Genomic DNA, 144,179 nt, shown 5'->3' with positions numbered 1-144,179 from the left:
TCAGATATTTGGGATGAACCCATCTCATGCCAAGGTGCTTCGTCCATCTCTAATTGCCAATAATTATGGTAAGTTTAAGAATGCTAGTCTAAGGATACACTTGTTTTGGACATTTTTTATAACCTGCTAGCACACAAACCAATAATTTCTAGGGCATCATATATACCCTGATGTTTATGGATCCTTGTAGGGGCCATGTGTATACCCTGGATTCAATCTGTACTGTTTCTTCAAACACTTGTACACCTTACAAGCTTCATTTGCACTGTCTTGCTTTTACCCAGTACTGCAGAAGACAAATAGTTAATATAATAATCTTGTACCTGAGGTAGCACTGATGCCCTGCTCCCCCTTTTGCCCTACAGAACCTCTCTCCCCCTTTACTCCAGGAGGACCTAGTTTTCCAGGAGGTCCTTGAATTCCTCGAGATCCCTGTGCACCTGTGTGAGATGGTAGAAATGAAACATTAAGTTATGTATGTATAAGATAAGGCTATTGTTGATACAATCTGATGACATCGCAGTGTGAAGGAAATTGATGGAGGTGTCATTGCCTTTAATCCACCTTTTGCACATGAACAGGTTGTACAGGTTGTGTTACCAGTACTGCTACTTTGTGACATTTACATTTCTCATCAAACATTATCACTCTTTGTCCCGGTGTTATCTTTTACTCTTTAAAGTATATATACCATTACTAATTCTTCCAACTCCTCCTCACATAACCAGTTTCTAAGTATACAGTATCTACTACAACTATGAAAGAAGATCTTTTAACATACATAGTAGGTGCTCAAAGTACTGTAAGAAACATGGAATTACACTATGTCTAAGGTCTCACTATCAGTATCATAGACTTGTAGCAAATATGGCTACCTCTGCACTAAAGTACATCGCTCCTTCAACTCTCCTTTCTGATCCCAGTATTTCCTTTCACAAATTGCTCAACAACAGCCAAGTGAGTGCAGTAGACCAATAGAAGTGACAAAGTGTCAAGATAAAGTCTTATTTGGTGGAGAAACATGCTACCAGTAGCATAACTAAAGTCTTGTGGGGCCCGGTGCAATCTTTTGTCCAGGGCCCCCTACCTCATCCCTACAGTGAATTCTTGATAGTGATGGTTACGGGTGCTAAGGACTTTAATCACTCTTAGTGTGGTTCGGGTAATCTGTGGTCTCCTTGGCTTATGGGCCAGATGGACGCTGCAATCTCAATACTGATGCCAGTGCTTATGGGCTCCCCTAAGGCTCCTGGGCCCAAGGTCTGACTGCACCCTCTGGTCTCCCTCAAGTTATACCCCTGCAACCTAGTGACTTGACATTGTAATTTTTTCTGAAAAACGAAAAAAATAAAATAAAATAAAATAAAGCAAAGGCAATGAATGCACAGAAGTAGTAGTAGTTGTAGTAGATAGTATTAGTACATATTCTTTTAAAGATTGTAAATCTGCTTAAACTGGAAAAGTTATCTGAGTAATTGCACCTAAGTCTTGTGTAAAGTAAGCATTGAATTGCTGTATCACAGTATTAGTCCATTACCTCGCTCCCCTTTTTCTCCTTTTTCTCCCTCTTTGCCATCTCTTCCATCTCTTCCTGGCAATCCACTGTGACTATGTGTACCACATGATATAACTGCACAGTTATGGGAAACGTCCTCACATTTACCATTATCTGTAGTAATGTGCGCATCCAGGAAGAGTACACATAGTAGAAAACTGAAAAGCTGCATTGACCGCATTGTTTCGGATTATTCTCTAAAAAGAAATGTTATTGTTATATTGCTTATATAATAAAAACTACTTCAACTGTTTCATGTAGTAGTTATAACCATTAATTAACAAACTAACCAGTACTACAACATATAGAATGTACTGAGTGGCCACCATCGGGTCTCTGCTGTATTATACATTGGATACTCACCATCAATGCCTGCAATCAGTGCCTGAGCTGATCGGTGGCATCAATCCTCTTAAAACCTTGGTCACACATAACCGAAGTGCCATTGTGGGGGCTAGTATGACATCTGGGACCCTATTGAAGGCTCCCAATCTTGTCATTACATTGCTTCTATTACAGGCTGTGGTAGATAGCCTATAATAGAATAATTGGGATTTTCACTACATCAGATATAAAATAAACAATGTAAAACATATACACATTAGTTTTTTTTGTTTTTTTTCCAGGCTGGAACAGATAGTATGTCTCAGACAGCCCACCTGACAGAAGGGAGTCTAATAGGGTTGAGCCTATTTTGAGATTTCAAGATTGTTTTTAAAATCCAATTTTCAATCATTTTCCAACTGATCCCAATCGCGAAATTTGCTCGATCGCCGATCTGAATCCGATCTTTCCCAATCCCGATCGCTCAATCCTAATGTTAGCTTTTCCTAGAATGATTGGCCAGTAGCCAAGCATTGTGGGAAATAACCTCTGGCCTCAATCCCATCAGAAAACATTGGCATCGGAATTCCGATAGCGATCGTGAAATTTACTTGATCGACGATTGGAATCCGATCTTTTCCGATCCCAATCGCTCAACCCTAGAGCTTAATTAGCATATTGGGTGACCCGTTAGATAAAACAAATTACAAGGAATCCTTTAATGCGTAATTCAAGAATGGATTAGAATTCAAAATTAGTATTGCACTTTAATAAAATTTCAGTTTTAGTAGGAAAGTTGCAATTTCAACAGGCAATAGTTCAACCCAATTTTCGCTAGCACTTTCCAACAGTAGATATAAGGACACATTGGAATTGCCCTTATATCCTTTTTTTTTTCTTCCCTGTTGACTGGAGATGTTTAAATATTGTGTCATGAAAGGAAAAGATTTTTTAAAAAAACATCATTTTGTAATACTCTTTCACGGTACGCCTATCCTATTTATTTACAGCTCCCTAACGTTTGTGATGAAAATTTCAAGCTGGCAATTCTGCCCTATTTATAGCAAATATAGCCAGCTCACTTATCTATACTGTATTAAAGCAGCATTGTATTCACACATTTGGATATTACATCATATTATTATTAGGGTTGAGCGATCGGGATCGGGAAAGATGGGATCCCGATCGGCGATCGAGCAAATTTCGCTAGAAAATGATCGAAATTCGGATTTTAAAAAAGATCCTGAAATCTCAAGATCGGCTCAACCCCAATTATTATAAATGAAATGAACTTAAATATATAGTTATTTCCCTGCTGCAATAAACACGTTGGCACTATAGCTGATACTGTCAAATTTTAGACTATAACCAGAATTTATGTCGCACGGATCAGTGACAAAATACATCACTTAAAACAAAACAAGTATCATAGACAGATTTTTTTTTTTTTTGCATTGACAGTGTCAAATTAGCATAAATTTGGGAAGCCAGAGGAAATCACACTAAAAAACCATACCAAAAAAACATCCACCTCAAATGAGCAATAAAAACTAACAGCTAACTAAATATACCAATAGAGCAAAGAATCTGAAATTCAAGAACTCTGCAGGAAATTTACTAAAAACTTAAAGTTTGCAGTATAAACTGCAAGTACATATTACAATAATGCTATTATTTCTGCAATATCTAATACAATTATACAAAAAACTTCTGAAGTAACATTTTCATTCAATGTGTTTTACTTACCAGAAAGCATGCAAAGGAAAAAAAAAAAATTCTTGTAAAGTAAGTTTCAAGTCTTTTTAGAAATTTGTAAATGTTCCCCAATTTAAGTCCACATCGTAGATATTTTTAGATAACATTCCTAATGTCCTTATTCTACCTTTAGCAATATATGACAAAAAGTTTAATTTCTTTTAGCCACTTACTGGAACTGTTTGTTTTCACGACGTGTATTTGCACTTCCAAAGTTACGCGGTTGAACTTTGCCTTTTAATACTTTGCTCTCGCTTGAAGTGTTTAAACATTGTGATACTTCAATCTTAAAACACAAAAAAAGTGAATCCATTTAAGTAAATTAAATTATACATGTATTAATTTCGTACTAATCCAATTTGATGAGAATTTCCCCCAAAAAATACAAATTCTCGCAAATCTTACAACTTTTAAGATTCAAGTTTCAAAAAGAGAATCACATGACCAATATTGACTGTATTGGGTAATCATTGCTGTGTGTGGTGCTGAATACAATTATCTCACATTTGATCTGTGTTCAAGTGACAGTTTTGGCAATAGATCACATTACTCATTTTTTTTTAGATTAGTGGCACCAAAAAATTGACCTAGCCTTAATAGAAAAACTTCCCATTACATCCCAGTCCTTGTCCTAATTTTTATTCAAATGAATTTAAGCCCTGGTGCTAATAGGATGCCGATGCCTGCTGGCATAATGTTCTGCATCAAACTAACATTTTTACAGCACTATAAGGGTAAGTTCACATTGAGTTTTTTGGTCAGGGTTTTGAGGCCGTAATCGCCTCAAAACCCTGACCAAAAAGACGGCTCCCATTGAAATCAAGGGGAGCCACACAGGTCTTTTTTTCGGGAACCATTTCTTCTGCCTCCCCGAAAAAAGAAGCGGCATGCTCATTCTCTCGATTTGGCCTGAAGACACTCCCTCCACCGGACTAGGCTCATTCATTGAGCCTAATCCAGAGCAGAGTGCGCAGCTGGATGCCGGTGCAGTGCATCGGTTTTCAGTTGTTGCTACCCGGTTTTTGGATTGGACCCTGAGGTGGGTCAAAGAACTATAGTAAAGCTAGCCCCTATAGGTCAGAAAAGGAGGGTGGGGGAAAATCGACCTGGAGGCGTGGTATGATCATGTGATCCAAGGGTCAGAATCAGGCTAGGACTTTCGGGACCATGATGAAGAATCCACCAGATTAATCAAAGTAAATTTAAGTCCCTGGACAACCCCTTTAAATCCTCCTTATAAATTTTTTTTATTGAAATTTACATCCTACCAGTGATGATAGTTTGCTAATGTTTCCTTTTGGTATATTAGTCTGCATAAAACTCTATTGTATATACCACCATTGTGATTCACTTGCGTCTGTGTCCAGGTCCCTATTTTATTTCCAAACATTTGTAACTTACAATCAGGGGCGTAACTACCGGGGTAGCAGGGGTAGCAGCTGCCACAGGGACCAGGACATTAGAGGCCCGGCGACAGTTGCTACTGCTGCATTTTTTTTTTTTTTTTTTTAATAGGCCGTTACCGCCTGGAGTTACTCCAGCCAGTAACGGGCCCTATTTACTTAAGTGACGCTGTGGGCCCCACAACCACTATTATTATACTTGGGGGTCTTTGCAGACCCCCCGAGTATAATGATCGGAGGCCCAGGGTTGGTGAGGGAACATAAAATACTGTGTTACTTACCTCTCTGCTATTCTAATGACTGCTGGTTTACATGAGCGTTCTGATCGCCAGTTGCTCAAGCCTTCTTGCTCTTGGTTATAGTCCATGTTGTCACTGTAGTTGTGAAAATTTCTCCTTACCACAGTCCAATTTTGACCTGTTCAGGTTTTTTTGGTTTTCTGTTTTTTTGTGCTTGATTAGTTTTTGGTTATTTGTTGAATAGTCTCACCTCCCTTCCTTGACCACACCTCTTAGAAGGGTCCATGCCTTTACACACAGTAACACTGTCACCCATTAGCCCAGGGGTAGGGAACGTACGGCTCTCCAGCTGTTGCAAAACTACAACTCCCAGCATGCGTACTGGCTCTGCTGTTCTGGGAACTCCCATGGAAGTGAATGGAGCATGCTGGGAGTTGTAGTTTCACAGCAGCTGGAGAGTCAAAGGTTCCCTACCCCTGCATTAGCCCATACAAATGCCCCCTAGTATGGCAAGAAGCCAGACACCTAAAGTCATCCATCCTTTGTGTACATGAAACACATCTGAATGAACCTGACCTACTTCGATTTAAGAATACGCACTTTCTCCATATTATTATTGCTGTTGCCAAAAAGAGAACAATTGCTATTGTTATCAGTAAAGATATCTCCTTTCAGCAACAGCATTGTATTGTCCACCATGACAGTAGATTTATCATTTTGACATGCTTTATCAACAACATCCAATTAACCTTGGTGAATGTCTACACATCTAATAACTGACAATCTAAATTTATGGGTAAGATCTTCAGACTAATAAATCACCATAAAAAGATCATGTAATTGTTACTAATGATTTTAATAGCATCATGTGGCCCTTGCTAGACTTCTACCCCCCTACTGACTTATTCCAAAGGTATACAGGGAGGGACTGATGGATATGTGTATATAACAGTAATTACTAGAGATGAGCGAGTAGTATTCAATTGAATACCTTGCCGCCATTGGAATTCTTGTAAGTGGCCGAACACCAAGGGGTTAAGCGCATAGAATATTTGATGCATTTAACCCCATGGTGTCCGGCCACATACACACATTCCTATGGCAGTAGGTAGTCGTTTGAATGCTACTCACTCATCTCTAGTAATTAACTGAAAAGGATTTTACCTTTTTCTCACACTCCCATCAGTCTTACTCTAGAATTTACATATTTTTGGTTGATAGACTTCTATTTGATTTGTATTCTATTATAAAGTAAATGTTGGGCAATCTATGATTTTAAATATGGGCATAGATGGGGCTCTGTCCCAACAGATACTAGATCGCTTTCCCTTCCCCCGGATGTCTCAGGGTCTCCCTTACTTGGAAATTAAATTGGCTTTCCCTTCCTTGCAACTGTATGCCATGAATTACCTACCATTTCTAACATCTTTAGGTTATTCCACCTACACCCTTTTAAATTTTGGATACGCTGTATTGCAGCTATTAAAATGCTTCTTCTTCACGATGGCTCAGTGGTTAGCACTGCAGGCTTGCAGCGTTGGGGTCCTGGTGTTCAAATCCCACCAAGGGCAAGAAAAACATCTGCAAGGAGTTTGTATGTTCTCCCCGTGTTTGCATGGATTTCCATCCTATATTCCAAAAAGACATACAGATAGGGAAAAATGTACATTGTGGGCTCACAATCTACATTAAAAAAAAAAAAAGCTTTTTCTTCCAAAAATTTTATTCCAGAACCTTCTGATCCCCCTACCTTCCCTATATTTACATAGATTTCAGAAACTCTTACTGCATTATGTATGGAAGGGTCATAGCGCTAGGACGCCATGGCCTATGCTATACCACCCCTTGTATAAAAAGGTCTTGGTTTACCCCATATTGAATCATATTACCATGCTTGTATCTTAAACCACACTAGGCAATGGCTTAACCTCGATAACTCCAAACATTGGATTCATAAAGAAACTACTTCAATTTCCCTCAGCAAGCTAGATTTTTTTATGGTCTATATCTCTAGAATATTCTATCACTCAACAGCTACCCCTTAAGATTAAGACAAGTTTGTCTTTCTGGAAATCTGCGGTGGTTCTCAGAGATGTATTACCTATTTGGATTTATGACCTTTCTCTTTTCATCCTTCAAAATGTAATACCTGACTCTGATCTCACCAACTGGATTCAGAGTGGAATAGGGAAACTGTCAGACATCTTATCTGGAAACTCACTGTCTGCCTCCTCTGATACTCACTTATTACACCAGCGTGCCACACGTAACTGCTGACGCTCAATCACAGGCCTCAGTGGTAACATGTGACGACACGTACAGGCCAGAAGAAGAAGCCGAATCACCGGACGCCCAGGAGAGGTGAGGAAACATGTTTGGCGCTGGGCTCCTCTCCGTTAATGATGTAGTTGGGCCTGACACCAGGAGTCATCAGGCTCTGCATCTTGAGGGCTCATGTTGTCCCCCTCCCCAAAGGCACTCTGGGTGGGCCAGTCCTAGCCTGTTAATAGAGCATATGTTATTTCTTAAAGGTCTCCTCCCTTCCAGGTACTGCTCTTGATTTTCTTGTGTATATCTTATCTTTTACCTTGTATCTTGCATACTCTCATGCCCACTTTATTTATTTTGTGATCATGTACCTCTATGTCTCAATCACTTTGAAAATATTCAAACACTACGTTGTATCTTTCTTATGTATCATCTGAAGAGTTTACTAAAATATGTTGATAAAAATAAAAAATAATAGCAAAATATTAAAATACACAAATAAGTAACTGCATAAATGAATGTTTATTTGGTTTTCTGGGTGATTTATGATGATGATGATGATGATGATGATTATTATTTGATTAACTGCACATATAAAGCCTTAGATGTTTACTACATATAACTTTAGATTTTTTGGGGGAGGTTAAGGAAGAAGGTTTATGAGATAATCAAAAGAATATTTGTGACTGCCTAAAATTCACAGACGACCAGACGTTTTTCATCACAATTCCTATCATTCCATTTTCCTTCATGATAAAATTCTACACAATCTTCCACTCCATGGCCATTATTTGGTTCTCCACTAGGCCAGTTTGAGTAACTTATTATTTCGCCATCTGCATATCGGAAGGTCCCCTCAGTATCTATGTCAGTTATGCCCAGAAATGGGGAAACATTATACTGTTCAGCAATTTCTTGCACAGCTTTGTTCTCCAGAGCATTTCGCGGTGAAGGCAAATCTCCTCTTCCTTTGGCACAAACAGCTTTTCCATCTTTGTAGTTCGCCTGGTCACCTTTTGTAACATAGATCTTGTTACCAGCTGCCGTTACACCCTTTAGAAATGTAAAAGCTGAAATAACAAAAATATAAATGTCATTTTATCCGATAAATTGAAGGTTATTGTTACATTATATAAATTTTATATAATTACTGTATCTGTATCTTCAAAAATAGATTATAGTAAAAAATATGTAATAACATGTATTACCCACCTGAGTATTAAAGCTATTGGAGTGGGTGCAAAATCGACAAGACAAAAATTCAGACATATAAATAATACATACATTTATATTTTTGTCATTGTTTTATAGAAACATAGAACATTGGTGGCAGAAAAATTCCACATGGTCTATCCTGTCTGCCCTTATATTATTATAATTTTATCTTAGGATAAACATTATTCCAGTCTTGTAGATTTATCACATCTGATGGACGTTTGTTCCAAGTCTCACATTTTCAGTGATATAATATTTCCTTCTATAATATTTTCCTACCACAAATATTCTGATGTGTAATACAATACTGTAAAAGAATGATTGCTTCTAAGTGAGACTGTCTGTCTATCTGGAACCTGATGGAGCGTTCACAAACGTCTATTGTATTTAGGTGTATTCAGGCATTGTCTATATTTTTTCCAATAATATGTCCGTCATGCAGTTTTTGCAGGTGTTTTTTGTAGTAGAAAATCTTGTGTCGAGATTATGGTTGAGCGATTGTGTTCAGAAAAAATCGGATTCCGATCGGCGATCGAGAAAATTTCACGATCGCGATCGGAATTCCGAACACGATCTTTTTAGGTGGGATCGGGATCGGTAGACGTCGCGTCTCCCCTCCCAGTACCTGCCCACACTCTCCTAACCCGCCCACACTCTCCTAACCTGGCAGGGAGGGGGCCGCGAGGTGAAGAAGACTGCAGCTGGACCGGCAGCAAGGACAAGAAGAAGGAGGAGCAGCCACCTCTAGAGGTAAGTGGACACCAGGGGGGACTAAGTAGCCAGAGGATTAAAAAAAAATCCTCTGGCTACTTAGTGATTCACTAAACAGCGTGGATTCTAACAATTCTTAGATCCATGCTGTATAGTGAATAGGATTGCTTTTAAAATCCGATCTCCGATTAATAAAAAAATCCCATTAACTTGCATTGGGATCGGAATTGGGATCGAGATCGGGTTCGAATGAAAAATGATCGGAAATCGGATTTTAATATCGATCCTGAAAAGTCAGGATCGGCTCAACCCTAGTCGAGATGTTACAGTACATATAAGTCAAAAGACAATTTTGACATGTGTTTGGCTCTCTGGGTGTGAGGAACCTTATGAGCACAGCCCTGCTATTTCCCCCAGGAATAAACCCATAATGGCACAGCACCCTGAATGATCTTTGTAATAAACATGTAAAAATGAACACACAGAACAAAAATGAAACACACATGTCTGCCATCTTACAGTACTTATCCACATGATAGTAATGAGACCAGTCCTGGAGTAAACATACCTTTAACAATTTGCTCCAATCTTGCTTCAATTGTGTCAACTCTTCCAGTTAAAGATAATGTGTCAGATTTTAAGACTCCGAGTGCTAAAAAAAATAAAGAAACAATACTTAGTAAGAAAATGTGCCATAACTTTAAATATAACATACAAGTTATATTACTGTAATTGCATCATGTGAGATATTTTATAATCCTCTCTTAAAATATTCATATTGTTAGACAACCTTCATGTTGGATCAATCTGGTATAAATCATACAGTATGTATTACTTAAAGGTATATTCCAGTTAGAGCAAGGATATGGGTTACCTTGATGATTGGGTCCCAGCAGTTGGCCGTTCATGTTTTAAAGTGACAGCAAGTGCCAACCTATTAATTTTAATAAGACCACCAAATATAACTATAGAGTGCTATATTTTGGCTCTTCATTAATCCCATTGCCTAAGACGGAGGTCCCATATTGTGAAAAAGCAGCTTTTTTTGTTGCAGATTTTGTTGTGGTTTTTTTGAGCCAAAGCCCGGAGTAGATTGAGCAGAAGGTAGAAGTAAAATAACTTCCAATATATTTCCCATTCATTTTGTAGCCAGGCTTGGAATTGGCTAAAAAAAAAAAAAAAAATGCAACAAAATCTGAAACAAAAAAAGCTGCGTTTCCGCAACATGTGGCCTTGAGAATTGCCGCTCTAGACTATGTCACTGAAAAATCTACATCAAGAACTATGTTATATATAACCAGCCTGCCTTGGGGTTCTTAGGCAAGTACCTTTGTCATGTAATTAGAAGGAAGTCCACAGCCGACAACAAATCAATATATTGTAGGATTTCCTGATGCACGGATAGAGCCTCCCGGACGAGGATGAAAACACAACGCAAAAAGGTAGGTATATCCAGCAACCAAGGAGAGTCCAATAGTAAATAAAACTTAGCTTTTATTGATACTTGATACAGTCCATAAAAAACACTATGAGATACTGTGTGTGGATAAAAAATTATTGTCTACAAAAACATACATAGTATCTCATAATGTTTTTTATGGACTGCATCATGTATCAATAAAAGCTAAGTTTTATTTACTATTGGACTCTCCTTGGTTGCTGGATATACCTACCTTTTTGCTTTGTCATGTAATTGTCAGAAAGCAGATAAGCTAACACAAAAATTTCTGAAGACCAAAACTGTCTGTGTCCTTAGAAGATTATTGTGCACTACTATCACTATATTACCTGGAATTCCACTTTCTCCTTTTTCGCCTCTTGGACCTTCAGGCCCCTGTTCTCCTTGTGGTCCAGCAGGGCCGGCAATGCCTGGTAATCCAGGTGCTCCTGGAATATGGCAAAAGGATAAATCAGGCACTTCCAGTTATAGACCGGGTATCAGCTCTCTAGGACCTACCTACCTTTCAGAGATAATCATAAAGGCATATATAGTACCTACTCACTTTTTTGTAAATCTCATTTTATTGAATTTTTAAATTTTTACATGCAAGAAACAGAGTTCGTACAACTAACGAAAATTATATTAAAAGGGTGTAACAAGTCATCATATTGTGACAAAGTAGTTAACAGGAACATTGTGTGGGGAATCGCTCAGGTAGATGCTTGTAGCAGTGCAGGAAACAGGGACACAGACACTGGATTGCACACAAGTTCAGGCTTTATTCACATGTAATGCATACACTGCTTTTGCAAAGCCACAGGATAAACAAAACAAAATCCTTCTCAGCTGAGAAAACTAACTTAAACGTAAGGAAACTTTTCCCTGACTATACAGGAGACTGGCTACCAGTCTCCCACCTTGGCAACAACAACGGGTAGCACAGTACCTGCTTTGGAGGTCCGGTCTGGACAGGTCAGCTCTGTCAGTGTGGTGCCACACTGCTAGTCTTCACACAAACTGTTATTAGGGCCTGATTAGTCAGCTGACCTCCCTGGTGTGAATCTTTACCAAACACCCTTTAGCTGCCTGGCTGGGACATACCTGTCTTTCCAGACCACACCCTTCACTCTCTCACATACCTCCCCCCCCTACCCCTCAGTTCTGACCCCTCGGGGCAAACTCCGGACACCAAACAATAAGCCCGGGACAAGGCATCCGCATTGCCTTGCAGTTTCCTGGCTCTGTGCTCCACTGTGAACTTAAAATTCTGAAGTGACAAGAGCCACCTAGTCACCCTGGCATTCTTGTCCTGCTCATCCAAGTGAGGGGTATGTGGTCAGTCACCAGACGGAACTGCCTCCCTAGCAAGTATTTGTCCTATATTTACAGTCCAGTGTTCCTGGCTCTCCTATATTATGGTCACTTGGGCTTTTCTCAGCGATTTATTTTTTCTTATTGTACCCACCTCCTGCCTTAGAGACAAATGTAAACTGTGTTTCAGCCATAATTTCATTATTAGCAGCAGAAAAACATATAGTAACTTGTATGAAGCTTATACAGTCATAGAACAGAAACCCTGCCCATATTTCAACTTCTCAAGTAAACTCAGGTGACCCTTAATAGTATCACTCATACACACCATTATCAGAGAATTTCAGCACTCATTCACTATTGTTTTTTGTTATCAGCCAGCCATTATTTATTGACAGTATTCAGATAGATAGATAGATAGATAGATAGATAGATAGATAGATAGATAGATAGACAAACATGGGTTGTATTATACTAGTAGAACATCGGCCTTCATCTGGTGCAATCTCCAGAATTTGCCAATGATCTTCTAGAGTTTGGTGGAATACTTTGCACCCACACCTTATACCCAGCCAACACCAGGTACTTTCTCTAGTATCTTATAAAATGATCTACATAAACATCATAAAAATGATATAATGATATTCACCTGTATTTCCTTTCTCGCCATTAAGACCATTGACCCAGGTGGACCATCCTTTCCTGGAGGACATTTAAGTATAGCGCAGGCACTCTCTAAGTCTGGACATTGCTGTGCAGCAGATGACATGCTGAACAGAAGAAAGCAAAGAGCCAACAGAGGACACATTCTCCAAATCTTCTGTATCTGTAGAGGAATAGTGTTCATCAGATACTAGGATATGATACATCATGTGTACAGGTAAACTGTCTCAACTACAATTATTAAGGTATTGTGTGAAACACATATTGGGAGTCTGATGGTCATCCTAGGAGTTTGCATAGTAACATAGTACAGTTGAAAAAAGACATAAAGCCTGCAGTTGGCTGTAGCCATTGGCCCTGTGTTTCCTAAATTAGCTTTGAAATTGTGGCAGCCCCATGCTGAGATTCGTGGTGGGTCTTCGGTATTTTATAAGCTCCTCATTTTCCCCACTAATCAGGATAAACCTTATTGTTTGTCCCACTGGGAGGCTGACCTTGAAAGGTCGATTCCCCTTCTGGATTGGTACTCGGCTCTGGGCAAGGTTAGGAAAATCTCCAGAGGAGCGGCCCATTTGGAAATGGCATGCAAGATTGTACCCCAATGGTATATAACCCGGACCCAATAGTCGCACATATCTTCCTCTCACATGAACCTATGCTGGAGAGGTTGTGGAGGACATGGTACTATGTTACACATGTGGTGGAGTTGCCCTCTGATCTCTGCCTTCTGGTCTGTTCATGTCCTCTTTGACTGGGTTCACTGTTCAACCATCCCTGGGCCTAGCACTATGTTTTCTAGATGTAGACTCCCTTCCTGAAGGCATGCGCGTTGTGCTGAGCCAGATCATACAGGCTGCGAGACTGATGATAGCCTGTCAGTGGAAGTGCATGCCCTGTTTAACAATTTCGGAACTGTTTCAGCAAGTCCACCTTGCCTTCACCCTAGAGAGGGCATTAGCTTCTAAGAACCACACCTGCTCTAAATTTACTGTTAAATGGGCGATTTGGCTTGATTATCTTGCTCGTACCAACGTTTCTCTCAGATTGCTGCGGTAACCCTCCAGAACTCTCTTTCCTCCCCCTCTGCTATGGTCCCTGTCATACCCCCATTTGGATGAGCACATGATCTCGAGCTATGTTTCGAAATTACTTGTACTTATTACTTGTTGCAATTCAATTACTTGTTCTTTTATTATGTTTTTTTTTTTTTTCTTTTCCCCATTGTTGTCAGATCCTTCACATTCCAGGTGATTTCTATGGACTTCTCATGTATCTCAGACTCACCGTATTGCTATTCGTAGTGATACTCTGGACTGATAGTGAACTTACTGTTCCATGTTGTTTTACCTGCATGGCTCTCTATACCTATGTTTATTCATCCTCGGGTTGCTAGACATAGACTGGGCTGTGGTGTTCTTGCTTTAGTAGGAATCTTGGTGACATCTTTACATTGTGATTGTCACTTCTGGAGAGAGAGGAGTTACTACTACAGAATGAACGTCTCCACTCTGTGTCACCTCCGGACTTGCATTGCTGTCGGAAGCCTCTATTCTTCCCCTACATCTGTCCTTTCCTCAAGATCTGAAGCCTGGGGATAACTTCCCAGACACTCTGTCAAGGGTAGGGAACCTTTGGCTCTCCAGCTGCTGTGAAACTACAACTCCCAACGTGCTCCATTCACTTCCATGGGAGTTCCAAGAACAGCAGAGCAAGTATGCATGCTGGTAGTAGAAGTTTTGCAACAGCTGGAGTGTCGAAGGTTCCCTACCCCTGCTCTATGTTGTTATCTGCAGTGATATGATAACACAAACCTGCCCTACTCTCTATCGGCTCACTGCTACTTCCTGCAATATGATTGTGTACCCCACCTGTGGGACTTCTTTTTACTATGTTCCTCTCTATTCTATAGTGGTGAAAAAGAAGTCAAAACCTACTAGCCATTTTGCAGGCGACGATACAATTGAAATTGCAACTTTGCTGGAGCCCCTTTGCCCCCTGCAAGTTATGCCTCTGAGCTTACCACTGGGAGGAGCATGCACTTTATAGGATCAGGGTCTGGGCTGCATGGTGCTATGGAAATCTTGCCACTACATCACTATATTCCTGAGGGGGTTTTGGCAGTCAATTAAAATTGACAATTAAAATTGTTCCTGATGATGCTGTAATTACAATACAGCAGAAACGCTTTGGATTTTACCCTAAATTGTTCAATGGCAGGGTATCTGGTAGTCTTAGCACAATTAGAAAAATAGTTGTATCCCATACGCTGACGCTATCCACCTGCATACATAACTGACAATGCCTTTTAGGGCTGGTAGAACTGTATAACATTTTAAGGAATATAATAAGGCGGATTTCAATCATCTTTTTCAGGCAGTAATTAATTTTATAGTTCATAGTTCATATTTACTTGAGAAAGGAGCCAAGAGTTCCGAAACGTTGTAATCTGTCATCGTTATTAGTTAGCCATTAAAAAGGTATCAACTACTGAAGACTATCAAGTTTTTTGTTTTTTCATATTTCCTACCCACTGGCTAACACGGTACGAGAACAAACATTTTCCTTAGTTCATATAAGACATACAGTGGCGGCCAAAAAAAAAAGCACCACCAGTGGATTTTGTGAAATGTATATGATGCCTATAAATTGAGTCCCTGCAGATGATATGTATACCTCCAACTAGGAAATCAACTGAAAAATGTACAAAATGTACAAATACAAAATTGCCAAATACTCGTCATCCAGTAGACAAGAGGATAGAAATGGAAAAAGACAAGAAATCATTTTCACTCCAATCATTACATTTTGTGAAATAGTGTGGGTTTTTTGGCCAGCACTGTACATCATAGCACTCATAGTGCTATTAGTAAGAGGCTTTTGCCTCAAAATGCATAAGCAAGTTTCTATGTGTTTTTTTTCTCTGCCTTTTTTGGTATGTTTTTGTAATTTTGTATATTTTTCATTTTTTTTATTCCTCGTGGATATATCTTGTTTTTGATGTTTTTATATGAAGAATTAACATTTGACTTGATCTCAACAGCTATCTGATCCAGTTGGTGGAAAATAGGGGGCATGCATACAAGTTCTACATCAGTGGAGAGTCTGGGTAATAACACATATTCAGGACTCTGTGTTGTTCCAAGACTCATCAGCAATATAGTGACTGGAAGCACCCTACTTTCCACGGATCAGTTCAGAAGTTCAGTATGTTTTTTTTTTATTATATTATCTTCCATAGCAAAATTGATCTATTAAGTAATAATAAATCAATGGATCTGTTCTGGATACTGTTTTGTGGCATATAGAATGGATAATACTTACTTAAACTCTATAGACTTCAAAGTAAGAGAATAAACTAAAAATACTAGAAATATGTAAATATAAAAATGCTTAACACTGCAATAAAAGTTTTCAGCAGTTAGAATCCATCCACCCACCGTATCTATTTATATTGCCTCAATTTGAGTAGATGATACATACCTTCTCTGATAAATGGTGTAGGAGCATGAGAGGAGACTGAAAGAAATATTCAGCACATCTCTAGTATATATAACACTTTATTGAGTAATTGTTTCTTTGTTAGGTGAACCAATGACATATTGAAAGGATTAATAGATGCAACTAATTACACATCTCAATAAAACAATGAAAGCAAACAAAGTTTAGCAAACAAAGCTATTACATTACTGTTGTATTTAGTTTGCAAAGCTTCCAAGATGTGTTCCTTATCCTATATTAGTTAGTAACTAAAGATGAGTGAACACCGTTCGATCGAGTAGCTATTCGATCGAATATCAGGCCGTTCGAGGTATTCGTTTCCAATCAAATACCAGGTCGCATACGCAGTAAATATTCGTATCCCCTCCCACCTTCCCTGGCACGTTTTTTGCACCAATAACTGTGCAGGGAAGATGGGACAGGAACTACAACAACGGAGGCAGTGAAAAAAAAATGGAAAAAACCATTGGCTGCCGAAAACATGTGACCTCCCATTTATAAGAACAGTGGCCGTCATATTTGTCAGATTTGCGGTGAGAGATATGGAGAGAGAGATCTGCTAAGGGCTAGATAGGCGTTAGCTTCTAGTAGGCAGGGAAAAACTGAAGAAAAACAACAGCTCTTTTCAGAGCTATATACTGCAGGGAGAGGAGTCCAGCTTTCCACGGGCTTTCCCCCAAAATCACCCAACGGGGATACCGAGCAATCCAGTGCAGCTACATACGTTCAACACAGCTTTGCAGCCGCTGTCCCCCAAAACAGGGAGACAGAACAATTCATTGCAACTATATACGTTCAACTCAGCTTTCCAAGCCGTGTCCCCCCAAACACCTAACAGGGAGACAGGGCAATTCAGTCCAGTGATATACGCTCAACCCAGCTTTGCAGGCTGTGTGAAACCCCCAAACAGGGAAACAGAAAAAATCAGTGCTTTTCAGGCTGTGTGAAACCCCAAAACATGGATACAGAGCAATTAGGTCCGGCTATGTACGCTCAATCCAGATATCCGGGGTGTGCACCCCCAAAACCTCGGTGGCAGACACAGAAATTCAGTCATGATATGTATGCTCAATCCAGATATCCACGGTTTTTACCCCCAAAACGTAGGTGGGAGACACATCAATTCAATGAGTCTATATCAGCTCAATCCAATTTTTAGGGGTCTACCCCCCTAAAGCTAAGTGTGATACACAGCAATTCAGTCACGCTATATAAGCTCAATCCAATTTTTTAATGTTATACCCCCCAAAACCTACGAGGGATACACAGCATTTCAGTTAAGCTATATCAGCTCGATCCAATTTGTAAGGGTCTACCCCCCCAAAGCAAAGTGGGAGACACATCAATTCAATCAGGCTATATCAGCTCAATCCAATTTTTAGGGGTCTACACTCCAAAAGCTAAGTGCGATACACAGCAATTCAGTCACGCTATATAAGCTCAATCCAATTTTTATTGGTCTACCCCCCAAAAGCTAAGAAAAAACAAGGTACTGTACACTCAGCATATGGAAAAATATAAAAATAGTTATTAATATATTGATACAATTATAACAAGAAAACACACACAATACAGGAAACAATTCCCACAAAGGATCCGCTTAGCCACAGTTTCATCGTCCCTTTATGAAGACATTATATTGCCGAATCACATGGTGTTTATAAATACACTCCAAGTTAAAAAAAAGCACATTAGTATAAGGATGAAATATAATAAGCATGAGGATGTAATACAGAGTGTCTGCACATATAAGTATATCAGTAAACGCTATTATAGCCACCAGTCAGTAGTAAAGCACAACCTCACATCTAGCTGGAAACAACTGTGTCTCAGCATCAGTATCTCAATATCTCAAAGAACTGCACCTAGGTTTGATAGTTGCGGACGGTATGCAAACAAATAAACAAGTGTATGACATGCCTAAAAATACCAGTTCAATGTGTAATATCAAAACCAAAAGTGCTTAGCCATGTGTAGGGCTAGGCTAGTGCCTGGGGCCTGTGGTGAGCGGCACTAGCCTAGCCCTACACATGGGTACGCACATTTGGTTTTGATATTACACATTGAACTGGTTTCTTTAGGCATGTCATACACTTGTTTATTTGTTTGCATACTGTCCCAACTATTTTGGGACGTGATACTGCTTTTTCTATTGTATATGTAAAAATTGTGAAAAAAAAAACCAAATCAAATAAGATTTTGGAGACTCCACTGAGGGATTATGGGAAAAAGATGCAAATTTGTTTTCCAAGATGTAAATAGGGAAACAGTGCCTCTGCTTGTTGGCCTCTAGGGGCAGCCCCCTTAAACATCATGCAAATGTCTTTGCCTCTACTTTCCATACCCCATCCAGTAAGACTGATGTCATCTCATCTTCCCTCTGAGTTACAGAGCAAGCTATTAGGTGGAGTTCTGTGGTTGACTGCACATGAGTGATTGCCATCACCTAGCACCTGGATGCTGGCTTCAGACTGAGGAAGCTGGATGGAGCTGTGCAGCAGATTCAGTCCAATTATTCTGGAGAAAATGAGGAATAAAGAAAGTGTATCCTCCTTCTCCTATACGCTTCCTTTATTCCTCATTCTTTTTGTCAGTCCTTTGAGCATAATTTACATATATGCTAGAGATGAGCGAGTACTGTTCGGATCAGCCGATCCGAACAGCACGCTCCATAGAAATGAATGGATGCACCTGGTACTTCCGCTTTGCCGGCGGCCGGCCGCTTAACCCCCCCACGTGCTGGCTATGTCCATTCATTTCTATGCGAGCGTGCTGTTTGGGTCGGCTGATCCGAACAGTACTCGCTCATCTCTAATATATACCTAGTCAGAGAACTGCTATTGTATTAGAAACTTGGCATATTTTCTCCAAGACATGTTTCTATATGCATTCATTAATTGTATCTACAAACTACTGGAAAAAAAAAACAGCCAAAGAAAACACTGGTTAAAAGAATGAATAACAAAAATATAAGTACAAAAGTATAAATGTATTCATAAATAATTACAAAAAGTAATAAGCATAAAATCACGTGTACTACAGCAGGGCAGATGACATAAGCCAAAAGAAACACAAAACTCATGGGCAATCAAAATTGGATCGAGCTGATATAGCTTAACTGAAATGCTGTGTATCCCTCGTAGGTTGTGGCTGATTATAGTCATGTGACCTCAAGAGGTGGAGTAATGGTCTCCGTTGTATCCATTCATGGAACAAGGCGCGATGCGCTTAGCAATCTAGAGTCTTTGTATGGTCTATATCTCTAGAATATTCTATCACTCAACAGCTCCCCCTCGCGGTTAAGACAAGTTTGTCTTTCTGGAAATGTGTGGTGGTTCTCAGAGATGTATTACCTATTTGGATTTCTGACCTTTTCTCTTTTCATCCTTCAAAATGTAATACCTGACTCTGATCTCACCAACTGGATTCGGAGTGGTATAGGTAAACTGTCAGACATCTTATCTGGAAAGTCACTGTCTGCCTCCTCTGATACTCACTTATTACACCAGTGTGCCAAATGTAACTGTTGACGATCAATCACAGGCCTCAGTGGTGACATGTGACGTCAGGTACAGGCCAGAAGAAGAAGCCAGATTGTCAGATGCCCAGGAGAGGTTAGTAAAAATATTTGTGTTTTTCACAACACCGGGCTCCTTTCCGGTAGGGCCTCCGGGGGTCATTAGGCTCTGGATCCTTTGCCCCTTACCCAAAGACACCCTGGGTGGGCCAGTGCTGTTAGTAGAGCATATGTTATGTATGAAAGGTCACATCCCTTCCAGGTTTTATGTATATCTTATCTTTTACCTTGTATCTTGCATACTCTCATGCCCACTTTATTTATTTGGTGATCATGTACCTCTAGGTCTCAATTATTTTGAAAATATTCAGATTGTACATTGTTTCTTTCTTATGCATCATCTCTGAGGATTTTACTAATAATATATTTTGATAAAAATAAAAAATAATAGCAAAATATTAAAATACACTGGGGCCGGAGCCTGACCACGAATGGCGCCAGAAGCACACTGCTAGAGCTCCTCCGCATTGTGTCCTCACTTACCCCACAAAGCCTCATTTTTAGCCGTCCAGAATGGGGAAAGCAAATAGAGAAAGGTCCCTGGAGCACCCGAGCACACCATAGGTTAACAAACAAGGTGATATGCAAAGATTTCTAAGAAAGAAGACTCTTACCCCGCTGAGGAGCACTCGCAAGATGGCGCCGGAAGAGAGGCCGGAGCGGGAGTACACAGATGATTCGGAGGAGGACTGTATGCCCGAGTCGTAAGGTACTGACACCGATATTGTGCACATGTCAAAATCCTTTCTCTAGAAAGCCTTAGCTAAAGCTGTGGCTGAAATAAAAACGGAGATTCAATCAGTGGGACAGAGAGTTCAGGTTTTAGAAGAAGCTTATGAAACAGTTAGAACCCATTCAGAGGTTATAGCGGACCAGCTGCAGCGACATAGAGACATGATAGATAAATCCTTACTGCTTGTGGAAGACCAGGAGAAGCGCTCTAGGCGTAAAAATATCAGAATAAAAGGTCTCCCTGAGTCTGTTTTGCAAGATGACTTACCTAAAATAGCCGCTACCATCTTTTCAGACCTTTTAGGCCAGGATCGTGCTAATGCTGTGATTATTGAAAGGATTCATAGAGCCCTTAGAGCAGGGGTAGGGAACCTTTGGCTCTCCAGCTGCTGTGAAACTACAACTCCCAGCATGCTCCATTCACTTCCATGGGAGTTCCCAGAACAGCAGAGCCAGTATGCATGCTGGGAGTTGTAGTTTTGCAACAGCTGGAGAGCCGTACGTTCCCTACCCCTGCCTTAGAGCCAAACCCAGACAGGGAGAACCACCAAGAGACATAATATGTGGACTGTTATGTGGACACTGCCGCAATACTAACAGCAGCCAGAGCTAAAGATCAGATTATTTATGAAGAAGCTGACATCTCCATATATCAAGATGTTGTCCCCTCCATCTTAGCAAAACGCAGGCTACTAAAACCGCTACAGGAAATATTACGCGCTCGCAACATTCAATATGCGTGGCTATACCCCTTTGGCTTAGCGGTCTTGCTGGGGGGCAAGAGAATACCAATCCACACACCAGAGGATTTACAAACCATTTGGGAAATGCTGGACTTAGATCCTATACCGATCACCTCGTGGCTCCCTTCGGCAGACATTGAACCAATTCCAGATCTTCTGTCGTTCTCCAGGTGGTCTAATGGAGGGAAGAATAGATCTCCAAGAGTTCGCAGAGCTTTATCGAAGCTGAGACAAGCTACAACTTGAACTGTATACTCATCCGACTGGTCATTTTTTCTCTTGTTTCTCTTTTTCTTTATATTTTTTGGTTAGCTTATAACTCTGCTCTTCGTGGACATTTTAAGTTCTATTCAGGAAAAAGTTTAATGTGGCATTAGCTATTGTTCCCATAGTAATTCATTATGCAATAAGTGTATGGTTATTATATGCGGTCATACGACTCACTGTTTGTGCCCATATGGCGCGTGTAAAAAATTTTTGAAGTTCTCTGCTAATCTTTATAGTACAAATGCTATCTTAGTGGGGGTGTGATGGCACACCACTGATCAGGACTTGTTCTCCTTACCCCATTCAGTTCACCTGTCATTGTCTTTCTTACTTGTGCTGATCCCAGGGGCAGCCCTAACGGCCCATTGCTTGTTTTTTTATAGCCCAGGTATTGGTCCAATTGTGGGTTGTCTCTAGGGATCCCTAACGTCTACTCCTTGCCCTTTCCCCATCCCATTTCCCTCCCCTGCCCCTCCACCCCCTTAAAAAGTACAATCGCTGTCACTGTGTCACAGAAGTGACTGGGCCAACTACACTGGTATTAGTTCACCACACTCACAATGTTGCAAACACATACTTCGACTAAGTCTCCAATGCATCTTTCTGTCACGTCCTTCAACGTGAAGGGATTACACTCCCCTCAAAAAAGGCACTGGGTTTTAAACTTGTGTAAAAAGTCAGCTTCTGACATTTTGATGTTGCAGGAAGCACATTATACTCAGGAGAAAACACCCAAACCCTCCAAATCCAACTACTCACAATGGTTCTACTCTAACAGCCTCTCCTCCAACTCCAAAGGAGTGGCGATAGCGAAAAAAATCTTGTCCGTTTACTTTGCATAGCCAGCACTCAGACCCTGATGGAAGGTTTTTATCCCTGAAAGGCTTCATCCCAACTAAAAAGATTACCCTTGCTACAGTCTACGCACCAAACAAGCACCAGGTAACATGGTTAGTAGACACCTTGCAGGCCTTATCAACTATTTCAGAAGGTGATATCATTTTAGGAGGGGATCTAAATGTGGTATTAGATCCTTTGCTGGACACATCAATAGGAAAATCGGCTGTCTCGCAGAGGTCCTTGAGACGCCTACACATTGCTTTACAGGATTAGTAAATTAGTAATCCCACAATGAAGGATTACTCCTTCTTCTCTCCCCCTCATAACTCCCATCAGAGATTGGATTATGTGTTTTGTTTCACCTCCATGATCTCACAGATAGTCAAATCCTCTATAGGATGCATAAGTGTCTCCGATCACGCACCTGTCACTACCGTTTTTTTAATCTCAGAACTACCAGCTAGACAATGGACATGGTGACTCAACGAGTCTTTGCTTGATGACCCGATCACCACTAAACACGTTGCTGACTCTTTATCCTCTTTCTTCGACTTAAATGACAACCCCGATAACTCTCCCCCATTGCTATGGGAATCCCACAAATGCTTTATTAGAGGCATTTTTATTGCAAAAGAAAGAAATAGATTCGTTACTAGCCCAAATCTCCTCCCTGGAAGGAGCAGACCTTGAGAAATGTTCAAGCCGACTTACTTAAACTACGTGAGAAATTGAAGCAGCTACTAAATAACGTAGCAATCAAAAGCCTACTATATTCCAAGATGCGCTTCTACGCACGCGGTGATAAAGGGGGTCGGGTCATGTCAGCTATGATTAAAAAAGAAAAGTCTAAATCTCACATAGCAGCGATTAACAACTCTAGCGGCACTCTGGAGAGGGACACAAAGATTATTTCAGAAGCTTTTCACACTTTTTATACCGCACGTTATAACCTAGAACCCACCCAGGAACAACTAGAAAGGAGGAGATAATTGCCGATTTCTTAAACTCCATTTCCTTACCGAAAATCTCATCCTCAGATCAGGAAGCCCTCCTGTCGCCGGTAACTGAAGCTGAACTATTGCAAGTAATTAATTCATTCCCAGTTGGGAAGACACCTGGTCCAGATGCACTACCACTCTTGTACTATAAAAATTTTTCAAAACAACTCCTCCCTCAGCTTGTCAAACTTTGTAATTCTCTCATGTGGGGACACCAAATGAAAAGACAGACACAGGAGGCCCACATTGTTCTTCTCGCAAAAGAAGGAAAAGACCCAAATGAATGTGCCAGTTATAGACCAATTTCTCTACTAAACCTAGATCTTAAAATCTGGGCAAAACTTCTTGCTATGAGAATGAGAGGTCTTCTTCCAGACATTTTGTGTGACGAACAATCTGGATTTGTGAAAAATAGGGAAGGAAAGGACAACACGTTAAGATTGCTCCATGCTGTGTCGATTACCTCCACATTCAAGTGGAAACTCAGCTTTATTAAATATCTTGGCATACAGCTTCCTGCAGATCCCAAAGAAGTGTATAAATATAACCACCTTCCTCTCCTAAAAACAGTCAAGAAACTATTAGAAGAATATGATATTCCTATGGTTGGGTAGGAGGAATCTACTACAAACCTACATAGACCCGAGAATTTTATACACCCTACAAATGCTACCTGTATATGTGTCTGCCGAATTTTTTACAGTGGTCCGTAGACTTTTCTCCAGATATTTGTGGAAACATAAAACACCTAGAATTTCCTTCTCTTTTCTAATTAAAACCAAAAGTGAAGGCGGTTTGGCTGTCCCTGATATGCACATGTATTACAGGGCCCTACAACTGTCCCGATGGATGTCCTACACTTTCCCGAAAAAGTGTCCCTCATTGACAGCTTTGGAGGAAACTAACCATGACCTCCATATGTTAAAACATCTCTGGCTTTCCGACGCGAAAGACCTTAGACGTTTAGATTTGGATCCCCTCCTCAGAGGGCCTGCAGAAACGTGGTACTTATTTCGAGATAAATTAATCAAGACACAGTCCCTCCTGTTACCAGTGAACCTTTCCCCATATCTAACATCCTGCAGCTCCAAGGCCCCCCCGACTGGTGGCAGAAGCTGCGCAAATTTCAAATCAAAGACCTGATTCACAGTGGAAACCCACTCACACAAAGAAGACTTACAAACAAAATTAGAGGCAAAGAGTCTAACATTTTTAGATTACGCTAACTTTCATCATGTGGTTTCAGCTGTATTCGCAAAAGTAAATATTCAGAGACAGCTGACACCATTTGAGATGAGTCTTATTTCTAATTCTAGCACCAAAAGGAAAATCTCTTCCTGCAAATTTTTTCTCACACACACAGAATCCATATCGAAACCTTCTTACCTACGCTCATGGGAGTTAGAGCTTAAAACGACATTCTCGGATAGTGACGCAGAGTTTATCCTAGCTCACTCACATTGCTGTTCAACATGCACGAGACTTCAAGAACTACACTTTAAAGTTTTGTCCAGGTGGTACAGGACACCTGTGTGGTCACACGAGAGAAAATTGTCCCCCAATGAAGCGTGTTGTAGATGTAAGCATTCCCCTGGCGCAATGCTACATATCTGGTGGGAGTGCGAGCACATTCCAAAAATTCTGGAAGGAAATTTTTGATCAGATCACATTAATAGTGGGTAAGAGACACTATGACAAACCAGAAGCTATTCTACTTGCACAACCTTCGGCTCATTATGTCCCTTCCAAAAAGAATCTCATTACCCATTTGCTGGAAGCGGCCAAATCCCTGATTCCCCTTTATTGGCTGCAACCCTCTATCCCATCCATTCAAATGTGGAAAGAAAAAATCTATCAAATTGCAAAATTTGAAGAATTGATTAGTTGGAAAGAAAGATCTCATGATGCATATGTTAAACTCTGGGGCCCCTGGTGGAGATATTGTGAGTGATGTTTTCATTCTCCTGTCCCTTCGTGTCATATGATTAGACACTTTTTAGCCTTACTTTATCAAGTCCACCCTTTCCCTTCCCTCTTCCTAATTTCCCTATCAGTCAAATTATTATCTCTAAGGCTGGATATGTATTTCCTGTTCAAACTTACGTTTTTCGTTATCATTTGATTCAGGCAAGTGCCCTAATTATTATTCATAAGTTAACTGTTTGTATTACAAGTTACATTGTTATTTTCCTTAATGATTAAGTTAGACTTTGTTTATTCTATTGTATTGGAAGTCATTGGTGAACTTTTCTTTGTAAAATCTGTAAAAACTTCAATAAACTGAGAATTAAAAAAAATAAAATAAAATACACAAATAAGTAACTTTATAAATGAATGTTTATTTGGTTTTCTAGATTATTTATGATTATTACCATTTGATTAACATTACATATAGAGCCTTAGATGTTTACTACATATAACTTTAGTTTTCTAGGGTGAGGTTAAGGAAGACGGTTTATGAGATAATCAAAAGAATATTTGTGACTGATTAATATTCACAGGCGATCAGACGTTTAGATTCACAACTCTGATCATTCCACCTACCATCAAAAAATATTTCTACACAATCTTCCACACCATCCCAGTTATCTGGGTAGTCATACCAGTTTGTGTAAGTTATTGTTTTGCCATCGGGATATCTGAAGTTCCCCTCCACCTCTATGTCATTTATACCCAGAAATGGGGCAACACCATACTGGGAGCCAATTTTTGAAACAGCTGCGTTCTCCTGAGCATTTCGCGGTGAAGGCAATTGTCCTCCTGCATTGGCACAAACAGCTTTTCCCTCTTTGTAGGTCGCCTGGTCACCTTTTGTAACATAGATCTTATCGCCATTTGCTGTTACACCCTTTAGAAATGTTAAAGCTGAAATACAGAGAATATAAATTGAAGATAAATTGAAGGTTATTATTATATATATATATATATATATATATATATATATATATATTAGTAATTTGTAATAAAATGTATTACCTGCCTGAAAATTAAAAGCTATGGGAGTGTTTGCAAAACCAACGACAAAATATGGACATATAAATAATACATACATTTATATTTTTTTAATTGTTATATAGAAACATAGAACATTGGTGGCAGAAAAATTCCACATGGTCTATCCTGTCTGCTCTTATATTATTACTAGAGATGAGCGAGTAGTTGTTCGATCGAATACTACGGTATTCGAAATACTCGTACTCGATCGAACACTACTAGCTGTTCGAAGTTTAAGGTTCGATGCAGAACCAGTGTTCATTGGCAGAATGCTATGCATTCTGCCAATCAATGCTGGTTCTTCTCTTTCCTTTAGAAGTCTTCTCCGTGCAGCGTCCCCGCGGCGTTTTCCGGCTGGAATTCACTCTGCCTAGGCATCCAGCCTAGGCAGAGACGACTGCGCATGCGCGGGCATGCCCTCGCATGTGCATTCGGCTCTGCTCAGGAGTCGGGCTGGGCAGAGCCGACTGCACGTGTCCGCGCATGACCGCACATGCGCAGTCGGCTCTGCCTAGGCCCCGATGCCGAGGCAGAGTGAATTCCAGCCGGAAGAAGACGCGGGGACGGTGCACCGGGAGAAGACTTCAAGGAGAATTCAGCCCGACCGTCACTCGTGGACTTGGTAAGTATAATTTTATCGAATTTTGCGTACCCCTGAAATGAGCATTTCCCCCCCATAGACTATAATGGGGTTCGAAATCCGTTCGAATAGTCGAACAGTGTGCGGCTGTTTGAATCGGTTTTCGAACCTCGGACATTTTAGTGTTCGCTCATCTCTAATTATTACCATTTTATCTTAGGATAGACATTATTCCAGTCTTGTAGACTTACCACATCTGATGGAAGTTTGTTCCAAGTCTCACATTTTCAGTGATATAATATTTCCTTCTATAATATTTTCCTACCACAAATATTCTGATGTGTAATACAATACTGTAAAAGAATGATTGCTTCTAAGTGAGACTGTCTATCTATCTGGAACCTGATGGAGCGTTCACTAACGTCTATTGTATTTAGGTGTATTCATGTATTGTCTTTTTCCCAATAATGCTATTTCTGTCATGCAGTTTTTTCAGTTTTTTATTTTTTGCAGCAGAAATGCTTGTGTCAAGATATTACAGTACATGTAAGTCAAAAGACGATTTTGACATGTGTTTGGCTCTCTGGGTGTGAGGAACCTTATGAGCACAGCCCTGCTATTTCCCCCAGGAATGAACCCATAATGGCACAGCACCCTGAATGATCTTTGTAACAAACACGTAAAGAAGAAATACACAGAACAAAAATGAAATACATATGTCTGCCATCTTACAGTACTTATCCACATGATAGTAATGAGACCAGTCCTGGAGTAAACATACCTTTAAACATTTGCTGCAATTTTGATTCCAAGGCGTTAAATCTTTCAGTTAAAGATGATGTGTCAGATTTTAAGGATACAAGTGCTGAAAAAAACACAATACTTAGTAAGAAAATGTGCCGTAACTTTATATCAAATCATTTACATTTTATATGACAAATACGTTACATTACTGTAACTGTATCATGTGAGATATTTTATAGAGATGAGCGAGTAGTATTTGATCAAATACATCCCCTGTATAGTTATTGGTGTAAAAAAGCGCCAGGGAAGGTGGGAGGGGCATCAAATTTTTACTGCGTTTACCCTGTGGTATTCGACCGACTACACCAATAACTATGCAGGAGAGGTATTCGATCGAATACTACTCGCTCTTCTCTAATATTTTATAATCCTATCTTAAAATATTCATATTATTAAACTTTCATGTTGGATCAATCTGTTATAAATTATATGTACTATAGTATTACTTAAAGGGATATTCTATTCAGAGCAAGGATACGGGTTAACTTGCTGATTGGGTCCCAGCAGTCGGCAGTTCACACTTTAAATTGGCAGGACAGACAGAGAGTGCCAACCTATTAATTTCAATAGGAGCACCAAAGATAACTGAGTGCTATATTTTGGCTCGCAGCAATCCAAAATTAATGCAGCAATGTGACCTGTCTGTCCTGCCGCTCCATTCAAGTCTGTGATACAAAGCACAGGGTTCTTGGAAATAGCGGGGGGTCGCAGCTGTTGGATCCCCATGAGTTACCCCATATGCTTTTGGATAACGGGTAACTTGTTCTGACTTGAATACCACTTTAACATAGATTATCTTCCATGTAATATGTGTATAATGGGGGTAGAGTCTGGCAGAGCAGTAATATGATAGATTTACTAATACTGTCTAAGGTGGAGGCCCCACATTGTGAAAACAAAGCTGTTTTTGTTTCAGATTTTGTTGTGGTTTTTTGAGCCAAAGCCAGGAGTGGATTGAGCAGAAGGTAGAAGTATAAGAACTTCCAATATATTTTCCATTCATTTTGTAGCCATTCTTGGCTTTGGCTCAAAAATATGCAACAAAATCTAAAACAAAAAAAGCTGCGTTTCCGCAGTATGGGGCCTTGAGAAACACTGTTCTAGACTGTGTCACTGAAAAATGTACATCAAGAACTATTCTATATATAACCAGCCTGCCTGGGGTTCCTAATAGGACCTCATGTCTGTCTTTCCTTTCAGCCTGTGTTTAGGCAAGTCCCTTTCTCATGTAATTGTCAGAAAGCAGATAAGCTAACACAAAAAGTTCTGAAGACTAAAACTGTCTGTATCCTTAGAAGATTATTGTGCACTACTATCACTTTTGTTTTTACCGGGAAGTCCACTTTCTCCTTTTTCGCCTCTTGGACCTGCAGGCCCCTGTTCTCCTTGTGGTCCTGGTGGCCCGGCAACGCCTGGTGATCCAGGTGCTCCTGAAATAAATATATCAATAGGCTTAGAAGAGGACAAACATATCACTGCTTGAAATTGCTCCATGTTACCAGAAAATAATGTTGTGGCAGCAGCTCATAAATATGTTTCCTGTTCTTTATGCACGGCCAAACCACTGGACCAATCTACACAAAATTTGGTAAAAGGATAAATCAAGTACTTCCGAAGGTTTTAGACCGGGTATCAGCTCTCTAGGATCTACTGTTCCAAGATAACCATAAAAGCATATATAGCACCACTGGCTTCTACAGCACCTACTCACTATTGTTCTATGTTAGCAGAAAAAGGAACCATTGAAGTCAATGGGAGTTTTTTTTTCAGTGCTGAAATTCCACACCAAATTCCTCACCATTTTTACTTTTCCACCACTTTAGATGAATCATCCTCCATTACATCTTATGCTTTTTCACTACATATTTAAGTTTTCAGTCATGACTCTTCCACACCATATACCCGGGCAGCACCAGGTACTTTCTCTAGTATCATATAAAAATAACTACATAAATATCGTAAAAATGATATATTGATAGTCACCTTTGTCTCCTTTTTCACCTTTAAGACCATCGACCCCAGGTAGACCATCCTTTCCTGGAGCACATGTAAGTCTAGCGCAGGCACTATCTATGTCTGGACATGTCTGTTTAGCAGATGACACGCTGAACAGAAGGAAGCAGAGAGCCAAAAGAGGACGCATTCTCCAAATCTTCTGTATCTGTAGAGGAATAGTGTTCATCAGATACTAATATATGATACATCATGTGTACAGATAAACTGTCTCAACTGCAATTATTAAGGTATTGTGTGAAACTCATATTGGGAGTCTGATGGTCATCCTAGGAGTTTACATAGTAATATAGTAACAGATGATAAAATAGAGACTATATCAGAGTCAACCAAAGGGTGGAAAATGGCATGATAGAGGGAGTATTCCATACAGTTCCATAAGTATCAATGCCTCAAGAGATTAAACCTTTTTTTCTCCAGATAGAGTAAGTGCCCCCTTTTTTTTTTTTCCAGGGGAACAGCTTTTCCCCTTGGTTTTTGTATGAGCCATTTATATAGCTTAATCATTATCTTTCCTTAAACACCTCTGCTCTAGATTAAACAGATTTAACAACTTTAGGTTAAGGCCCCACGTAGCGAGCCACAGCCAAAAAGTGCTGAAAGATAAAGTATGTCAGAAATGCATCATGTGCAGATTGCTTTTATCCAGATGCATTACATTACATTTATCCACATTGAACCTCTTTTGCCATGTGAATGCCCAAACAGTCAGTCTGTTCTAGTCTGCTTGTATCCTACATCCATCCTCTATAAACTTCTGTGTACTGTACTGAATAACTTGTGTCAACTGCAAAAATGGAGACAGCGCTATTAATCCCATCTTCTATATCATTAATAAATAATTTACATAGCAGCGGACCCAACACTGAACCCTGGGGTACACCATTTATACCAGAGGACCCAGCACTGTACCCTGGGGTACACCACTTATAACAGAGGACCCAGCACTGAACCCTGGGGTACACCACTTACAACAGAGTAACAAGCACTGAACCCTGGGGTACACCATTTATAACAGAGGACCCAGCACTGAACCCTGGGGTACACCACTTATAATAGAGGACCCAGCACTGAACCCTGGGGTACACCACTTATAACAGAGGACCCAGCACTGAACCCTGGGGTACAATACTTACACCAGAGGACCCAGCACTGAACCCTGGGGTACACCACTTATAACAGAGGACCCAGCACTGAACCCTGGGGTACAATACTTACACCAGAGGACCCAGCACTGAACCCTGGGGTACACCACTTATAACAGAAGACCCAGCACTGAACCCTGGGGTACAATACTTACACCAGAGGACCCAGCACTGAACCCTGGGGTACACCACTTATAACAGAGGACCCATCACTGAACCCTGGGGTACACCACTTATAACAGAGGACCCAGCACTGAACCCTGGGGTACACCACTTATAACAGAGGACCCAGCACTGAACCCTGGGGTACACCACTTATAACAGAGGACCCAGCACTGAACTCTGGGGTACAATACTTACACCAGAGGACCCAGCACTGAACCCTGGGGTACACCACATATAACAGAGGACCCAGCACTGAACTCTGGGGTACAATACTTACACCAGAGGACCCAGCACTGAACCCTGGGGTACACCACTTATAATAGAGGACCCATAACTGAACCCTGCGGTACACCACCTATAACAGAACACCTATAACAGCGCTGAACCCTGGGGTACACCACTAATAACAGAGGACCCAGTACTGAACTCTGGAGTACACCACTAATAACAGAGGACCCAGCACTGAACCCTGGGGTACACCACTTATACCAGAGGACCAGTCTGATCTGTCATTGAACTTAACTTTCTGGATAAGATGCTTTAACTAGTTTTAAACCCAATTACGAACTATATTTTCCAAGCCAATGGACCTGATTTTACCCATCAAATGTCTATGAGGGATAGTGTCAAATGTTTTGGCAAAGTCCAGGAACGCTATACTCACAGCCTCCCCTCTGTCCAGATATATACTCACCTCTTTAAAAAAGCAAATCAGATTAGCCTGACAACTTCTGTCCTTAGTGGAAAAAACGGTGTAATTGCTTGAATGTCTATTCAGTCAGACATGTGTGCTGTATGATGCAGTGAGCTGAAACATGGGTGATGCTTGGAGCATCTTATACACTGCAAGGTGTCTGCCCACCATTACCTATTGGACGAGAGGCCCCCTGCTGATATCAGGTGGTGCTGGAATGTCACACATCAAATCAGGGGCTAATACAAACTTGTCTCTTCTGTATTTCCTGATCAAACGTGATAAACAAACTGTTAGATGTCTATCAATTACTGACAGATTGAGGTATGCATATCAGCGTACCAGATCGTAGAAAAACAGTTAAAATAATATACATTATTTTTATATTGCCCATTGGTAAAATGGCTGAGCGTTATCAGCCATGTGTGGGGGAAGGGGCAGGCTGTTTCTTATTATACCTGCCACCTCTGACTTTTTCTCATAGGAATGCATTGACCATCGTTGATTGGCGAGTGTACAGTATTCGGCCAGTCAACGCTGGTTCTGCAAGAGGCTCGTCTGTGAGGAGGCGGAGCCTAAGATTGGACCACAGCAGTCTCCATTGTGGTCCGATCTCAGCTGTAGCACCTGAGATCTCAGATGTAGCAGAGTTGAGCAAACAGCTCTGCTACGTCTCAGATGCTGATCCCGAGACTGCTGTGGTCCAATCTTAGACTCCGCCTCCTCACACACGAGCCTCCGGCAGAACCAGCGTTGATTGGCCGAATGCTGTACACTGGCCAATCAACGCTGGTCAATGCACTCCTATGAGAAAAAGTCAGCTCCCGCATAAACGTAAGCTGCCAGCTCTCCCGATGAGCAAAGAAGAGTCTGATGCAGAACCAGCATTGATTGACTGAATGCTATACACTGTATAGCATTCGGCCAATCAATGCTGGTTTTGCAGGATGAGTAAGTTCACATTAGCGCTTGCCTCCTGTCCGGAAGGAGTCCACAGGAGGACCCCCGAACAGAATATCAGCTCAACAGCAAGCGCTGTGCAGTTAAAGTGCATGGACCTGTTATAGTCTGTGGGGTCCATGCGCTTTAACTGCACAGCGCTCCTCCTAAACACTCTCCTCCTGCTACTCATGGACTTGGTGACTCTCCTTTAGTCAATTAGTGGTTTCCCCTGAAACAAGCATTTTTTCCCATAGACTATAATTAGAGATGAGTGAACACCATTCGATCGAATACATATTCGATTGAATATCAGGCCGTTCAAGGTATTCCAATTACAATCGAATACCACGAGGCAAACGCAGTAAAAATTCATATACCCTCCCACCTTCGCTGCACATTTTTTGCACTAATAACTGAGCAGGGGAGGTGGGACAGGAACTAAGACAACGGAGGTATCGAAAAAAATCGGAAAAAGGATTAGCCAAGCTCAGTGAATGGCCAGCTCTGCTTCATCTCCGGTGTAGCAGTGCCGGCACTGCTACATCTCAGATAGGAATGCATTGACCAGCGTTGATTGGCCAAATGATTGGTCAATGCATTCCTATGGGAAAAAGTCAGCTCGCGCATATCACAAGCTGACAGGGATCCCGACGTAATACAGTGACTTGGGCATGTTAGATGCCCTCAGGCATGCTTCCCCTGCTGTCCCAGTTGCCTTCATGGGTGTTGGCATCATTTCCTGGGGTGTCATAGTGGACTTGGTGACTCTACTGAGTCGAATGGTGGGATCCCCTGAAACTAAGTATTTTTCCCCATAGACTATAATGGGGTTCGATAATCGATTGAATAGTCGAATATTGAGCGGCTATCCAAAACAAATATCGAATATTTTACTGTTCGCTCATCTCTAACTATAATATTCGATCGAGTAGTCGAATATTGAGGCTGTACCCGAAACGAATATTGAATCTCGAATATTTCACTACTTGCTCATCTCTAATAGTAATCCATGTATGAAGCTTATACAGTCATAGAACAGACTGCAACTTTCCATGAAAACTCAGGTACCCTTTAAAAGTATCTCTCATATATATATATATGCTATTGAGACAAAAGACAATAACACTGTAGATAAACGGATATAGTAAATATATAACTGAGACTTCTACTATGATAAAGTATAAAATACAGAAACTACGAAGATCCACTAAGTAGCACAAGAATCAATACATAGTGCTATATGAGAAGAATGTATGTAAATGAATGGGGCTCAAGGGAAGGAGATCTGTATATTTTGTGGGTAATAAGCAGTGCCGCACCTCCCATGAGGCGACCTGAAGTGAGCGCTTCAGGCGGCACTGTGCCAGGGCCTCAGGGAGGGCGGCATTTTTGCCAACCTAAGCCAGTCCAGGACAAGCTGTCCTGGACTGGCTTATCACCGAGTGGTGGTTTGGGGAGGCCACTGGAGCAGCGCTGCTCCAGCAGCCTCCCCTCACGCTCAGGCAGAGAGCAGGCAGACTCCGGGCAGACTCCGGGCCTACTCTCTGCCGGCGAACGGAGCTAAGTCCCGCCCCTTCACTCGGCCACACCCCCGATCTGCCCGGCCACGCCCCTGATCCACCCGGTCACGCCCCCGATCCGCCCCCTCCTCCCGGCGGGGGGGGGGGCGGCTTTCTGCAGTTAGCCTCGGGCGGCGAAAGGAGCAGGCTCACCCCTGGTAATAAGGATATAGGAGATGTATGCAACAAGGTACATGTGGTGGTATAGAATATACAATCCTTACTATTATTATAAATGTGAAAGTTTGTGTGGATCAATCACGCTAAAACGGCTGGACGTTTTTTTTCTGAAATTTCACCCACCGCTACATATTGGCCAGGAAGGATACATAGGCTCATTTATAAGTGGGTCACTCACCCCAAATCGCCACCGCACCCGTCCAAAGTTGTCCCCAGCTCTGTTCTCGGCCCTGCCATGACGTCAGCGTGGTAACTTACACGACACTCCAATTCGTCCATGCCAGTGTCTGGGCAGTATAGAGAGCCAGCATCGCGGCCCCATAGGCTTGCAGGGCGATGTGGGCGTGGCCTGCGTCCGCGCACAGTCTGCATAAGATGGTGACTGCCGGCATGTGGCGACTGCCGCTGACAAGCCGGCCAGCCTCACATTTACTCATGCCGGCGCAGCAAGAAGCAGCATCGGCACACTCTGGAGCTGAGGGCGCCTGCCCATATGTGACGAGCGGCGCAGAAGAAGGCGGCCACACGCACATATCCTCTGGCCGGCGTATGAAGCAGCAGAGCCGGCAGCCCTAAGCCAGGCAGCGGCACATACCCATCTACGTGCCTCGGCATGGTAAGTGTAGAAGGAGTGGGGGGGGGTCAGAGATGGGGGCGGGAGGTCAGAGACGGAGCTGGGGTTGGCGTAGGCCTCTTTTTTTCCCCTCTAAACTCTATGTTGATGTAAGCTCTACTTTTGTCTCATCTGACCAGAGAACATTCTTCCAAAACGTTTTTTTGGCTTTCTCAGGTAAGTTTTGGCAAACTCCAGCCTGGCTTTTTTATGTCTCTGGGTAAGAAGTGGGGTCTTCCTGGGTCTCCTACCATACAGTCCCTTTTCGTTCAGACGCCGACGGATAGTACGGGGTGACACTGTTGTACCCTCGGACTGCAGGGCAGCTTGAACTTGTTTGGATGTTAGTCGAGGTTCTTTATCCACCATCCGCACAATCTTGTGTTGAAATCTCTCGTCAATTTTTCTTTTCCGTCCACATCTAGGGAGGTTAGCCACAGTGCCATGGGCTTTAAACTTCTTAATGACACTGCGCACGGTAGACACAGGAACATTCAGGTCTTTGGAGATGGACTTGTAGCCCTGAGATTGTTCATGCTTCCTCACAATTTTGCTTCTCAAGAACTCAGACAGTTCTTTGGTCTTCTTACTTTTCTCCATGCTCAATATGATACACACAAGGACACAGGACAGAGGTTGAGTCAACTTTAATCCATTTCAACTGGCTGCACATGTGATTTAGTTATTGCCACCACCTGTTAGGTGCCTCAGGTAAGTAACAGGTGCTGTTAATTACACAAATTAGAGAAGCATCACATGATTTTTCAAACAGTGACAATACTTTTGTCCTCCACCTTTTTTTATGTTTGCTGTGGAATTATATCCAATTTGGCTTTTTGACAATTCTTTTTGTGGTTTTCCATTGAAGACAAATTAAGATAATAATACCAAAGAATTTGTGATTGCAATCATTTTCTGGAAGAAAATGAGTATTATCTGACAGAATTGCAGGGGTGCCAATACTTTTGGCCAACACTGTATATCTATTTATCCACAGTATTATTCTCTTTTGGTTTTCCCAACGAAGTGGGTTATATATACTCAAATGCCTGGAACTTAACCATCAAAAAGAACACAAGATCACACCGAGCAGACCAATGATAGTGTAGCAATTTTGTGTAACAGTTCAATATCTTAATATAAAAATAAAAGGAAATTGATAGACCAGATGGCCTCTCACCTGCTTCGGTTGTGACAATTATGTTCACAACCACGTGTAGGGCTTATGCCACTGTGGGCAAACAGAGTAGACAGAGGGAGCAGCATGCCTTACATCTACCGGTTAACCAATGGAAACCCGGGAACCACAGTGTAGGAGAGAACTTAACCATGACCTATATCCATATATCTCAATTCTTTATGTGATATTTATTCTACTTGATATTGTCTTATATTATGAACTGTGCATGCCGCTTAGATACAGGAACTTTTATCACCGATTGTCAAGCACAATAAATTATTCTTTTCACCTTTGCTTTCATTGAGTACCTGGAATTATCTTAATGCTGATACGGTTGTGATAAACCCTCCTGATGGCACCCGCATTCATTATATGGAGTGTAGAACAATATATACTTAACATCTACTCCAGGTAGACAGGTAGAACAGGAACTCTGAGTCTTGACAAACCTGTGTAACAGATGAAAGACAGAACAGAAGGAAGTAGAGTCAAAAGAGGAAGCAGTCTCCAAATCTTCTGTATCTGTAGAGGAATATTGTTCATATTGTTCATATTCTAGGATATGATACATCATGTGTACAGGTAAACTGTCTCAACTGTGTGAAACACATATTGGGAGTGTGATGGTCATCCTAGTTTACATAGTAACTAGAGATGAGCGAACAGTAAAATGTTAGATATTCGATATTCGTTACGAATAACATCTCAATATTCGACTATTCGAACGAATATCAAACCCCATTATAGTCTATGGGAGAAAATGCTTCGCTACAGGGGATCCCACCATTCGACTCAGGAGAGTCACCAAGTCCACTAAGACACCCCAGGAAATGATGCCAACACCCTGGAAAGCAACTGGGACAGCAGGGGAAGCATGTCTGGGGGCATCAAGTTCCTTTATTATGTCGGGATCCCCTGTCAGCTTGCAATATGCCGGAGTGTACTTTTTCCCATAGGAATGCATTGAACAGCGTTGATTGGCCAGTCTACGACATTCAGCCAATTAACGCTGGTTCTGCCTGAGGAGGCGGAGTCTAAGAGACGTCCACAGCAGTTTCCATTCTGGTCCGATTTTAGACTCTGCGTCCTCTGGCAGAAACAGCGTTGATTGGCTGAATGCTGTAAGACTGGACAACGCTGGTCAATGCATACCTATGGCGAAATGAAGCAGAGCCAGCCGTGCGCTCAGCTTGGCTATTCCTCCTGTCACACACATCTCTGTTATAACATAGCTCAGCACACACTCAGCTCTGCTACATCTCTACACTCTGTTATAGTAGGTTTGGGGTTTGTAGTACTAACACGTTCCGCTATTCCTTAGTACTACTAACATGCTCAGATCGGCTATTACACTAAGGAATAGCCGGGCTGAGCGTGTTAGTAGTACTAAGGAATAGCCAAGCTGAGCTAGTCATGTTAGTACAGGAGGAGTAGCTGGATGGATGGTTGGGTGTAGTGCAGAGCTCTTTCATCTCCGGTGTCTGGAGTAGCCGGGCTAACCACACGGGCTCTACTATATCTCACTATAGAAATGCATTGACCAGCGTTGATTGGCCAGTGTACGGGCATTCGGCCAATCAACGCTGGCCAATGCATTCCTATGGGAAAAAGTCATCTTGCGCATATCACAAGCTGACAGGGATCCGGACAAGATAGAGCCCCAAAGAGCTGGGTGAGTGACATTCCCACCTAAATAAAGGTTATCCCTAGCTAACCCTGCCTGTAGATCTGTCCCTGCTCACATTCATATAGTTCACAGTCCCAAATTAGTCGAATGGTAAATCCATCATTCGTCTAAATTGGAGGTTATCTGTTTCTGGCCGCCAATTCCTTTTTCCGATTTTTTTTCACTGCCTACATTGTCGTATTTCCTGTCCCACCTCCCCTGCACTGTTATTGGTGCAAAAAATGCGCCAGGGAAGGTGTGAGGGGAATCAAATTTTTAGTGAGTTTGCCACCTGGTGTAGACATACATTTGCTTACAAAAGTATTCATAACCCTGGAACTTTTTCACATTTTGTCACCTTACAACCACAAATGTAAATATATTTTATTGGGATTTTAAGAGATGGACCAATACCAAGTAGCAGATAATTGTGAAGTGGAATGAAAATGATACATGGCTTTAATCAAAATTAAATAAAAATCGGAAAAGTGAGACTGGCAAAAGTATTCAGCCCCCCTATATCAATACTTTGTAAAGTCACCTTTCTCTTCAATTCCAGCTGCAAGTCCTTTGGGGTCTGTATCTACCAGCTTTGCACATCTAGAGACTGAGATTTTTGCCCATTCTTCTTTGCAAAATAGCTCAAGCTCAGCCAGATTGGGTGGAGACGTCTGTGATCAGCAATTTTCATGTCTTGCCACAGATACTCAATGGGATTTAGGTCTGACTGGGCCAATCTAACACATGAATATTCTCTGATCTAAACCATGGTGATACACGCCCCAATGTGCTCCAATTATTAATATATAGACCATAAAAATAATAGACAAACAAGATATATCTTTAGGATAAAAAGGCCATGATGCCTTTATTATGGGGTTACCCAAATATATAATTAATTAAAATAATCCAATAATAAATAAATATCAATATAATAATAATTATTATATTGATATAGTCTATGGGAGAAAATGCTTCGTTTCAGGGGATCCCACCATTCGACTCAGGAGGGTCACCAAGTCCACTATCACACCTCAGCAAATGATGCCAACACCTCTGCAATGCAACTGGGACAGCAGGGGAAACATATCTGGGGGCATCTAACAAGCCCAAGTCACAGCTTTACCCCACTATCACAGCCTATCAACTACACACTTTCCACACTCAAAAAAACCTCTATCAAAGTGGGAAATTACCTGGAAACCTTCTTTCTTCCCCAAATGGATGGACACAAACCCAATTTTAAGCTCTACAAACATTAACAAGCACCCCTTTAAATCACGTTGCCCATGACAACTGGAATAGGCAATGGGAAATCCATCAGTACCCACCCTGCACTGTCATTGTGGATGTGTGTTTGTGTGTGTGTGTGATGTGGTAAGACCTTCCAAAATTCACTTTTATGGCCCTTAATGTGAGCCCTTCCAAATTAAGATTGAGGCCCTTCAGGTAACTTCAGCCTTTTACCTGCAGAGTTTTAGGCCCTTTAACTTAGTTCAGCCTTGCACCAGCAGAGATTTAGTTTTTGGTCCTTGGAGTGAGTAGAGCCTTTAAAATACAGTGCTTTGGCCCTTGGGGTGAGTAAAGCCTTTAAAATACAGTGCTTTGGGCCCTTGGAGTGAGTAGAACCTTTAAAATACAGTGCTTTTGTCCCTTGGCATGAATAGAGCCTTTAAAAAGCAGTGTTTTTGTCCCTTAGCGTGAGTAGAGCCTTTACAATACAGTGCTTTTGGCCCTTGGCATGAGTAGAGCCTTTAAAAAGCCGTGTTTTTGTCCTTTGGCATGAGTATAGTGTTTAAAATACAGTTCTTTTGGCCCCTGGAGTAAGTAGAGCCTTTAAAATACAGTGCTTTTGGCCCTTGGGGTGACAAGAGCCATGCAGCAGCAGTGTATTGTTTTTTGGCCCTTGGGGTGACTAGAGCCATGCAGCAGCAGTGTTTAATTTTTTTGGCCCTTGGGGTGACTAGAGCCATGCAGCAACAGTGTTTCATTTTTTGGCCCTTGGGGTGACTAGAGCCATGCAGCAGCAGCGTTTCATTTTTTGGCCCTTGGGGTCAATAGAGCCATGCAGCAGCAGTGTTTCATTTTTTGGCCCTTGGGGTGACTAGAGCCATGCAGCAGCAGTGTTTTATTTTTTGGCCATTGGGGTGACTAGAGCCATGCAGCAGCAGCGTTTCATTTTTTGGCCCTTGGGGTCAATAGAGCCATGCAGCAGCAGTGTTTCATTTTTTGGCCCTTGGGGTGACTAGAGCCATACAGCAGCAGTGTTTCATTTTTTGGCCCTTGGGGTGACTAGAGCCATGCAGCAGCAGTGTTTTATTTTTTGGCCATTGGGGTGACTATTGCCTTGTAGCAGCAGTGTTTTATTTTTTGGCCCTTGGGGTGACTAGAGCCATGCAGCAGTAGTGTTTTATTTTCTGGCCCTTGGGGTGACCCCTAAAAAATTAGATTTCAGACCCTTGGGGGTGAGCCCTAAAACATTAATTTTCAGGCCCTTGGGGAGAGTCCTAAAAATTATTTTGCAGGCCCTTGGGCTGGAGCCCTAAAAAATTGATTTGCAAGCCCTTGGGCGGGGAGGATGAGGAGTAAGAGTGAATTGGGTGCTGGCAGCCCCTCTCCAGTACCTGGACTGTGGACTGGATACCCAGCTGGATATCCATGTCCTCGCCCATGTCCCCTGCTGCTACTGGCGAGGGGCACTGCTGGCAGCCCCTCTCCAGTACCGAATCTTATGAATCAGAGGTCATATGTTTTCGGCAGCCAATAGGTTTTTTCAATTTTTTTACTGCCTCCGTTGTCATAGTTCCTGTCCCACCTCCTCTGCACAGTTATTGGTGCAAAAAAGCACCAGGGAAGGTGGGAGGGGATACAAATTTTTACTGCGTTTGCGGCCTTGTATTCGATTGGAATAGAATACCTCGAACAGCCTGATATTCGATCGAATACCTATTCGATCGAACGGTGTTCACTCATCTCTAATTGTGACCATAAACTATGATTTTTTTTTAAAAAAAACAAAGATGGTGGGCAGGTAGGAGCTGCTCCATGTCTTGGCACGGTGATGACTGACACCTCAGCCGGGTAAACGCCTCCTTTTATTTGTTGATTTTCCAACCCGCCGGCTCAGCTGTCCAATCACAGTTGCTGCTGGGCAGAACCCACATCTGACAGAAATCTTCCCGACAAAACTCAGCTAACCAATCAGCTGACAGAAGCTGCTGCTGGGCAGAATATCAGAACAACATAGAGCGTGCTCAAGGATTACCACAGCATGGCCTGTGATTGACCTTCAATCAACTGAAGAGACTAAAATAAGTAATCAAAGTAACCAGAACCATTTTATTAATGAGAGAAAATACCATTTAAGATAGAAAATAAAATACAATTTGGAGCTGGTACTGTATCCCCATAGGCCCCCATACATAATACTCTTTCATCCCCCTGTAGCTCTGACTGTATGTTTAGGGTCATTGTCTTGCTGGAAGGTGAATCTCCTTCCCAGTCTCAAGTCCTTTGCAGCCTCCAAAAGGTTTTCTTCCAAGCTTACCCTGTGTATAGCTTCATCCATCTTCCCATCAACTCTGACCAGCTTCCCTGTCCCTGCTGAAGAAAAGTCTCCCCACAGTATGATGCTGCCACCGCCATGTTTTAGAGTGGGGATGGTGTGCTCAGTGTTACTTTTCCACCACACTTAGCATTTTGCAATCAGGCCAAAAAGTTCAATTGGGGTATGTTTTTTTTTATAACATAATCCTGCTTTAGGCTGAGGCTAAGTTTTTTTGAGCCAAACCTTGGAGTGTCTACAAAGGGAGTGAGAAATATATAGAAAGTTCTAATACTTCTACCTTTTGCTCAAACCACTCCTGGCTTTGGCTCAAAAAAATGCTGCAAAATCTGCAACACAAAAAAAGCTGTGTTTCCTCAATGTGGGGCCTCAACCCTAAACTTCCCCACAACTTTATCTCTGACCTGTCTTGGGAGTTCCTTGGACTTCAAGATGCTGTTTGTTCACTAGTGTTCTCTAACAAACCACTGAGACCATCACAGAACAGATGTATTTATACTGAGACTAAATTACACTCAGCCGGACTCTATTAACTAAGTGACTTCTGAAGGCAATTGTGCACATGGGATTGTATTTAGGGATATCACGGGTGGCTGAATGCTTTTGCACGTCACACTTTAAAACCAGGTATCATTTTTGTTCCACTTCACAATTATCTGCTACTTTGTGTTGGTCTATCCCTTAAAATCTCAATAAAATACATTTAAGTTTGTGGTTGTAAGGTGACAAAATGTAAAAAAGTTCAAGGGGTGTGAATACATTATAAGCCACTGTAGGCAAACACTCTCCCTGATGTGTACGATTGTCCCCTGACCCTGATCTATAGTCTCTCACTCTGCCAAATCAGTATCCCTACGCTATGCTGAGGATGGCCCAATAGGCCGAAACAGCGCTGTCCATAGCTGGGAATCTGTTCCTTTTGGGACAGAAATACTGATTTGGCAATTAAATCCACATTATGATTAAAAAGATTTTATAACTGAGTCGTTCATGATGTTAAGGATGCTGCCCTCTATAGGGTGGTGTACAGAGTGCACTGTTCTCCTAATTACATCCTGGAGAATAGATTTGCATATTTTTTACCAAGCCACTGTATGTCGATCAAGTTCAACCAGAGGATGGGAAAGGGCACGACTGAAGGAAATAAGTATTCTCTACATTGATAAGTATCAATGCTATTTCACTGTAAAAAGGCATCTAATCCTTTTATGAAGCTTTCATCTCTTGCTTTCATGACCAGCTCCAGATTCACAGTCTTTACAGTGAAAGGGTGAGTTCACATGGAGGAAAGTGGAGAGCAATCTGGCACGTATACACGTGTCAGCAGATTGCGCTCGCAAAAACATCCCATTCATTTCAATGGGAGTTAGGATCGTATACGCCGCGTTATTTTGCGGCCGTGATTTGGATTTTGATTTTGAAAAGCAAACTAAATTTGCTTCCTATTCCTAAATACTGCTTGCAATTGTAATTTTTTCACAATTTAATGTTCTGTATGATTAACCAAAATATTATCAAACACAAAGGCTTGTGCATGTTGGCGTGGACACATCTTGCTGTAACCTGCATGATGGGTTATACAGTGATCCATTTATTTCTGTGACATACTTTGCATGTAAAAGGCTCATTGTAATAGTAATTTATGAATGTTTCTGTGCTTGTGTTTATCTTGGATTCTGAAATTATTATAAAAGAATGTCAGTTCATGTCAGCTGGTGCTAGAACATCACACTGACTTATACACAAGGGTTTCTTCTGTATTTCCTGGTCAACACGTAGAGGCGGCCATTCTTGTTCAGCCGAGATGTATCAGCATTTGTTTGATTTATAAAAAAATTGTACAATTTGGAATATTCGGGTCGAAGCCGATTCATAATAAATCAGTTTGTCTATCTCTACTCAGGAGTTAATTTGCCATTTTTGTGCCATTTTTGTGTGAGTTTCTAGAAGGTGGATGAAGTTTAGTGGTTGCTAGGAACCCCCAGCCTTTAGACAGTGAGTGACGTCTTGTTTAGTTTAAGCCTGGTTCACATCTGCATCGGTAATCTGTTTGGGGGAGTCCACATGGAGACACCCCCCCCCCCCCCGAACGGGCTACCAAACGCATTAGCAAGTGGTGTGCAGTAAAAGCACACAAACCTCATAGACTATAATGGGGTCCATGTGCTTTTCGCACGGTCTCTACACGGAACATGCAGATAGAAAATTAGTTCACGATCTACTTTCCTGTCCGCATGACTTGTGCACACTGCTTGCCAATGCATTTGGTAGTCTGTTCAGGGGGGTCACCATGTGGACTCCCCCAAATGCATTACTGACTCAGATGTGAACCAGGCCTCAGTCTACTGATAACAGTGGAAAGGAAAGGATGAACTCGCACCGTCACACAATTTCAGAGCAGAGAATGGACCTTTCTGTGCCAAAACACTTCTGCAATCAGAATCATAATATCAGCAATGACATGAAGATCCTGGTTTTAAGAGGAAATTTCATAAGCAAACAAGGCAGAAAAATATGGGAATACAAGCCCTTTGACACACTCCAAGGGGGGTTAAACCAGTCACCCGGTTTTATGTCATTTTACAACAAACACCACGTCACTGATCAAGGGAATCATAAAACTCAGAGAGCCTTCCTGTGAACTGACATTTTGTTTGGACTTATGAGTCTATTTGCTTGTACTGCTTTACATCAATTGTACATCAAACACTGTATTCCTGTATAAATGTGCATGCCTTCAGGTATTGTGTTATACCAGCCTGATGAAGGAACTGAGTAGTCCCGAAAGCTCGCAATATGTCATATTTTTGTTAGCCATAATAAAGGTATCAACTAGTGAGGACTCTCAATCTTTACATTTAATGGCTAATACGGTATAAAGATTAATTTGTCTGCCTTCTATACCTATTCTAACTGCCATGTGCCATTTGACCTTTGAGACTTCCATGTATATAAATTTGTCTGGGTGTTTGTAATAGCAATGTAATAATACTTTATACAGTGATCCATTTATTTTTGTGACATGTTTGCATGTAAGAGACTCATTGTAATAGTAATTTATGAATGTTTCTGTGCCTGTGTTTATCTTGGATTATGAAATTATTATAATTGTCAGCCAATGTCAGGTGGTGCTAGAACATCACACTGACTCATACACAAGTGTCTCTTCTGGATTTCCTGCTCAACACACGGCTATTTTTTCTCATCCGAGACGGATCAGCATTTGTTTGATTTAGTTAAAAAACGAAAAATTTGAAATATTCAGGTCAAACCCGATTCCTAATAAATCAGTTTGCCTACCTCTACTCATGAGTTAATAAGCCATGTTTGTGTTACTTGGCAAAATAGTGAAGGCAGCTAAAATGATCCCTGACAAAGAAAAGGATCAATCTGAGTATAACTAGGAAAGCTATTTTTTTGTCCATGAGTCTGTTGTCCACAATCACATACTCTATTAAATAAGACTAAGTTAACTGAAAGGTTGGTGACCAGTGGTGTAACTAGGAATGGCGGTACGCCGTTGCGAACTTTTGACATGGCCCCCCCCTACCGACACCAAATACCTTGACCGACCCCCTCCCCTGCATTCCTGCGCGCTCTATTATGCCCCATAGTGGCCCCTGCACACAGTATTGTACCCCATAGTGGCCCCTGCACTCAGTATTATGCCCCATAGTGGCCCCTGCACACAGTATTATGTCCCATTGTGACCCCTGCACTCAGTATTATGCTCTACTGTGGACACCCATAAACAATTATTATACTCTGGGGTCTTTTCAGACCCCAGAGTATAATAACCGAAGACCCAGGGGGAATAAAAACATAAAAAACACTGTTACTCACCTATCTCCTGTCGTCCATCTTAAGCCTGAAGCCTGCCCGGATTGTGGAGAGGTAAGTAACAGTGTTTTTGATGTTTCTTACCTCTTCCGGGCCTCCGATTATTATACTCGGGGGTCTGCAAAGAACCCCAAGCATAATAATAGTCTTTGTGGGGCCTACGGTGTCACTTGCCGATCTCAGCCCTGTCAGGATCGGTAAGTAAATTGGCCCCGTTACTCCAGCCGGTAACGGCCTATTAAGAAAAAATAAACAACCACAGCGGTAGCTAATGTCCCGGGCCCTGTGGCAGCCGCTACCGCTGCTACCCCGGTAGTTACACCACTGTCGGTGACCATTAAAGTTTGGAAAAGTCTGCCATATTCATCAAGTAGAAAGCTGGTCACTTCAAATGCAAATATGGATCACAGAAGGTAAATTCTACTCCTCTAGTTCATAAATGCTCCAAAAATCACCCTTTTTCGGGGGGAAAAGCTGCTTGCTTGAGTTTTTTTTAAAGACACACATGACAGTTAATGACACACTTGGCAAAAAATAATAGTTTTGTTAAAAAAGAAAAAAAAATGAACAAGTTTTGATGGTTTGTAAGGGCTTCAGGCTTATTGTCATTTGAGAGATTTGTGGCTGTTAGCTAGGTTGAAAAATTTAAAAAGAAAATGATTTCATTATCAAAGCAGATGTGAAATCAAAAAGGTTTTTTTTTTTTTTTTTTTTTTTTTTTTTTATTATACCAACACAGTGGAACCAACAGTGTGATATAAAGGAACGTGATGGTGGACCAGGCCGCAAGATATGTCTAAGTGATGGCAGTGAGGTAGCTATGGCGGCATGGGTGGCAGTGCAGTAGGGACTAATATAATAGACAAGGCCGCAGGACATGTCTGGCTGAGTGGTAGATAAAACTCCCCAGACAACTGGGCCGGCTACTTCCATTGTTCTAATCAGAACTCCATAGGTGCACTTTAGACATGACTGTACTTGCTACGGGACATACAGGAGACGGACCAAGGCCAAGAGGTCACCAGTAAACTAGTATGTTGATATAGCTTCTCTCCAAGAAAGCTGAACAACTGTGTATACAAAGCATCAGCTGCAATAATGCATTGTAACAAACTGCTTGATACACTTGAAAAAGGGATACCAAACACCCTGAAACATGTTGTGCATTTCATCTGTTTGTTCTGGAATTAAAGTGGCCCTGGATCCTTTGCCCCTTCCCCAAAGACACCCCGGGTGGGCCAGTCCAAGCCTGTTATGTCTGAAAGGTCACCTCCCTTCCAGGTATATCTTATCTTTTACCTTGTATCTTGCATACTCTCATGCCCACTTTATTTATTTTGTGATCATGTACCTCTATGTCTCAATTATTTTGAAAATATTCAGATTATACATTGTTTCTTTCTTATGTTCCATCTCTGAGGATTTTACTAAAAATATATGTTCATAAAAATAAAAAATAATAGCAAAATATTAAAATACACAAATAAGTAACTGCAAAAATGAATGTTTATTTGTTTTTCTTGATTATTATTATTTGATTAACATTACATATAGATCCTTAAATGGACATAAATTTTATTTTTTCGAGAGGTTAAGGAAGAAGGTTTATAAGATAATCAAAAGAAGATTTCTGAATGACTAATATTCACAGATGAGCAGACGTTTTTCATCACAATTCTTATCATTCCAATTGCCATCAAAATACATTTCTACACAATCTTCCACTCCTTTGTCATTGTTTGGTTCGTTACCAGCCCAGTTTAAGTAACTTATTGCTTTGCCATCTGGATATCTGAAGTTCCCCTCTACGTCTATGTCATTTATACCCAGATATGGGAAAACGCCATACTGTGCGGCAATTTTTTGCACTGCTGCGTTCTCCTGAGCATTCTGCGGTGAAGGCAATTGTCCTCTTGTATTGGCACAAACAGCTTTTCCGTCTTTGTAGTTCGCCTGGTCACCTTTTGTAACATAGATCTTGTTACCAGCTGCCGTTACACCCTTTAAAAATGTTAAAGCTGAAATAAAGAGAATATAAATGTCATTGTATCTGATAAATGTATGGTGGTTTTATTACATTATTATATAAATATATGTTATATTGTTACTGTAGTATCTTCAAAGATACATTATAGTAAATTATATGTAATAAAATCAAACAAGGTACATACAGAGGTGGTACTTTAAGGGGAACAGGAGAGTGGAGTGGAGGGTTGGGGAGAACAAGGAACATCATGCAGGCAGTAGGGGGAATAAGAAAGGGGGGAGTAACTATAGGTCTGTGGAAGCAAAGTCAGACACTGAAAACAAAGGCAAATATACATCATGTAAATAAGAGAAATAAGAAGAAGTGAGAGTAGGAAGAGGGAGAATAAAGGTCAAGAGGACACCGAGGGGAAGGCGGACTGGAACTCCGTAGCGTAGTATAAGTGGTTCCAGAGTAGCCAGGTTTGTTAGTGGGCTCTATCGTCTTATTTCAATTTCGCTAGCAGATGAAAGACACAGGCGTTCAAAGGGTAACAACTCCCTATGGAGATTATGCAATATCTTAAGAGAAGCATAAAAATGCGAAAGCTGGGCATAATGCCAGTGACAGGAAACGGAATCAGGGTCAGCGCTTGAGACAAGTTGCTCAGAGCAGGGAAGGAGGGAGGAAGACGATGTAACTCGGTGGAATCTGAGAGTAGGTTGGTCTACGGAATAGGGCAGAAAAGAAAGGTGAAGCGTGGTAGGAAAGTCTGGTTTGCCCAAGATGGGGGTCATAGGGCCATCATTCTGGAACAGTCTCCGCAAAGTACAATAGAGATCCGAGAACTTGTTGCGTGACATAGGGAAGCGCATGAGTCGTACTGTCTGACCAATAACACCTATGAAGCCATGGGAGAGAAGTGAGAGGGAGTGAGCTCACAGACCCCTCCAGGGATACCCAAAGTTTAGAGTGTGCAGAGTGGTGCCAATCAAGAATGTGAGCGGTGACATTTATATCTTATGTCTGTCTATCTGGAACCTGATGGAGCTTTCACAAACGTCTATTGTATTTAGGTGTATTCATTTATTTTTCCCAATAATATGTCCGCCATGCAGTTTTTGCAGGTGTTTTTTTTTTTTTTTTTTTGCAGCAGAAAAGCTTGTGCCAAGATGTTACAGTACATGTAAGTCAAAAGACAATTTTGACATTTGTTTGGATTCTCCGGGTGTGAGGAACCTTATGAGCACAGCCCTGCTATATCCCCCAGGAATAAACCCATAATGGCACAGCACCCTGAATGGTCTTTGTAACAAACATGTAACAATGAACACACAGAATAAAAATGAAACACACATGTCTGCCATCTTACAGTACTTAGCCACATGATAATATTGAGACCAGTCCTGGAGTAAACATACCTTTAACAATTTGATCCAATCTTGACTCAATTGTGTCAACTCTTCCAGATAAAGATAATGTGTCAGATTTTAAAGATACAAGTGCTAAAAAAAAATAAAGAAACAATACTTAGTAAGAGAATGTGCCATAACTTTAAATCAAATTGTTTACATTTTCTATGACAAACAAGTTATATTACTGTAATTGTATCATGTGAGATATTTTATAATCCTGTCTTAAAATATTCATATTGTTAGACAACCTTCATGTTGGATCAACCTGGTATACATCATATGTACTATAGTATTACTTAAAGGGGTATTCGAGTCAGAGCGAGGACACGAGTAAACTTACTGATTGGGTCCCAGCAGGCATCAGTTCACGTTTTAAAGAGGCAGGACAGACAGCAAGTGCCAAACTATTACTTCCAATAGGAGCACCAAAGATAACTGGGTGCTACATCAAGAGCTATGCTATATATAACCAGCCTGCCTGGGGTTCCTAATAGGACCTCATGTCTGTCTTTCCATTCAGCCTGTGTTTAGGCAAGTACCTTTGTCATGTAAGTGTCAGAAAGCAGTTAAGATAACACAAAATGTTTTGAAGCTCAAAACTGTCTATATCCTTAGAAGATTATTGTGCACTACTATCACTTTTGTTTTTACCGGGAAGTCCACTTTCTCCTTTTTCGCCTCTTGGACCTGCAGGCCCTTGTTCTCCTTGTGGTCCTGGTGGCCCGGCAACGCCTGGTGATCCAGGTGCTCCTGAAATAAATATATCAATAGGCTTAGAAGAGGACAAACATATCACTGCTTATATTTGCACCATGTTACCAGAAAGTAATGTTGTGGCAGCAGCTCATAAATATGTTATCTCTATTGAATAATGAATTCCTGTTGTATGTTTCCTGTTCTTTATGCACGGCCAAACCAATGGACCAATCTACACCAAATTTGGCAAATAGATAAATCAGGTACTTCCGAAGGTTTTAGACTGGGTATCAGCTCTCTAGGATCTACAGTTCCAAGATAATAATAAAAGCATATATAGCACCACTGGTTTCTACAGCACCTACTCACTATTGTTCTATGTTATCAGTCATTCTCAGAGGATAGCCAATAGAAGGTCACAGGTTCTTCACTCTTAAATGGTTGCTAACTCTTATAGCAACTTAGTCTCCTTTCATAGAGCATGTGATTCTGGACTGAAATACAATACACTTTCATTAAAATTTGTCTGCTTTCTACTTGAAAATTTCTCTAAAGTTCCAGCCACTATGTGTCTCCCTTCTAGCTCATTTACTGCTTAGTCCTCACTCTTTTGTTATTAAGGATGTCCATCCCTAGATACATTCCATTCTGTTTTGCTTATTTCAGTGGGTTTAGCGGATAATCCTTTCCTCTCTTCATATAGTGAATGGTAGGGGAGGGGTTGATTCTCCTCACAGCCTGCACAGACATTATTTCAAACTGTTGTTGTGTAAAAAAGACTAAGGATTCTACAGATCTCACAACTTACAAGTTGCTCAAATATTGTTTTTTTTGTTTTGTTTTGTTTTTTGCCTTTTCTTATATTTTTATCTGCTTAGCTGCATATATTTGTCCTGGATTTACAGTCCAGTGTTCCTGGATCTCCTATATTATGGTCACTTGGGCTTTTCTCAGCTATTTGTTTTCAGTTATGCAGTTACTCCTGGCAGAATGGAAGAACCTTATCAGCTATGTGTGGGGGAAGAGACAGGCTGTTTCTTATTATACCCACCCTCTGCCTTAGAGACAAATCTAAACTGTGTATCAGCCATAATTTGATTATTAGCAGAAGAAAAACATATAGTAAAGCATGTATGAAGCTTAGACAGTTATAGAACAGACACCTTGCCCATGTTTCAACTTTTCAAGAAAACTTGGGTACCCCTTAATAAGTGATCTTCTGGAGTTCGGTGGAAAACTTTGCACCTACACCTTATACCTGGGCAACACCAGGTACTTTCTCTAGGATTATAAAAAAAAATAACTCTAAACAAAAAATGATATATTGATAATCACCTTTGTCTCCTTTCTCGCCTTTAAGACCATTGACCCCAGGTAGACCATCCTTTCCTGGAGCACATGTAAGTCTAGCGCAGGCACTATCTAAGTCTGGACATGTCTGTGTAGTAGGTGACACGCTGAACAGAAGGAAGCAGAGAGCCAAAAGAGGACGCATTCTCCAAATCTTCTGTATCTGTAGAGGAATAGTGTCCATCAGATACCAGGATATAATACATCATGTGTACAGATAAACTGTCTCAACTACAATTATTAAGGTATTGTGTGAAACTCATATTGGGAGTGTGATGGTCATCCTACGAGTTTACATAGTAACATAGTACAGTTGAAAAAAGACAGTATACAGTTCCACTAAAGGGTGGGAAAGGGAATGACTGATGGAAATAAGTATTCTATACAGTTCCAGCATCATCAACTATGGAGATTAAACCTTTTTTTCTCCTGATGGAGTGAGTGCCCCCTTGTCTTTTGAGGGAATTTTACATGGAACCGTTTTCCCCCATAGTTCTTGTATGAGCCATTTATGTAAGTTATCATTCTCTCTCCTTAAACACCTCTTCTCTAAACTCAACAGATTTAAGTCAGATCTAGGTTAAGGTCCCACGTAGTAACAGAGGACCCAGCACTAAACCCTGGGGTACACCAGTAATAACAGAGGACCCAGCACTGAACCTTGGGGTACACCACTTATAACAGAGGACCTAGCACTGAGCCCCGGGGTACACCACTTATAACAGAGGTCCCAGAACTGAACTTTGGGGTACACCACTAATAACAAAGGACCAAGCATTAAACCCTGGGGTACACCACTAATAACAGAGGACCCAGCACTGAACACTGGGGTACACCAGAAATAACAGAGGACCCAGCACTGAACCCTGGGGTACACCACTTATAACAGAGGACCCAGCACTGAACCCTGGGATACACCCCTTATAACAGAGGACCCAGCACTGAACCCTGAGATACACCCCTTATAACAGAGGACCCAGCACTGAACCCTGGGGTACACCCCTTATAACAGAGGACCCAGCACTAAACCCTGGGGTACACCACTAATAACAGAGGACCCAGCACTGAACCCTGGAGTACACCACTAATAACAGAGGACCAAGCATTGAACCCTGGGGTATACCACTAATAACAGAGGACCCAGCACTGAACCCTGGGGTACACCACTAATAACAGAGGACCCAGCACTGAACCCTGGAGTACACCACTAATAACAGAGGACCAAGCATTGAACCCTGGGGTACACCCCTTATAACAGAGGACCCAGCACTGAACCCTGGAGTACACCACTTATAACAGAGGATCAGTCTGATCTATCATTGAACTCAACTTTCTGGATAAGATGTTTTAACCAGTTTTCAACCCAATTCCAAACTATATTTTCTAAGCCAATGGACCTGAATTTACCCATCAAATGTGCATAAGGACAGTGTCAAATTCCTTTGCAAAGTCCAGGAACTCTATACCCACAGCTTCCCCTCTGTCCAGGTATATACTCACCTCTTTACAAAAGCAAATCAGATTAGTCTGACAACTTCGGACAACGGTGTAATTGCTTGATTGTCTATTCAGTCAGACATATGTGCTGTATGATGCAGTTGGATGAAACATGGGTGATGCTTGGGTGATGCTTGGAGCATTTTATACACTGCAAGATGTCTGCCTACCTCTACCTATTGGGTGAGAGGTCCCTGCTGATATAAGGTGGGGCTGGAACGTCACACAGTAAATGAGGCGCTCATACAAACATGTTTTTTATTGTATTTCTTGCTCAGGCATGTTAAACAAACTGTCAGAATTTTATACATGACTGACCGCTTAAGGTATACATACCAATGTACCAGATCCTAGAAAAACATTTTAAATTATACACAGTAATTTTATATTTTCTGTATTATCTGTTTTCTGCGTTGTACTGAAGCTGCTGATTGGTCTCAGCAGTCCTTTGACCGTTGAGGCCAGTTGGTTGCTTCAGCAGGCTTGAGGAATCGGACCCGTGATGTCTCATGTAGTGGCATTCGGGCCCTTCAGCACAACTCCGGAAGAGATCCGCCGGAGCGGATGAACCAGGAAGCGCGGGTGGACACCGGAGCAACGAATATGAGTATGTTTTTTTTTTTTCACTGCCCTCAGGTTATTGAAAAGTTAATCTGGTTGTCCATTTTTGCTTAGACCACCCCTTTAATGTTAATATAGCTGTGATAAGTCCTCCTAACGGCATCCAGATTATATGGCGTGTGGAACAATATATACTTAACATACTCCAGGTAGACAGGTAGAACAGGAACTCCCTGAGACTCGACATACCTGTGCAGCAGACGATAGACTGAACAAAAGGAAGCAGAGAGCCAAACGAGGAAGCATTCTTCAAATCTTCTGTATCTGTATAGGAACAGAGTTCATCAGATACTAGAATATGATACATTATATGTACAGATAAACTGTCTCAACTAAAATTATTTAGGTATTGTGTGAAACACATATTGGGAGTGTGATGGTCATCCTACGAGTTTACATAGTAACATAGTACAGTTGAAAAAAGACATACAATGGTTTGCAAAAGTATTCATACCTCTTGAACATTTTCATATTCTGTCACTGTATATCTACAAACTTAAATTTGTATTTCATTGAGTTTTTAAGTTGTAGACCAACAAAAGTAGCAGATAATTATGAAATGGAACAAAAAGGTTCATCAAAGCGTGAAAAGTGTGAATTGCAAAAGTATTCAGCCCCCCTATATCAATACTCTGTAGAGCCACCTTTTGCTGTAATTACAGCTGCCAGTCTTTTGGGGTCTGTCTCTGCCATTTCTGCAATTCTAGAGACTGAGATTTTTGCCCATTCTTGTTTGCAAAATAGCTCAAGCTCAGCCAGAATGGATGGAGAGCATCTGTGTGCAGCAATTTTCATGTCTTGCCACAGATGCTCAATTTGATTTAAGTCTGGACTATGACTGGGCCATTCTAACACATGAATATTATTTGACCTAAACCATTCCACTGTAGCTCTGGCTGTGTGTTTAAAGTCAATGTCTTGCTGGATGGTGAATCTCCCTGCCCCACTTAAGAAAAGCACCCCCACATCATGATGATGGCACCGCCATGTTTCACAGTAGGGATGGTGTGTTCAGGGTGATGAGAAGTGTTACTTTTCCATCACACATAGCGCTTTGCATTCAGGCCAAAAAGTTAAACTTTGGTCTCACATGACCAGAACACCTTTTTCCACATGGTTGCTGTATCCTCTACATGACTTGTGGCAAACTGCAAATGCAGCATCCCAGAGTGCTACTGCTTTAAGTGTTTGGTCTTTTGTGCCTCTGGGTTGTGTTTGTATGTCCCGTCCTCTATGTTCTATGTCACTGCATATACATTGTTTTGCTGCTTTTCCCTTGTTATTTTCCTCCTCTGTGTTCAAACATTCCCCTTGATACAGCCCTTACCTATAACAGGCCACTGGGCAGTGTTATAGAAGACTTTTGTCTCTGTGGCAATTGTTGAGAGCTGAGACCAGTTCCCTGTCTAGCTGACACATGCATCAGAGGATTAGATACACAGATCAGCACACAGTATAACACGCCAGAGGATTAGATACATGCGTCTGCACACAGTTCCACACACCAGAGGATTAAATAAGCACGTCTGCACACGGTTCCACATGCCGAAGGATTAGATACATGTGTCTGCACACAGTACCACATGTCAAAGGATTGGATACGCGCATCTGCACACAGTTCCACATGCCGTAGGATTAGATACGCGCATCTGCACACAGTTCCACATGCCATAGGATTAGATACGCGCGTCTGCACACAGTACCATATGCCGGGGGATTGGATACATGCGTCTGCACACAATACCACATGCCAGAGGATTGGATACGCGCATCTGCACACAATTCCACACACCAGAGGATTAGATAAGCACGTCTGCATACAGTACCACATGCCGTAGAATTAGATATGCGCATCTGCTTACAGTTCCACATGCCAGAGGATTAGATACGTGCGTCTTCACATAGTTTTACACACCATAAGATTAGATACATGCATCTGCATACAGTACCACATGCTGTAGGATTAGATATGTGCCTTTCACACAATACCACACAGGGGAGGATTATGTAAGGATTGGAGTCAGGGTCAGGCAGTGCAAAGTGACACAGCTGGGAAAGCAACACTGTGCAACTAATGACAAAAGGGGTCGCAGGCCCTGCAGCTATAACTATGCTGTAATATCTGAGATGAGGCAGACCAATGCACTTCCTAATTGAAGTGCGCCTACCACGGCTCCTAACCTTCTATCCCGGTGGCTAGGATAAGGGGAGAGGAGGCCCTGAAAGTCCTAGGGACTGGAGTCACGGGGTCACACCTAAACAGAAAGCACAGTGTAAATGCAATGAAAACAAAAGACTAAACAGCATGGAACCAGGGAGGACCACAAGTCCCAGTAAGACACAGAAGAGAAGGCGAGGTCAGACGAGCAAGAGGTCAATCCAGGAGATATAATAAAAGGTACCAAATCAAAAGACAAGGGATAGTCAAAAATACAAGCGGGGGGGGGGGGGGGGGGCGGAGCCTGACCGTTAAACGAGATGGCCGCTTGATCTGTAGCTCAGCCACTCGTACGCCCGAACTTCACCCCTTTACTACAGCTATATCGAGCGAACATGGTCAAGACTGGCGGCAATCGATCGGGGGGATCCTCGGGTACCCCCCGGACACATTCTTCACAGTCTGGAATGCAGCAATACCTGTGAAAGAAAGATCCCCGTTCTCCTCAACTTACCTCCAAGATGGCGCCGGAAGAGGGAGATAGCAGCGCTGAGGAAATGGCGCTGGAATCTGATGTGGAGAGTCAGTCGCATGATAGAGGTCAGACCACTGTTATTACTCAAAACTTTCTGCGTAAAGCCTTGTCTCAGGCCATCGCCCCGGTACTGGCCGAAATTGCAGAGCTCCGAGCCGACTTGAAGGCTATGGATAAGAGAGTCGAAAAGCTTGAAACTACCCAAAGAGAAATAGTTCACTCTGCGTCTTCTATGTCCTCCCAGCTGGAGACGCAGGCGGACTTCATTAACAAAAGCTTTCTACAATTGGAGGATTTGGAAAATCGCAATCGTAGACGCAATGTGAGAATACGGGGCATCCCAGAGTCGTATGAGTCGGACTCCCTACCAGGTACAGCCTGTAAGATTTTTGAGATGTTATTGGGGCCTGATAGACTTACCGTAGCAGCCATTGAAAGGATCCATAGAGCGATACGCCCCAGACCAGGGCCTGAGAACCCACCTCGCGATGTTATATGTGCCCTGCTCTCTTCAGCCGACACTACGGCTATTCTTCAGGCAGCTAGAGACTCCTCAGCGCTAGATCTAGAGGGGGCAAAAATACAGATTTTTCAAGACCTTTCTCCGTCTACGCTACAGAAACGTAGAGCAATGAAACCCCTACTGCATGCCTTGAAGACCCGCAAGATCCCATATTCATGGCTTTTCCCCTTTGGCCTGTCTATTCTTCATAATGGACGGCGATTTAATGTATACTCACCTGCAGACCTCCCAGGTGCATGGGCGACTATTGGTGCTGCACCAGTGGACATCCCTTCCTGGCTCCCGATAACACTGGATTCTCAGGATGAAAGAGAAACTACCTCCCTGTTGCTTTCTCCTCGAGCCCGGAGCCGACTCCGCTCCCCTAGAGCTCCCAAAGGAACTCCTCGCCGACGTGAATTGGTTCTCCGTGACAAGTAATCACTCGTTTATGGACCTGTGCTGTCCCCAGAGGACTTTACTCTTTACTGGATCGTGAGATATTTCTAAATTGCTACTTGAGGAATACCTGTCGTACCTCGTATGCTATAACGGAGATTTTGGTTAAGATGTTTTATACAGTTTGTTATTTGGGCTTGTACCATGTCCCCCCTTCGGATTAGATGGGACGTGTATTGTGTGCACTTCCAATTGAGGAGACGCTTACCTGGACAAATGCTTCTAGTCTTTTTGAGTTAGAAATATGCTGGTAGTGGACTAGTTCTTTCAGTTCTAAACCGTACTTCTCATATTGTTAGTCTATGTTGCTTTGCCCCGCCCTTTTTTCCGCTCTTTGTCTACTTCCCTGACTTCTCCCTCTTATGGTTACTCTTGCCCCGTACTCCCCCACTCGTCGCGCCCTCCTACAGCACCATGCCTCCTCCCTTCCAATTCCCTTGCCTCCCCCCCACCTCCCCTTTTCTCCCCCTTCTTCTTCCCATACTCCCGTGCACCCTCAGGTTTACGCGTTAGTACGCTAGATTTTGATTAAGCTACTTCTGGTCCCCTCTCTTGGACTTCTTCCTGGGCGCGTGAGGTGGATTGTATTTATATATGTTCACATTGACCGAATGCTTGTTATTCTCTACTGCGCAATGGCAACAAGGCTTCCACGAGAGTGTCTCTTGGCACCTGAGGTGGATACGACTCCCTCCCTCCGATACTGTATGTGATGCTCCCTATTCTCTTACTCTCCCTTTCTCCATCTTTTCTCCCTGCCTTTGTCTGTTCGTTATTTGCTGGTTTGTTTGTTGGGTTCCAGCTGTGTGACTTTTTTTTGTTAGTTTTTCTGCCTGTCCTTTGACCTGGTTCTTTTTTGCTAGTACTGGTAGGGGGGTGGAGGAGGGCTCCCAATTGATCAGGCTTTTCTTCACCCGTTCCCTACTGCTTCGCTAGACATAGAAGTATTCTTGTTAACTTTTTACCTGCTTTAGTTGGTCTGGTTTGGTGCCGTGGACGCACAGATTCTATCCACCGTACTTTTGTGAGCTGCACTGATTGACTGACTTCCCCTTTTTCCTCGTTCCTTTGTCCTTCCCTCCCCCCCTCCCCGCATATCTGACCTACCCTGTGTGTCTACTCTACCCTTGCCTGATTTATCTTCTCTCTATCTTGTCTGAATTCTTGAACTTGATCTTGCCTTCTTCTGCGTGCTTCACCTCCTGTATCTCCTTTATCTCTTGCTCTGTTTTCCTTGGTTTTACTCCCCTTTTTCTCTCTCTAGCTGTTAGAATATCCGAGATTACCACGCTGCCATGGCAACCACGATGTGTTTTTCACGGAATACAAAACGCCTAAACTCCCATTTTGGGGGGAGACCTCAATATCACTTGATTATGCCCTGGACTCTACGGCTCGTAGACCCACCCAAAGCCAAAGGTCAATCGGCAGGCTTATGTCCTCTTTGCAGGATCTGCAATTGCTAGATGTTTGGTGGACTTTGCACCCATCAGCTAAAGACTTTACCTTCTTTTCTAATACTGCCCGGACCTATCATAGTTTAGACTACTTTCTAGTATCCCGCTCCCTTCTCTCTAATGTCTTGGATTCCGCTATTGGTAATATTGATTTTTCAGACCATGCCCCTGTCTCACTGCAAATTCTCCTCCAAAATGTCCCGAGACCTCAGTGGTCATGGAAATTAAATGAGTCATTACTAGATTCCGAAATAGACGTTGAATGGATTGGAGATAAATTAAAAGAGTACTTCGCAATACATTCAGCTTCTTCTTGTAGTTTACCCATTGTCTGGGAGGCTCACAAGTCTTATGTCAGAGGTTATTTTATATCCCTAGCCACGCGAGTAAAGAAAGACACCCGAAAATGCCTTGATGAGATATTGTTGCGCATAGCTCAGATTGAAAAATTGCACAAGCGCTCCCTGACGGACGTAGCCCATGATGAGTTAGTATCTTTGAGGGACCAACTTAAAGATTATCTTAATCGCCAATCTGCTAAACAACACCTTCACTATCGGAAATTACTTTATGCGCATGGAGATAAGGGGAGTCGTATTATGACCAACCTCTTGAAAAAGGAAAGGAAAAAGCTTTTTATATCCTCTATTCGTACTCACAAGGGCCCCTTAGCAACTGCCACACTAGATATAACTAAAGAATTTCTTTCTTTTTATTCTAGTCTTTAGAACCTGGATACTGCCCTATCTAAGGAGGAGAAGCGATCCAAAATTGAGAAATTCCTTGCCCCTCTGAATCTCCCATCTCTCTCTGCCGAAGCTGGAGAATCCTTATTGGCCCCTATCTCGCAGGAGGAAATTCTAGACACGTTGGATAGTTTCCAAATGGGTAAGAGCCCAGGTCCAGATGGCCTCCCCCTCCGTTACTTTAAACAATCTCACCTCACCGCTTGGTGCAATGCCCTTCTATCGGGTGCTCAACTCCCCCCACAAGCACAAGAGGCCCATATTACATTAATACACAAAGAGGGTAAAGATTCCTCTGATTGTGGTAGCTACCGACCCATCTCTTTGTTAAATCTAGACATTAAGTTATGGGCAAAATTGCTCTCTAGACGACTACAATCATTTATCCCTAGCCTGGTCAGAGATGAACAATCCGGATATGTAATGGGTCGAGAGGGTCGCCACAATATGATGAAGCTTTTACCTGCTATATATGTAGCTCGGATCACGAAACACCCCCTGGTCTTGCTTAGTGTTGACGCAGAAAAAGCGTTCGACAGGGTAGATTGGTCTTTCTTGTGTCTTACGCTGAAAAAATTTGGCTTCCCACAACGGTTTCTATCCGCTATCTTCTCTCTGTACGATTGCCCGTCCGCTCGTCTCCGAGTTAATGGCACGCTATCTGATAGTTTCGTAATTTCTAACGGGACGAGACAGGGGTGCCCCCTTTCCCCAACCCTCTTTATCCTTTTTATTTGAAACCTTCCTTCAGGCAGTGCGCCAGGATGATAGGATCAGGGGAGTGCGGGTACAGGAAGATGATCTACATGTTACTGCTTTTGCAGACGACCTTTTGTTTCTTATAACCAATCCTGAAGACGGTCTACCCGCTCTTTGTGATAAATTATTAGAATTTGGCAAACTTTCAGGTTACAAGACCAACTTCTCGAAGTCAGAAGTTTTAAATATTACTTTGTCGAAGCCTATGGTTAATATCCTACGTACCCGTACCTCCTTCTCCTGGGCGTCCTCGGAAATCAAATACTTAGGTATTTTTTTGACATCAGACCCTGCGACCCTTTTTAGTAGGAACTTCCCTCCTTTACTAGATGATCTTAAAAGATCCCTCTCTTCCTATGCCACACTACCAGTTTCCTGGTTTGGCCACAAGGCTATTATTCAGACCTATCTCCTCCCAAAAGTATTATATAAACTAATGATGCTACCAATCCTAATCCCGAAGTCGTTTTTTGTCTCACTCCGTCAAATCTTCTCTAAGTTCATTTGGCGCAATAAACCTCCTCGACCACTATGGTCGTTACTCACACGACGTAAGTCAGAAGGGGGATTGGGCCTCCCTAATCTCTTTAACTACTACCGGGCGTCATTGCTTAGCTGGTGGACAGAGCTGGCTACTCCGTTGCATTCCCCGATACCATCTCAAATTCTCTCTAATCATTATGGCTCTACTTTTTTGCGTCACCTATGGATACCAGCGCTAAGTATTAGACGAACTTCTCAAGACCCGTTTTTGGACAGTGCCCCTTATGTATGGTCCACATGCGGCTCCCAATTAGCACCCCAACCTCCCCCTTTATTACCACTGGGTTTTCTTCCAGACTTAGTGGGGGTGGATGCGCACGCTTACCAATCCATTTGGGACCGATTGAACCATTTGTCATTGAGAGATATCTCTACTGAGGCCGGCCTACTTCCGTTAGAAGATATATTGGCTAGGGTTCCTGACCTGTTCATCTCTTTCCTACATAAACTGCATTTATCCCACGTTTTACATAAGGTTTGTGACTCTCTCCCATTTCGCTATGATCTTACCCCTTTCGAGAAGGCGTTATCTTCCAGTACTAAGATGCTTAGGAAAGTTTCCCATTTGTTGCACTTGCATATCTCTCCTCCCTCCACGTACAAACCGACATATTTGTCGTCATGGGAAAGAGAACTTGATCTGTCTCTGTCTCCGGAGGAGGTTAGTTCTGTACTATCTAATTCTCATGGTACCTCGCCATGTGTCCGTATCCAAGAAAACCAATTTAAGCTACTGGCGCGTTGGTACCGAATGCCTGACTGGCTCCGCCAGCGAGGTCTTACCACCACAGATATGTGCTGGAGGTGCAACTTGGAGAGAGGTACCTATAAACATCTCTGGTGGGACTGCTCTCTAATTAAACCATTTTGGGCTGCTATTCAGACTTCCCTTCGATTAGTTTCTTGCAGATCGTTCACAATAACCCCTCAGATTGTGTTTCTGAATCTCCCCTCCCCAGGCTATAATCCTAAAAAGAGCAAGTTGACTAATCACCTACTGTCGGCTGCAAAATTGACCATCCCGTTATTTTGGATGCAGAAGATCACCCCGCCTATTTCTGTTTGGGAAGATAAAGTATCACAAATTGCTAGGTTCGAGGAACTTTTGGCCTGCTCACAATGTTCTCATGATACTTATAGAAGTACATGGTTACCATGGTTACTTCGGAACGTAAGCATGACACCTTGATTCGTGACCGCCTTGGCAGCTCATGAAGTCTGCGGATCTTGATTCTGTTTGTTCTTTCTTTCTGCTCCCTCTCTTACGCTATACTCTGTTTCTTATTCCTGCGCTCTACCTTCCCTTCCTGTCTCTCATTTATGTTTTTCTGTTCTATTTCTCTCACTCTTGTCCTTCTTAAATGTTAAGTTCCCTCAACTCCCAATCCCTGATTTCCCTTCCCTGCCCGTTGCCCCTCTGTCTTTCCCTAGCCTCCCTTCCCTCCCTCATTTTTATTTTTATTTTTAGTCAGTCATGTAAGGCTTAACTTTGTAACTTTCTTATAGTTCATACTGAATTATGTGATATACAACATTGCTTTTCGTTTTGCTGCATGTACTTGTTTGAGCTCTCTCTTTTCAATTGTAGCTCACGCTCACGTATTTGTTTATTTTGTGTTATTTCTGCTCAATAAACTTTTGAATTAAAAAAAAAAAATACAAGCCGGGTCTAAAAACCAAGAAACATATGGAATACAAACAGACAGGGAATAAGACTGAGCAGGGGGACCAGTAAACCCAAAGTGAATGGCTGGCAAGGATCCATGCCTGGGTGGGGTTTAAATAGCAGCAGAGAAACACACCTGATGGCTAACGGCATGGAGACTGAAGGCAAGGAAAAGATTAACCCTTAATGACCTAAGCACACCCAATAGAACTCCTAACACGTCTCCCAGGGAGATGCTGCGCAGCAAGGAGACCGCGGCGACTCCGTATCCTGACAGTACCCCCCCTTTGAGGAGGGGCCTTCAGACCCTCAAGAGGACCCCCTGGCTTAGTAGGGTAAGAACAGAAAAACTTCTCCACCAATCTAGGAGCGTGAAGGTCTCTGGCTGCCACCCAAACACGCTCCTCTGGTCCATACCCTTTCCAATGTATGAGGAACTGAAGGGAATTCCGCACTCTGCGTGAATCAATGACCCGTTCCACCTCATACTCTAGTTCCCCCTGAACGATCACTGGTTTGGGTGGGGAACGAGTGACCATTGCCGGAACATACTTTTTGAATAGGGACTTATGAAAAACTGGGTGAATATGGAGGGACCTAGGAAGTGATAATTTGAATGACACAGGGTTGATTATTTCAGAAATGGGATATGGACCAATAAAACGCGGGGCAAACTTAGTAGATGGAACATGAAGTTGGAGATTTTTAGTGGACAACCAGACCTTGTCACCCACCACAAAGTCAGGTCCAGGGCAGCGCTTTCTGTTGGCGAAATTTACTTGATTAGCCTGGGCTTTTCTCAGCGATGCCAGGCTTTCAGCCCATACAGTACAGAGAGATTTAGCAACATCCTCTACTGAGGAAAAGGCGAATTCATTGCCTGTTCCTGAGGAGAATCTGGGGTGAAAACCATAGTTAATGTGGAAAGGAGATGACTGAGTCGAGGAGTTGACATGATTATTTAGTGCAAACTCAGCCATGGGCAAATATTCACTCCATTTATCTTGGCAATCAGACACAAAGCACCTCAAATACTGTTCCAAAGATTGATTCAATCTCTCTGTTTGACCGTTAGTCTCTGGGTGGAAGGCTGAGGAGAAAGAAAGAGAGACTCCCAACCTGTTACAAAAGGCTTTCCAAAACCTGGACACAAATTGTACGCCCCTGTCCGACACCACATTTGAAGGAATACCATGCAGACGTAAAATGTGGCGGATAAACAACCAGGCCAACAATTTAGCTGAAGGCAATTTTTTCAAGGCAACAAAGTGGGACATCTTAGAAAAACGATCTACTACAACCCAAATTACCGATTTCCCTTTAGAGGACGGGAGATCGGTAATAAAATCCATGGAGATGTGTGACCAGGGTCGATTGGGTAGCGGGAGTGGATGTAAAAGACCCGCTGGAAGTTCATGGGGCACCTTAGATCTGGCACAGGTCTCGCAAGAATGAACAAAATTTTTAACATCTCATTGCCAAGATGGCCACCAATACGTATGTGATAACAGATTCTCAGTACCAGTAATGCCTGGATGACCCGCCAGAACAGAGGAGTGGATCTCCTCTAAGAGCTCCAAGCGGAGGTGGCTAGGGACAAACAATTTACCTGGTGGTAGCGCACTAGGGGCAGCATCCTGAGTGTTGAGAATACGGGTTTCAAGATCCGAGGTCAAAACTGCCACTACCACCCCAGGAGCAAGTATATTTTCAGGTTCCCCATCAGAACTACCACTAAGACCAAAACTTCTGGACAAGGCATCTGCTTTAGTATTCTTTGAGCTGGGACGGTAGGTAATTGCAAAGTGGAACCTAGTGAAAAATAGAGCCCACCTGGCTTGACGGGGATTTAATCTTTTCGCCTTGTCTAAATATAGTAAGTTTTTGTGGTCAGTCAGTACAGTAATTTTATGTCTGGCCCCCTCCAGGAAGTGTCTCCACTCTTCAAAGGCCCACTTAATTGCCAGAAGCTCTCTATTGCCAACATCATAATTGGCCTCGGTAGTGGAGAACCTCCTGGAAAAGTAGGCGATAGGTTGGAGGTTGGTAAATGGTTCAGTGCCCTGAGACAGGACGGCTCCTACACCTACTTCTGAAGCGTCAACCTCTACAATAAAGGGCAATTCAGGATCAGGATGGACCAGGACTGGGGCAGAAGTAAAGAGTTATTTTAAGGTGGCGAACGCTACCTCCGTCTCTGGTGTCCAGGAGGCAGGATCCGCCCCCTTTTTGGTCAAATCGGTGAGAGGTTTAACAATAGAAGAAAAATTTCGGATAAATTTTCGGTAATAGTTGGCGAAACCTAGAAACCTTTGAACTTCTTTTAAGGTAGTAGGTTTCTCCCATTCAAGTACTGCAGATACCTTTCTGGGATCCATACCAATGGTACCAAAAGTAAGGATGTATCCCAAAAAAACCTATCTCCTGGACTCCAAATTGACACTTGGATAACTTAGCACAGAGGTGGTTTTGACGTAGCCTAAGAAGAACCTCTTTTACATGTTGCTGATGTGACTCCCAGTCCGGTGAGAATATGAGGATGTCATCTAAATAAATTACTAGATATCTACCTAACAGATCCCTAAAAATGTCATTCACAAAACGTTGAAATACCGCCGGAGCATTGCTCAAACCAAAAGGCATAACAGCATGGAACCAGGGAGGATCACAAGTCCCAGTAAGACACAGAAGAGAAGGCGAGGTCAGACGAGCAAGAGGTCAAGCCAGGAGATATAATAAAAGGTACCAAATCAAAAGACAAGGGATAGTCAAAAATACAAGCCGGGTCTAAAAACCAAGAAACATATGGAATACAAACAGACAGGGAATAAGACTGAGCAGGGGGACCAGGAAACCCAAAGTGAATGGCTGGCAAGGATCCATGCCTGGTGGGGTTTAAATAGCAGCAGAGAAACACACCTGATGGCTAATGGCATGGAGACTGAAGGCAAGGGAAAGATTAACCCTTAATGACCTAAGCACACCCAATAGAACTCCTAACACGTCTCCCAGGGAGACGCCATGCAGCAAGGAGACCGCGGCGACTCCGTATCCTGACAGATTAGATACGTGCATCTGCACACAGTACCACACGCAAGAGGATTAGATACACACATCTGCACACAGTTCTACACGCCAGAGGATTAGATACATGCGTCTTCACACAATACCACACGGGGGAGGATTAGATACATGCCACTGCACACAATACCACACGGGGGAGGATTATATATGTGCCTCTGCACACAGTACCACATGCGAGAGTATTAGATATGCACAATATCACATGCCGGAGGATTAGATACGTGTCACTGAACACAATACCACATAGGTGAGGATTAATTACCTGCGTCTGCACACAGTACCACATGGGGAAGGATTAGATACATGCCTCTGCACACAATACTACACGCCAGAGGATTAGATACACAGTACCACACGCCAGAGGATTAGATACACACATCTGCACACAGTACCACATGCCATAAGATTAGATACGCACGTCTTCACACAATACCACACAGGGGAGGATTAGATACACGCATCTGCACACAGTACCACACGCCGGAGGATTAGATATGTGCATCTGTACACAGTACCACACCAAAAAGGATTAGATACTTGCATCTAAATACAGCTTTACTCCAGGTATCCAGGTTTTTCAGTGATATCCAAAATGAGATACACATATTCACATGACACTTATGGACATACACACAAGCCACATACAAAATACACCAGTGCAAAATTGGACAATTCTTATGGGGCCACTACACAAACATAAAAAGTAATATACCCGTGTGAAGCCGGGTCCTCCTGCTAGTACTGTATAAAAATGAATTCCTTTTCTATGTTTCCTGTTTTTTATGAATGGCCAAACCACCAATCTGCACCAAATTTGGCAAATTGATAAAACAGGTACATCCGACGGTTTAAGACCAGGTATCAGCTCTCTAGGACCTACTGTTCAGAGATAATCATAAAAGCATATATAGCACCACTGGTTTCTACAGCACCTACTCACTATTGTTCTATGTTATCAGTCATTCTCAGAGGACAGCACACATGAGACCCATATTAGTAAATAGGTCACAGGTTCTTCACTCTTAAATGGTTACTAACTCTTCTAACAACTTGGGCTCCTTTCATAGAGCATGTGATTCTGGACTGAAATATAATACACTTTCATTAAAATGTGGCTGCTTTCTGCCTGAAAAACTCTCTAAAGTTCCCATCACTAGGTGTCTCCCTTCTGGCTCATTTACTACTCACTCTTTTGGTACTAAGGATGTCCATCTCTAGATACATACATTCACTGAGATAAGCAAGACAGAATGGAATGTAGGGGACAATCTTTTTCTCTCTTCATACAGTCAATGGAAGGGAAGGGGTTGATTCTCCTCACAGCCTGCACAGACATTCTTGCAAACCATTGTTGTGTAAAAAAGACTAAAGATTAAGGAGTTCGGTGGAAAACTTTGCTAGTATCTCTCTAGTATCATATAAAAATAGCTACATAAACATCATAAAAAGAATATAATGATATTCACCTGTGTCTCCTTTCTCGCCTTTAAGACCATTGACCCAGGTAGACCATCCTTTCCTGGGGGACATTTAAGTATAGCGCAGGCACTCTCTGAGTCTTGACGTGTCTGTTTAGCAGATGACACGCTGAACAGAAGGAACCAGAGAGCCAAAAGAGGATGCATTCTCCAAATCTTCTGTATCTGTAGAGGAATAGTGTTATTATTCATCAGATACTAGGATATGATACATCATGTGTACAGATAAACTGTCTCAACTACAATTATTAAGGTATTGTGTGAAACTCATATTGGGAGTCTGATGGTCATCCTAGGAGTTTACACAGTAACAGATGAAAAAAGACATACAGTATCAAGTTCAGCCAAAGGGTGGGAAAGGGCATGAGTGATGGAAATAAGTATTCTATCCATATCCATAAGTATCAATGACTCTGGAGATTAAACCTTTTTTCTCGAGATGGAGTGAGTGCCCCCTTGATTTTTGAGGGGGTTTTAAATGGAACAGATTTTACACATAATTCTTGTATGAGCCATTTATATAGTTTTATCATTCTCTCTCCTTAAACACCTCTTTTCCAGACTAAAAAGATTTAAGTGCTTTAGGTTAAGGCCCCACATAGCGAGTCGAAGCCAAAAGGTGCTGCGGGAAAAACCACAGCAGAAATGCATCATGTGCAGATTACTTTTACTCAGATGCATAACATTACATTTATCCACATCGAACCACGTGGATGCCCAAACACTCAGTCTGTACTAGTCTGTTTGTACCCTACGCACATCCTCTACAGACTGCACTGTACTACATAGCTTGTGTCAACTGCAAAAATAGAGACATTACTACTATTTCCATCTTCTATATCATTAAAAAATAAGTTACATAGCAGCGGACCCAGCACTGAGCCCTGGAGTACACCACTTATAACAGAGGACCCAGCACTGAACTCTGGGGTACATCACAAATAACAGAGGACCCAGCACTGAGCCCTGGAGTACACCACTTATAATAGAGGACCCAGCATTGAACCTTGGGGTACACCACTTATAATAGAGGACCCAGCACTGAGCCCTGGGGTACACCACAAATAACAGAGGACCCAGCACTGAACCCTGGGGTACATCACAAATAACAGAGGACCCAGCACTGAGCCCTGGGGTACACCACTTATAATAGAGGACCCAGCACTGAACCCTGGGGTACACCACTTATAACAGAGGACCCAGCACTGAACCCTGGGGTACACCACTTATAACAGAGGACCCAGCATTGAACCCTGGGGTACACCACTTATAACAGAGGACCCAGCACTGAACCATGGGGTACACCACTTATAACAGAGGACCCAGCACTGAGCCCTGGGGTACACCACAAATAACAGAGAACCCAGCACTGAACCCTGGGGTACACCACTTATAACAGAGGACCCAGCACTGAACCCTGGGGTACACCACTTATAATAGAGGACCCAGCACTGAACCCTGGGGTACACCACTTATAACAGAGGACCCAGCACTGAACTCTGGGGTACACAACTTATAATAGAGGACCCAGCACTGAACCCTGGGGTACACCACTTATAATAGAGGACCAGTCTGATCTGTTATTGATAAGATGCTTTAACTAGTGCTTTAACCCAATTCCAAACTATATTTTCCAAGCCAATGGACCTGATTTTACCTATCAAATATCTATGAGGGACAGTGTCAAATGCCTTTGCAAAGTCCAGGAACTCTATACTCACAGCATCCCCTCTGTCCAGATATATACTCACCTCTTTAAAAAAGCAAATCAGATTAGTCTGACAACTTCTGTCCTCAGAATGTCTATTGCTTTCAGTCAGACACGTGTTCTGTATGATTCAATGAGATGAAACCTAAAACTTACAGTAGCTCTACCGTCACCGCTAATAACTGTCTTTGGGTGATGCTTGGAGCATCTTATACACTGTAAGGGGTCTGCCCACCTCTACCTATTGGGCGAGAGGACCCCTGCTGATATCAGGTGGTGATGGAACGTCACACAGTAAATGAGGGTCTCATATAAACTTGTCTCTTCTGTATTTCCTGCTCCAACATGTTAAACAAACTGTTAGATGATTATACATGACTGACAGATTGAGGTATGCATATCAACGTACCAGATCCTGGAAAAACATTTGAAATCATGCACAGTAATTTAAAATTTTCTGTATTATTTGTTTTATCATAGTAGAAGTCTCAGTTATACAGTATATTTACTATATCCATTTATCCACAGTGTTATTGTCTTTTGGTACCTGGATAATAATTTCCAAAATTTCTAGTACTTTACCAAGACCTATATTCATATCTCAATGCATACTGATATCCATTGCTCCGGTGTCCTACCATGCCTCCTGGTTCATCTGCTCCGGTGCGTCTCTGCCGAAGTTGTGCTGGGATCGCTGATTTGGTGGCCTCAGCAGGCATCTTGAAGCGGACCTGTAACATTCATGTGACTGCTGAGACCAATCAGTGGCTTCAGCACAACTCCGGAAGAGACCCGCCGGAGCAGATGAACTAGGAGGCACAGCAGTACGCCAGAGCAATGGATATGAGTATGCATTTTTTACATTTTTTTCACTGCCCTCAGCTTATTTAAATGTTAAAATGGTTGTCCATTTTTGCCTGGGCAACCCCTTTAAAGGGATTCTACCATTTAAATCACATTTTTTCTTGTTCACACGTAGGAATAGCCTTAAGAAAGGTTATTTTACTCCTACCTTTAGATGTCTTCTCCATGCAGCCATTCTGTAGAAATTCTGATTTTAGTCTGTATGCAAATTAGTTTTCTCACAGCACTGAGGGCGGTCCCCAGCACTCAAACAGCACTGGGGGCGTCCCCAGTGCTGCGAGAGAACCCTCCATCTTCTTCAGGAATGGCCTCTCTGCATGTCTTCTTCCAGAGCTGTTTTCAAACTTCTAGGCCTCGGGCCTCCGGCAAAGATGACTGCGCATGCCCGTGGTCACAACAAAAATGGCCGCTTAGACAGTAAGTAAGCGGCCATTTTCTTGTGGCATGTGGGCATGCATGGTCGGCTCTGCCCGAGGCCTAGAAGTATTAACCCAGCACCGGAAGAAGACACGCAGAGAGGCCGTTCCTGAAGAAGATGGAGGCGGTGCTGTTTGAGCGCTGGGGACTGCCCCCAGTGATGCGAGAGAACTCATTTGCATACAGACTAAAATCGGGATTTCTACCAAATGGCACGTGGAGAAGACATCTAAAGGTAGGAGAAGAAAAGCCTTTCTTAGGTTTGGTTCACACTAGCATATGTATTCCGTTCGGTTAGAGTCCGCATGGAGTCCCCCCGGATGGAATACAATCGCAATTTCAAGCTCTGTGCTGTAAAAGCACACGGACTCCAAAGACTATAATGGGCTTGCCACATACATGATTTGCAATTGCATTTGTATTTCGTTTGGGGGGTCTCCATGTGGACTCTCCCTGGATGGAATACAAAAGCAAATGCGAACAGAGCATTAGGCCCATATAGTGGGCCTCAGCGAAAAAGTTCTGTGGGAAAAACCACAGCCGAACCTTGTCTGAATTTTCCTCTGCGAACGTTCTCCTTCAATTATACCTATAGGGAAACCTCCAGAGTTTCCGTAGGTATTTTGGAAATTGCAGAATTTCTGTTGCTCTTATTTTTCTGCCATGTGTGCATGGGATTGTAGTGAGAGCTTGCAGAGGCTGCAAAATGCCACGTTTGTGCTGAGGCATTTACGCCGTGGCCAAACTGTGGCTTTTACGCCACATGGGACCCCAACCTTAAAGGGGTTGTCCCATGAAAAGCATCCTATCTATACTGCTAGTTTATGTGGATTTAAGACTTTTCCTAAATATATTGCTTTATCAAAATGGCTTTGTTTGGCCGCTATCTTAATTTATTCACTTCATTGTTGACACTGCATTTCTATGGCCACTATAGGCATTTCTATGGGTGTATCTGCTCATTTCCCAAGTGACATAGCTGCCTGCTCTCAGGGGGGAGGGAGGGACTGACAAGTAACAGAGCTCCTCAGATAGGGGAGGGGGAGGTGATAGCTCCGGGATTACTGTGCTGTCTATCTTCAGCTTTTCCACTTATCAGCCGGTTTAATTGAATTTGGCTGATAAGGGCTGAGATAAGGAGTCAGATCAGCTTTATACTGTGATAACTCATTTACAACCAATCTGCAAACATAGCAGATAGCAGAATAAGTGAAACCCCACCCACCAATGTGCCGAGAAATCCAGGAAGTGAAGAGAGCACACTGCAGGACAAGAGTTATGGGAATACCCATTTAAGTAATTGTTTGCTTATTTGCTTGTAGGTGATCCAATGACAGATAATGATTCGATATATAGATAAAACCTACTGAGTAACACACTGCAAATATAAAAAGTTAAGCAAATATAAAAAACATTTACAATTATACTATTGTACTTAATTTGCATAGCTGCCAAGCTTTGTTCCTTATATACCTTCATAGTAATTCATAGACATCCTCCCTCCCCACTTACACATGGCCAGGAAATGGAACCGGTATATAGTTTGGTATGTGGTATGGACCTTCCCCATTTATAGCAGAAGTGACTCAGGTTGTTTTTACTAGTTTCACTGTGCTTTCATCATGACATCTGCTCCACCTGGTGGCCAAACTAGGGAAGCTTTAAAAATTATTATTTTATTTTCGTCCTTCTGAAAAAAATAACAAAAAAAAAATGAATTGAAGTACATTTTTTAAAAATTGTATTGCATTTCCTCTAAGGTTTAAAGAGAGTCTGCTAGCAAAAAAAATGGACATGCAGTCAGTCACAGTATCTTATAATATCCAGGGTCATGACTACAACTTTGTTTTCAGAATAGTGAGCTTATTTTCAAGAAAATTGCATTTTTGCAAATAGGTAAATGAGCCCAAAGTGCATTGGGTGTGTGTATGAGTTTTGTTCAGCATCACAAATGTCTCTGCCTCTCCATATTCCCTGTCCACCAAGACTGATGTCATCTCATGGGATTGGTGAACCTATTGCACATGAGTCAGATGGGGCACTCAGAGCCCTTTCTGTTGGCATATTCGCAACTGCACATAGAGCTGGTACCATGGATTACACTGATTGTAGAATTCAACCTTGCCCCAGTGCAGGCGCAATGATGTCATTCATCAGCGCCTGCAGTCAGAAGAAGGACGACGCCTGGCCTGGTGTCTGGGTGTCTCTGGGAGCCGTTGGCATCTTTTGCATTTGTTTACATGTTTTAACTTCCTGCTATGCAGCTTCCTGAGTAACTTCTACACTAATTCCCTCTCACTCCATTACACCCCCACTGCCCACGACTAGCAGAAAGGAAGAGGGGAGGAGCTGTTCCCGGACACAGGAAGGCTTGGAAAGTATTGATGGGGATTGGTTGGAAGTAATGGTGACATTCCGTTTTGGAAGTGGTGAAACGTAATGTCACGGGATTATCAGAAAGTGCCCCTGGGGTGGTTGCATGACCGCTCCAGAGATATGGGTATAAATGTTAAATTTTTTTAATTAGAATAAATTAGAAATTAGACGGTGTGAGGGGTTTTAGTTTAGGGGCTAATTCTTAGTTTATCCTGGACAACCCCTTTAACTGACTTCAAACTCTGCTGAAAGACATACAATTAAGTGAGAGCATCACATAAATCTCCTATATACAGGATTTACATAACTGAATACATTTACGGAATATACAAGAGGATATATTATGATTTATCATATATGAAACTGATATTGTACAATGATAATTATGTACACACTAGAGATGAGCGAACAGTGAAATATTCGAGATTTGATATTCGTTTCGAATAGGCCCTCAATATTCGAATTCGAACGAATATCGAACCCCATTATAGTCTATGGGGAAAAATGCTTAATTTCAGGGGAAACCACACTTCGACTCAAGGGAGTCACCAAGTCCACTATGACACCCCAGGAAATGATGCCAACACCCTGGAATGCAACTGGGAAAGCAGGGGAAGCATATCTGGGGGCATCTAACAAGCCCAAGTACCTGTATTATGCCACTATCTCGTCGGGATCCCTGTCAGCTTGCGATATGCGGGAACTGACTTTTTCCCATAGGAATGCATTGGCCAGCATTGAGTTATGGAGTACAGCATTCGGCCAATCAACACAGGTTCTGCCGGAGGAGACGGAGTCTAAGATCAGACCACAATGAAGACTGCTGTGGACCGATCTTAGATTCCGCCTCCTCACAGACGAGCCTCCGGCAGACCCAGCGTTGATTGGCCGAATGCTGTACTCTGTGTGTCTTTCGGCCAATCAACGCTGGTCAATGCATTCTTATGGAAAAAAGTCAGCTCGCGCATATCACAAGCTGACAGGGATCCTGACCAGATAGAGCCCCAAAGAGCTGTGTGAGTAACATTCCCACCTAAATAAAGGTAATCCCTAGCTAACACTGCCTGTACATCTGTCCCTGTCTCACAGTCACATAGTTCACAGTCTCAAATTAATCAAATGTTAAATGTTTCAATGCCTCCGTTGTCGTAGTTCCTGTCCCACCTCCCCTGCACAGTTATTGGTGCAAAAAAGTGCCAGGGAAGGTGGGAGGGGATACAAATTTTTAGTGCGTTTGCCTCATGGTATTCGATTGGAATCGAAAACCTCATACGGCCTGATATTCGATCAAATATCAATTCAATTGAACGCCGTTCGCTCATCTCTAGTACACACCATTCCTTCTTCCAAAGAGAACCCAAGCACCTCCCATTTCTTTTTTTTTTTTTTTTTTATAACTCAAATTTTTATTGAAAATTTTTTTAAACAATAAGAAAAGAAAAAACAATTACAAGTTACAAGGCGAACACCCGCCCTGCGAACAGAAAAAGCACACAGTGCAACACAAAATACAATCAGAAGAATAAAATTAAAAAAAAAATAAATAAATAAAAAAAAAAAAAAAAAAATTAAAGACAAAGAAAGCAACATAGAAAAAAAAGAAAAAGGAAAAAAGGGGGGGGGAGGGAGGGGTTAGTGGGACAGATGAGTGGGGGAGAGGACTAAATGTGGACCTCCCATTTCTGACCCCACTCATATCTGGCTCCAATTACTAATACCCCCAAACTCCAGTATTGAACACTTATTTATTGAAATCTGTACAATATTGTGATTGTATGCATCAGGCTTTGATTTCTCTACTGGAATAAGAGGCATGTGAATCCAATGACCTCTCCCGATATTTCTGAAATGTGTGGATGGGATTTGCAATTTGCAAGGACTGTTTAACGCCTTGTCCAAACTGCAGCATTTACGCCACGTGGTGCTTCAGCCTCAGAACAGATATGAACTCTCTCATCAATTGGTAATGATACAGATGTATTCCTGACACTAGCATTCTGAGTTCTGTCTGCTCTAATTTATTACATCAGAAGCAGTGGCTTAACTAGGAATGGCGGGGCCCCGTGGCGAACTTTTGACATGCCCCCCCCCCCCCCCCGACCGACACCGAAGACCTCGACCAACCCCTCCTAAGCATTCCTGTGCGCTCTATTATGCCCCATAGTGGTCCCTGCACACAGTATTATTGATATGTTCGTGTCTATGCCCAGACACAGAATCCGGACTGCAGAATGCACCGCTAAGGGAACGGGGGAAGGAGACTTTACCTGCGACTGGCTAGGCCCTGCCTGCGGGTGGTGGTCAGCTGTTCCCAAGCTAGCCTTGGCCCCGACAACTCCTGGCTCTCTAACATGAAGACCTAGCTGAAAGATAGGGGGAGAGCTAAAAGAGAGCTAGGGATTGGGGATGCTAAAGTGGTCACCCCTACAGAAACCAAGGTGCAGCTGCAGACAAAACAAACAGGATGGGATGTGCTGGACAACAGACACGCAGCACAACACAATACGCAACAAGAGAATGAGGAGAGGGACTGTGGAGAGGTGAGGAAAGGGTTAACACAGGACTGGGGCAAAACAAATTGGAACCCAAACACCAAGACAGAGTCAGGCAACCAGAACTGAAGGACAGGGCAGAGTAGAAGTATGGAGGGACAAACCAGACTCACAAACAAGGCAACACTCACACCACTTCCAAGTCAGATGAAACTTCCACAAAGAATCTTCCTCACTGAGCCATAAATTCTAGTTGGTAACAACGAAAACTAGTGAAGCTAGCAACTAGTGAAGCCAGCCCTCCTCCTTATACAGGCCCCAGAACCGTCCAATAGGATCATGGTTATGACCAAAACCTGAGGTTCAATCCAAAGAACCTCAAGTATATTCTGAAGGCCGACACTCAATGCACAAACAGATGGCTCAATGGCAAGAAAACCTCACCAGAAACACACACAAATTTTATACAAGTCTTCAGGTCGTGACAATTATACGCCATAGTGGCCCCTGCAAACACTATTATGTCCCTCAGTGGCTCCTCCACACAGTATTATCCCCCATAGTGGCCCCTCCACACAGTATTATCCCCCATAGTGGCCCCTGCACACAGTATTATGACCCACTGTGGACACCCATAAACAATTATTATACTATGGGGTCTTTTCAGACCCCAGAGTATAATAATCCGAGACCCGGGGGAGAAAAACATTTAAAAAACTCTGTTGCTCACCTATCTCCCGGCTCCTACGATGTCGGCCTCCGAAGTAGTCCATCTTCAATGACGTCAGACGTCACATGACCCGGGATGCAGGCCGGGGTCATGAGACATCAGACGACTAGGCCGAAGCCTGCCCGGATCGTGGAGAGGTAAGTAACAGTGTTATTTATTTTTCTTACCGAGCCGCCGATCATTATACTCAGGGGTCCGAAAAGTCCCCCGAGTATAATGATAGCAGCGGTAGCGGCTGTCACTGGGCCCCTAATGTCCCGGGCCCTGTGGCGGCTGCCTCTGCTGCTATGGCGGTAGTTATGCCACTGATCTGAAGACAGAAAAAACAGGATTTTATTACCTGAAATAATTGGAGATGACAGTTTAATAACATTAGAAGGTACAAGACTTCTTAACAACTAAGTGATCTCCAAGGACTGGGATGACCCGGCGTAAACCAATAGTGTCGATGATAATGAAATGGATGCTGAACAGTTGCGGACTGACTAGATCAGATGGGAGAATTTCACTGCCATTTTTTGTTTCAACTTTTTCTTGTGAAATAAAACGGCAAATTACATTTATCTGAGTAATAAAACTTGTTAGGAGAATCTAGGACTTGCTGATCCATAAGACATGCCGCTAATAGGTGACACCTTAGTCCACATAGCGAAATGCAGTATAAAAACACTGGAAAAGACCATGGCAAAAAACTTTCTGCTTCTGTTATAACTATACGGAAAACATCATACTGATATTACCAGGTATGACGGCTTGCCATGTATTTTCTCTTTGTGATTTTTTGTTATCTGTTTCTTCTATTTTTCATTTATTGTATGGTCTCATATTTATTGTATTCTTTCATTTTCGATACACTCTTGCATGTTTTAAGATTTGTAATTCTTTAGGGATATTATAATATCTATGAACGGGAATTAGATATGCTAATATGTGCTCATGTGTAGGGTTGAGTGATTGGGATCGGAAATGTTCGGATTCCGATCGGCGATCAAGTAAATTTCACGATCGCTATCGGAATTCTGATCCCGATCTTTTCGGGCGGGATCGAGATCGGAGGTTATTTCCCACAATGCATGGCTACTGGCCAATCATTGTGGGAAAAGCTTAGCACCCATAGAAATGAATGGAAGAGTGCTGTCTGCGTCCATTCATTCCTATGGATTTACCGCAGCCTGCCACTCTTCTACTTTGTCCCTGTTTTACCGTATACTCAGCTGAATATACGGTAAAACAGGGAGGAAGCAGAAAGTGGCAGGCTGCGCTAAATCACTGTGTTCTGCGCTGCTGTGACGACGACGAGGCAAGTTCGCGAGTAGATAGATACTACCGTACGTTGATTTGTCTACTAGACAAGTCAATGTACAGTATTATGTATCTACTCACGAACTTCACTCAACTTACCTGCACAGAAGTGCTGCCACTGCCCTCTTCTGGTCTGATCTTCTCTCCTTCACATGCCTTCAGAGTTCCCTGTGCCCCCCCCCCCCGCCTCCCTAGACTAGTATTATAGAGATGCTGGGAGAAGGCGGGGCTTGTGGCTTAGGAGAGTGTGGGTGGGTACTGGGAGGGGAGACGTGAGTCCCTGCCCACACTCTCCTAAGCCACAACAAGCCCTGCCTACTCCCATCATCTCTTACACTAGCCTAGGGAGTTGGCAGTGCTCTGAAGACCTGTGAAGGAGAGTCCAAGACCGGACCGGACCAAGAAGAACCGGGAGCAGCAGCGGATCTGTGCAGGTAAGCAGACACCAGGGGGGATTTTTTTTAATCACTACACAGCGTGGAGTCCAAAAATTGAAATTGAAACAATTTTTGGACTATATTCTGTGTAGTGAATAGGATCACTTTTAAAATCTGATCTTCGATTATTAAAAAAATCCCATTGATTTGCATTGGGATCGGAATTGGGATCGGGATCGGGTTTGAATGGAAAATGATCGGAAATCAGATTTTAAAAACGATCCTGAAATTTCAAGATCGGCTCAACCCTACTCATGTGCTAAGGTCATCGTTTTAGAATCACAGTTGAATGTATTTCTCAATCAGAAAAAAGTGGGTGTTTTTAGTTTATGGATGTTGTGGGGAGGTAGCTCGCCCTGGACCACACATATGTTAGAAACCTGGGGATGATAGCGGGACTCCTGCACTTTGTCTGTCACCGTCTCAGAATGTCTTTTTAAACCTTGTCAAAAATTCAAAATCATGTTATGAGTAAGGAACAGAGATGAGCGAGTAGTGTTCGATCGAGTAGGTGTTCGATCAAATACTACGGTATTCGAAATACTCGTACTCGATCAAACACTACTAGCTGTTCGAAGTTTAAGGTTCGATGCCGAACCAGCGTTGATTGGCAGAATGCTAAACATTCTGCCAATCAACGCTGGTTCTTCTCTTACCTTTAGAAGTGTATTCCGTGCAGCGTCCCCGCGGCGTCTTCCGGCTGGAATTCACTCTGCCTAGGCATCCGGCTTAGGCAGAGCCGACTGTGTATGCACGGGTATGCCTCGTCTCTGCTCAGGCGTCGGGCATGCAGAGTCAGCTCTGCCTAGGCCCCGATGCCTAGGCAGAGTGAATTCCAGCCGGAAGAAGATGCGGTTACGCTGCGCCGGGAGAAGACTTCACTCGTGGACTTGGTAAGTATAATTTTATTGAATTTTGCGTACCCCTGAAACGAGCATTTTCCCCCATAGACTATAATGTGGTTCGAAATCCGTTCGAACAGTCGAACAGTGTGCGGCTGTTCTAATCAGATTTCGAACCTCGGACGTTTTAGTGTTCGCTCATCTCTAGTAAGGAACTCTGAGTTCCAAAACACGTTATCTAACATGGATTGTTCTGAATAATGGTCAAAAATTGTTAGAATTCCTTTGGATTGCTGAATTTATCTTTGTTTTTGTTCTTTATTCACGCTGTCCTTACTGTGACTGTTATTACACTTACAGTGCTTTGCAAAAGTATCCATTCCCCTTGGACTTTTTCACATTTTGTCACCTTACAATCACAAACTTAAATACATTTTCTTGGGATTTAAATGTAACGTCTCTGTCTGTTCGGGTCTCTGTGCCATCCTCCGTGCACACCCTTTTGATTCTTTGCTTAGAGTTTTTCATTGCACTGTGTGAATACTCCTCTATTTCCACCACACCTGTCTCCTGCACCTTGTTCTGTCTATTCATCAAATTGATACTTCTAGTCTTGCTTTTGTGATTGACAGCCTGTCTTCCAATAAAGTCTAGGGCTGGTCATGTGCTTTCTATATACAGGCCATCAGGCCACACAGAATCGCTGGCTATTGAGACTCTGTCCTTAGACTTTGTCCCTGCTAAGCTTCTCTGCCTGCTACTATTGTATTACTGACCTCTGACTTTCCCTTTGACTATTCTATTGGATTTTGATTCGGTACTGCGTTGTTTGACTGTTACTGAATCCTTGGCTAGCTGACCTCCCTTTGTTGTTGTTTGTCTTATCTTCGTTCTGTGTTGTCACTTATATAGGAAAGGCCTGTCCACCAGTTGCCGCCTATTGCTTAGGATAGGAATGGCAAGCAGGAAGGGGCAGTGGGAGGAATTCAGTTTAGGGCTCACTGTCTGACCCATTATGCATTTGAATATGAGTGCATAGGCTGGATTCAGATGAAGCAAAGGCCTTCTTCTCTTGCTGCTTACCTTTAGTTCCAAGCCCCAGGTGGCATTGATTCCCACACCTACCATAGTACGGACCCCCTCACCAACTGCACTTCAGACTATCCTTTCTGATCTTTTGAACCTGTTACAGAAGAGTAAGTCTCCCAGCTACTTTATTCATCTCGCCCTACGACTTGCAGAAGTGACCCCTTCCCCTCACACCTTCTCCAATCTCTGTCGCCTGCTGTCACAACTTACCTTACCTGCTAACTATTGACCCATCTCTAACCTCCCCTTCATCTCTAAACTCTTGGAACGCCTGGTCTATTCTCGTTTAATCCTCTGTCTCTCTGCTAACTCTCTACTTGACTCCTTACAATCTGGCTTCCGTGCTCTGCATTCTACTGAAACAGCTCTGCCAAAAGTCTCCAATGATCTCCTAATGGCTAAATCCAAAGGTGACTTCTCTCTTCTTATTCTTCTGGACCTTTCTACAGCTTTTGACAATGTTGACCATCATCTCCTCCTCACTATGCTCCGCTCAGTCGGCCTTAATGACACTGCGCTCTCCTGGTTCTCCTCTTATCTCTCAGACCGCACCTTCAGTGTATCATTTGCGGGCTCTGTTTCTTCCCCTCTTTCCCTTGCTGTTGGTGTTTCTCAGGGCTTAGTCCTAGGCCCCCTGCTCATTTCTCTCTACACAGCCCCCATTGGACAAACCATTGCCAGATTTGGCTTCTAGTACCATCTTTATGCTGATGACAACTAATTATACACATCTTCCCGTGACATCACTCCTGCACTAATACTAATTTCTGTTGTCTCAAATATCATGTCTTCGCTCTATCTGAAACTAAATCTCTCTAAGACTGAACTACTACTGTTTCCACCATCAAATAGATCTGTCCTTGATATATCCATTGCAGTCTCAGGCCTTACTATAACTCCCAGGCAGCATGCCCACTGCCTTGGGGTCATTTTTGATGCAGACCTTTCCTTCACCCCTCATATTGAATCACTCACACGCTCATGTCACCTCCACCTCAAAAACATCTCCAGAATACGCCCTTTCCTTACCAGAGATACATTAAAGACACTTATTGTCTCTCTCTCAGTAATCCGTTTTTACGTTATCTGTACTGGTATGGGCGCTACATAGATGACCTACTCATCGTGTGGGTCGGAAATGTAGCGCCCATACCAGGCTTCATAGATTTTTTGAACAGTAACATTTTTGGTTTAAAATTCACCTTTGAAAGTCACGTTACAGTTATTAATTTTTTGGATATTACTTTGAGGGGTTCTGTAGAGGAGGGTAGGGTGTTTACAACTTTATACAGGAAACCAACAGCAGGTAATAATTTATTAAAGGCTAATAGCTGTCATCCAAAGGCTACTGTTCGGGGCATCCCCGTGGGGGAACTAATACGCGCTAAAAGGGCTTGCAGCAATAATGATGACTACATTAAACAAAGTGGAGAACTTGTAGAAAGGTTTAAACAAAGAAATTATCCTGAGTGGACACTCAGAAGGGCTACAGCTTTGGTAGATAAAAGAGAAAGGAATTCCTTGCTTTTAGAATCCTTGTCCAACAATAAAGTGGAAGAAAAAGGATTAGTATTCACTACATCATACAGTCCCGAATTTAATGAGATTAAAAAAATCATTAAAAAGAATCTACCTATTTTAGAAGCAGACGAGATTACGGGCAAGATTTTACAGCAAGAAGTGCATTTTGTACCCAAAAGGGGCGCTACTTTGGGTAGTACCCTTTCTCCCAGTCATCTTTGTACAGATGAATCGGTCCACGAAAATGTTAAAGTTAAACCAGGTTCATTTAAATGTAAACAACTAAGATGTAAAACTTGTAAGCATACGAGCAACATAACTAGTTTGAGAAGCTTAACCATGAATTATGAAGTTAGGTATCGTACACACATGGACTGCGGTACAAATGCGGTAGTTTACTGCATTAGATGTGAGCCATGTAGAGTTGAATACATAGGGTGTACATCAAGACCATTGAGGGTTCGGATCCTAGAACATATAAAAGATAGTAGCAAAGGAATACTGGAGGGTATATCAGGGGCTTCAAAGCACTTTGCCCTGGAACATAAAGGATCAGTATCCACACTTAGGTTCTGGGGGATAGAAAAAATTCAAGAATCGTCAAGGGGAGGAAATGTGAAAGAAATGTTATTTAAAAGAGAAGCCTGGTGGATACTACGGTTTGGTTGTAGACAACCGCAAGGCTTAAACATGAGATCTGATTTAGCCCTTATTTATTGAGTCAGGTTGATGGCAAGGGTATATGTATTTATTGTTTATTGTTCTATTTGTCTGTCTTTATACACCTTATGTTTATTTTTGCAGTTTCAGAAGTTCTGGACAGTGCTAGCCGCAGTTTGTAGTAAGATTCATCAAATTCTCTTAGTCCCGGGACTTTGTCATAAGGTTTGAATGTTGAGTTTACCTCATTGGTGTAGTTCGGTCACGTGACCAGTAGTAAATTGTGAATGGAGTTTCAGTCCATTCACATATAGGGGTAAACGATAGGGAGTTATTATTGGTCTCCCTGGGTCATGTGACCGGACACACGCAAAATACTATGTAGGAGTTTTCCGGGTAAATAGAGACATAGCAGGAGTATAGAATTCATTAGTACAATTGTTCTAAGATCTATAATTATGCCATTTATATGTGTGTGGTATCTCCTGATTAACTAAGGAGTGTTGCTTGCTTTCTTTATGATCTCTTTGGTCTCCGTTCCCTCTCCTTTTGGAAAATAGAGTTGGAAGCTAAAACTTTATTAGTATTTACATCGGTTGTTTAACCCCCTGAAGGGAGGTTCTACTCAGTACATTAATTGATTCCACTTGAGTTTTAAGTTCCATTTGCTTTATAAAGGTAGATGCTATTTTCACTTGTATCGAGCACCCAAAAGGCTATGATTAAGAGACCTTGCGGTCTTGAAACGCGTCAGCCAGTTATGTGATACCAGCGTTTTTTATCACACTTCATGTTTTTCTTCCTTTTGCACTTGTTTGTCTATGGTTCTATACCGTTTTAATATGAAGAAATAAAGAACATAATTTTTACTATGATGAAGAGTTGCGGATCTTTCCTATATTTATACGTCTTTGAATACTTCTCCCCTCTACAATCTATTCTGAATGCAGAGGCCAGGCTCATCTATCAGTCTAGACGCTACAGTGATGCCTCTGGTCTGTGCCAGTCACTACATTGGCTGCCTATTCATTATAGAATAAAATATAAAGTTATCCCCTTCATCCACAAGGCTCTCCATAATGCTGCACCTCCCTACATTTCCCCCCTCATCTCTGTCTACCGCCCAACCCGTGCTCTCCGCTCACTCAATGACCTAACACTTACATCCTCTATTATCAGAACCTCCCACGCTCGTATACAAGACTTCTCCTGAGTTACACCACTTCTCTGGAATGCTCTACCCCGGACAATCAGATTAACTCCCAATTTCTACAGTTTCAAACACAAACTAAAGACTAGGGTTTAGCCGATCTTGACTTTTCAGAATCGATTTTGAAATCCGATTTCCGATCATTTTTCATTCGAACCCGATCTCGATCCCATTTCCGAACCCAATGCAAGTCAATGGGATTTTTTTACTAATCGGAGATCGGATTTTAAAAACAATGCTATTCACTATACAGCATGGAATCTAACAATTGAATTGTTAGAATCCACGCTGTGTAGTGATTTTTTTTAATCACTAAGTAGCCAGAGGATTTTTTTTTTAATCCTCTAGCTACTTAGTCCCCCCTGGTGACCACTTACCCGCAGAGATGGCTGGTCCGGTGCCCGGTATTCTCGCTATTCTTCACCTCGCTGCCCCCGCCTCCCAGGTTAGGAGAGTGTGGGCGGGTTAAGAGAGTGTGGGCAGGTACTTGGAGGGGATACGTCACGGCTTCCCTCCCTGTACTCGTCCACACTCTCCTAAGCCACAATCCCCGCCTTCTTCCTAGCTCTTTAAACACTAACCTGGGAGGCGGGGGCAGGGAGGAGAAGAAGAACGAGAACACCGGGCACTGGACCACCCATCTCTGCAGGTAAGTAGCTAATAGAGATGTCAGCTAGTCTCCCTTTAGAATGAATGGACACAGCCAGCGTGCAGGGGGTTAAGGCTGTGTGCCGGCTGCTTCCATACATTCCTATTGAACTGCATCGGAGCCTTCACACTTAGTATATACTCTGCTCAGAATGATTGTTAGCTTTTCCCACAATGTTTGGCCAGTAGCAAAGCATTGTATGAAATAATCACCGATCTCGATCCCACCTAAAAAGATTGTGCTTGGATTTCCGATCGCGATCGTGAAATTTTCTCGATCGCCGATCGGAATCCGATCTTTTCCAAACACGATCACTCAACCCTACTAAAGGCACATCTTTTCAGACAGACCTATCACAATTTCTAATGTATACCCTTCCATAATATTATTAGAATCCCCAAAATGTAACCCTCCTCTGTCCCCGCTCCCACATTTCCCCACATGATATGATGTCATCTCATGCTAACTTTATATGTCCAAGCTCCATCCACATGTTAAAGGACACGAGTAGAGACAGCTCATAAAGTTTTATGTTTGTGTAATGACAGTCACCTCTATTACAACATTGTCTGACCTCTGTATAAGCAATGCCGCCCCTGCTACCTCTTGTGTCACCCCCTCTACCTCATAGATTGTAAGCTCTTGCGAGCAGGACCCTCAGTCCCAGTGTGTTTGTTATGTATCTTTCTGTCTGTATTTGAACCCTACAAATTGTACAGCGCTGCAGAATATGTTGGCGCTATATAAATAAAATGTATTATTATTATTATTATTATTATTCTGGAAAGAGTAATTACTAAATCCAGGTAAGATTGATATATCTAAGAAATCTACACACCATACATGGAAAAAAGAACTGTTTGAGAGGAGGAGTTGTCATGGGGCCTGGGCTATCATGTAAGATGAAGGATGAGAGCTCCCTTCTATTCTGATGGGTTTGAAGGAAGAGGAATTATATGTCATGCTACCGTGATGAAGGGGAAGGAAGACGTGAGCCGATCTGATACAGTAAGGGAAATGCACTATGTTACAAATGAAAAATAATAACCAAATGATAAAACACACAAATAAGTAGATTCATAATGAATGTTTAATTGATTTTGCGAGTGATTTATGATTATTATTTGATTGACACTATATATAGAGGCTTAGATGCTTACTGCTTAAGTTTTCCGTAGTTTTTTTGGGGGAGGGAGGGTTATCAGATAATCAAAAAAGACTAATATTCACAGATGATCAGACGTTTTTCATCACAATTCTTATCATTCCAATACCCATCAAAATACATTTCTACACAATCTTCCACTCCTTTATCATTATTTGGTTCTCCTTTAGCCCAGTTTGAGTAACTTATTGTTTTGCCATCTGGATATCGGAAGGTCCCCTCAGTATCTATGTCAGTTATACCCAGAAATGGGAAAACTTTATACTGTGCGGCAATTTCTTGCACAGCTTTGTTCTCCAGAGCGTTTTGTGGTGTAGCCAACTGTCCTCTTCCATTGGTACATTCTGCTTTTCCATCTTTGTAGTTACCCTGCGCACCTTTTGTAACATAGATCTTGTCGCCAGCTATTGTTATATCCTTAAAGAATGTTAAAGCTGAAATAAAGAGAATATAAATGTCATTTTAGCAGATAAATTGAAGGTTATCATTACAGAAAAAGTCCACGTGGTCTATCCTGCTTGCCCTTATATTATTACCATTTTATCTTAGGATAGACATTATTCCAGGCTCGTAGACTTACCACATCTGATGGAAGATTGTTCCAAGTTTCACTCTAATAATATTTCCTTCTATAATATTTTCCTATGCAATATATGGATGTGGTTTAAAGCTAATCCCCCACGTAGAGAGCCGTGGAAAAAATCCACTGTGTGAAAAACCGTGGCAGCAACCCATAGTAATTTTTCCCGCAGGTTTCTGTTTCAATTCTTTTTTTTTTTTTTTAAATGTAGATTGTGATACCTACATAGAGCTCACAATGTACATTTTTCCCTATTAGTATGTCTTTGAAGTATGGGATGGAAATCCACACAAACACGGGGAGAACATACAAACTCATTGCAGATGGTTTTTTGCCCTTGGCAGGATTTGAACACCAGGACTCCAGCGCTGTATGACTGCAGTGCTAACCACTGAGCCACCGTGTGACCCCTATTTCATTTCTAACCATAGGGAAACCACCAGTGTTTCGGTAAGTATAATTGGCATATTACGGTTTCCAAAACCGCCATGGTCTACTTTTCCACAATGTGTGGGTGTGATTTGATACTTTGCAGGGACTATGAAGTGCAAAAACCGTTTCCAGCGTGGCCAAACCAGGGTGTTTACGTCAAGTGGGGCTCCGGTCTAAAATTAGCTTTCTACAAAGGCAGATGGGCCTCTATTAGCCCATTCCCCCACTCTCCAAGCCAGAAAGCACCCCAGAGATTTATTTCCCTTTGCTGAAACTCCAGCATTTACAGATTGCTGCTAACAGTTTGGCTCATCAGGGAACCTTATGAACACAGACCTGCTACTTCCCCCATAATGGCACGGCACTCCGAATAATCTTTGTAACAAACATGTAACAATGAACACACAGAACAAGCATTAAACACATATGTCTGCCATCTTACAGTACTTATCCACATAATAGTAATGAGACCAGTCCTGGAGTAAACATACCTTTACCATATTGCTCCAATTTTGATTCAAGAGTGCCAAGTCTTCTATTTAAAGATGTTATTTCAACTTTTAAGGCGTCAAGTGCTGCAAAAAAAAACCCACACAATACTTAGTAAGAGAATGTGCCATAAATTAACTCAAGTCATTTACATTTTGTATGAGAAACAAGTTATATTACTGTAATTGTATCATGTGAGATATTTTATAATCCTGTCTTAAAATATTCATATTGTTGAACTTGATGTTGCATCAATCTAGTATAAATCATATGTACTATAGTATTACTTAAAGGGGTATTCCAGTCAGAGCGAGGATATGGGTTAATTTGCTGATTGGGTCCCAGCAGTCGGCAGTTCATGTTTTAAGGTGGCAGGACAGACAGCGAGTGCCAACCTGAGTGCTATATTTTGGCTTTCCAGCAATCCCATTGGGATTAATCCTGCAATGTGCCATGTATGTCCTGCCAATTCATTCAAGCCTGCGACGTAAAGCACATGGGTTCTTGTAAGTGGTGAGGGTCTTGCATTTCACCATGGATTTATTGATTGGCCATGACGCTGAGCGGTGAGGAACGTCTCCTGTACTCCTGATAGTACTCATCCATAGAAAATGACTGGGGGGCGTTCCTCACCATTCAGTGTCATGGCTGGGCAGTAAGCAACGCCCCCTCTCACAGTACAGTGCAATAAACGCTACTGTGAGGAAGGGAATTCATAATTGACTGTCAGAATCGCCTTTCTGACACAGAAAAGCTACGGTACCAGCACCGATAGCTCTTCAGCGGGGGCACAGAACAGGAAAGGCGATAGTGCGCTGAATTCATCTCTGCCCCCAGTGTCATGTCATCCTCTCCTTCATCTGCCCCCAGTTTCACGTTCCACCTCAGTGTACACATTACACTTACCTTCTCCTCGTTCCCTCACTGCTCTCTCTCTCGCGCGCACAGTTGTAGACGTGATGTGACGTCATCACATCGCGTCTACACAGCCAGTAAGCGGCGTGCAGCGGCGAAGCAAGGAGCTGAACTGTGACAGCTCCTGGCTACAGCCGTGTATGCGTTCAACTCAGATCTGCGTCCTCTGGACGCAGATCTGAGTTGAAATCGGGACATACCTCCCTCCAACCAGGACCGCGGGACACGTCACTGGAATCGTGAATGTCCCGCGGAAATCTGGACGGTTGGGAGGTATGGCTTTGGGTGATGTTGGAGCATCTTATATAATATATATAACATTAACACTATAAGGTGACCATCCACCACTGCCTGTTGGCTGATGTTAAGTGGTGCTAGAATGTCACACAGTAATTCAGAGACTCATACACACATCTTCTGTATTTCCTGCTCAAACATGTGGTGGCAGCCATTTTAGCTCATCTGAGATGAACTGCCATATAAACAGCCTGTCTTTGGGTTCCTACTAGGACCTCACGTCTGTATTTCCATTCAGCCTGTGTTTAGGCAAGTACCTTTACCATGTAATTGTCAGAAAGCAGATTAGGGCTCACATCTGTGCCCGGGAGTCCATTCTGCAGGTTTCCGTTTCCTGCTCAAAACTGAGCAGGGAACGGAAACCTGCTGGCATCTTTCCAAATCCATTCATTTGAATGGGTTTGAAAAGTGTCCAGCCATGGGCGCCGGTGAGCGTTTAAGCTCTCCACGGCGAAACCGTTTTTTTTTTTTTTTAAACCAGACACAGAGTCGGACATGCAGTACTCTGTGTCCGGTTTTAAAAAAATGGTTTCGCCGCAGAGATCATAAAACACTCACCAGAGCTTACGGCCAGACTCGGCATGAAAGGCTTCTATCTTCTGCATGCAGAAGATGGAAACCTGAGAACAGAGTGCCGAACGCTGGTGTGAACCCAGCATCAGCTAACACAAAAAGTTCTGAAGACCAAAACTGTCTGTATCCTTAGAAGATTATTGTGCACTACTATCACTATGTTACCGGGAATGCCACTTTCTCCTTTTTCGCCTCTTGGACCTGCAGGTCCCCGTTCTCCTTGTGGTCCTGGTGGCCCGGCAATGCCTGGTAATCCAGGTGCTCCTGAAATAAATATATCAATAGGCTTAGAAGAGGACAAACATATCACACATTTCATTCTGTTTTGCTTATCTCAGTGGGAGTAGGGGGACAATCCATTCCTCTCTTCATATAGTGAATGTAAGTGGAGGGGTTGATTCTCCTCACAGCCCGCACAGTTGTGTTTGCAAACTGTTGTTGTGTAAATAAGACTAAGGATTCTACAAAACTCACAACTTGAAAAATCTTGTATTCTATGTCCTTGTATGTACTTCTGGCCGCTTGTATTATGATTACAGATAGGATATTATTGACAGCAGCAGCTTTGCTGACTGTGCTCATGGGTTGTTTTTTATCTGCTTAGATGCATATATTTGCCTGTATTTACAGTCCAATGTTCCTGGATCTCTTAGTTACTCCTGGCAGAATGGCAGAATATTAAATCAGCCATGCGTGGGGGAAGGGACAGGCTGCTACTTATTGTATTCCCCCCCCCTCCCCCCCAGTCCATCAGATTAGTACTTTCATTGTCAATGGAACCTTGGACAGATGACACCAAATTGGATGTTATGGGCAACTGCTTCATTTTACTTTTCCCCCACTTTAGATAAATCATCCTCCATTATATTTTTGCTTTGTCAGCACATATTTAAGTTTCCATTCATATCTCTTAAAGTGAGGAGCAGCGGAAGTGACCTCCCGTTGTTTGGTGGAACGTTTTGCAGCCACCCATGCCAGCTACTTTCTCTAGTATCATATAAAAATAATATAATAATATAATGATATTCACCTCTGTCTCCTTTTTCGCCTTTAGCACCATCGACCCCAGGTAGACCATCCTTTCCTCGAGCGCATTTAACTATAGTACAGGAACTTTCTATGTCGTCACATTGCTCTGCAGCAGATACGCTAAACAGAAGGAAGCAGAGAGCCAAAAGAGGACGCATTCTCCAAATCTTCTGTATCTGTAGAGGAATAGTGTCCATCAGATACTAATATATGATACATCATGGGGACAGGTAAACTGTCTCAACTACAATTATTAAGGTATTGTGTGAAACACATATTGGGAGTCTGATGGTCATCCTAGGAGTTTACATATTAATATAGTACAGTTGAAAAAATACATAAAATATCAAGTTCCACCAAGGAATGGGAAAGGACATGACTCATGGAAATAAATATTCTATCCATATTTATACGTATCAATGCTATTTTGCTGTAAAAAGGCATCTAATCCCTTTATGAAGCTGTGATCTGTTCCTGCCGTGACCAGATCCAGATTTGCAACCTTTACAGTAAAAAAGCCTTGTCGCCTCTGGAGATTATAAACCTTTCTCCAGACGGTAGGAGTGCCTCTTCTCCGGGTTAAACAAATTTAACTCTTTTAATCTCTCCTAATTCAGGTCCTTCATGTCTCTTACGCTAGGTTCACACTAGTGTTTGGGTCTCCGTTCGTAGCTTTCCGTCTTCTACCGGCAGAAGACGGAAAGCTGTCAGACTGGGTCTGGCCCTGAGCAGCAGTGAGTGTTTTATGCTCTCCGCCGCGAAACCGTTTCTTTTTTAAAACCGGACACAGAGTACTGCATGTCCGACTCTGTGTCCGATTTTAAAAAAATGGTTTCGCGGCGGAGAGCATAAAACGCTCACCACCGCTCACGGCCGGACATCTTTCAAACCCATTCAAATGAATGGGCATGAAAGAGTCCTGCAGGTTTCCGTATCCTGCCTCTGTTTTGTGCAGGAAACGGAAACCTGCAGAACGGAGACCGTTCTAAATAAGCTAACAGTGGATGTGGCACTGACCCCTGGGGTACACCACTAATAACAGAGGACCCAGCACTGAACCCTGGGGTACACCACTAATAACAGAGGACCCAGCACTGAACCCTGGGGTACACCACTAATAACAGAGGATCCAGCACTGAACCCTGGGATACACCACTAATAACAAAGGGCCATTCTGAGCGGTCATTGAACTCAACTCTCTGGATACGATCCCTTAACTAGTCTTCAATCCCATTAAAAACTATCAATGTCATACACTAACAAAGCTAGCCGTGATTGTATAGTGGTTAGTACTCTGCGTTGTGGCCGCAGCAACCCCGGTTCAAATCCGGGTCATGGCAATCTTAGTTTTCTGAAATTTCCCCACTGTGGGACTAGTAAAGGATTATCTTATCTTATCTTATAACATATACTGTATAGCTTGGTAGTTCTCTCATACCTTTTTTATTCTATCATCTTTCATAACAAAACTGATCTATTAACTAATAACATATTCGTGAATTCTGTTCTGGATAACATATTGAATGGATGATATTTATATGAAATGTAATGGACTTCAATATAAGAAAATAGACAAAAATACTTAAATACATAAATGAAGTATTATAATACTACTGCAAAAACTAAACAAAAATAAAACCCTAAGAAGTCAGAATCTGTCTGTTGTATGAAGTTGTATAATCTCAGTTTCAGTAGATGATACATACCATTCCAGTTAAATGGAGGAGGAGAACATCAACCACTGGAGTTATAGAAATATTCCGCACAGCTCTATATATACAGAAGTTTTTAAGTGATTGTTTCCTTATTTGCTTGTAGGTGATGCAATGGCAGAGAATGATCAGATATATAGATAAAACCTATTGGGTAACGCTTGGCAGTTCAACAAATACAAAGCAAACAAAGCTTTTACAATTATACTATTGTATTTATTTTGCAAAACTGCCAAGATATGTTCCTTATGTAGTACACAGTAGTAGTTAATTCATCAACACCCCTCCCCCCCCCCTTCCCCTTACACATAGCCAGGAGATAGGAGAGGTGTTTAGTGTGCTCACTAGTATGGAAAGTATACTTTCCACATGTATACAGAAACAACCAAATAGAAGACTGATGGAAAGGTTAGTTTCACCACTGCCCATACCCCAGGGCTTACTGGGATGGGGTGAGGGGAAAGTGAAGGGGAGGACAGTGTTAACTCTTTCCACGGTGACCATAGCTTTATAAATCTATCACGCGTTCTACTGGACCAACTAATCAATTCCTCAAACCTCATGATCTTCTTAACTTTGGCTATCCAGACTTGTATCATTGGTGTGATGGATTGTAGCCAGAACAAAGGGAAACTACTTAGAGTTTACTCAAATATTCCACATGTGAAAGGAATTTGGTCGGTTTCTCAGATATAGATTCTTCGTTACCTTCTTGCCAAAAAAAAGTTTTTCCTTGATAGTATGCTGTTCATTTTAGAACATAATGTTTTTTTTTCATTTGAGGACGAGTTATATCAACAGTGTCGCGGAACCGCAATGGGCATGAAATTTATACAGTTGGAAAACAACTTTATTTATTCCAATCATAAATGGTAAAAAAAAAACCCATTGTTTTCTACATTCAGTATATAGATGACATCCTATTCATTTGGAGGGGATCACCAACTAATCGGACTGAATGTATAAGCCATCTTAACACAAATGACTGGTGGTTATTTTTTACGAGTAATTGCTCCAACAATTGTATTGAGTATTTGGATCTAGTTCTAGTTCTGGTGATGCCATGGAGAGCGATCTGCTGCCTGCAACATTCTTTGGCAGTGGGACAGTAATGGTGTGGGGTGGCATTTCTTTGGAGGGCAGCACAGCCCTCCATGGGCTTGCCAGAGGTAGCCTGACTGCCATTAGGTACCAATATGAGATTCTCAGATCCTTTGTGAAACCATATGCTGGTGTGGTTGGCCCTGTGTTCCTCCTAATGCAGGACAATGCCAGACCTCATGTGGAGTGTCAGCAGTTCCTGCAAGATGAAGGCATTGAAGCTATAGATTTGTCTGCCCGTTCCCAAGACCTGAATCCGATTGAGCACATCTTGGACATCATGTCTCGCTACATCCACCAACGTCACATTGCACCACAGACTGTCCAGGAGTTGTCAGGTGCTTTAGTCCAGGTCTGGGAGGAGATTCCTCAGGAGACCTCCCGCAACCTCATCAGGAGCTGCCCAGGCGTTGTAGGGAGGTCATACAGGCATGTGGAGGCCACACACACTACTCAGCCTCATTGTGACATGTTTTAAGGACATTGTATCAAAGTTGGATCAGCCTGTAGTGTGTTAATACACTTTAATTTTTGGGGTGACTCCAAGTCCAGGCCTCCATTGGTTAATAAATTTGATGTCCATTGATGATTTTTGTGTGATTTTGTTGTCATCACATTCAACTTTGTACAGAACAAATTCAGATCTAGGAGGTGTTATTGGAGGGGTCCCTTTATTTTTTTGAGCAGTGTATTTTGATAATGGGAGGAGACATCAATCATAACCTGGATACAACACTGGACTAATTCCACCAAAACTGCCTCATCGCTGTAGAGTTATTCATGAGACCAGTGGCGTAACCACCGCCATAGCAGCGGAGGCAGCTGCCACAGGGCCCGGGACATTAGGGGCCTGGTGACAGCCACTACTGCTGCTATCATTATACTCGGGGGGTCTTTTTGGACCCCCGAGTATAATGATTGGTGGACCGGGAGAGGTAATAAACATAAAAAACACTGTTACTTACCTCTCCACGCAGTGGCGGATCCAGGGTTTGCGGGGCCCTGGGCAATTGACTTTGGCGGGGCCCTACGCGCAGCGCGCCGCAGCAAATTAGGCCCAGCCCACTTTTATGTTGAATCCGCCCATTCTCATTCATTTTTCATGTGATTCCACACAGTATAATCCTCCTACAGTCACCTGTAAATTATATGTCCTCCCTCCATCTCTCCCCATTTTCATATACACCCTTCATTTACCCCTAGTTTCATGTCCCCCCCCTCTATCTATGTCCCCAGTTTAATGCCATTCTACCCCTTTATCTGCCCACAGTTTCATGTCCCCCCCCCGTCTCTGCCCCAGTGTCATGCCGTTCTCCCCCCTTCATCTGTCCCAATGTCATGCCATTCTCCCCCCCTTCATCTGCCCCAATGTCATGCCATTCTCCCCCCTTCATCTGCTCCAGTATCATGCCATTCTCCCCCCTTCATCTGCCTCAGTGTCATGCCGTTCTCCCCCCCTTCATTTGCCCCAGTGTCATGCCATTCTCTCCCCCTTCATTTGCCCCAGTGTCATGCCGTTCTCGCCCCTTCATCTGCCCCAGTGTCATGCTGTTCTCCCCCCTCCATCCACCCCAGTGTCATGCTGTTCTCCCCCTCCATCTGCCCCAGTGTCATGCCGTTCTCCCCCCTTCATCTGCCCCAGTGTCATGCTGTTCTCTTCCCCTTCATTTGCCCCAGTGTCATGCCGTTCTCCCCCCTTCATCTACCCCAGGGTCATGCCGTTCTCCCCCCCCTTCATTTGCCCCAGTGTCATGCTGTTTTCTCCCCCTTCATCTGCCCCAGTGTCATGCCGTTCTCCCCCCTTCATCTGCCCCAGTGTCATGCTGTTCTCTCCCCCTCCATCTGCCCCAGTGTCATGCTGTTCTCACACACACACACACACGCGCGCTCACCTTTCCTCTTTCCCCCGCAGCTCTCTCCCTCATACACATATTGTAGACGCGATGTGACATCATCACATTGCGACTACAAATGCCGGAGCTCAGCGTTAAAACAGGAGCTGAGCTGTGACAGCTCCTGCTTTAAACGCCTATGTATTCAGCTCATCGGCATCCGTAGGACGCCGATGAGTTGAAATCGAGACATGCTGACCCAGGGCCGGCTCCATGTTTTTATGGGCCCTTAGGCGACAGAGCCTCAGTGGGCCCCCTTGTAAAGGAGGCGGGGGAGTCGAGACACTGTGCGTCGCAGATGAAGCGAGTGACGTCATGCAGGAGTGTGGCGTCACCAACGCCATACCTCCCAATTTTTAAAGAGTAGAAAGAGGGGTAAAATGTGCGGCGCGCTCTGCGTGCTGCGGCAAATTTGGCTCCACCCACTTTTATGTTGATTCCACCCATTCTCATTCATTTATCATGTGCTCCCACACAGTATAATCCTCCTACAGTCACCCGTAAATTATATGCCCCCCCTCCATCTCTCCCCCAGTTTCATATACACCCTTCCTCTGCCCCCAGTTTCATGTCCCCCCTCCATCTCTGTCCCCAGTTTCATCACGTTCTCCCCCTTCATCTGCCCACAGTTTAATGTCCCCCGTCTCTGCCCCAGTGTCATGCCGTTCCCCCTTCCCCTTCATTTGCCCCCAGTTTCATTGGGCCCCCTCCATCTCTGTCCCCAGTTTCATGCCGTTCTCTCCCCACCCCCTTCATCTTCCCCAGTGTGATGCCGTTCCCCCCTCCCCTTCATTTGCCCCCCAGTTTCATTGGGCCCCCTCCATCTCTGTCCCCAGTTTCATGCTGTTCTCTCCCCACCCCCTTCATCTTCCCCAGTGTCATGCCGTTCCCCCCCTCCCCTTCATTTGCCCCCCAGTTTCATGGGCCCCCTTCATTATGTTCCACCTTAATATTTAATACAAAACAAACACTTACACTCACCTTCTATCACTCACTTTCCATCGTTCCCCCGACGCTCCTCTCTCCAGTCACATATGCGATGCAGGAGCTGTGACCTCAGCTCCTGCTTAGATCCGGCCCGGCTTGCGTGTGTAGGCGCGATGTGATGACGTCATCGTGCTTACACACGCAAGCCGGGCCGGAGCTTTAAAGCAAGAGCTGATCTCACAGCTCCTGCTTTAATTGCGTATGTATTCAGCTCATCGGCGGACGGACGCCGATGAGCTGAAATCGTGACAGGCAAGTGCCGGGGGGCCCCCAGAGGCTCTGTGGGCCCCGGCACTTGCCCGACTATGCCGAGCTGACCGGGACCATTTTGTTAGGGCCGGGCCGCGGGGCCCCGCTAAGCGCGGGGCCCCGGGCAGTTGCCCGGCTCGCCCGGCCCTGGATCCGCCCCTGTCTCCACGATCCTGCCAAGCCTCCTTCCTGACATCTCTGACGTCACATGAACCCAGCCTGCATTCCGGGTCATGTGACGTCCGACGTCATTGAACATGGACAGCAGCGGAGAAGGCAGCGGAGAAGACCGCGTAGGAGACGGGGAACAGGTAAGTAACAGTAGTTTTTTATGTTTTTTCCCCCGGGTCTCCGATTATTATACTCTGGGGTCTGAAAAGACCCCAGAGTATAATAATTGTTTATGGCTGTCCACAGTGGGACATAATACTGTGTGCAGGGGCCACTAAGGGACATAATCCTGTGTGCAGGGGACACTATGGGGGATAATACTGTGTGCAGGTGACACTATTGGGGATGATACTGTGTGCAGGGGCCAGTAAGGGACAAAATACTGTGTGCAGGGGCCACTATGGGACATAATACTGTGTGCAGGGGCCACTAAGGGACATAATACTGTTCAGGGGTGACTATGGGACATAATACTGTGTGCAGGGGCCACTAAGGGACATAATACTGTGCAGGGGTGACTATGGGACATAATACTGTGTGCAGGGGCCACTATGGGGGATAATACTGTGTGCAGGGACCACTATGGGGGATAATACTGTGTGCAGGGACCACTATGGGGGATAATACTGTGTTAAGGGGCCACTATGGGACATAATAGAACGTGCAGAAATGCGTAGGAGGGGGTCGGTCGAGGTCTTCGGCGTCGGTGTTGGTCGGGGGGGCCATGTCAAAGGTTCGCCACGGGGCCCCGCCATTCCTAGTTATGTCACTGCATGAGACAGATCTGTATGATTCTTGGAGATGTATGCAAGATAGCAAGTGAGGTTACACATTTTTTTCTACATCTTATAATGTATTTATTCCAGGATATATTTATTTCTCCTTAATGGAGAAGGAACCTTTGACCTGTCCAGCTCTACAATTGGTAATATTACATGATCGGACCAAACCCTATCCCAACCACTAAGTTATATCTACAGGCCCTCATGTCAGTAACAGGAAGCTTAACAGTCATATCCTCCACCATATTCTCCACCTAATGCAAATCAATCGAAAGAACATCTCTGTAATGACATCATGACAAATATGACTTTATTGTAGCAATTTGATGAACAGAACAAATTCTGCGGAAAACCTTATATGAAACCCTAGTTAATAAAACAAACATATTGCAGGCCTGGGAAAGTCATACACAGCCTCGTGGTGTGTATACATGTCTCATCTTATTGTAATTCAGGCCACCTTTTTAGAACATTTTACAGATAAGACAACACAAGGAGTACAATACAGTGACCAGATTTTCAAGGTTGTGTAAAGTCTACAAATGGACAATCCAGGGTCTCTTAGCTGAGTCATGAAATCAACTTATTGGAAAGGCAAATAGAAACATTTGGTTCGTCATATAACACTATTGTGTAACCCATTATCAACTTCTATCGACAATCTCTTCATACCCTGGAATGCTTATAAAGCAGTTACAAGAGGAATGTGCATTAAGGCGGCTTCTCTCTAAGATCCACCGTGTAGAATCTCTACATAAGACCCTACTAACCCCATCTGTAAGCTGCGATTTACTCAGAAACTTGAAAATTGCCCTCCCCTCTATGTATAAACATGTCCTTCACTGCTTATAGGCCTCCTAGTATGTACATAGCAATAAGTCCAGAGTACTTTTAGCTAGGCAACTCAAAAGCAGGGCAACGAATTGCATATCCCACTCTAATCGTATCAGTGCACTTCTACATCACCTCTATAATTTAATAGAGGGCAAAAAGGTTTATTGGCCTTCTCTCCGAGATACACAGTCCAGTCATATTAATGTGACTACCTGTCAAAATCCAGAAAAACCACCTTTGGCAGAGCGGACTGCTGCGAGACGTGCAGGAAGAGAGGGGATGTCGTGATGATGTCACTGGGATGTTGAGCCATGCCGACTCCAGTGCCGTGTCCAGCTGCACTCGGTTACGCATCCATGGAGTGAACAACCCGATCGATGGTGGTCCCACAGATTCTCAATTGGGTTCAAGTCTGGAGAATTTGCTGTCCAACGGAGTACGGTGAACTCATCCTGGTGCTCCTCAAACCACGCACGAAGACTGCGAGCTTTATGACACGCCGCATTGTCCTGCTGGTAGATGCCATTATCCTGAGGAAAAACAATTCGCATGTAGGGGTGAACATAGTCCGCAAGGATACATACATACATACTTGTTTTGATCCATCGTGCCTTCCACAATGATGAGTGCACCCAGATGGCTGATGATACATGCCTTCTGCGATTGGTTATGTAACGACGTCAAAAGTAGGCGGCGGTCACATTAATAGGACTGGACTGTGTATATGCAACTTCTTATTGAAATTAAAGTTCCCTTCTTTGAAACCCACAGATATCCAGTCCCTGTTTTGCCTGCTGTCAAATCAGAAATAAGGCTGTGCATATGTGCACTCAAAAATAATTATAAACATGTTTCTCCACCTCTTGCACATACTGGTCAATTTCATTGCTAAATATGTGAAAATTCTAGTTACAAAATTATTAATTTTAAAGCCTTAGATCATTAGTTTAGACCAGGGGTCCTGAAACTACGGCTCAGGGCCACATGTGGCAAGCTGAGGACATTTATCCAACCCGCCACATGTGGCCCACGTGTCGTCGCCTGGATCGCTCACTAACAGAGAATCCAGTACGGGATTCCCCATTAGTGAGCTTTTGTCACTGTAGGCCGCGGTCCACGCAACCGTGGCCTACACTAACTGCAGAGTGTGTCTTCTGTCCCAACGCAGCTCATCGCGCTTGCAGTCTGAACGAGGACGACGTTCAGCGGCTCTTCATGGGTAAGTATAAGTGTGTAAGGGTGTGTGTAGGTGCGTACTGAAGAGCATATAATATTGTGGGGGGGGCATACTGAGGAGCATATAATACTGTGCGTGTGTGGGCCTGTGTGGAGCGTATAATACTGTGGGGGTGCTACTGTGGAGCATACAATCTTAGTTTTTGGATTTAGATCAATATGCTTCTCTTCGGAGATGTTTGTGTTGCCAATCCCCACCTCGTGGGTTTTTGTTTTGTTTTTTTACTTGTTCCATGGCTCTAAATTTTAAATTGCCACAATGTTGATTTAAAAAAAAAAAAAAAAAAAAAAACATGTTTAGAAGCCCCTGATGTTTTGGTTAGAACATTATTAATGCTAGTGGATATGTCTTCGGACATTCTAATTTTCAATTACTGGATATTACATCTGATTTACTGGAGATTACATTCCTTGCAGCAAATTTGGTAAACCACATACCTGGATTTACAATTTAAATGACTATTAATCTTATACATCTTTTTTCCTGTACTGGTTGAAAATCTGTCAATTTTTCTGCATACTGGCATACCTGGCATCTACTGGTTCCACACTTATAGAAACCTTTGATGTCGGCCAGTAGTTCTGAAAATTAAGATTCTCCTGGTATAAACAGCTATCATGCAGAGACCAGTGAATATTTATTAAGTAAGGGAAAGTCGGTCTTGTGACCTCCCCAGACACATTTTCCGATTATCTGGTGATGTTCCATTTCCCCGTTTCAAGAAACGGAACATCACCAATACTACTCCCACACCCCATCAAACTTACTTGTCTTCTTGTCCAGACTTCCTTCTACATGGAAGTAGGGGGAGGGAGTGAGAGGGAGGTAGTGTGGTTCAGCCTACAACTTCCATGATGCATTGCATGAGCTAAGACAGCAGGAAGCTACACCCTGTAAACAAATGCAGAGGATGTCAGGAGCTCCCATAGAAACCCAGAAATCACTCAAAACACTTATAAGTTATTTGGGTCATTTAATAACCCATTAATATCAACGTTTTTGCTCAGAAAACCCCTTTAAGTTTCATTGTGATTTCAGTTTAGTCACCTCTGTCCCATAATTTAAGTTCAAATAAATTTGTCCTGAATTAGAACATAAATTGGCTTAAAACATGTTATATGCCACCGTGAGGGCTAGTAGGACTATATCCAACCATTTCTAGCTCTCTAAAGCCAACACAGCCAAAGTACTGTAAAAATGATAGCAACACATATGGAAAGTGTATGGTCGGCAGTAGCTACAAACTTCTTGTTTAACCATATGCTCTAGTGTCACTTTTTATGCTTTTTAAAATGAAAAATGTTCCAAAAATTTGCCTATTCTAGGGAATTATTAGTACAAACGATTTGTTATTTTAAATAAAAATAAGTGGCAGTGGGCCTGGATGAAAATTGATTAAAAACAAGACACCAAATATAATCTCTGTGTGGGACACCAACATGGTACTGCTCCTGTTTGGGAACAGATGCCACACCAACATGGTGATGGTATTGGATGAAACAATGCTGACAATGTGGCTGTGATGGATTCGGAACTAGGGTTGAGCGATCGGGATCGGGAAAGATCGGATCCTGATTGGCGATCAAGCAAATTTCACTAACGGGATCGTCTGGAAAATGATCAAAAATCGGATTTTGAAAAAGATCCTGAAATCTCAAGATCGGCTCAACCCTACTCGAAACATGAAGATTAGTTGAATTGTGCTCCCTCGCTGGCAGCAAATTAAATCAAATCAAATCAAATAGGCTTTATTGGCATGTCCAAATGGATATTTGGCATTGCCAAAGCTAGTAAAGTGTGTGTGGGGGGGAGTTGGAGTCGATGGGGAGAGTATGGGTGGGGTGGGGTGGCTGATTTGGGGTATAACAGTCCATGGAGTCTCATCTTCCTCTTAGTTGGTGACAGCTGTATGGTGGGGGGGGGGGTGATTTTGGGTATAACAGTCCGTGGAGTCTCATCTTCCTCTTAGTTGGTGACCGCTATATGGGGAGATGCTGTAATCTTGTAGTTGAAACCTCGCTGCCGTAGAGAAGGATCGATGACTGCGTCAAATATCTTCAGTCAGACCCTCACCGGTGGTTTGAGGTGGTACAGTTGTCTTCTGATGGCGTAGAAGGTTCTGCAGGCTTTTGCTTTCAGGGTTTCTATTGCTGCTTTGAAGCTTCCTGATTGGCTGAGCTCCAGCCCCAGGTAGGTGTAGCTGTTGGTTTTCTTTCAGTGTGGGGCTGTTCAGTGTGAATTGTGGGGTGGGGGCTTTGCTGTGGCCCTTCTTCTTAAATACCATGACTTTGGTCTTCTTGTAGTTGATGGGTAGAGCCCATGTGGTGCTGAATTTTTCCAGCACTGACAGGATTTCTTGGAGGTCTTTCTCGGTGGGGACAGGAGTAGGAGGTCGTCAGCGTATAGCAGGAACTTCACCTCCGATTGTTCAGGGTGAAACCTGGGGTTGGTGAGGCCTCCAGGGCTGTAGCCAGTTCATTGATGTAGATGTTGAAGAGCGTTGGGCTCAGGCTACAGCCTTGTCTGACCCCTCGGGCCTGTTGGAAGTATGCTGTCCTTTTCCCATTCACCTTCACACTGCACTGGTTTCCGGTATAGGAGCTCTTGATGACGTCATACGTTCTTCCTCCTATTCCACTCTCTAGAAGTTTCAGGAGCAGGCCTGGGTGCCATACTGAATCAAACGCCTTCTTAAAGTCCATGAAGCAGGTGAATATCTTGCCTCTTCTGGTGTTGTGGACGTGCGGCTGCATATGGAATTGCAGGCTGAGGACAAGCTTCACTGAATACTATAAGATGTTCATTGGCCCCAACCCATCAGCCAGCTTACGACTGGGAGGAGTGTGCACTAGGATCAGGGTCTGAGCAGCATGGTGCTATGAAAATCTTGCCACTACATCAATCTTCTCCTGGGATTTTTTTGGGCAGTCAATTAAAATTGTTCCTGATGATGCTGTAATCATATAAATGCGTTAGCTTATTACCCTAACATGTTCAAATGCAGGGTATCTGACAGTCTTAGGCAATTAGGAAAATAGCTGTATCTCATATGCTCACACTATCCACCTGCATACATAACTAGCAATGCCTTTTAGCATTAACATTAACAATTGCAATCCTTTGTTCGAGTATTGGAGGGATTTCAAGGTCACACTGAGCCCCAATTCAAATCGGTACTGATATCTTTCTAAAGAAAAAGTAAGTAACCAAGAACAATGGCCTTGCTTCTTGTGCAGACTTTACTAAGAAATCGATTTGTTGACAAAGATAAAAACAATAATATAGTTTCATAACCTGAAACCTGGCCCCTTGCCATATGATAGCTTTAGATACTGTAGAAGTAGCATGAGGTTAATTTCAAAAGAAATTCATATTGAAAAACATTTCTGAGACATTGGGAACTTGGCGCTAAAACTTGTGAACTTGTTTAAACATTTACATCTCTTATAGTAACAAAGTAGATGAGGTTGTATGAACAAACAGGTACATAAAGTCCAACCTATTAGGGCTCATTCACACGGGGCAAGAGGATGCCGAATCCACCTCAAAATCTGCCCCCTCACAATAGAGGTCTTTTTTGCGCTAGTGGTTTGTTCCACATAGGGGCTTAGCCTAAGACCGGGGCCCCACTTTGCAAAAAAGCAGCATTTTGGACAGAATGGAAATGCCACGTTTTACAGTACCTGTAACGTGGGTAGGATTCTGGTGCTATCCACACACTGCAGAAAAAAATATGCAATAGAAAAGTTGCACTTTCAAAATCACTAGAATTTTTTAAATTTGCAACATGTTAGCAATACCTATGGAAATAGATCTAGGTATAATAGGTGCAGAAAGTCTGCAGATTAAAATGCTGTGGAAATAAAATGCAATACATTCCTGCTGCGGTCTTGTCTTGTTTTGCTATGACGTGCTACGTGGGGCCTTAGTCTAAGGCTGGGGCCCCACACTGCGGAAACGCAGCTTTTTTTGTTGCAGATTTTGTTGCGGTTTTTTAAACCAAAGCCAGGAGTGGATTGAGCAGAAGGTAGAAGTAGAAGAACTTCCGGTATATTTCTCATTCCTTATGTAACTATTCTTGGCTTTGGATAAAAAAAAAAAATGCAACAAAATCTGAAACAAAAAAAGCTGCGTTTCCGCAACGTGGGGCCTCAGCCGAAAGGGGTTTTCTGGTATCCAGACATAGGTGGAGAAGTCATGGAAGTCGGCTAGTATTTCTTCTTGGTCATATCAGGTAATCTTCAATTCTGTCTTCCAGATGGTGAGATACAAAGGCTTAATGGTATTGACTGGACATAAGAAGTTATCATTTCCTTGTTGAGCAAGACTTAACTATCATAATTTCCTTGAATTGGCAGAATGGCCTATCTAAGGTGTATTTACGAAGGAAGTTGGGTATAGAAGCATCATATTGAGAGAGATGCAAATTTTTCACATTAGTATGTGACGTGCCTGGGTAGATTATTACTGTCAAGACTAGGGTTGAGCCGATCTTGAGATTTCAAGATCGATTTTAAAATCCGATTTCCGATCATTTTCCAGCCGATCTCGATCCCGATCTCGATCGTGAAATTTATTCGATCGCCGATCGGAATCCGATCTTTTTCGATCCCGATCTTCAACCCTAGTCAATGCTTTTCTATAGGAAAAGTCACTTTTGGGGTTGAGCCGATCTTGAGATGACCTCCGATCTCGATTCCACTGGAAATGATCGGGTCGGAATTCCAATCTTGATCGTGAAATTTACTCGCTCGCCGATCGGAATCCGATCTTTTCCGATCCCGATCGCTCAACCCTAGTCAAGACACTGTTGAGGTAGTGACCTCCGCCAGAATACGGGTCACTTCCAGTGGTCAGTCACCTGCTCCAAATCAATCATGCATGTGCGCGCTGACAAAGATAAACACTGACGTTGATGCAGTTTCAATCTCAGTCCATGCAACTGGGCGCTCACACAGTACTGAGGTTTATTGAGGAAGTTACAGCTTTTATACAGGAATGCAAGAAAGATAAGATAACGGCAGGCTGTAAGCATATACGTCTTGTATCCGAATACACTGGCGATCAGTCATTGGCTCTTAAATTTCAACATCTCTTAGCTTTCGATTTCCCGAGAAATGATACTGTCTTTCTTGTAAACCACATGACGATCATGTGCATCAGCATCTGGGTGCGGTACTGGATACAGGCGCCATCTTAATGTATAAACGTTGCACAAAGAAAAATATAATTTCTTATGCAGTATAAAGCATGTATAAAAATAAGAATGGACATGGTCTACCTTCACAACACTACCTGTCTGCACATAATTCTCTCAGCGGGTTGGGTGATATTGAGTTCCAAAAGTCTCTCTGCATACTTGTACTGATCTTGCAATTGTGGGATTAGTCCAGCTGGCATGTTCAGGGAAAGCTGAGGGTCCATTCACACAAAGGAAAATGGTGCTGAATTTGGTGCAAAATTTTCAGCACTGAAAAAAAAAAAGCCTCCAATTGATTTCAATGGGTTCTGCTAGCTTTTTTTTTTCCACTAGTGGAAAAGTCTAGTCTAGTCTACTGTCTTTTCTCTTAGAACTGTAATAGATCAGATTGCACGAAATTGATCTGTGAAAGTTTGCTACCAACCGAGCAATTTGGCTCAATATATTATCTATTTTTGCCTGTTTTTGCTTCATGATTTTGGTGACAGGAGAATTCCAAGGATGTATGTGAGAGCCGGACCGCTTCAGCAGAGGTTTCAGCATCCTTCGGTTCATCAATGTCAAAGGTATGATATCTTGGAAGAACTATAAGGTAGAATTTCCATATTTAGTGTCTGGTTGTACCTGCCACCAGAATCTCAGCAGTATCGTAGCTAAAGATGAGGAAAAGGAGGACATCTCATCCCATGCAACTTCTACTGATTCAACCCTGAATCCGAACTGGGTAAGATCTGACTTTATGTTCCCGAGCTTTGAGAGGGACATGCTTTTAAGGTTTTCTTTTAGAGAATTTTCATTAATAATGATCTAGAGATGGGTGACAGAGAAGTTCCAGAGTTTTCTTCCTTGGCGAGTCTCTCGTTTTCATAGTCATCCATGGTATTTCCTAGAGTAACTACTGTTGGTGCCATCATGTAAGTACTTTTGTCTGTCTGCTGTTTGGCGAATTTGAGGGTACTGGGGGAGTTCCCAAATCTGTCTCTTCCAATCTTGACCATAATGGAACAGAAAAAGAAGCTGTGTTGCTGTTCCCAAAGTCTCTTTAAAGAAAACTTCAGGCTCAGACCTTCATCTAAATCGGCAGGAACTCAACTTGTTTTTGTGATATTAAGTCCAGTCGTTGCCCTCCAGTTTTGCAAAAAAAAAACATGGGTGGCCTGTTACCCATGTTTTAATGGTTGAATGTTGTTCAACATATTCAAAATGAATATACTATGGCTAGAGAAGTAGTTCGCTTACAATTTTGATGGAAAGGTAGAGTGGATGGGTTGGAGAACTCACTAGCATATTGACACGTTAATTGATCACCAACGGAACTCAAAACCAAATTTTCCCCACCAGAAGTGGCCACATACAACCCTTCTAATCCATCAGCTAGACCAGTGACTATTCACAGATATGCATCCACGGATGTGACTTAAGCAGCCAGGACTTGCCGTCGAGCAAGTGGCCCCTCCACCCCCCCTGTCCCCAACATCCATGCTTAGACATCAGCTCTCCTGACCCTCTGTTACAATAGCAATTAACTACCAAGCCAAGAATGAATCCACATCCCCCCTCCTCCTCACACATCCCGTATGACACTGTAAAGCAGCTACCCCAGCCAGGATAACCATAGAGGCTCTTGTAGTTCCGGGAAGTTCAATGAGTATGCCATGAGTCTCCTATACAAATTGGACTCTGGAACAATATCAATACCCCACACAAAGCTAGGCTGATCCCAAAGTCAAGGAGACCAACAACACTATCCTCTACCACCGCAGCCTCCACCACTGTACACAACCCCGAGTACCCCTTGGATTGGCATGGGTACCCTACACCAGACTATTAACAATCGAACTCCAAAAGGTGTTGGGATGAGACCATTGGTCCCCAAGGATGTGTTCAGGTCTAACAGAGAATGTAAGGCCTGAGAGGCTTCAAATTCAAAACTAGAACCAGAGTATTGAAGCTGCGGTATCTTCCATCATTATGGGTAATGTCTTAAGCAGTGCTTAAAGACAAAAAATTACTTTTTGGCCACAAGCATAAACGTTACATTTGGAGAGGTGTCAACAAGGCCTATGATGAAAGGAACACCATTCCTACTGCAAAGCATGGAGGTGGATCACCGATGATGTGGGATGTGTGAGCTTCAAAGGCACAGGAAACTTGGTCAAAGATGAAGAAAAGATGAATGCAGCACGTTATCAGCAAATACTGGAGGTAAATTTACACTCATCAGCCAGGAAGCTGCACATGGGATGTACTTGGACGTTACAACATGACAACGAACCAAAGCACAAGGCCAAGTCGATCTGTCACTGGATCCAACAGAAGAAAGTGAAGGTTCTGGAGCGGCCATCTCAGTCTCCTGACCTCAATATCATTGAGCCACTCTGGGGAGATCTGAAGCACGCAGGACATGGAAGACAGCCCAGGAATTTACGGGAACAAGAATAGGCAGCTTTACCATCTGAGAAAATAAAGAACCTCATCCACAACTACCCGGAAAGACTTCAAGCCATCATTGATGTTGGAGGGGGCAATACATGCTATTAACAACTGGGGTATGTAAACTTTTGAACAGGATCATTTTGATGTTTTTGGTTGACATTATGATTTAAAAAGAGAAAACATAGAATTTTGACAATAAATGGCTCCACCCAACCACTAACCATGAGTGAAGAAATTTTTTTTTAATCAAAAAAAGCCCCCCAAAAAACAAAATCTGCCAGAGTATGTAAACTTTTGAGCACAACTGTAAATGTATATTATAGTGGACCTGCTGTTGTTTTCCTAGTGCGTTGCTGTCACCTAGTGGATTCATAGTGTATACTGATATATGTGTATGAGTCATTGCTGTGATAAAAAGGATAATACATAGAGGCAGCAGTGTTTTGTTGGGTCTATGAAAACTCACTGTATTGGCTTGAGAAAGACTTTTGCATACCTCCCAACTTTTGAAGAACTGAAAGAGGGACCAAATGTGCGGCGCGCATAGCGCGGCGGCAAATTTAGCCCTGCCCACTTTCATGTTGACTCCGCCCATTCTCATTAATTTTTCATGTGCCCGCACACAGTATAATCCTCCTACAGTCACCCGTAAATTATATGTCCCCCCCTCTATCTCTCCCCCAGCTTCATATACACCCTTCATCTGCCCCAGTTTCATGTCCCCCCCTTCATCTCTGCCCCCCGTTTCATGTCCCCTCCATCTCTGTCCCCAGATTCATGTCCCCCCATCTCTGCCCCCAGATTCAAGTCCTCTCCATCTCTGCCTCCAGATTCATGTCCCCCCATCTCTGCCTCCAGATTCATGTCCCTTCATCTCTGCCCCCAGATTCATGTCTCCACATCTCTGCCCCCAGATTCAAGTCCTCTCCATCTCTGCCTCCAGATTCATGTCCCTTCATCTCTGCCCCCAGATTCATGTCTCCACATCTCTGCCCCCAGATTCAAGTCCTCTCCATCTCTGCCTCCAGATTCATGTCCCCCCATCTCTGCCTCCAGATTCATGTCTCCACATCTCTGCCCCCAGATTCATGTCTCCACATCTCTGCCCCCAGATTCATGTCTCCACATCTCTGCCCCCAGATTCATGTCCCTCCATCTCTTCCCCCAGTGTCATGCCGTTCTCTCCTTCATCTGCCCCCAGTTTCACGTTCCACCTCAGTGTACACATTACACTTACCTTCTCCTCGCTCTCCCGTCGCTCTCTCCGCGCCTCTCTCTCTCGCACACAGTTGTAGGCGTGATGTGACGTCATCACATCGCGCCTACACAGCCAGTAGCCGGGAGTGCAGCGGTGAAGCAAGGAGCTGAACTGTGACAGCTCCTTGCTTTAGCCACGTATGTGTTCAACTCAGATCTGCGTCCTCTGGACAAGTATGAATATTTGTGCAAGGCACTGTAGATACAGCATAGGTGGCCAACCAGAGTGAAGTGGGAGTAGCCAGCAACATACCAATGATTAACCCCACCCCACCCACTCTTCTGGGTGCGTTCACACGATGTAAAATGGAGCGCAAGCTGGCACGTATACTCGTGTCAGCATTCTGCGCGCTCAAAAAGATCCCATTGATTTCAATGGGAGTTACGAGCGTATACGCCGCGTTATTTTGCAAAATTACCAGCGCAAAATAACGCGGCGTATACGCTCGTAACTCCCATTGAAATCAATGGGATCTTTTTGAGCGCGCAAAATGCTGAAACACGTATATGTGCCAGCTTGCGCTCCATTTTACATTGTGTGAACGCACCCTCTGACTGTTGCTAAGGCTATGCTTCACTCCTGTCAATGCGGTCAAGAAGGATCACATGGGGCAACGGGGGGGCGTATTTTGGTCTTGATTTTGACGTGGGAAGCCGCGTCAGAATAGGACCAAAATACGCCTGCCGCCTAGTCAGGAGTGTGCTGCCGCTAGGTAGACGCCGCAGCTGAATCAGCTGCGGAATCCGCCTAGAGAAAGGGAGGCTATTGGTCTACACAAACCTCTATTGTGAGGGGGCGAATTATGACATGGATTCAGCACCAAAATCCACCCCCTCTTGCCCCATGTGAACAAGCCCTAAAGGAAATACGCTATATTAAAAATGAAAAATAATAACCAAATGATAAAACACACAAATAAGTTGCTTCATAACGAATATTTAATTAATGATTTTGTGAGTGATTTATGATTATTATTTGATTGACACTACATATAGAGCCATAGATGCTTACTGCTTATTTTTTCCTTTGTTGTTTTTTTTTTTTTTTTTGGGGGGGGGGGGAGTTTATCAGATAATCAAAATATATTTCTGATTAATATTCACAGATGATCAGACGATCAGAGGCATCGCAATTCTGATCATTCCAAGTTCCATAAAAATGCAATTCTGCACAGTCTTCCCCATAATAGTCATCTGGTTGTGCAGAAGCCCAGTTTGAATAACTTATTGTTTTGCCATCCAGATATCGGAAGGTCCCCTCAGTATCTATGTCATTTATACCCAGAAATGGGATAACGTTATACTGTGTGGCAATTTTTACAATAGCTTCGTTCTCCAGTGCATTTCGTGGTGTAGCCAATTGTCCTCCTGCATTGGCACAAACAGCTTTTGCATCTTTGTAGTTCGCCTGGTCACCTTTTGTAACATAGATCTTATCGCCAGCTGCTGCTACACCCTTTAGAAATGTTAAAGCTGAAATAAAGAGAATATAAATGTCATTTTATCCGATAAAGTGAAGGTTATTACTACATGATATAAATCTATATGATATAATTATTGTAAGATCTTCAAAAATACATGGTAGCAAGTTATACATAATATTACATAATACATATACATATACTAAATACATACATATAATACATAATACATATAATAAAATATATTACCCGCCTGAATATTAAACGCTATGGGAGTGGTTACAAAACTGACAACAAAAATTTGGACATAAGTCAAAACACAATTATGACATTTGTTTGGCTCTCCGGGTGTGAGGAAGCTTATGAGTATTTCCCCCAGGAAACCCATAATGCAGGGATCTCAAACTCAATTTACCCGGGGGCCACTGGAGGTAGAGTCTGGGTGAGGCTGGGCCGCATCAGGTTTTCCCAAAAAAATTTTTTTCTAAAAGTTGCCATATTCTGACAGCCGTAACTTTTTTATACTTCCGTGTATAGGGAGTCTTTTTTTTTTTTGCGGGGCGGGGTGTACTTTTTAGTTATACCATTTTGGGGAATTGCTATAGCTTTGATCATTTTTGATTCAAATTTTTATCAGAGGCAAAACAGTGAAAAAATGGCGGTTTGGCACTTTTGACTTTTTTTCCTACTACGGTGTTTACCGTACAGGAAAAATATTTGTATAGATTTGTAGAGAGGGCTTTTTCGGACACGGTGATATCAAACATGTATGTCACAGTATTCAACTACTTTTATATGTGTGCAGGCTGCATAGACCAGCCTGCAAAAGAAAGAGAAAGCAGACCGGCTGGGAGCCTTTACAAGGCTCCCGGCTGTCATGAAAACGTGACGGCGGCCCTGGAGCATGCTCCAGGCGCCGGCGATCACCAGAAAAATGGCGGCGCCCATACGCTGCCAGGGACCGATTGGAGAAATTGTCATTTCTTTTGCAGGCTGCATGGAGCAGCCTGCAAAAGAAAATCACTGCAGACTGGCCAGGGAACCTTTACAAGGCTCGCGGCTGTCATGCCAACGTGATGTCGGCCCTGGAGCATGCTCCAGGTGCCGGCGATCACCGGCAAAGTGGCCTAGGCGCCTGAGGGGTTAATGCCTCCGATCGGTGCGGGCACCGACTGGAGGCATTAGCACTGAGTTTCTACTGTGACAGTAGACACCTGGCAGCTATGGCGGCCGCCTGACTCCTGGGTGGCCGCCATAGCCAAAAACTATCGTCCCGAGGGCCACAGTTGGCCCGCGGGCCGCGAGTTTGAGACCCCTGCCATAATGGCACAGCACCCTGAATGATCATTGTAGCAAACATGTAGAAATGAACACACAGAACAAAAAAATTAAACACATATGTCTGCCATCTTACAGTACTTAGCCACATGATAGTATCGAGACCCGTCCTGGAGTAAACATACCTTTAGCATATTGCTCCAATTTTGATTCAAGAGTGCCGAGTCTTCTATTTAAAGATGTTATTTCAACTTTTAAGGCATAAAAAAAAAAAAATCACACAATACTTAGTAAGAGAATGTCATTTACATTTTGTATGAGAAACAAGTTATATTACTGTAATTGTATCATGTGAGATATTTTATAATCCTGTCTTAAACTATTCATATTGTTGAACTTCAGGTTGGATCAATCTGGTATAAATCATATGTACTATAGTATTACTTAAAGGGATATTCGAGTCAGAGCAAGGATACGGGTTAATTTGCTGATTGGGTCCCAGCAGTCGGCAGTTCATGTTTTAAGGTGGCAGGACAGACAGCGAGTGCCAACCTGAGTGCTATATTTTGGCTTTCCAGCAATCCCATTGGGATTAATCCTGCAATGTGCCTTGTATGTCATGCCAATTCATTCAAACCTGTGACGTAAAGCACAAGGGTTCTTCTGAATGGTGAAGGTCCCATCTATTGGATCTCCATGAGCAGCAAGTTACCCCATATCCTTTGGATAACAAGTAACTTATTCTGACTTGAATATTCCTTCAGCATATATTATCTTCCATGTAATATATGTATAGTGGGAGTAGAGTCTATAAGAGCAAGAATATGATAGACTTACTTATACTTTCTCAGGCTAAGGCCCTATGTAGTGAGCTGCAGCCAAGAAGTGCTACGCAAAAAACCACATCGCATTTTTTTCCCGCAGTGATTTTCGCAGTACGTCTATAGAGTTTAATTCTGCAGACTTTCTGCTTCAATTAAACCTATATGGAAAACGTTAGAATTTCCATAGGTATAATTGACGCTGCGATTTTAATACATGCAATGTATTTTTAGATTGCAGCATGTCTGCATGGGATATTTTTCAGAAAAAAAACAAACTAGAAAGTCTTAAAATGTGTCATTTAGAACAGTATCTAATACAGGATAATAAATCTGTGACATTCTTAGGCTACTTATTTTAGCTGTACACTACAATTTAGTTGGCTTAGTTTACACCAGAAAAATGTAGCACAATGTTGGTGCATGTTTGGCACGAAGTGTGACCCCTGGTTCACATTAGCGTACGTATTCCGTCCAGTTAGAGTCCACATGGAGACCCCCCTGAATGGAATACCAACGCAACTGCAAGCGCTTTGCAGTTAAAGCACACGGACCCCATAGACTATAATGGGATCCGTGTGCTTGCCGCGCACTGCCCGCATGAACAATTCTAATTCTAATGCTAATGTGAACCGACCCTGCTGGGGCAGAATGTATGTTCACTCAACTGGACTGTATGCAGATGTTAATAAAGAGCATTATAAAGTGGTGGTCATTGGGGAGTTTTATACTGTATCGGGCCACTGGGGAGCATACCACCATGCAGGGGCCACAGAAGGAGCACGGTAATGGCAAAGAGTGAATTTTATTATGTGCTGGGTGCAAAGTATAGGATGGTGTAGTTTTACTCATGCCTTTACTCAATGCAGTTGTGATGTGGTTACAATTGCATCAAAACTGCATTGGAAAAAAAATGCATTATCTGGTAGGGGTACCCCAAGTCCGAAAAGGTTGGGAAACACTGGTGCATTTGATGAGCAGAGTAGAAACAAAACATTAAATAACAAGTGGACATTATTTCTTATTTTAATTACCTCCCCACGAAATCCGCTAATTATACTCTGAGAGTCCAAAGAAATGCTCAGAGTAATTGTAGTTCTTTGGTGACAAAGCCCACAAATTACCATTAGGGGAGGGCAGGATTCTCACCACGGTGCTTACTTCGGTGAATAGTCAGACACACCCCGAAGGGTGCACATACTGATCCTTGATGACCATTGCTCTAGAATGTATCACTGAAAAATCCACATAAAAAACTATTCTATATATAACCACCTGTCTTTGGGTTCTTACTAGGACCTCATGTCTGTCTTTCCATTCAGCCTGTGTTCAGGCAAGTCCCTTTGTCATGTAATTGTCAGAAAGCAGATAATATAACACAAAAAATTCTGAAGAACAAAACTGTCTGTATCCTTAGAAGATTATTGTGCACTACTATCACTATGTTACCTGGATTTCCACTTTCTCCTTTTTCGCCTCTTGGACCTGCAGGTCCCCGTTCTCCTTGTGGTCCTGTTGGGCCGGCAATGCCTGGTAATCCAGGTGCTCCTGAAATAAATATATCAATAGGCTTAGAAGAGGACAAACATATCAAACATTTCATTCTGTCTTGCTTATCTCAGTGAGTGTAGGGACAATCCTTTCCTCTCTTCATATAGTGAATGTAAGTGGAGGGGTTGATTCTCCTCACAACCTGCACATTCATGTTTGCAAACTGTTGTTGTTTGCAAAGACTAAGGATTCTACAAGCCTCACAACTTGAAAAATCTTGTATTCTATGTCCTTGTATGTACTTCTGACTGCTTGTATGATTACAGACGGGATATTATTGACAGCAGCAGCTTTGCTGACTGTGCTCATAGGTTGTTTTTTTGATTGTTTCTTTAACTTTTTTTTTATCTGCTTAGCTGCATGTATTTGTCTTGGATTTACAGTCCAGTATTCCTGGATCTCTTATATTATGGTCACTTAGGCTTTTCTCAGCTATATGTTTGCAGTTGTATTGTTACTTATGGCAGAATGGCAGAATATAAAATCAGCCATGTATGGGGGAAGGGACACGATGCATCTTATTGTATCCCCCCCCCCCCCAACTCCTTCAGATTAGTACTTTTATTGTCAATGGAACCTTGGACAGATGACAGATGACACCAGATGAAACCAGGGAAACTGCTTCATTTTACTTAAAGGGGTATTCCCACGTCGCATACTCACCAGTTTTCACTGCTGTAAAATCTTCTTGCTTCCTGGTTTTTTGCATCATTTGGTGGGCGGGGTTTCACATGCAACCTTCCTCCCCCAAATTCTCATGTAGCTCCGCCCACCCATATTGGTCTATGAAGTACAGGCAGCAGCAACTCCATTCTGTGTTACATACAGAGACTGCCTGTCTCTGCCATAATGGTCACAAATGAGTTAGCTAGCCTGATAACTGGGAGAACAGAAGAAATGAAAGCAGGACCTAGGTCACGTGGTGTAGACACAGGAATAGGTAGAAACACAGGCTCGCTCCATGCACTTAGCCCCTCCTCCTTCCCCCCTGAGAGCAGCAGATACATCACTTGACTCATGAGCAGCTAAGTCAGAGCTGTGGCCACAATGAATTGAATAAAGTAAGATAGTCGACAAACAAAGCAGTTTTGCTGAAGCAATGTATTTAGGAAAAGTCTTACATTAACATTATCAAGCAGTATAGATAGGATCCTTGTGATGGGAATACCCCTTTAAATTGTCCTCCATTATATTTTTGCTTTTTTAGCCCATGTTTAAGCTTTAAGTCATATCTCTCAAGAAGAGGAGCAGCGGAAGTGACCTCCCGGTGTTCGGTGGAACATTTTGCACCCACGCCAGCTACTTTCTCTAGTATCATATAAAAATAACTATGTAAACATTATAAACATATTATGAAATGGTGACAAGGTGGCTCAGTGATTAGCACTGTAGCCTTGCAGCGCTGGAGTCCTGGGTTTGAATCCCACCAGGAACAACATCTGCAAGGAGTTTGTATGTTCTCCCCGTGTTTGTGTGGATTTCCTCCCATTCTACAAAAGACATACTGATAGGAAAAACAAATGTACATTGTGATCTATTTATGGGGCTCACAATCTACATTAAAAAATATATATTACGATGATATTCACCTCTGTCTCCTTTCTCGCCATTAAGACCATTGACCCCAGGTAGACCATCCTTTCCTGGAGGACATGTAAGTTTAGCGCAGGCACTCTTGGAGTCTGGACATATCTGTTTAGCAAATGACACGCTGAACAGAAGGAAGCAAAGAGCCAAAAGAGGACGCATTCTCCAAATCTTCTGTATCTGTAGAGGAATAGTGTCCATCAGATACTAGGATATGATACATCAGATACAGGTAAACTGTCTCGACTACAATTATTTAGGTATTGTGTGAAACTCATATTGGGAGTCTGATGGTCATCCTAGGAGTTTAAGTAGTAACATAGTATATATCAAGTTCTACCAAAGGGTGGGAAAGGGCATGAGTGATGGAAATAAGTATTCTATCCATATCTATAAGTATCAATGCTGTTTTGTTGAATCCTTTTTTGAAGCTGTCAGCTGTTGTCGCTGTGACCAGCTCGAGTTCCAAAGCTGTTAAGCTGAGTTCACACAGAGTTTTTTGGAGCGGTTTTTGACGCGGGAATCTGCCTCAGAGTCCGCTCCAAAAAACGCCTCCCGTGACTGGGTGCAGGTGCAGTGCACTGGCATGCAGTCGCAACATTCCTCTCCGGATTAGGCCGAAATGAATGGACTTAGTCGGGAGGGAGTGTCGTGCTGCGGATGTCTGCAGCTGATTCAGCCGTGGAATCTGCGGTAAGATAGGGCAGCTCTCACTTCTTACTTTCTGCGAGAGGGAAGAAACCGTTAGCGGACAAAAGAGGTGAATGGCTCCCATTGAAGTCAATGGGAGGCGTTTTTTTGGAGGCGGATTCCACGTCAAAATCCGGTCCAAAAAACTCTGTGTGAACTCAGCTTTAAGTTAAGTAGCTTTGTCACCTCTGGAGATTATAAACCTTTTTTCTCCAGACAGTGGGATCGCCTCTTCTCCGGATTAAACAGACTTAACTCTTTTAATCTCTCCTAACTCAGGTCCTTTAGGTCCCTTATTAATTTTGTTGCCCTTCCATTTAACCTTTTCCAAAGCTAGTACATCCATTCTATGAACTGGTATCCTTTAGGCTAAAGCCGCCCCACGTAACGAGCCACAGCCAAAAAGTGCTGTGGGGAAAACTTCAGATTAAATGCATTATGGTTTTTCCCACAGTGCTCTCACAGAAAGTGCACAGAGTTGCATGTTGTTATATAATCTATAATCTACAAGTGCAACCAGGTTGTTCTCCACTAGTGACTGCACTTACAACCTATGCCCTTACGACTGCCCTTACGACCTATGTTGCATGCTTGTAACCTATGTACATCCTCCATAGTCTGTCCTGTACTATATACCTTGTGTGTTCTAAAAAAATAGAAACAGTGCTATTAACACCACTAATAACAGAGGACCCAGCACTGAACCCTGGGGTACACCACTTATAATAGAGGACCCAGCACTGAACCCTGGGGTACAACACTAATAACAGAGGACCCAGCACTGAACCCTGGGGTATACCACTGATAACAGAGGACCCAGCACTGAATCCTGGGGTACACCACTTATAACAGAGGACCCAGCACTGAACCCTGGGGTACACCACTTATAACAGAGAACCCAGCACTGAACCCTGGGGTACACCACTAATAACAGAGGACCCAGCACTGAATCCTAGGGTACAACACTTATAACAGAGGACCCAGCACTGAACCCTGGGGTACTACACTAATAACAGAGGACCCAGCACTGAACCCTGGGGTACACCACTTATAACAGAGGACCCAGCACTGAGCCCTGGGGTACACTACTTATAACAGAGGACCCAGCACTGAATCCTAGAGTACAACACTTATAACAGAGGACCCAGCACTGAACCCTGGGGTACACTACTTATAACAGAGGACCCAGCACTGAACCCTGGAGTACACCACTTATAACAGAGGACCCAGCACTGAATCCTAGGGTACAACACTTATAACAGAGGACCCAGCACTGAACCCTGGGGTACGCCACTTATAACAGAGGACCCAGCACTGAACCCTGGGGTACTACACTAATAACAGAGGACCCAGCACTGAACCCTGGAGTACACCACTTATAACAGAGGACCCAGCACTGAACCCTGGGGTACACCACTAATAACAGAGGACCCAGCACTGAATCCTGGGGTACACCACTTATAACAGAGGACCCAGCACTGAGCCCTGGAGTACACCACCAATAACAGAGAACCCAGCACTGAACCCTGGAGTACACCACTAATAACAGAGGACCCAGCACTGAACCCTGGGGTACACCACTTATAATAGAGGACCCAGCACTGAACCCTGGGGTACACCACTTATAATAGAGGACCCAGAACTGACCCCCTGGGGTACACCACTTGTAACACAGAACCCAACACTGAACCCCGAGGTACACCACTTATAACAGAGGACCCAGCACTGAACCCTGGGGTACACCACTTATAACAGAGGACCCAGCACTGAACCCTGGGGTACACCACTAATAACAGAGGACCCAGCACTGAACCCTGGGGTACACCACTTATAAAAGAGGACCATTCTGAGCTGTCATTGAACTCAACTCTCTAGATACGATCCCTTAACTAGTTTTCAATCCCATTAAAAACTATAAATGTCATACACTAATGAAGCTATAACATATATAGCATGGTAGTTTTCTCATATCTTTTTTTTATTCTATCATCTTTCATAGCAAAACTGATCTATTAACTAATAACTTATCAATGAATTCTTTTCTGAATAACATTATGAATGGATAATATTTATATAAAATATAATGGACTTCAATATAAGAAAATAGACAAAAATACTTAAATACATAAATTACGTAAAAATTCAAATTGAAAAAATAGAAAAAAAAACCATAAATACTTAAATATAGAAATACTACTTTAAAAACTAAAGAAAAATGAAATCTTAAAAAGTCAGAATCTGTCTGTTGTATGAAGTTGTATAATCTCAGTTTCAGTAGATGATACATACCATTCCAGTTAAATGGAGGAGGAGAACATCAACCACTGGAGTTATAGAAATATTCCACACAGCTCTATATATACAGAAGTTTTTAAGGTTTCCTTATTTGCTTTTTAGATCATCCAATAACAGATAATGATTAGATATATAGATACAACCTATTCGGTAACACTTGGCAGTGAAACAAATATAAAGCAAACAAAGTATTTACAAAATTATATCGTTGAATTTATTTTGCAAAACTGCCAAGATATGTTCCTTATGTACTTACACAGTGGTAATTATTTATCAACAACCCCCCACCCCCCTACACATAGCCGGGAAATAGAGGTGTAATCTGGAATCAGAAGTGGCCACAAAGTAAAATGGAATCAGCATATCTATCTGGATTGGTCCCAGACTAATGTTTCTAACTTAACCTGTACCACTACTGCAGGTATATGCTTGTGTGACGTTGGCTAATTCTCTGATGCCTTTCTTCTCCCCCAATTCTGCATTTTGTGATGAACTTATTGCCTCATATTTTTACATTCATGGTTACTAGTTTTTGTTCTACTTCATTTAGACCTGTATCAAGTGGATCATATGTGTTTTGTTTATTTTGTCATGTGTTTAGTATCTCAATCGTCTTATGTCGGGTTTGCCTTACCCCTTGTTCACATCTGCGTTGGTATTCTTTCTAGGGAGAGTCTGCATGGGAAACCCCCCCGAATGCAATACCAAATGCAATTGCAAGTGGTGTGCAGTAAAGCACACGGACCCCATAGACTTTAGTGGGGTCCGTGTGCTTGCCACGTGCTGCCTGCACGTATCATGCGTACAGGAAAGTAGATTGTGAACTACTTTCCTGTCCACATGTTCTGTGTGGAGACCTGGAGGCAAACACACAGACCCCATTATAGTCTATGGTGCTTTTACTGCACAGCGCTTGCAATTGCGTTTGGTATTCCGTTCGGGGGGTTTCCCATAAGGACTCCCCCCAGACAGAATACCAACGCAGATGTGAACGAGGGGTTAAAGAGGTTGTGCAGGCTAAATTTTTTATTTTTTTAAATTAGACCAGGATATATTTATTTCTCCTTAATAGAGAAGAAATGTTCCCCCTGTCCAGCTCTAAAATTGGTAATATTACATGATCAGACCATGCCCCATACCAGCCACCAAGTTATATCCACAGGCCCTCATTTCCGTAACTGGAATCTTAACAGTCATATCCTCCAATCTAAACCTTAAGCAAATCAATTGAAACAACATCTCTGTAATGACATCATAACAAATAAGACTGAGAGACAAAACAAATTCTGCAGAAAACCTTACGTGAAAACCTAGTTAATAAGACAAACATATTGCAGGCCTGGGAAAGTCATACACATCCTCGTGGTGTGTATACATGTCTCATCTTATTGTAATTCAGGCCAGCTTTTTACACTATTTTACAGATAAGACAACACAAGGAGCACAATACATTGACCAGATTTTCAAGGTTTTGTAAAGTCTACAAATGGACAATCCAGGGTCTCTTAGCTGAGTCATGAAATCAGCCTATTGGAGAGGCAAATAAAAACATTTGGTCGGTCACATAACACTATTGTGTAACCCATTATCAACTTCTATCGACAATCTCTTCATACTCTGGAATGCTTATAAAGCAGTTATGAGAGTAATGTACATTAAGGCGACTTCTCTCCAAGATCCCCCTGTTAGAGCAGATCGGGGCCTCCGCTGTGCTGCGCTGAGGCTCCTGGTCCACTCTGTGTTCAGTGCCAAAATGGACTTATGGTCCCTCATGGAGGAGGGCCGGAACCTCCGCTTGACTCTGCAGGGGTTCCGGTCTCCCTCTAGTGATGGGACTTCTGTTTCCGGGGTCGGAGGGTCAGCGGCGGGGTCAGAATGAGACCTAAATAGCCTCTGGCCTGCCACTGGTTATTCGTTTTTCCATAGAATCAGCTCCATAGCATTCTCCTGCCTCCTGTCCCTGTTCTCCTAGTTACCTCCTTGTATGTGTATGACTCCTGGCTTGCTTTACAGACAACTTCTTCTTGAATCTCCTGACTTGACATTTACCTGACCTCCTGTGCATGACATTTGGCTTTTCTTGACCTCTCCGGTCTCCTGCTACTACATGACCTCCTATGCACCTCCTATGCACCGACTCGACTTGATTGACCTCACTTTGGCTTCCTCTGAAACCTACTTTGACCTCTAGATTACCTGCTTGCCCTGTACGTCCGTTTCTCCATGCTGACCTGCTCTCCTGAACTTCATTTAAAATCAAACTCTTTGGCAAGACACTCTATGTTCACAGATGGAAAAATGAAGAAAATCTTGAAAAGAACACTGTCCCTACTGTGAAACATGGAGGAGGCTCTGTTATGTTCTGGGGCTGCTTTACTGCATCTGGCACAGGGTGTCTTGAATCTGTGCAGGGTACAATGAAATCTCAAGACTATCAAGGGATTCTAGAGAGAAATATGCTTCTCAGTGTCAGGATAATGACCCAAAACACACAGCTAAAAACACCCAAGATCGGCTTAGAGGAAATGTTGGCTGCATATGCTCCCCCACTAGCTGCATATGGAATTGGAGGCTGAGGACAAGCTTCACTGAACACTATAAAAATGTTCATTGGCCTCAACTCACCAACCAGCTTACAACTGGGAAGAGCGTGGACTTTACAGGATCAGGGTCTGAGTAGCATGGTGCTATCTAAATCTTGCTAGCACATCATTCTGGTGTAGGATTTTTTTTTGGCAGTCAATGAAAGTTGTTGCTGATGATATTACAGCAGAAACGCATTAGCTTATTACCCTAACTTGTTAAAATGTAGGGTGTCTGACAGTCTTAGGCAATTAGGAATATACAGTGGGGCAAAAAAGTATTTAGTCAGTCACCAATAGTGCAAGTTCCACCACTTAAAAAGATGAGAGGCGTCTGTAATTTACATCATAGATAGACCTCAACTATGAGAGACAAAATGAGAAAACAAATCCAGAAAATCACATTGTCTGATTTTGTAAGAATTTATTTGCAAATTATGGTGGAAAATAAGTATTTGGTCACCTACAAACAATCAAGATTTCTGGCTCTCACAGACCTGTAACTTCTTCTTTAAGAGTCTCCTCTTTCCTCCACTCATTACCTGTAGTAATGGCACCTGTTTAAACTTGTTATCAGTATAAAAAGACACCTGTGCACACCCTCAAACAGTCAGACTCCAAACTCCACTATGGTGAAGACCAAAGAGCTGTCAAAGGACACCAGAAAGAAAATTGTAGCCCTGCACCAAGCTGGGAAGACTGAATCTGCAATAGGCAACCAGCTTGGATTGAAGAAATCAACTGTGGGAGCAATAATTAGAAAATGGAAGACATACAAGACCACTGATAATCTCCCTCGCTCTGGGGCTCCACGCAAAATCTCACTCCGTGGGGTCAAAATGATCACAAGAACGGTGAGCAAAAATCCCAGAACAATGCGGTAGGACCTAGTGAATGAACTGCAGAGAGCTGGGACCAATGTAACAAAGCCTACCATCAGTAACACACTACGCCGCCAGGGACTCAGATCCTGCAGTGCCAGACGTGTCCCACTGCTTAAGCCAGTACATGTCCGGGCCCGTCTGAAGTTTGCTAGAGAGCATTTGAATGATCCAGAAGAGTATTGGGAGAATGTCCTATGGTCTGATGAAACCAAACTGGAACTGTTTGGTAGAAAGACTGCTTTACGTGTTTGGAGGAAAAAGAATACTGAGTTGCACCCATCAAACACCATACCTACCGTAAAGCATGGGGGTGGAAACATCATGCTTTGGGGCTGTTTCTCTGCAAAGGGGCCAGGACGACTGATCCGGGGACATCAAAGAATGAATGGGGCCATGTATCGTGAGATTTTGAGTGCAAACCTCCTTCCATCAGCAAGGGCATTGAAGATGAAACGTGGCTGGGTCTTTCAACATGACAATGATCCAAAGCACACCGCCAGGGCAACGAAGGAGTGGCTTTGTAAGAAGCATTTCAAGGTCCTGGAGTGGCCTAGCAGTCTCCAGATCTCAACCCTATAGAAAACCTTTGGAGGGAGTTGAAAGTCCGTGTTGCCAAGCGACAGCCCCAAAACATCACTGCTCTAGAGGAGATCTGCATGGAGGAATGGGCCGACATACCAACAACAGTGTGTGCCAACCTTGTGAAGACTTACAGAAAACGTTTGACCTCTGTCATTGCCAACAAAGGATATATAACAAAGTATTGAGATGAAATTTTGTTACTGACCAAATACTTATTTTCCACCATAATTTGCAAATAAATTCTTACAAAATCAGAAAATGTGATTTTCTGGATTTGTTTTCTCATTTTGTCTCTCATAGTTGAGGTCTACCTATGATGTAAATTACAGACGCCTCATCTTTTTAAGTGGTGGAACTTGCACTATTGGTGACTGACTAAATACTTTTTTGCCCCACTGTAGTTGTATCCCATATGCTCACACCATCCACCTGCATACATACAGTCCTATGAAAAAGTTTGGGCATCCCTATTAATCTTAATCATTTTTAGTTCTAAATATTTTGGTGTTTGCAACAGCCATTTCAGTTTGATATATCTAATAACTGATGGACACAGTAATATTTCAGGATTGAAATGAGGTTTATTGTACTAACAGAAAATGTGCAATATGCATTAAACCAAAATTTGACCGGTGCAAAAATATGGGCACCTCAACAGAAAAGTGACATTAATATTTAGTAGATCCTCCTTTTGCAAAGATAACAGCCTCTAGTCGCTTCCTGTAGCTTTTAATCAGTTCCTGGATCCTGGATGAAGGTATTTTGGACCATTTCTTTCTACAAAACAATTCAAGTTCAGTTAAGTTTGATGGTCGCCGAACATGGACAGCCCGCTCTCAAATGATCTGAAAACAAAGATTGTTCAACATAGTTGTTCAGGGGAAGGATACAAAACGTTGTCTCAGAGATTTAACCTGTCAGTTTCCACTGTGAGGAACATAGTAAGGAAATGGAAGACCACAGGGACAGTTCTTGTTAAGCCCAGAAGTGGCAGGCCAAGAAAAATATCAGAAAGGCAGAGAAGAAGAATGGTGAGAACAGTCAAGGACAATCCACAGACGACCTCCAAAGAGCTGCAGCATCATCTTGCTGCAGATGGTGTCACTGTGCATCGGTCAACTATACAGCGCACTTTGCACAAATAGAAGCTGTATGGGAGAGTCATGAGAAAGAAGCCGTTTCTGCACGTACGCCACAAATAGAGTTGCCTGAGGTATGAAAAAGCACATTTGGACAAGGCAGCTTCATTTTGGAAACAAAAATTGAGTTGTTTGGTTATAAAAAAAGGCGTTATGCATGGCGTCCAAAAAGAAACAGCATTCCAAGAAAAACACATGCTACCCACTGTAAAATTTGGTGGAGGTTCCATCATGCTTTGGGGCTGTGTGGCCAATGCCGGCATCGGGAATCTTGTTAAAGTTGAGGGTCGCATGGATTCCACTCAGTATCAGCAGATTCTTGAGAATAATGTTCAAGAATCAGTGACGAAGTTGAAGTTACGCCGGGGATGGATATTTCAGCAAGACAATGATCCAAAACACCGCTCCAAATCCTCAGGCATTCATGCAGAGGAACAATTACAATGTTCTGGAATGGCCATCCCAGTCCCCAGACCTGAATATCATTGAACATCTGTGGGATGATTTGAAGCGGGCTGTCCATGCTCGGCGACCATCTAACTTAACTGAACTTGAATTGTTTGTCCAAAATACCTTCATCCAGGATCCAGGAACTGATTAAAAGCTACAGGAAGCGACTAGAGGCTGTTATCTTTGCAAAAGGAGGATGTACTAAATATTAATGTCACTTTTCTTTTGAGGTGCCCATACTTTTGCACTGGTCAAATTTTGGTTTAATGCATATTGCACATTTTCTGTTAGTACAATAAACCTCATTTCAATCCTGAAATATTACTGTGTCCATCAGTTATTAGATATATCAAACTGAAATGGCTGTTACAAACACCAAAATATTTAGAACTAAAAATGATTAAGATTAATAGGGGTGCCCAAACTTTTTCATAGGACTGTATCTGACAATGCCTTTTAGGGCTCATAGAACTGTATAAAATTTTAAGGTGGATTTTAATCATCTTTTTCAGGCAGTAATTTAGTTTATTGTTTATACACGACAAACATCTTTAACAATTGTAATCCTTTATTCAAGTAGAGCCCCAACTCAAATCGGTATTGACACCTTTCTTAAGTAAATAACCAAGAACAATGGCCTTGCTTCTTATGCAGAATTTACTAAGAAATCTATTTGTAGTCAAACATAAAATCAAATACATATAGTATCATATCCCGAAAACCTGTCCCCTCTCCATATAATAGCTTTAACCACTGTCGCATTAGCATGTGGTCAGTTTCTAAAGAAATTCGTATTGAAAAACATTTGAGAAGTTGGGAACTTGGCGCTGAAACTTGTAAACTTGTTTAAACATTTACATCTCTTATAGCAACAATGTAGATGAGGTTGTATGAAGATTGGAGAAATGTCCTCCCAGGCGAGAGGCTTATTGGATTTGCAAGTTGAACAGCAGGTACCTACATGGCTTACATGTGAGAACAGATCTTTCATTTATTTATTATTTTTCATGTAGTTTTTGTTGTAGGGTTTTTGTTGTTTATTTTTGTTTTTATTTATATTTTTATTTATATTTATTAGAGATGAGCGAACAGTAAAATATTCGATATTCGTTTCGAATAGCTGCTCAATATTCGACTATTCGATCGAGTATCGAACCCCATTATAGTCTGGGGAAAAATGCTTCATTTCAGTGGAACCCACCATTCGACTCAGGAAGGTCACCAAGTCCACTATGACACCCCAGGAAATGATACCAACACCTCTGGAATGACACTGGGACACTGGGGGCATGTCTGGGGGCATCTAACAAGCCCAAGTCACAGTTTTACCCCACCATCACAGCCTATCTACTAGACACTTTCCACACTCAAAAAAACTCTATCAAAGTGGGAAAATACCTGGAAATCTTCTTTCCTCCCCAATTGGATGGACAGAAACTCAAATTTAAAGATAAAGAAACATTAACAAGCAGCCCTTTTAAATCATGTTGCCCATGACAACCACAGATGGAATAGGCAATGGGAAATCCAAAAGCCTCCACCCTTAACTGTCATTGTTTATGTGTGTGTGTGTGTGTGTGTGTGTGTGTGTGTGTGTGTGTGTGTGTGTGTGTGTATGTGATGTGGTGAGACCTTCAAAAATTCACTTTTCTGGTCCTTAACGTGAGCCCTTTCAAATTAAGTTACAGGCCCTTAAGCTGAGCTACCAGCAGAGATTGAGGCCCTTGAGGTGACTTCAGCCTTTTACCTGCAGAGTTTTAGGCCCTTTAACTTAGTTCAGCCTTGCACCAGCAGAGATTTGATGGCCCTTTGGGTGAGTTGAGCCTGTAAACAGCAGAGATTTAGGTTTTGGCCCTTAGAGTGAGTAGAGTCTTTAAAATGCAGTGTTTTTGGCCCTTGGACTGAGTAGAGCCTTGCAACATCAGTGTTTTTGGCCCTTGGAGTGAGTAGAGCCTCTAACCAGCAGGGATGGGGAGAATCAGGGTGGTTTGAGATTCTAAACAGCAGAGTTGGGGAGAATCAGGGTGGATTGAGACTCTAACCAGCAGAGTTGGGGGGATTCAGGGTGGATTGAGCCTAGTAGGAGCACAATTGTGCAACGCTGGTGGTGAAGGAGTATGAGGAGGAGGAGAAATTGGAGAGGGTGAGCACACACATGAAACTTCATGTCAGGGTGCTTGACACCGGTGGACATGAAAATGATGAGTCGATCCAGTGGCTGTTCATTTTTATCTGCATCAGCCGGTCAGCACTGTCAGTTGACAGCCGGCTACGCTTATCCGTAATTATGCCACTGGCTGCGCTGAAGACCCTTTCCGAAAGAAGGGCAAGAAAGAATCTCCAATGTGTGCAGCGCAAGTTCCAGCCACAAATCCAACTTGGAGACCCAATAAGTATAGGGCGCAGAAGGATCGGAGAGGACAGGGCTGGTGTCGGCCAGGTACTCCCGCAACATGCGCCTATACTTGTCCCTCCTGGTGACACTAGGCCCCTCAGTGGCGGTACTTTGGCCACGGGGTGCCATTAACTTGTCGCAGACCTTGGAGAGTGTGCCCCTGCCGGGTGTGGACCGGATAACAGTTGCTCGCCTGTTGGAGGAACTGTCCTGTGTGCCACCAACAAGAGTTGATGGAAACATCTCCATCATATTCTGCACCAGTTGCTTGTGGCAATCACTGATGCGACTGGCCCTCCCCTCTACCGAAATAAAATTACAAACATTATTTTTATACCGGGGGTCGAGGATTGCAAAAATCCAGTAGTCGTTGCTCTCCAGGATTTTGACAATGCGTTTGTCAGTTGCAAAACACTCCAACATGTATTCAGCCATGTGTGCCAGAGTGTTACTTGGCATCACTCTCCATTTCCTCTTCTTCCTCTTCCATTTAGCCCCAACCGCGCTGCAGCAATGGGACACAATGAACTTCCCTGCTAGCCTCCTGTGTGACAATGAGATCTGCCACTTCGTCATCCTCCTCCTCCTCCCTCAATATACGCTGTGCAGCAGACAGGAGTGTGCCCTGACTATCCTGCTGGAATGGTTGTGCGCCTATGCCTGTCTCCTCAGCGTCCAATGCGTTATCCCTGATGGCGATGAGGGATTCTCAAATCACACACAGGAGCGGAAATGTGACACTCACAAGTGCATTGCCACAGCTCACCCTCATGGTTGAATCCTCAAAGATCTTGCATAAGTCTGCCATCCATGGCCACTCATGGTGCAGAAACTGCGGGAGCTAACTCTGAGGAACACTTGGGTTTTGGAGATGGTACTCCATCAAGGGTCTCTGCTGCTCACACACTCTGCTCAACATGTGATACGTCGAGTTCCAGTGTGTGGGGATGTTGCACATCAGCCGGTGTTCTGGCAGATGGTGGCATTGCTGGGGACTTCGGAGGCTAGCAGCGGCCACTGTGGACTTGCGAAAGTGGGCGCATAAGCGCAGCATTATCATTAGTAGCTCAGGTACATTTGGGTACGTTTTTAAGAAATATTGCACCACTAAATTGAACACGTGGGCCAAGCATGGAACGTGTCGGAGGTTGGCAAGCTCCAGAGCCACTACCAGGTTGCGGCCGTTATCGCACACGGCCATGCCTGGGCCCAGGTGCAGCGGCGAAAACCATGTTGCCATCTCATCAAGGAGGGCATCCCTCACCTCGGAGTCAGTGTGCTGTCTGTCCCCCAAATTGATGAGCTTCAGCAAGGCCTGCTGACGTCTCCCCACGCCAGTGCTGCAGCGTTTCCAGCAGGTAGCTGGGGTCGATGTGATGGCGGAGGAGGAGGAGGAGGAGGGTGGTGGTTCTGAGCCCCTGCCAGGAATGTTGGGCGGGGAAATGAGGTAGACCGCCCCAGATTGTGACCGGGTCCCAGCCTCAACTACATTCACCCAGTGTGCCGTCAGTGAAATGTAGCGTCCCTGTCTGTATGCACTTGTCCAAGCGTCGGTGGTCAAGTGGACCTTTGTGCAAATTGCGAAACTTAGGGCCCGCCTGATGTTGCGTGACATGTGCTGGTGCAAGGCAGGGACAGCACAGTGGGAGAAGTAGTGATGGCTCAGGATGGCATAGCGTGGTGCCGCACTTGCCATCAGGTCACAGAAGGCCTGAGTTTCCACAACGGCAACATCTCCTGGGCCAGGAGTTTGGAGATGTGCACGTTTAAGGTTTGTGCATGGGGGTGGGTAGTGCTGTATTTTTGCCTGTGCACAAAAGTCTGGGAGATGGTAGGTTGCTGTGAAGAGGCGCATGAATGTACAGGAGAAGGAGCTAAGGCAGGCAAAGGAGCTAAGGCAGGAGAAGGAGCTGAGGCAGGAAAAGGGGAGGATGAGGGAGAATTGGTGGAGGCAGATGTGGAGGTTTCCTGGCTGCTCGTCTGGACTGCAGCACCAGCACTGGCAACAGTGGGAGAGGCAAAGGTGGCAACACTGGACGACAATTGTCCTACGTTTGCTCTCTGCCACTGAGCCCAGTGCTTGCCTTCCAAATGACGGCGCATGCTAGTGGTTGTAAGGTTGCTCTTTTCAGAGCCCCTACTCAGTTTCGAGTTGCAGAGTGTGCAAACTGCAGTATATTTGTCTACCGCAAAGACATTAAAAAAATTCCACACCACCGAAGGCCGTGGTCTCGAAGTGGGAGTTTTTCTAGGCTGGCTACAAGAGGGAACATTTTGGGCCCTGCTGGCTGTGACCTGGCTTTGGTGAAGCAGCTGTCCTCTGCCTCTGGACATGTCTCTACCTCTAGCCACCCTCTTTGGTGCTGCACTTCCCTCCACATCTACACTGCTCTCCCCACTTGACATCCGCCCTGTCCAGGTTGGGTCAGTGTCCTCGTCGTCCACCACCTCCTCTTCCAATTCCTCTGATGGTTCCTCCTCCTCTTGCACACCGCACATAGCAACAGGTTGCCCTGATGGCAACTGTGTCTCGTCATCGTCATCACTGAGGGCCGATTGCTGCTCAACAACAACAACAGGAGATGACGGATGCTCCAGTGTTTGTGCATCAGGACACAGCAACTCATCTGTTACCTCTGGTGATTCAGGACGTGGTGGGACAGAGAGAGGGACAGTGAATGGACCCGAAAACAGCTCCTGGGAGGTGGGAAAGGTGGGATTAGGTTGCTGGGAAGATTGGGCATGTTGTGAGGAAGGAGGACCAGACTGATGGGTAGGAGGAGGAGTTGAGGTAGAGGCTGACTGGCTCGTGGAGAATGTGCTGAAAGCATTGTCCGCCAGCCAATGTAACAACTCTTCCTGGTGCTCGGGCCTGGTTAGGGTTGTACCCTGCACCCTACCTAATGTGGCCATCAAGCCGGTGGGGAGGCGCAATGTTTGCTGCCGCAGAGCAGTAGACACAGTAGACGCTGTTGGTTGAGCGCAACCTTGCTCCATATCTGCATTTCCATGCCCCCGTCCTCGACCCCGTCCCCTTGCGCTAGCCTTATGCATTTTTTTTTTTAGCAAGAACTGCCTGCTGTGGATTCCTGCTATTTTTTGGGGACACCCCTAATAAAAGCTGTTTGTCACGTATATAGCAAGAAGTAACTGCTGTGGATTCCTGCTATATTTTTGGGGACACCCCTAATAAAAGCTGTTTGTCACGTATATAGCAAGAAGTAACTGCTGTGGATTCCTGCTATTTTTTTGGGGGGACCCCCCTAATAAAAGCTGTTTGTCACGTATATAGCAAGAAGTAACTGCTGTGGATTCCTGCTATGTTTTTGGGGGACACCACTGAGAAAAGCTGTTTGTAATGTATATAGCAAGAAGTAACTGCTGTGGATTCCTGCTATGTTCTGGGGGGGCACCCCTAATAAGAGCTGTTTGTAACGTATATAGCAAGAAGTAACAGCTGTGGATTCCTGCTATTTTTTTGGGGGGACCCCTAATAAAAGCTGTTTGTCACATATATAGCAGGAAGTAACTGCTGTGGATTCCTGCTATTTTTTGGGGGGGACCCCTAATAAAAGCTGTTTGGAATTTTTATTGTTCTTTTTACAAATATGAATTAAAAGTTATATTTAGGGTTGAGCGATCAGGATCGGAAAAGATCGGATTCCGATCGGCGATCGAGTAAATTTTACGATTGCAATCGGAATTCCGATCCTGATCTTTTCCGGCGGGATCGAGGTCAGAGGTTATCTCAAGATCGTCTCAACCCTAGTCATGTATATATCATTAATAGGGTTGAGAGATTGGGAAAGATCGGATCCCGATCGGCGATCAAGCAAATTTCACGATCAAGATCGGCTGGAAAATTATTGGAAATCGGATTTTAAAATCGGTCCTGAAATCTCAAGATCGGCTCAACCCTAGTTATATTTTATTTTTTATGATGCTGGAATTTTATGCTATTTTTTCCAAAGTAACATGGAACAGAGGAATTGAGACGAAACAGAGAGATGTAGCTATAGGTTGTGCAGAGGCAGCAATAGCGCCCTGGAGCCCCATAAGATTCTCTACAACATAAGACACTAGCATTAGATAGCACATGATAAGGAACATTTAGGCTGGAAGATACCCTGTATAGTGACTTACTGTATATTATTATTCCTCAATTTTCCTTTAGTATACCAAATGATACATCTGTGTCCAAATAATACAAAATGGAGAGCGCATAAATAACATTGCCCAATTGATGAACTAAATAAAATTATTCCACTATGTGCAGGGGTCTTTCTATTTTGGGCATTAAGAATGAGTTGAGGGATCCAAGGTCAGGATACTAAGGTCACCAGAGTCTAGGGAATAATAAGATGATGTACCCTGTGTAACACATACACGTATAGTAGTAGTTTATTCTCTCATCCACAAGATGGAGCCCTTCTACCAGTTTTCAGTTAGAGCAGACTTTTCAGGAACAGGGGAAAGGCAGCACCCATGAATTTTGTTTAGAAAACACTGGATTTATATGGAACCTAAAATGTAGAGATGAGCGAACAGTGTTCTATCGAACACATGTTCGATCGGATATCAGGGTGTTCGCCATGTTCGAATCGAATCGAACACCGCGTGGTAAAGTGCGCCAAAATTCGATTCCCCTCCCACCTTCCCTGGTGCCTTTTTTGCACCAATAACAGCACAGGGGAGGTGGGACAGGAACTACGACACCGGGGGCATTGAAAAAAATTGGAAAAAGTCATTGGCTGCCGAAATCAGGTGACCTCCATTTTAGACGAATAGTGGATTTCAAATCCGGGTCATATGAGAATGTGAACTTTGTGACTATGAGACAGGGATAGCTGTACAGGCAGGGATAGCTAGGGATAACCTTTATTTAGGGGGGAATGTTATTAAAAATAACTTTTTGGGGCTCTATCGGGTGTGTAATTGTGATTTTTGTGAGATAAACTTTTTCCCATAGGGATGCATTGGCCAGCGCTGATTGGCCGAATTCCGTACTCTGGCCAATCAGTGCTGGCCAATGCATTCTATTAGCTTGATGAAGCAGAGTGTGCACAAGGGTTCAAGCGCACCCTTGGCTCTGATGTAGCAGAGCCGAGGCTGCACAAGGGTTCAAGCGCACCCTCGGCTCTGCTACATCAGAGCCGAGGGTGCGCTTGAACCCTTGTGCACACTCTGCTTCATCAAGCTAATAGAATGCATTGGCCAGCGCTGATTGCCCAATGCATTCTATTAGCCCGATGAAGTAGAGCTGAATGTGTGTGCTAAGCACACACATTCAGCACTGCTTCATCACGCCAATACAATGCATTAGCCAGTGCTGATTGGCCAGAGTACGGAATTCGGCCAATCAGCGCTGGCTCTGCTGGAGGAGGCGGAGTCTAAGATCGCTCCACACCAGTCTCCATTCAGGTCCGACTTTAGACTCCGCCTCCTCCAGCAGAGCCAGCGCTGATTGGCCGAATTCCGTACTCTGGCCAATTAGCACTGGCTAATGCATTGTATTGGCGTGATGAAGCAGTGCTGAATGTGTGTGCTTAGCACACACATTCAGCTCTACTTCATCGGGCTAATAGAATGCATTGGCCAGCGCTGATTGGCCGAATTCCGTACTCTGGCCAATCAGCACTGGCTAATGCATTGTATTGGCGTGATGAAGCAGTGCTGAATGTGTGTGCTTAGCACACACATTCAGCTCTACTTCATCGGGCTAATAGAATGCATTGGCCAATCAGCGCTGGCCAATGCATTCTATTAGCGTGAACTGAGTTTGCACAGGGGTTCTAGTGCACCCTCGGCTCTGCTACATCAGATTGCTACATCTGATGTAGCAGTGCCGAGTGTGCATCAGATGTGTAGTTGAGCAAAACTGACTCAGCACTGCTAAGTCTCTGCATTCGCATAGGAATGCATTGGCCAGCCTTCGGCCAATCAGCGCTGGCTCTGCCGGAGGAGGCGGAGTCTAAGGTCGGACCTGAATGGAGACTGGTGTGGAGCGATCTTAGACTCCGCCTCCTCCAGCAGAGCCAGCGCTGATTGGTCGAGTTCCGTACTCTGGCCAATCAGCACTGGCCAATGCATTTCTATGGGGAAAAGTTAGCTTGCGAAAATCGCAAACTGACAGGGATTTCCATGAAATAAAGTGACTTTTATGCCCCCAGACATGCTTCCCCTGCTGTCCCAGTGTCATTCCAGGGTGTTGGTATCATTTCCTGGGGTGTCATAGTGGACTTGGTGACCCTCCAGACACGAATTTGGGTTTCCCCCTTAACGAGTTTATGTTCCCCATAGACTATAATGGGGTTCGAAACCCATTCGAACACACGAACAGTGAGCGGCTGTTCGAATCGAATTTCGAACCTCGAACATTTTAGTGTTCGCTCATCTCTACTAAAATGTAAGATGTCCTCTATAGCAAGCACCCTGAACAACATGCCCGACCTCCCAGAAGCCTTTGCTGCATGATGCGAGGTTATAACCAAATCCTAATACAGTGTATAATTAAAAAAGCATACTTGTCATAGAGGTGTACAAGACATTGTTAGTTTCAGACTAGGGTTGAGCTGATCTTGAGATTTCAGGATCAATTTTAAAATCCGATTTCCGATCATTTTCCAGCCGATCCCGATTGTGAAATGTGCTCGATCGCCGATTGGGATCCGATCTTTCCCGATTGCTCAGCCCTATTAATGATATATACATGAATAGGGTTGAGCCAATCCTGAGATAAACTCCGACCTCGATCCCGCCGGAAAAGATTGCTCAACCCTATTTCAGACTTGATAAATACTACTGTAGTTTCATTACAAAGTATATTCTCTGAATGAGCTCGCTGAACTGGACACATGTATTTTTTTTAGCATTACAAGTTATATTCCCATGCTTCTACTTATTCCTATCAAATACGGTATATTAAAAGTTACATGGGAAGAATATGCAAATCTGTCTCCCAAGATGTAAACAGGTAGACAGTGCCTCTGTTATGCTGCCCTCTATAGCAAGCACCCTGAACAACATGCCCGACCTCCCAGAAGCCTTTGCTGCATGATGCGAGGTTATAACCAAATCAATTTCTCAGCTACGGACGGCACCGTTTCTGTCTCTTTGGACTTCATCAGCGCAGCATAGAGAGAATTGATTTGGTTTAAGTTAAAAGTTATGCATATGCAGACATTTTTCTATTTTCTATTTTTGTTGGCCAGAAATCCATCCAAAGATGGTGACACCCTTGTGCCCCCGGCCCCAGCAAAATGATGTCTCTATCAGCTTTGATCTGGGCGCCAGGGCTGTTAATGCCTGCTGGGTTGGGTTCAGGTGACAGACTCTGTTTAACTGCCAAAGTCTTCAGATTCTAAGACATTTGCAGTCTACAAAGTTTGCTCCACTGTCACAATGCTATCTACTGAACCATATATCTAGAACTACAGATGTAGCAGAAATTAACATGACTTACACTAGGTTCACACCTGCATTCGAGTTTCCGTTCAGGGAGTCTGCTTGTGTGCAAGTAAGGGAATCAATTAAGACTAGGGTTGAGCCGATCTTGAGATTTCAGGATCATTTTTAAAATCCAATTTCTGATCATTTTTCAATCGAACCTGATCCTGATCCCAATTCCAATCCTAATGCAAGTTAATAGGATTTTTTTTAATGATCAAAGATCGGATTATAAAAATGATCCTATTCACTACACAGCATGGAGTCCAAAAATTGAACGCTTCCATTTTTGGACTCCACGCTGTACAGTGATTAAAAAATCCCCCGGCTACTTAGTCTCCCCTGGTGTCCACTTACCTGCACAGAACCGCTGCCGCTGTCGCTCCCCATTCTTCTCGGTCCAGTTCTCTTTCATTTATAGGTCTGCAGAGCGCTATGCGCGCCCCCGCCTCCCAGACTAGTGTTACTGATGCTGGGAGTAGGCGGGGCTTGTTGTGGCTTAGGAGAGTGTGGGCAGGTACAGGGCGGGGAGATGTGAGTGCATCACTCACGTCTTCCCTCCCAGTACCCGCCCACACTCTCCTAAGCCACAAGCCCCGCCTTCTTCCTAGGTCTGTAACACTAGCCTGGGAAGCGGGGGCACGCACGGCTCTATGAAGGCCTGTAATTGAGTGAGAACCAGATCTAGAAGAACGGTGAGCGATAGCGGCAGTGGATCTGTGCAGGTAGGTAAAGCGATCGGGATTGGAATTCCGTTCCCGATCTATTTTAGGCAGGATTGGAACCCGATCGCGATCGTGAAATTTACTCGATCGCCGATCGGGATGTGATCTTTTCCGATACCGATCGCTCAACCCTAATTAAGACTGGTATAAGAAATGTCAGTCTTAATAAACTGACCCCATAGACTGCAAAAGTAGCACCCAAAGTATGGCAATTCTAATGAGGAAAGATGCCAAACTTTCTTCCTTTTGCCATAGTATACTGTAAAACGGGTAGATTATTTGATATATAATCCATCAAGAAAAAAAAACTAAATAAAAATTGATGAAAAGAATTATTTTCTGCCTCAGCTCCCGAGCTCCTGTAACTCAGAAAGGACATGAACTTTCTCATCAATTCTTAATGATACAGACGTATTCCTGACACTAGCATTCTGAGTTCTGTCTGCTCTAATTTACTACACCTCAAAACAGAAAAAACAGGATTTTATTACCTGAAATAATTGGAGGTGACAGTTTAATAACATTAGAAGGTACAAGACTTCTTAACATCTGAGTGATCTACAAGGAGCCAACAACTCAGTAACCTCTAAAAGCCACAAATGGAGAAACGGAGAAGGAATAGTATTAACTTTGCATTGAACTTTAAAGGGGCTCTATCAGCAAAATTATTCTGTATGAGCCCCACATATGCATGAATAGCCTTTAAAAAGGCCATTCAAGCATTGCTAATGTTATATTAAACTACCCCCCCCCTCCCTGTTTTAAAATAAAACCCTAAAAAAGAATATGATAATCATACCATATCGTGCACATTGGGCGAGCGTGCACGGTCCGATGTCATCTTTAGCCACGCCTACATCTTCTTTCTTCTTGCATCGATGTCCTCGAGTCTCATCTTCCTTGTCGTCTTCTTCTTCTTCTTCCGGCATCATTGCTTGTAATCCTGTGCCGACGCAGTAGCAGGAGAACAGTAGCAGGGGAACTGAGCATGCTCAGTTCCCCTGCTACTGTTCCCCTGCTACTGCGCCGGCACGGGATTGAAGACAAGGAAGACGGGACCCGAGGAGTAGCAGGGGAACAGTAGCAGGGGTACTGAGCATGCTCAGTATGCTCAGTTCCCCTGCTACTCTGTCGGCGCGGGATGACAAGCAATGATGCCGGAAGAAGAAGACGAGGAAGACGGGATCCGAGCACATCACTGCAAGAAGAAAGAAGATGTAGGCGTGGCTAAAGATGACGTCGGACCATGCATGCCCGCCCAGCGTGCACGATACGGTATGATTATCATATTCTTTTTTAGGGTGTTATTTTAACCCCTTCCCGACATCCGCCGTAATAGTATGGCACGTGCTGGGTATGTAACTATGGCGACCGCCTGGGAGCCGGGCGGCCGCAATAGCTGCCGGGTGTCTACTGCTTTAAGCAGTAGACAACCGGCGCTAATGTCTCCGATCAGTCCCCGGACCGCCCCGGAGACGCCATTTTCCCGGCGGTGCATGGACGACGCCATTTTGCCGGTGATCACCAACACCTGGGGCAAGTTCCAGGGCCGACGTCACGTTGCCATGACAGCCAGGAGCCTTGTTAAAGGCTCCCGGGCCGGTCTGCAATATCTTTCTTTTGCATGCTGGTCCATGCAGCCTGCAAACGAAATGATGATTTTTTGCAATGCATTGCTATGCAATAGCATTGTAATGCATTGCATTAGTGATCAGACCCCCTGGGGTTCAGACCCTAACAAAATTTTAAAAAAGTAAAAAAAATATAATTTTTTTTTTTTAAAGTATTAAAAATTCAAATCACCCCCCTTTCCCTAGAACACATAGAAAAGTAGTTAAATACTGTGAAATGCATACATGTTAGGTCTCCCTGTGTCCAAAATCAGCCGCTCTACAAATCTATAAAAATATTTTTCCTGTACGGTAAAATTCGTAGCGGGAAAAATAGTCAAAAGTGCCAAACCGCTGTTTTTTCACTGTTTTGATTCTGATAAAAATTTGAATAAAAAGTGATCAAAGCAATAGCATTTCCCAAAAATGGTAGAACTAAAAAGTACACCCCGCCCCGCAAAAAAGACTCCCTATGCATCCCTGTACACGTACATACACGTATATACGTATAAATAAAAGTTACGGCTGTCAGAATATGGCGACTTTTACAAAAAAAATTTTTAACACAGTTTTGGATTTTTTTTAAGGAGTTAAAATGTAAATAAAACCATATAAATTTGGTATCCCCAGAATTGTACCGAAACACAGAATACAGGGGACATGTCATTTTGGCTGCACAGTGAACGCCGTAAAACCGAATCCCGTAAGAATGTCGCAGAAATGCACTTTTTCTTCAAATTCACCCCATTCTGAATTTTTTTTCCAACTTCCCAGTACATTATACAGAATAATTAATGGTGGCATCACGAAGAAAAATTTGTTCCGCAAAGATTAAGACCTCAAGGGAGTGGAGAAATAAAAAAGTTATGGGGTTTAGAAGGAGGGGAGTCAAAAACGAAAATCAAAAAATGCCATCGGCGGGAAGGGGTTAAACTAAAAATAGAAAAAAAGTTGACTAAGTAAAAATAAATCTGTTGCATTGAGATTTGTTGCATACTGAATTATTTGTAAACATCTGATGTACGGCATAAAGCAATCTGAACAGAGCTTAAGCTGTCACTTGCCTGAATGGGAAAATAAAGACAATGCTTGTCACTTTAGCTCAGTAGGGGGCAGTATCATACAATTGCAGCCGCACTCTGTAGCAGAAGCTTCTGGCTGTGTTTTTGGTGAGTTGTGACTTCTAGGAAATGGTTCCTGTTACCTAATTTCCCTTATAATGGTAGATATCTTTGTGTATTATTGGTGTACGTCCGTGTAAATTACATATCCATAGGTTTAATATGAAGTACGTGGTGCGAACACTATTCGGAACAGCCATTCCGAATAGCACGCTCCCATAGAAATGAATGGAAGCGGCTATTCATTTCTATGGGAGCGTGCTATTCGGAACGGCTGTTTCGAATAGTGTTCGCTCATCTCTAAATAACACACTACCATGGCATTCTCACTAGGTACTATTGTCATCCTACCACTTAGTAATAATAGTCATTATTAGACTCCAGCTGACACAGAATGGCTGCCCGCAATTTCAGTTAATATGTCCTGACATTTCACAGAATATTCTTTCTGGTGACTCTCATGGATGGAAAACAATGGGCAGAGAATCCAATAGTCTACTTTAAATTTTTACTTCTTAAATTTATCAACATATCAAGGACCTATCTTGTGCGCCACAGCCCCCATTCTGCACCTCGCTGACCACATTGTGCAAATATGGGCAGGAAGGGGACGGGGATGTCTCAGCCCAACATATTATTACATGCCAATATTCTGATGAGTTATAATGGAAATCTGTCAGTTCCTATCTAGTGAAGATCTCCATTGTGATGCACAGGAGTGCGCCTTGTTTATGCAGAGGTCAAAGTGTCTTCATAAATCAGTCCTGCGCCTGCGTACCAAACACCAGTCTTAATAAATCTGCTCCACTGTAATTTAACATTGTCATCCTAGAGATTTCCCTCTCCTTACTTAATAGGTTACAGTGCTGGCCATGACAACGAGACAGCCAGGCAACAAGGGCATGAGAGACTTGGCAGGCTGAATATATCTGATGCTTGCTGAAATCCTTCTGTCTCCAAATAATCCCAGACATTCTCCATGATGCTGAGATCGGATCTCTGTGGGGACTTGTGCCATCTCTTCCAGGACTCCCCCTCTAATTTGCAGTCACACTATATGTTAATGGTATTCAGATTTCTCTTTTGTTCATACATTTCACTATTAATTAGTAATAATAAACTAATAACCATGACAAACCTTTGCACAGTCATTATAGAACAATGGCACACAGGGAGTCGCGACCAGACACAGAATTTGCAAATGAGGTCTGTAAATGGAATGCAAAAATCACACTGGGTAACAGCTAGTTTTAGAATTTGCTCCTATCTTTGCTTTAATATCCTTGGGAGTCTAGAATAGCTTAGTGGTTAGAACATCGAGTGGTCTAAGATGGTCTGTAAGGATTTTTTTTTGTCTCTCTTGCAGTTTAATGAATATCCCTAGCGTTTTATGGTTGTGATAACTAACACCAGCCTGATAAAGACCCTCGTTTAAACGGGTTTTCCAGGCAAAAAATCATTTTTCAACAAACATCTTTTAATGCTATTAATAGGTTAATAAGTGCAACCAGATTCCTTTAGCAGTGTTTTGAGTGAGCTCCTTGCATCTTCTGCATTGGTTTACATCCTTATCTTCCTGTGGTTTGTTTCCTACAAGTTCCATGATGCCTCACTTCTCTCTCTTGCTCACTGACCCTCTTCGCACATACTACTCACCGATGATCCGACACGTTTGCGGAAAGGTTAAAAATTTAATATCTGTAGGTTATACGACACATATTACTGTCTAAATATACTATATGTTTAATAAACATATATTAGAAAGATAGCAGCGGTAAGGGCAACACAGTGGCTCAGTGGTTAGCAGTGTAGCCTTGCAGAGCTGGAGTCCTGGGTTTGAATCTCGACAGGAGCAACATTTGCAAGGAGTTTGTATGTTCTCCCCGTTTTTGCGTGGATTTCCTCCCATTCTACAAAGACATACTTAAATGAAACAAAATAAAATAAAATGTACATTGTGATCCCTATATGGGGCTCACAATTTTCATTAAAAAAAAAAAAAAGAAAGTTGGGGGGGAGGGGTAAAAATATTGATTTATACTGGACAACCCCTTTAAGTATTTAGACTATGCACACAGCCCTCACCGAAAGCTCAGAATAAAGTTCCTGTATAGCACCACCGAATCCTGTACATGACCTTTTGCTGCACGCTGCCTTTGTTATTTACTTTCCGATATTGATCTTGTATTGATCGGATCGTCTCGGTCTCACATCCTCAGCAGTATACGTGGCGCATGTTAAGTCCGTACCACCATGAAGGAGTTAATGTAAATGTCTATCGGGATAAAATATAGGCAGCGCTCTTTGCCTGGCACGGAGGGGGGGGCAATATCCTCATACTGCAGAACATATCTCCAATTGTAAGACTGTGTCATTGTTGTGATTTTTAGGAAGTTTGTCCTTCTGCATAGGACACTAGGTATCTCCATAATCTCTGTATACTTTATACAGGGTAAAACATGGACCTTTACTTTGGCTTAGAGAATTTCAATAGCTTTAATGTGCGGAGAGGCGTTCACAGAATAACACTGTGTCACTGCCATGAGGTGCCATTGTCTTTGTCATCCTGACACTTAGTAATAATAGTAATTATTAAACTTCTGACATGGAGCTGCTGTCCACAATTGTAGCTTTCCTGACATTTCACAGTAAAAAGGTACAGACTGCTTCTTTAATGGATGTAAAGGATGGAAGAACAATGTGGGGAGACCCCGATACTGTTTTAAAATTTTGGAGGTGCCTATTTTTCACGTTGTTTTTAGTAAATGCTCTTAAAGGGGTTGTCCCATCACAAGGATCCTATCTATACTGCTTGTTAATGTGGATATAAGACTTTTCCTAAATACACTGCTTCAGCAAAACTGCTTTGTTTGTCCACTATCTTACTTTATTCAATTCTTTGTGGCCACAGCCCTGATTTAGCTGCTCATGAGTCAAGTGATGTATCTGCTGCTCTCAGGGGGGGAGGGGCTAAGTGCAGGGAGCGAGCCTGTGTTTCTAGCTATTCCTGTGTCTACACCACATGACCTAGGTCCTGCACTCAGATAGGGGAGAGGAACTGCTTTCATTTCTTCTGTTCTCCCAGTTATCAGGCTAGCTAATTCAATTGTGTTCATTATGGCAGAGACAGGCAGTCTCTGTATGTAACACAGAATGGAGTTGCTGCTGCCTGTACTTCATAGTCCAATATGGGTGGGCGGAGCTACACGTGAATTTGGGGGTGGAGCTAAACAGCAGGTTGCCTGTGAAACCCCGCCCACCAAATGATGCAAGAAACCAGGAAGAAAGAAGATTTTACAGGAGTGAAGACTGATGAGTATGCGACGTGGGAATACCCCTTTAAGGTTTACTGTCAGACAACAATCCACATCTACTGTATTGTCAATGTACTACTGTACAAAGCCTGCACTAGACACGTTTCAGCCTTAGGGACTAGGGTTGAGCAATCGGGATCGGGAAAGATCGGATCCCAACCGTCGATTGAGAAAATTTCACGATCATGATCGGCTGGAAAATGATCGAAAATCAGATTTTAAAAACGATCCTGAAATCTCAAGATCGGCTCAACCCCACTCTATAAACATAAAGTAACTAGGGTTGAGCCGATCCCGATCGGCAATCGAGCAAATTTCACGATCACGATAGGGATCGGCTGGAAAATGATTGAAATTCAGATTTAAAAACGATTCTGAAATCTCAAGATCAGCTCAACGCTATTAAGGGGCACTATCAGTATTTAGGTTTTTTTTCATCATTACCTTTCGAATGCCATAACGTTAGGATTATTACATTGATACACTGCTCTTCAGTCCTGCAAGAATTTTCATAATCTGCCAAAATCTGTGGACTGTGAAAAGCGCTGCTGAAAAAAATGGGATGCTTTTTGGCTGTGGCTCACTACGTGATGCCTTAGCTTTGCGTTGCATGATTTTGTGCAACTGCTTAACACTAAAAGGATGTGTACATACATATACGTCCTTGTGGTATTAAGAGTGGACCACCTTCATGTAAAAATCTCAAGCAGTCTGGAAGTAGTTATGGATAACACGGTCCTAGTCCTTATTATAGGTTGGCCATCAGAGAACCATTTAGAACTGAGAACATGTTAATGGTCACTAGGGTTGAGCGATCAGAATCGGAAAAGATCGGATTCCGATTGGCAACCGAGTAAATTTCACAATTGCGATTGGAATTCCAATCCCAATCTTTTCCGGCGGGATCGAGGTCGGAGGTTATTTCCCACAATGCTTTGCCACTGGCCAATCATTGTGGGAAAAGCTACCATTAGGGTTGAGCGATCGGGATCGGAAAAAATCGGATCCTCGATCGGAGATCGAGCAAATTTCACGATTGGGATAGACTGGAAAATGATCGAAAATCGGATTTTAAAAATGATCCTAAAATCTCAAGATCAGCTCAACCCTAATGGTCACCTGTTGGAAGTCAGCAGTGGACTGTAGAATCGTGCCTTTAGAGGGGTGTTCCCCGCCACCCAAAGATGATGCTGAGCTGTAAGGTCGGCCATTATGGTAGGAAATTGATATTGGTAGACAAATCTGATGATGCCAATATGTTTGGAAAGGGCGAAGGTGCCAACAAAACTGGTAGTGCGTTCAATCAAACACATGGACAGCTTTGCAATGTTATAGAATATGAAAAGTGAGTGGCAAAGTTCCTTTAAGAGGAGGAGAATGGGGCTCTGTCATGTGGCTTTTCCAGTTGAGAAACCATTGGTGACTGGTGGGGTTAGAGGAGTGATGTGACCACTTGTGTTATATAGAATTTTATTGAAATAGAAAATTCTATTAAATCGCTATATTTTTATTGGCTCATTAAGACTTTTCAGGAATTGTACTGGGTTGTAGCTTCAGTGAAAACTTTGATTTACAGACAATGATGTCACTATGCAGATTAATTGTCAAGAAATACAGTCTTAAAACAGTTTAGATAGGGGCATAGCCCACCCATGAAACCCATGAAGACTCTCTTAGTCATGGACGATATTCAGGTTTATCTGTAATACTAGCATTACCCGCGACTTCGTCCGCACCACACTCACTCCCTGCGAATCACCTCCTACGCGGCCACAGCTTCCCCGGTGCACCCGTCCTCCTTCCCCTTGCATGCGCGGCAGCGCCTCGGCAGTTTCCCCACCCTGCCACAACCAAGGGCACCACTCCCATCCATGCACAGCAGCTGGAGTCATCCGCAGCACGCAACAATGCCCCCCGCCAGTGCTTTACATACAAACTCCAACGGGTGGCCCCACTATCAATACCCTCCCACCATCCCTCATCCCCCCCTATCCCCCCCAACCCCAAACCACCCACCGCCCCCCCCCCCCCCCCCGAACCACAAACAACCCACCAAAGTCCATTGCCCGCCTACACCCAGCCATGCTCCAATAGGAGGTGCGTGGAAACACCTGCGCTGGCGTAATGCGGTGGCGATTTGGGGTGAGTGACCCACATTTAGAGTAGCCTATCTTTCCCTCCTGGGCAATATGTCGGTCTGTGTGAAATTTCAAAAAAATCCATTCATCCATTGATTGAGGAACAAACATCAAACACACAAACCCACAAACATCCAAACACACAAACTTTCACCTTTATAATAGTAGGATATAAGTTACGAAATTTTTTTATTTTTTCTAGCATCTTGATTTAGACACAGTGTTAACATAACGCCATTGAAAATCAGCAACAGTGTACTAATAGCATATTCATACAGAATCCACTATTCATTCTATGAAGCCTTTACTTGTATAAATGAATTGTTAATGCTAATGGTACTATGCTTTAATGTAACCTTATCAAGCCAATGGAACTAAATGACCCTTAGTATTTTATGACACTCATGCACGGATTAGATAATTATTATCACACTGAGTGTCGGCGGAATTTAATACAAGTCTCTTGACATTAGCCCCCTCTTCTAAGGGAACCTCAGTCCAGACACTGTAATTAAATGAACCCAGCCACAGTATAATCGCTACAAGCGCGCATAGTCCACCAGCTAATTGCTGCTTACTTAGCCGAACACTATCCAATCTGGATAACTTGTTGCTTTCTTACACAGATGTATTCACTCCGAAAAGGAGTATCCAACTCAACCTCAGTTCACATCTCATTTTCAAGGCAAGAATGGCTTAGTCTGCGGTGCGATCCTGCCAGGGGCATTGCTAGGGTGCATTAACATGTCATGGGATGCTGGAATTCAGCCTGTGGCCTATCTGCTTCTGTCACAAGCAGATATAGCTGAAAATTGCTTATGCCTAGGGATCTGGGACACTGTGGAAGGAGTTCAGTCATAAGTAATAATAATACATTTTATTTATATAGCACCAACATATTCCGCAGCGCTGTACAATTTGTAGGGTTCAAGTACAGACAGATACATGACAAAGAAAGACACTTCACACAATGGGACTGAGGGTCCTGCTCGCAAGAGCTTACAATCTATGAGGTAGTGGGGTGACACAAGAGGTATCAAATCAATCTACTATGTTACTATGACACCACTAGAAATACATTGAGAAACACATGGTAAATGGTTGAACCTCACAAGACTGGTGTTAATGAATATTTTTGCAATTTGGCCCCCTGGTTCATTTTGGACCTACCTTGTTTGACATAAAGTGGGTGTCCTGCTATTATACTATGGGTTCTCCTCAGACCCCAGATTTTATCAAGCGGGGATCCAGGAGAGGTGAGTAAAATAAAAATCAGTTATACTTGTCTTCTTTCACCTCTCCTAGGCATCCTCATGGCATCTAGCATCCTCTTCAGGCCTCGTTCAGCCTCTAGCTGATGTAACGCCTCCCAAGGTCACCACTGAGGTCTGTGAATGGATCTCATTGGTGACATGGGGCGTGCCGACTTCAGCGTCATGACATCAACTCACCCTACGTGATGGGCCTCATTGGTGACTATGGCCTCTTCATGCCAGGGAACTGCTCTATTATCTGGAGAGTTAAGTAAAAAATTTACATTTGTACTCATTTTACCTCACCTTTCCTGGTCATCCAGAAGTCTCCTGGCTTTCCTGTTCAGGCCTCTTCTGGCCTCTGGCTGACAGCACCCACCCCAGAGGTATTGGCGTAAACCAACGTCATGATGTTTTGACCCACCATTATGAAGTTGTCATGTCCCAAGTGACCAATGAGGCACAATCCTAAGCCTCAGCGGTGAAGAGGGATGTATAAAATTAGTCAGAGGCCAGAAGAGGATGCCAGGAGACTACCAGATGGCGTAAGGACGCCCAGGAAAGATGAGGCAAGGTATAAACTGGTTGTTATTTTTACTAATCTTACCATAATTGGATTTCTTCAAGAATACCCCTATCCGCATGCCTTATAGAAGCAACGAGGCATTATGGGGAGTCATCTGAATAGCATCATGTAGGTTTACATGAAGAAAGGCCTGTCTTGTCTAGGTTTTCCCCAGAAAAAGTAGCTAGATACTGAAAAAAGGGTTGCCTCGGATTGTTACATCATGATTAGTGATGAGCAAGCAGTATTCAATAGAGATGAGCGAGTAGTGTTCGATCGAGTAGGTGTTCGATTGAATACTACGGTATTCGAAATACTCGTACTCGATCGAACACTACTAGCTGTTCGAAGTTTAAGGTTCGATGCAGAACCAGCGTTGATTGGCAGAATGCTATACATTCTGCCAATCAACGCTGGTTCTTCTCTTACCTTTCCGAAGTCTTCTCCACGCTGCATCCCCGCGTCTTCTTCCGGGTGGAATTCACTCTGCCTAGGCATCCGGCCTAGGCAGAGCCGACTGCATACACGCGCATGCGCAGTCGGCTCTGCCTAGGCCGGATTCCACCCGGAAGAGGACGCGGGACCCTGCTCCGGGAGAAGACTTCAAGCAGAATCCAGCCCGACCATCACTTGTGGACAGTGTGCGGCTGTTCGAATCGGATTTCGAACCTCGGACACTTTAGTGTGCACTCATCTCTAGTATTCAATCGAATACCTCGCCGGCATAGGAATGCGTGTAAGCGGCCGAACACCAGGGGACCTTGGTGTTCGGCCGATTACACACATTCCTATGCTGGCGAGGTATTTGATCGAATACTACTCGCTCATCAGTAATCATGATAACTGCACTATAATGAAGCAATGTTAGATACAGATATCTCACTTTGTACACTTTACTCCTAACATATTGTTATAGGTTACTTAAACATCTATAATCTCGCTCTGTAGTAAAACTCTGCTGCAAGCCATGTACTGACCTGCTGTAGCGCCATGCATCTAGTGTATGATTATGTATCTAAGATGAATAGAAGACTCCATGGGCTCCTAGTTCGCAGGACGATAGAACATTTGACTGTAATCTCAGCTCACATTTGTTTCTCGAAAGTCTTAGCGGTAAGTATAGGGGATAAAGAATGGTGACTGATCAGCTTTGTAAGCCACAGTTATCGAAGCGGCGGTGCATACAAATGTAATTTCCAGACATTGTACTAATGCATTGTTTGAAGGCTTGTGCGGATCGCGGAGGTTTTACTATTCATGGCATGTACCTTATCTGTAGATAGGTTTGAAGAATCTGTCCCAGGTTTTGATGTCTAAGAGTTGAGGTCCACGTGTGTGGTCCAGGCCGGAATTTGCCTGCTGATGTGTTTATATAAGATTTACATTAAAGCAAATCCTTTCTGGCCTGGTTATTACAGATTGCCTTCACCAACTAAGACGACTCTAACTATCCATTGTCCATATACAGTACTATGGCTATAGGAGGAAACGCATAGATACTTGGGAAACTGATGGAGCAAAATTCTGGAAATTTGAGCCAAAAACTGTCCAGCATGTTCAGTGTCTTATTTATCAAGTGTTTTGGACACATTTTTTTTTATAGTTTTTCTACTTGTATGAAAGATACAGCCTAACAGACTACTCATATGCCAGGTTTTCAGACCCCCAAGTATAATGATCGGACGCCCGGGAGAGGTAAGGGAACATAAAAAACACAGATACTTACTTCTCCGCGCTCCATTCAGGCATCGGGCCTAGTTGTGTGACGTCCCTGATGTCACTTGACCGGGACCTGCGTCATGTGACGTCCGGACATCATTGAAGATGGCAGCATTGAAGACTGCAGCAGAGCCGGGGATAGGTAAGTGACTGTTTTTTATGTTTGTATCCCCCCTCGGTCTCTGATTATTATACTCTGGGGTCTGAAAAGACCCCAGAGAATATTAATTGTCCTTGGGTGTTTATTATGGGGCATGATACTGTGTGCAGGGGCCACTATGGGGCATAATACTGTGTGCAGGGACCACTATGGGACATAATACTGTGTTCAGGGGCCACTATGGGGCATAATACTGTGTGCAGGGGTCACTATGGGGCATAATACTGTGTTCAGGGGCCACTATGGGGCATAATACTGTGTGCAGGGGTCACTATGGGGTATAATACTGTGTGCATGGCTTACTAAGGGACATAATACTGTGTGCAGGGGCCACTATGGGGCATAATACTGTGTACAGGGGCCACTATGGGGCATAATACTGTGTGCAGGGGTCACTATGGGGCAT

General features: G+C 43.1%; 3 protein-coding genes and 1 non-coding gene across 4 annotated transcripts in view; 1 reads left to right on the top strand and 3 right to left on the bottom strand.

Annotated features, from left to right (window-relative positions):
• LOC142219310 (pulmonary surfactant-associated protein D-like) overlaps positions 1–1,736 on the bottom strand; it is a 4,702-nt gene extending 2,966 nt beyond the window's left edge. Inside the window, exons 1-2 of the mRNA XM_075288265.1 lie at positions 1,538–1,736; positions 324–440 (exon numbers count right to left, since the gene is read on the bottom strand). Of these exons, the coding sequence (XP_075144366.1) occupies positions 324–440; positions 1,538–1,736 (316 nt within the window). The remainder of the gene's footprint in view (positions 1–323; positions 441–1,537) is intronic.
• A 45,382-nt stretch (positions 1,737–47,118) lies between these two features.
• On the bottom strand, positions 47,119–54,140 carry LOC142183158 (pulmonary surfactant-associated protein D-like). Its single transcript, XM_075258101.1, has 7 exons — positions 54,116–54,140; positions 53,215–53,316; positions 52,741–52,754; positions 50,893–51,070; positions 49,513–49,611; positions 48,868–48,951; positions 47,119–47,498 (listed from the first exon to the last, which is right to left on the bottom strand). The coding sequence occupies exons 1-7, from the start codon at positions 54,138–54,140 to the stop codon at positions 47,119–47,121; spliced, it is 882 nt and encodes a 293-aa protein (XP_075114202.1).
• A 29,786-nt stretch (positions 54,141–83,926) lies between these two features.
• LOC142183157 (pulmonary surfactant-associated protein D-like) lies at positions 83,927–132,822 on the bottom strand. The gene is made up of 6 exons (XM_075258100.1): positions 132,693–132,822; positions 113,420–113,429; positions 112,708–112,829; positions 111,017–111,115; positions 108,932–108,997; positions 83,927–84,308 (listed from the first exon to the last, which is right to left on the bottom strand). Exons 1-6 carry the CDS (start codon positions 132,820–132,822, stop codon positions 83,929–83,931), a joined length of 807 nt encoding a protein of 268 aa, XP_075114201.1. The 3' UTR covers positions 83,927–83,928.
• TRNAH-GUG (transfer RNA histidin (anticodon GUG)) lies at positions 89,458–89,529 on the top strand. The gene has a single exon. It is a non-coding gene; the product is annotated as a tRNA-His (tRNA).
• Positions 132,823–144,179: the final 11,357 nt, after the last annotated feature.

Source organism: Leptodactylus fuscus, chromosome 10, assembly GCF_031893055.1.
Source record: "Leptodactylus fuscus isolate aLepFus1 chromosome 10, aLepFus1.hap2, whole genome shotgun sequence".
In the NCBI taxonomy this organism is placed as follows: Eukaryota; Metazoa; Chordata; class Amphibia; order Anura; family Leptodactylidae; genus Leptodactylus; species Leptodactylus fuscus.
The sequence above is the reverse complement of the archived record's forward strand: the minus strand, read 5'-3'. Positions and strand labels throughout refer to the sequence as shown.

Bases quoted from the DNA above. Each gene is read 5' to 3' on its own strand.
- LOC142183158 (XM_075258101.1), bottom strand. From the start codon at position 54,140: ATGTGGAAAAAGGTGTTCTGGTCAT. The intron at 53,317-54,115 runs GTGAGACCAAAG...ATCATATTCTAG, and splicing joins GAAAAAGGTGTTCTGGTCAT to TATCTGATGAACTCTGTTCC. The intron at 47,499-48,867 runs GTATGTTTACTC...TCTTTATTTCAG, and splicing joins ATTGGATCAAATTGTTAAAG to CTTTAACATTTTTAAAGGGT.
- LOC142183157 (XM_075258100.1), bottom strand. From the start codon at position 132,822: ATGCCGGAAGAAGAAGAAGAAGACGACAAGGAAGATGAGACTCGAGGA. The intron at 111,116-112,707 runs GTGAATATCATC...TATTTATTTCAG, and splicing joins TGGCGAGAAAGGAGACAGAG to GAGCACCTGGATTACCAGGC. The intron at 84,309-108,931 runs GTATGTTTACTC...TCTTTATTTCAG, and splicing joins ATTGGAGCAATATGCTAAAG to CTTTAACATTCTTTAAGGAT.